This window comes from Cupressus sempervirens, chromosome 9, assembly GCF_028749045.1.
Source record: "Cupressus sempervirens isolate cs-2001-9-10 chromosome 9, ASM2874904v1, whole genome shotgun sequence".
NCBI lineage: Eukaryota > Viridiplantae > Streptophyta > Pinopsida > Cupressales > Cupressaceae > Cupressus > Cupressus sempervirens.
The window spans coordinates 524,033,806-524,177,984 of record NC_143126.1 but is presented as its reverse complement, the minus strand read 5'-3'; the positions used below and the strand labels follow the sequence as shown (position 1 = coordinate 524,177,984).

Here is a 144,179-nt window from a genome sequence, read left to right as displayed (position 1 = left end):
GTTTTTTTCCATACTTTTTAATATTATTAGTTCTTGCCACAGGCACGATACTATAGCATCCAGTAGGTGCTTTTAGTTAACTTTTATCAAGCCAATCATATTTTAGAATTTTTATATATTCCCATTCAAATATAATGTTTGTTTATATAAACTTTATGAATATATAAATTTGTACGTGAACACTCATTGTTCACTTTTTTTCAAAACTTTTGATTGGTCAGAGAATGAAATTTTTATTTTGAACTTTATCATGCCCACGTATAGCACAGTGCACTATGGGGACATGTACTTTTAAAGGATAAAAAAAAATCTGTATTGAATATTTGTTTCTTCTGTTGATGTGCCTTGACAGGTGATATTTTCTACTTTGTATAGTGGTCATTGTGAAAATTTAATGCAATGTTCTACAAAAATCTATCGACATTGAATGTGCGCAGGAGACATTGTCCTTTCCTTTCATCTGGATTGTTCCTGATATCTACCGCCATATCTTCATTATGAATTTGCAGGTAATTTAACAATTCCAAGATTATAAGGTCTGCAAAATAACAAGCAGGGTGCATATGTACTAGAATGGATTGCGGATCATATGGTTACCCCCTATAGTCATGCCAATCGTCCACTTTTAAGATTTTCCTCATCCATGCTCGCCTGTGTGCAATATTCATAATCTGCATGGCACACCTAGTAATTTGAAATCCCTATGGAAGTCATTGTATTTTTGTTTACATTTCTTCTATTTGTAATCCATAGATCGCATGTGTGCAATATTCATAATTTGCATGGCACACCTGGTAATTTGAAATCCCTATGGAATTCATTATATTTTTGTTTACATTTCTTCTATTTGTAATCTATAGATTGGATCCGTGTGCAATTTCTGGTCATTCCATTGGTTTTGAAATCCCCACAGAATTGTATTTTTCTTTATACAATTGCAGTTGCAAGAAATAATTTTTAGTTGATTGTTTCTGCCTACTAATTATTGTTTTATCTCTCTCACAGAGTTGGGAAAAGATTTCAAATTATCATAGGCATTAATCTGTTTGCAATTCCCTGCACAAAAATAATTCTTTAGCATTGGTTGCCTGTTCAACACACTCATCAAGTGTTATTGCAACTTGTTCCCCTTATTGCATTATTTTGTGGTTTTTCCAAGATCAACCAGAGGAAAGAATAAGAAGCCTTGAGCATCTTATTCCTTTCTTCTTCAGAGACAGGGTGTCTACCAAAAACGTAATAAATTTCCTTATAATCTGATCTCTCTTCAATCCTAATTTTTGCAAAAGACTTATCAAAATTGTTATTCTTTCCAATGAGAGGTTTTCGATAATGCCCACAATCTTGGAAGGGCGACCCAGATCTGAACCAAAATTAGTAAGACTCAATAATATAGCGAAATTTTGCTTTTCATTTTTTGTGATCCTAATTTGCCATGCTTGTTGTCTATGATGGTGAATACAATGTCTTACGGATTAATGAATGCTTACAATCATAATCCCTTGGATAACCTTTCTCAGCCCATTCCCAATACTAAGGATTAAGCATAAGGTGAATAACTTACAACAGACCTTGCTGGGTTAATAATCCTTAACCAGTGTCCTTCGCAGATTACAAACAATTAGATCACCCTTCCCAATGTTTCATGTCATCAAATCCTATTAGAACTTTTCAAGGGCTGCAAGCAAGATAATACATTAGAATAGATGAGTTCCCATGGTTGGGCCAGGTACTTTGTATTAGTTAATTAAATTTTAGCTTGGCAGATTTACTTTTAAATTATAGTTAGGCAAAGTACAAATCCTAAATTGTTCTATATTAACATACATAATTAATTAGATTTATTTCAATTTGATAGAGCCATATCTCCTTTATTTACCAGTAAATTGAATTGCCTTCTAATTATAATCTAGTCAAGTTTCGATTAGAGAGGAATAGAAACATCATTCATGTCAGTATGGCTAGCAATAACATCTAAAGATTGTATGTTAATATACATTTTTTTTGTCGTCTGAATTTGTGGCATTTATCCTTATATTTGTAATATAATACAATATACGTTCACACCCTTTTTTTTGTGCTGAGTTATTTAATGGTATTTATCATTATTATATTTGTAATATAATGTAATTAACAGTCATACACTTTTCAATGTTGCAAAATAAATGTTATCTAATGAAATGTCAACTGACACCACCGAATTTGCAGCTTATTTATAAAATTCATTGATCTAATGCATACCCGTTTGATTTCTCAACTAATAGTAAGTTTTTTGGCTATTTCAAGAAGACTCTACCGAAGAATATAGATACCAAGTTGAAGTATAGCTATATATTTCATCCACAGACTAATAGACAAAGAGAGGTTGTACGTAAGAGTTTATAAAATCTGTTGAGATGTTTAGCTGGATATAAATGGAGTAATTGGGACTTAATGTTGGCACAAGTTGAGTTTGCATACAATGGTTTAGAAAATAAGAGTACTAGAAATAATTCCTTTTGAGATTTTTATTTGCATAGAACCATGAAGTATATCAGATTTGAGAGATATTACTAGAGAAGAGAAGAGGACTACTAAAGGGGAAGCATTTTCTAAATATATGAAGTCATTACATGAGGAAGTGAAACATAAGCTAGAGGAAAGTAATTATAAGTACAAGGATAATGTAGATAAAGAAAGGAGACATAAGGTTTTTGAAGTTGATGATGAAGTGATGGTGCATCTAAAGAAATTAAGATTTCTTGTAGGAACATATAATAAGTTGAAGATGAAGAAGTTTGGTCCTTGCAAGATATTGAGGAGATTTGATAGTGGAAATACTTATGAAGTAGATTTACCTAATGACATAGATATATCACTTATATACATCTTTGCTAATTTGTATGAGTATAATGAACTTGATGAAGAAGTAAAAGTACTAAGTGATTGTCCTAAGAAGCAAATAGAAGAAGTTGAATAGATTTTGGAAAAGTGAATTAGCAAAGTCACAAGATGTAAAAAGTACATGGAATATTTGGGGAAGTAGAAGAACATATCGATTGAAGATTCTATGTGGATTTCCCAATTTGAGTTGGATAAAGCTTGGGTTGTGACGTACTCATGATTCAAAGAATCATTTCTTTTTAATTGTGGGTGTCATACCACCCAACACAAGGATGGTTGAAAAATAGGGCCAAAGGCACACCTAATCACCAAGCAACATTGAAAATATGAAAACAACACAAGGAGAGGGGAAATATAACCACAGATTCAATGTATTTTATTCAATAAAACTCCATACATGTCACATTGTTAGGCCTTCCCAATTATGGCCAATACAAAGATTCAGTTACAAAACTAAAGCACTCTGCATGTATGCCCAATTCACCACTAGTAGCCTTCAATCTTTCTCTACCAAGCACCTTCCTTTTACCATTACTTAAACCTAAAACAAGACTCCCTATTTATACTACCCCAAACAACTTACAAAACTTTGTAGATCCAATATAGAAGAATGCAACAACCTAGATATAGGCCCACACACATCTCAATGGTTGACCCCATTATTAAATGAATGACTATGAATTAAATACATAGGTCATCCTACAAATAAGACCCTTCAAATAAACAAAACAAAAGAATAGCTAACACTGAGAAACAAAACAACTTAGTGACATAAGAGCAAGACATCACTGAGTAGATATATGTTCAGGCATTGGTGACCACATAAAATTTCATATAAACTGAGTCAACTTGGTGAAGGAATATAGGAACAATCTAACAAGCCAACTTCCAAAAAACTACCACAAAGTAACCGAGCACATTTACAGAGTAGGATTGGTACAAAATTGAGATGCTCCTACATCAATGATTAAATATTTCATCATAGTTACAATAATGTATTAGCATAATAGATAAGAGTATTCCTTTGGGGGAGTTTGTTTTCATATTTGAAGAGATTATTGAGTGATTATGAGTTGCATTTATTACTTGATTTATCATTGATGTCAACATATATGCTTTCTAGTTGGAACGGTCAGAGTTGCAAAGAGATTTTTGGTTAGTGCATTTAGAGATTGTAATGTTGTGTTCTAGGTTATTAGAGTGTTGGTTGATATGTCTTGATGATGTATCTATGTTAACGAAACATAATATGAAGGTTTGAGTGAGTTGTGGTAATTTCATGGAAGACTAGTTGCAAGTCACTGTGCAGAGATCATAATATTGGTATTTGAGTTGTATCTTTTTGACAAGATTGAAGCTTGTTCAATGGGCTTAGATTTTGGTTAGATTGATGTTCTTTATGATGGGTTTGAGGTAGCATAATTGGTTGATCAATATGTGATGGTTGTTGAATTGTAACATGACATATGTTCACTGTTAGGCCGACAGTGTGATAGAATATTATGTATAATTATAATTTAACATGTAATGCAATATCTAATTAAACTCCTATACTATTCATTTTACATTGGGGAAGCCTCAAGGATGACTCAAATAGTTTTTTTAGGACTTGGTATGAAGGAAAGATGTTTTCCTTGGTTGTAAGTATCATATGTGGTGTAATTTATGATCATTGTATTATGCGAGATTTGGATGCAAATTTGATGAGGTCATAGTAAAGGATGATATTTATGATGTGTTGAGAAATTTAAAGTAATTATATTGGAAAATAAATTTGGCATATCAGTTAGTTTTCACTTGGATATGTTATCCCACACTACTACATTTGGGACCAAATTGCGACGATGGGTCGTTGCAATTACGACAGTCAACCATCATCCAACCAACATTAGTCAAAATTGGCTCTCATCTAATGGGCATTGGAATTTTGTTGTCACAAGTTGCGACAGAAAGGGTTATCATCACAATTGTGATGCCTACAAGTATCATAAATTGGGCTATTGTTCTGGCAAACTGTTAATTTTCACCATAAGCATTACGATGGAAATCTGTAAAAGACACTGTCACAATTGTGACGTCTATGTGACATAAATGCTATGGGTCCAATGGAAAGCCATCAAAAACTACCATCACAATTGGGATGGGCATGTGGCAAGAATGTTGTGGGATCGATGGCCAATTGTTGCAATTGTGACATCATGTTGTAATTATAATAAAAAATTGGCAGCAAACGTTGAATAGCTATGATGCAATCATAGGTTAATATTTAGATTCACTTGGTTTCAAAAATAGTTTAATATTCTCTACTAATTAGGGCTAACCACATGAAGGTGGAAGATCATTTGGCCCCACTCCCCTCCAACATCTAAATTCCCCGTTAACATCTAAAATCTTTAAGAAATTATCAATGTTTAAAGTACAAAAAAGGTTCCAGACCTGCAAAAGTGACATTACTTTCCAATCTTCTGGTGCATGTCATTTTTTTGTCACATCCAAAATAAGATTTTGCCACTTTGAATTTAGAATGCACATGAACCTATGTTCTTTATGCATGGACAATAGGCAGAGTTGAAAAAATACAACATGATTACATTTATTTAATAGGTCTATTAAGTTTTTAAAATTATAGACCATCATCATGAACAATGTTTGTGATGGTCTATAACTTAAAATACCTCTAACAAAAATGCAAACCTATTGCATTTTTTAGCTCCGCCTAATGTCGTATGCATATGAATCGACATTGCATATTCAACTATGCCATCCTTCTACATTGTCTAAAACCAAGAGATTCACACAATTAGTTGGCATACAATCATAGGTTATTGTTAAGCCTCACTTGGTTTTGAGAATAGTTTAATATTCTCTACTAATTAGGGCCAACCACACGAAGGTGGAAGCTCATTTGCATATTTAAAGTACCTGGAATGTCCTCATCACCTCTTGATACTCTTAAGGGAAGTCCATCTTCATTTCTCATAGGCAAATCATCACACGGGTACATCCACGAATGTCCTCATCACCTTGTGCATGAAATGAATCCAATATTAAAAAATGCCCCCTAAGAAATAATAGTTCAAGTGAAATAAACACATGAAAAATGAGAGAGAGAAAGAGGAATCTACTTACGAATAGGCGTTGTCATCGCGTCTGTGGCCATGCTACCTATTGAGTGAGTGTTTTTTTTCTTTTTCTTTTTGTGCCAAGATCTCTCTATTTATATACATAGGCACACACATATTTGTGTGTATGTATGTACACACACACACACACATATATATCTACATACATACATGCATACATATACATAAATAATAGTAATATATGTATTGCATTTGCATTTTCTCTACCATTTTTTATAAGAGTGTTTCAAGGTTGGGAATGATTTCAACATCCTTTGCATGGTTTATAGGTAATATCATTGTGGTAGAGGCTTCTACAAGGGAATGAGCCTCATGATTATGGCATTTACATAGAAGCATAACTTGCTTCTTCAAATCCTTACCCTCAACTCTTCATTGAAGTTATTCTTCTAGCAATGAGAATAGCTACTACAAATTCGTGGGAACCAAGGGACCTTGAACCTATACTACATTTTCTGGAGACATGGGAGAAGTTACTACTCTGCCCATTTTTCCTGGTCTACATTATTTGTGTGTAGGATTTTGAGGTAAGTCACTTAGCATGGGTTGAGTGAGTTTTATTATTTTATTATTTGGTTTCTGTAATATGTATGCAGCTAGATCAATTTTCTAGTGTGCTAAGATGTAATAAGCACCTCAAAAGAAATCTCTCTTTATATATTCATACATGCATACATAAACACACACATTTGTGTGTATATGTATGTATATATACATATACATATACATAAAGAGAATATTATCTATATATACATACATACATAGACACACACACATGTGTGTGTATGTATATATACACATACATATACATAAAGAGAAGCTTCTCTATTCACTTACCAAGGGAAATATAAAGATATACATGTTTAGAAGGAAGAAAAAAAAAAAAAAAACACTTACATAGGTACCTCTTCTCCCCTTGAAGAAAATTGCAAAGCCACAAGGGCACAACATGACAATGAAATCATAGAACAAGGGCACGAATATTGATGAGCCTCTAAAAGGCCATTATTTTGAGATCCTTTTTATCTTGTTTTTAGACAATTATCTTGCAAAAACATTTTATGACTCTATGGTCTTAGGAAAATGAACTTATGTTTTTATGAATATTTTATCTGTGTGTTAAGACATGAATTTGAAGAATAGATAGTTCAGATATGCTATGTTTTCTTGAATCTATGTACTTCTATAGTATAATGAAGGGAAGTTACATGCTGATAAATGTTTCCACATCCATACTATGTTTGGGTAGACTCCTTCTTGTGTCCATAGGATTTGCAAAGAAAGATAGTTTGAACATTACACCTTTTTCTAACATTGATGATAAATTAATATATGTATGTGGAAATTGTATGCATTCAATGTTTTGCAAGTACCTGTCATGTGCATTCAAATTCATCACCTTAGCGCTAAGTCAAAGTCAACTAGATTGCTAAACAACCGTGAATGAGCAAGATATTGATTTTTTTCTATTTTGATAGCACATGAATATAGCTCCCTCAACCTACTATATTCTTGGAGGATTTAATCGTAGTTATTGATATTTCTGTTGCAAACTTTATGACTATGTAATTGATCCTCATTGATTGAGTGATCATAGAGTTAGGAAGTTATTGTAGTTTCCCTTTAAATAATGTCCACTATAGTTTTTAAAAGAAGTTTTTTGGAAGGGAAAAGATAGAATAGATTGATTTTCATAATGATAGTGTGTGATCTTGTTTTTAATTAGATGTAATCTCTTACCATGAATGAATAGAATACAAAGTTCAAGTTTACATCTTCTGTCTTGATTGTCTTTTCTGTTCACTCATCCAAGGGGGCCCACTTGGTGAGTAAATTGCTCTATTAAAATAGATTTCATTTCTTTGTTTGTTTCTTTGCAAAGTAGAATTCTGATGTTCCTGCAACCATTAACAGAATCAGTGAATTGTTCCTATAGCATAGGTGCATAGATAGATTTACTATTTGCAACATTACTCTAAGCTCTAAGATAAGATGTCATTTTAGTTCTTAGATTAAGTCTCCTTTAGCATTCCCTTTATTTAGTTGTAATGACTTAAAGAGGTATCAAATCATATACTTTACAACCACCCTCTCAAGCTTACGCTCCTGGGTTGACAAAATAAAATGAAGTCAATATGTAATTCTTAGGAAAATGCATGATTATGTCTAATCATGGAGTCACTATAAAAGGATGTACAATCCTTTGTTACTAAGGTATTAAGTTGATCAACCATTTTTGGCATCATTGTCGGGGAAGGTGTCAATCTAATTCAACCTTGAAGTCATTGTTTTAGTTTAGATTTCACATTATTTTGCATGCATAGAAGAAGAGACCTCATTGGGAGATTTCTTCCCCATAATATTCAAGAAGAAATTTTTAATGCTAAACCTAAAGAACCTTACAGCAAAAATGAAGAAGAACCTTTTGAAAATCCATTCCCTATTGTTCAAGAATGAATACCCTCATCCTCTAAAGAATCCTTGCATTTGAATGATCTTTTTGCTAACCTAAATCCCAAGATAATCCACTTGCCCTTGTTATCTATCAACCACCACCTCTAGTACCCCCTCCAGGAATGGCTTAGCCTCAACATCAACCTACATTTCCTTTTCCTATCCCTCCTTGGTAGGGTAACCAAAAATTGAAGAACATACTTATTGCTACACTTCCCAAGTTTTGTGGATTAATCAATGAAGACCTTGAAACCTTTCTCTTTAAGTTTGACATACTTTGTAGAATTTGTGACTATAGAATTGATTCCTATAAACTAAAGTTGTTTCCTTTTACACTAAAAGAAGCTTCTTTGAGATGGTTCATGGGGTTGGTTGCCAATGTTGTAGCAGATTGGACTACAATGAACAACTTGTTTCTCACAAAGTATAAAGAATACTATAGGGGTCAAGATTTGAAAGGGGATGACATTTTAAAAATGTCCCAAAAGGATGATGAAACCCTAGAAGATTATGTTTCTTAGTTCATGTTCAACCTATAGAGGAACACATAGCATCAACTGAATGACGAATCAAAGAAACATCTTTTTTTGAGAGGCATAAATGATGGAAGCATTGAAGCTCTAGATCTTATGGTAGGAGGAGATATCACTCAAAAAACTTGGACTGATATATAGAATATATGCCTGAATTATTCTAGATCCACTATGAAGAAAGGTAGGGGACTTAGAGATCTACCACACAAGTCCAATGGCAGTTGAGGAGCATCGAAGATGGAATTATCTAATTTGTTGTTAGATTTCAAGAAAGACATCATTAATGATGTAGCCACTCAACTAGACACCATGCAATCCAGAAGGAAGATAGATGAAGTTGATGCCATGTTGACTGAATACTCTCCACATTGTAGGGAAAAGAAAAGGTGTTGTAGATGTAAGTCTGTTGTAAGTGTGGAGACACAATCACTACCTACTAAGTTCCAAGCCATTGATAAAAATGGAGAGGTGCTTCATGTTGCTCAATGAAAACCATGGGCTCAAAGACAAGGTATGTCATAAGATCCTCTTCAAAGTTATAATAATAGCAATCAATCGAAAAAATTTCAGAATGCTGGTTTTAGTGGAAATAATAATTGGTAGCAACCCTAGCAAGGTTGGTAGCAACATCAGTAGGGTTGGGAACAACTCAAAATTGGAATACCCAACCTAGTCGGAAAACCTTATTGCCACCACCTCATCAACAAGCTTTAATGCCTCCTCTTGTAGCCATTAATACTCCTCCCAAGCAGACCCAACTAATAGTTTAGCCTAATCCTAATCCGAACAATACCAAACTGTAGGCTCAATAACAAAGCTATGTTATCTCATTGAATGATATTCACTTAAGGTTAGACACCACTTTTCCTTCACCCCAAAATCCTATAAAAACTAAAGGTGAAGATCCCCTGACTAAGTAGATAGATGAGTCAAATTAGAAGACCTCTCTTGTAGCCAAAGAACCTCCATTCCCCCATCGGTTGATGGAACAAAGCCAGCCCACAGAGAACTATGTAGTCATTGATTTTCTTAATTAGCTGAAGCAAATGATAGTAAAAATACCATTACTGGATGCTATTAAGGAATTCCATTCCTATACTAAAGCTATTAAGGAAGCATGCATTAAACAACTAGGAAGGAAGAAGAAATATCCAAAAACCATTCATGTCCTAGGACAGTTGTCTAACTTAATATTGGAGAAATTAACTATACCTAAATACTCTAACCTTGGGAGTTTTGTAGTTACAGTCACTATTCATGGAATCCAAGTTCAAAATGCTTTAGTTGATCTAGGAGCATCTACAAATGTCATGAAAAAGGAGGTATTGTCTTGACTACATATCATTGGCCTCAGAGAGACACCCACCATACTTCAGCTTGCTGATAGCTCTACCAACATCTCTCTATTTATATACATCCATACATGCATCCATGCATACGTACATTTACACATATATATATACATATACATATGTATATACATACATACATACATACATTTACAAAGATCACAAGGGTATGACAAACTGTTGAGTGAGTTGTATTGTTTTTATGTTGTGCCAAGATCTCTTTGTTTAGAAACATACAAATGGGGAATGAATAATATTGTGTTTTCTTTTCTTTTTTGTTTATGATCCATAATCCACAAGATCTCTATAGTAATGCATAATTTAACTTCAATACCCAACCAATCAGTAAGTAGACCAATTTAACTAGGTTATGGCTCAGGCATGTGCTATTCCCATTTATCATATGGTTGCAATGTTGGAGGCAAAAAAAATTCAAAAGTGGTAGTAGGTTTTGTATCATTGGCCTGATTTTAATGAAGTAACAAAGTGGTTTTTAGGGTGGAAAGGACTATTTTTCCCTGAGCTTCTTGCTAGTGAGAGGATAAGAAGTTGGCTAAATGTTTCCTTTGAAATGATAAATAAATTTGTAGATGGTATGACTGTGGAACAACATGGGGCTAGAGAATGTAAGCTATCTTAGGGTGATGGAGCAACGCCAATTTGAGGCACTTCAACATCAACAAGCAGCAACAACATATGCTCAAGAACAAGCCTTAGCTTCCATGGGGTGGGATTCACCTAAATAAGTCCATGGGTGCACCTTAGTTGAGTTTCAAGGAACTAATTTTAATATATGCACAAGAACATGACATCTAATTTTAGTATATATATATTATATTAGTAATATTAACATTAATATTAGTAATATTTTTTTTTAATATAAATAAAATATTATTTAATAATATTTTGTTTATAAGATATATATTGTGAACAATATAATTAATTAAAGATATTAATTAATTATTTTAAATTAGGTGATCATTTAATTTAAGTCTAGATTAATGAAAATCAACGGGAATCTTATCATCATCAGCTTAAAATCAATATAATAATATTTACCTTAGTAAATTTAGGAAATTGATCATGGGGTAAATATTTGTTTTATACTTAAGCTATTATTTTAATTTTCTATAAGGAAAATGATGAAAATATTTCATCACTTGTTAGTAAAATCTGAAATGGAAACTGCAACTCCACATTTAACTTAAAACAGAAAGAAATGTGCTTGTATCTTGTTTTCCTTAGGCTATTTATGTTTGGGATTCTTTTGGGTTGACTAGATTGTTGACCAAGTTATAGGACATCTACCAGAGGCTTGGGGGTTTTGTGAGTGTGGTATCATGTTGACTCGACCTTGATCATTATTGCTCAACCATGTATGTGATGGTATGTTTATGATGAGTATATTTGTTTTGTTGAATATTATGTTTCAGTGTCTTGGTGAACTACCGAAATGTATGCTATGAGATACCTGAATAAACATTATGAGTCATTGATCAGTATTGTTGGATTATTGTCGGTTGCTTGTTGAGAACCAATGGATATTTTGATTTATCTTGTTGCTTTCCAGTTGCTCGTAGAGAACTGATGTGATTACTATGATTATCTTTATTATGCTTTCCAGTCACTTGTATAGGACTAAGGTGATTTTGCTATGATTATGTGATTTGTGATTTCATGAGTTTAGGGTAGGTTATCTTTATGCAGTGTCGGGAAGTGGCTTCCAATGGGGGCGGGGGATCCTAAGTGGTCCTGGGGGTAACCCATTGTAAGTTGTTTAATAAGTGATAACTTTACACTTAATACTAACTTAAATCAACCTAGTAAAAGATAATTGTATGTTCTCACCCATGCCATGAGTGCTATTACAGACTAGGATGGGAGTAGAGAGAACGCTTGGTTATGACCTTGCATTCTGTAGTATGCCTTGTCAATGTGAGAGGATACTAGTGGCCGCAGGCATCACTAGGGACCCAGGAGTCCTAAGGGACTGCTCGGGTAACTTCGAACATGATTTGTGCGATGACAATTTCCCACTTACATAGTAGATACCTACGTGTCTTTGTGGTGCCTCTAGGTTTAGATGTCAATCTATTTTAGGAACCTTTGAGTTAGCATACTTATAGGATTTCCTAGACTTAGAGAGTATTTATGTTATATGTTTTGTTATCCTATTTGGGACTTGAGATTATCTCCTCAGCACGGTGGGAGTGGACCATTTAGGTTCCACGTGGTCGGGTGGTAGTGCTTTTTACTCTTACCATTGAGATCTGTCCGAGACACCATGGCTGGAGTATTCTTGTTGGCATATACCTTCATTCTGTTCATGGATCATTATGATAGATGGTTATATTATCATTTTATGATGGATGTATATCTCTTGATGTATGGATTTATTATGTATGATGGATGGTTTCATTTATTTTATTGCACGTGTATCATGGATCTGAAGAGGATGATGTATATTTATCTTGCTTATGTATATTCTTTTAAGCCTTTCATACCCTGTGACATGTACAGTGGATGAATGAGCATTCCGAATTAATTTGCCAAGAGGCATTCAGAACAATTGTATATTTTATGGACATTGGACTTTTCATTATTCTTTCATATGGATGTATTAAATGATGGACTTAGTTTTAGATTAGATCTAAATGTGATTCAACGTCATGGGATCTTTAAGGAATGCAACCTATTATGTATGTTATTTCTTCCGCTACTTTGTGTTTGATGTGTATGTTATACTTTCTTATATTAAAAAAAAATGCTACCAAACTTAGTCAAACTTTAGGTTATTTCTTTTGGATCCCTTGGTGGGGCGTTACATCTGGTATAAAGCACGGGTTTCTACATTGGGAGCTCTGGGTATATTGGAACACCACTAGTGTTAACTAGTTGAACAAAAAAAAAAAAACTTTAAATTATTATGTGTAACTCTTTCAAACTGAAACTTGAAACTAGTTGAACTGAAAACAGAGCTTAAACTATTAATGGTATATTTTTCATACTTCAACACTTAGACTTTAAACTGAAAATGACACTTTTACTGTTTGCAAAATGTGTGTCTTTTATATATACAATTTACAATTTTATGCATTATGGTTGTTATAGTATTCTATATCTTGGATATTATTGTAGGATGGTATCTGGGACGAGATCTTCTGTTAGAGGCCATAGCCTTGGCCATGGCAGAGGCCGTGGACGAGGTAGAGATATCAGTGTTCATGAGTCTGTCCACAAGAGCCCCATTCATGAAGAGAATAGGGAAGAGTATGTCAGTGAGCATTAGGAAGAGAACCACAGAGAGGAACATGTTGACTCTGACGAGGTTGATCTGAGGCAAATGATGGAAACCATCATTGATCACCTACCTCCTGTTCATGAGAAGGATAGAGCACACCAAGAAGGACATGAGCATAGACACAGGTCTAGGAGCCCTCAGAGGGATCGACATAGATCCATTGTGTCTTCTCAGATGAAGGACCTTTAGAGGTCCAAGATCTAGCCCTTTAATGGGCAAGGTTCTGGTTATGTAGCTTAGCAGTGGCTTATTGCCCTTGATAGGATTTTTGCTATGCAGAACTTTGATAGTAATGTTAAAGCGAGGTTTGTCATTACCAACCTGGAGTTATTTGGGGCCACCTAGTGGACTATTGAGGAAAAGAAGTTGGGCATTAACATGGGTAGTGTCACTTGGGAGATTTTCTTGGAGAGCTTTCATGAGCGATTCCTACCAGAGGAATGGAAGCAGCATAGAGCATATGAGTTCCATAACCTGAGACAGTACAGTATGACCGTTGTAGAGTATGAGCGCAAGTTCTATGAGCTCATGCCCTTTTCGAGATTCAGTGACAATCTAGCACAGTTGGCACTACATTTCATTTGAGGCTTGAAGAACCATTTTGTTGACAGTGTTAAGGTATTTGAGCCTAAAATCCTCAAGGATGCAGTACATCAAGCTATCCTTGTAGAGAAGAGTATCAACCTTGGATAGGGGGGTTTTGTGGGAGCGCCTACTAAAGTAGGATCTAAGGGCAACCACAACTTCGGTGGAAATAGGAAGCCTCCCTTCCCTAAGGGGAATCAATCTCAGTAGTAGTCTCAATAGCAGAAGGGATCTTACCCTCAGGCACAGAGTGGTGGCAGTGGTTCCAACTCTAGGAACAATCGCAATGCTCAACGCAATAAACGGAATCAGCAAGCTCAGCCTGCACAAAGCAACTAGTATTTTGCTAGCAGGGATAGCCACCAGCGATCAAATGCACCGCCTATAGGGAGAGGATCTGGTAGAGGCACTGGATGTTATACGTGTGGACGGATTGGTCACATAGCAGCATACTGTCCACAGCGAGCATCTCAATATGCAAGACCTAGGCCAGCAGCATCTGAGCCTACAGTCAGAGATGCAAGTAGAAATCATAGAGTATTTGCATCGATGGATCATCATTGGGTAGACCATCAGGGGACAGTAGTTGAGACTACAGGAGCTATCTGAGGTACACCTCTCTCTATTTTGTTTGATTCAGGTGCTACAGATTCTTTTATTTCTCCATCTCTAGTTGTTAAGTGTAAGCTGGAGGTGGTTAAGCAAGATCATGGTTGGTAAGTGGAACTAGCCTCAGGTGCTAAATTTTCCACAGATTTTGTAGTTCATAAGTGTGGACTTAGCATAGGAGGTTTTGAGACTTCAATTGACCTTCAAGTTATTCCTCTTGGCTCCTACGATGTGGTCTTAGGTATGGATTGGCTTGGCTCTCATAGGGCTAGTATAGACTGCAAAAAGAAGACCATTATGTGTCAGGATGACCAAGGGAAGGATGTCAAGATTATGGGGATATCGAGACCTATATCTCTACAGATGATCTCTACTATGCAATTAAAGCGGAGCTTTCGTAAGGGATGTCAGGTATTTGTTGTTACAGTAAATGAGCTAGATGAAGAAGACTCTATGAGGAGGACCCTAGATCACCCTATTTTACATGAGTATGCAGATGTCTTTCTGAGTGAGATTCCAGGCATGCCTTCGAAGAGAGACATTGATTTTAGCATTGAGCTCACTCCAGGATTGGAGCCTATCTCTAGAGCTCCTTACCGTATGACCACTCAGGAATTAAGTGAGTTGCATTTGCAGTTAGAGGAACTTTTGGCCAAGGGTAGTATTTGACCTAGTGTATCACCATGGGGAGCTCCAGTTCTCTTCGTGAAGAAGAAGGATGGTTCTTTGTGCCTTTGCATTGATTACAGACAACTGAACAAGGTGACAATAAAGAATAGGTATCCTTTACCAAGGATTGATGATTTATTTGATCAGATCAACGAAGCTACAGTGTTCTCCAAGATTGACCTTAAGTCAGGATACCATCAACTTTGCATCAAGGAAGCTGATATTCATAAGACCGCCTTTCGAACTCACTATGGGCATTATGAGTTCACAGTGGTACCCTTTGGGCTAACGAACGCTCCATCAATTTTCATGTGCTTGATGAATGGGGTGTTTTGTTCCTATCTTGATAGATTTGTTCTTGTGTTCCTCGATGATATACTGATATATTCTAAGTCCCAGAAGGAACATGAGGAACATTTGAGTTTGGTTTTACAATGCTTGAGAGATAATCAACTTTATGCCAATGCGGCAAAGTGTGATTTCTTTCAATCAGAGATACAGTATTTAGGACACGTTATCTCAGGTGAAGGTATCTCTGTAGACCCTGCGAAGATCTAGGCAATAGTAGATTGGCCTGCACCCACTATTGTGTCGGAGATTCGTAGTTTCATGGGTCTAGCTGGTTATTATCGCAGATTTGTCCAAAACTTCTCCAAAACAACACATCCTATTACCTCCCTTCAGAGGAAAGGAAAGAAGTTTCTATGGACAGAAAAATGTGAAGAAGCATTTCGGAAGCTTAAGGAGCTTCTGACCAGTGCACCAATCTTAGCAGTACCTGATCCAGAAGGCAATTTCATGGTGTGTACATGTCATGTCCCCTTTTCAAATAATTAAAAAATAATAATCTTTGCTAAGGCAAGCAGGCCCAAGAAAGTGAAGTTTCAGAAAAAGGGGGTTAATCTTTGGAAACCGTTGGACTAATAAATGAAAATTATTATTAAAATATGTTTCATTAACCTCTCTTGGACGTGAGTTACGGTTATGCCCTCTTTTAAGGGGTTTGGAGGCATTTTGGGCAGATTCCAAAACTTGATTTTCACTCATTCTTTGTTATTCTTCAGAAGCTGCCAAACCTGTGGAGAAGGAGACCCAAGAATGGGAGTTTGCAGGTTTCCAGGGAGACCCAAGAACGGGAGTTTGCAAGTTTCTAGGAAGGCTAAGGAGGGGAGTTTGAAGCCATTCCATGTGCATGCTCATATAGAGTTTTCCTTTGTGCTGAACAGTGTAGATTTGTGGGTTTTTGGGTGTGTTTTTTGCATGAGTTTGGTGTTTTCAGTTGAGCATTTCATATCAGTTTTGGTTGCTGCTGTATTTCAGACTTTAAGCTATTAAAATAGAGCTGAATATATGTATTGGGACGTGATTAAACTTCTGAGATAGTTTATTAGTGTTTTTGTGGTGTTTCCAGGCATTTTTGTGTTAATTTCGGGAGCCCGATGAGCATAGTTTTTGTCCTACATTTGTGAGCTGTTGTGTAAAGGCTATATAGATCTAAAAATGTCATTTTGTAGGCTGTTATGCTGCTGAAAATTCTGTAAAAATTTTCATTTTCAGATTTATTAATAATAGGTGAAGCTGTGAAGCTTTTGGCACCATTTCTGGCATACACGATTTCGGGTTTCTTGAGAAATTTGGAGGATCTTCGTGATATTAGTTGTTTGATCTTAAAGATCTGATTAAAGGTTGGAAATATCATACAAAATCAGAAAAGGGACATTTCAGTGGTATCAGAGCCATGATCTTGCCAGCTTGAGGGTTTGTAGAAGTTTGCAGGTCAGTTTTGACAACTACCCAGATCTTGCATTTCAGTTTTGAGAACTACCCAAATCTTGCATGTCATAATTTATGGTTGCATGTTGCTTCTAATCAGCTACATGTCAAAATTTATGGTTGCATGCTACTTCTAATCATTTTCATGTTAGTTCTTGGTGAATTTGGTGGTTGTAGAAGTTTGCATTTCAGTTTTGACAACTACCCAGATCTTGCATGTCAATTTTGTCAACTACCCAGATCTTGCATGTCATAATTTGGTGGTTGCATGTTGCTTCTAATCAGTTGCATGTCAAAATCTATGGTTGCATGATACTTCTAATCATTTGCATGTTAGTTCTTGGTGAATTTGGTGGTTGTAGAAGTTTGCATGTCAGTTTTGACAACTACCCAAATCTTGCATGTTAGTTTTGACAACTACCCAGATCTTGCATGTCAATTTTGACAACTACCCAGATCTTGCATGTCATAATTTGGTGGTTGCATGTTGCTTCTAATCAGTTGCATGTCCAAATCTATGGTTGCATGCTACTTCTAATCATTTGCATGTTAGTTCTTGGTGTTTGAAGAAGTTATATCCTATTGGGGTTACACTCTACTTTATCCAGAATGGACAGGTATAGTACAGAGTCTCAGAGGACACGATCTTGGACAATTGATAACCAGAGTCAAAACAGTAGAAAGGATGGTTATTTAGACATTTGAGATAAACTTATGAAAATAAGCCATGACATGTCTGAACAGTTGGTTGAGCACCACCGTATAATGAATGACATGTTATCTGACCCAGCTAAGGTGGATAAGTTGACTGGATTTCTATTTGGCATATTTTCTCACAGGACAGATGACACAATTCCCAAGAAGTTGCATGAGGAGTTTGAGAAACTAGCTAATAGCCAGGTAGAGGTCTCAGATTCTACTCTGCCACAGGAGGTGGTGGGAAAGGATATTACACAGATTGATAGTAACGGTCAACTTGATACTCAGATTGAGACAATTGTTTATAGGTTGTCAAAGGGTGATGCCACAGGTATTCAGGATGGTATAGTTACAACAGGCAGTGACTACAGTGTAGTGGGTTTAGATGATGATTATGAGGATGTTGTTGTGCAGGATGGTGAGATACCTGGTAGAGATGAGCAGACATTGAGCATTCATGACTTTGCTGAGAAAGAGTACCAGGCACAGTTAGATGCTTCATCACATGAGGTTGAGGTTGGTAGTACTTCACATGATTTGTCCAGCCAGCTGAAGGTGAACAAACATAGTATTGTGACTTCATTATCTCATCATGACAAGTATGTGGAGTTAGTTGGTATTGGTCATATTACTCAGGTGAGGAGTTTTCTTGAGTTACCAGTTGATTCTAGTTTACGGATATGGACTCGAGATTGTTATATTGGTGTTTGGGATTCAGTTGACTGGAGATCTTTAACACTTTTTGGTAGCAGTGTCTGTTTGGGTGCTATCATGGAGTTGATTAGCAGATTACACGGTGTTGTCTTTTCTTGTGCCAATATCTTGTCTGATGTTGGTATTAGTTTTTATACACCGATGTTGGGCTTTGTTCATATATCTAGTCGACCATACTTGCTAGAATGTGTTGATGATATTTCATATTTGGCAGTGTGTATAGATGAGTCCCAGGATCATATTGGCATTGATGACATCCAGGAGGATGCAGTGGGCAGTTTTGAAGACTTAGTTTCCTTGGGTATAGAGGAGTTGGACAGAAATGCTAATGTTTTTGATACTCTGTATGTTGATATGAGCTTTAGATTTGATTCACACGATATGGATGGTAATACTCTAGAGACTAGTAACTTTGAGGATACTCTTTTAGACAATGCATCAGAGGAGGTTTGTAGGAGACAGTCAAGCCAGTGTCATCATGTGTCTAATCAGTTGAGAGTTAGTGACCAAGACATTGCTATCACTTGCCAACATTTCGATGTTGTTCGTCAGTTGTTAGCAGTTTATGGATGGGGTTCTCCTACTAGTGATGAGCAGGAAGGCAGTTATCTTTCCTTGACAGAGATCCACTCTTTATGGGAGGCTATTCAGATTTTGAGACAGAATTATATGAAGTTGCTAGCTGACAGAGATTATCTTATGGAGTGGGGTAGTACAGCATATGATGCATTGTTGGTCAAGGAAGATGAGGTGAGTGAGCTTACTGAGCAGCTTGAGGTGACTTCTGAGATTCTTGAGAGTACACAGTTGGATTTCAAGGAGTCACAGCTTCATTTGGCTATGGTGACCATGGAGTTAGAGCAACTACAGTCTTTACCTGATTCTATACAGTCACAAGCTATGGTGTTTGGTGATCCCAGGATGTCCATGGCCGAGATTGTCAGAGACAGTGGAGATGGGGATGCATCCATCCTTGATACTAACATTGGCATATCAGGTTCATTCCCACTAGAGTCAAGTTCAGTTGAGTTGGGTGTTATAGCAGATTGTTGTATGCCTGACATGGTGGTGGCCTCTGGTACTGATGGCACAGAGACTAGAGATGCATCAAAGATCGTGTGCGATGTTGGTGAGTTGATAGTTGGCATGGTTCTTGCTAGTAATACTACTCCCTTGGTGATATCTTTGGAGGTAGTAGTCAGTTCCAACATGGTTAATGATCAATTGCAATTAGTTTCATCTAGATTACAGTCTGAGCCACTGACTGAGATTGGCGCATTCTATCAGCATTACACTATGAGGTACGCTCATCAATTTACCTTTGATGACCATGTTGATGAGATTATGATACAGAGATGTACTTTGGTTCCTAGTGCCTATCATCAATTATGGAATAGTTTGATGCCTCGGGATGAGATTTGTGATGGGCACGACATGTTGATAGGTCATGCAGTTGATAGCTTGATAATACATGACTTAGAGCAGGAGTTTTGGAGTGATGCTTCAGCAGGTTTTGTTATTGATTCTACTCCTTTGGCTATGACATCTCCTGACTTAGCTAGTGATCAGTCGCAGTGGGTTATATCACTTGTTCATGATGAGTTGTTGACTGAGGTTGGTTTTTTTAATCAACATTATATTGCAGGGTATGTACATCAGTTAGCAATTGATCCTTGTGTTGAGGAGTTGATGGCAGAAAAATTTGGTTTGGGTTCCATTTCTTGTTGTTTATCTTGTGATGGCTTTTCACCATCAAGGGTGCATGGGAGTTATGGTTATGAGATAGTGGCTGATGATCTACAGAGTTGTGTTGACTACAGGAGTTGTACAGTGTGTGGATTCTCCATACTTGGTACAATTTCATTCGGGAGCATTCACCATTGTTGCAGAGTTGGATTGTACATTCTGTGTAGGCCAGTGGAATGCATTGATGGTATTTACTATGTTGGTTGTCCACTTTACTTGGGTTTTGATGTTCTAAGAGTTTGTATCTCGTGGGTTTCTGACTATGAAAGTTGTGATTTTGGAGTTTGGTTGAGCTGTAATTGTCAGTTTGATTATGGATTCCTCTTGGTCATATTGCAGAGGATATTGCAGGAGCCTGTGTTAATTGGTAGTAGTATAGTTCATGACTACATTTGGGATCCAGGTGGATTGATTGCTTTATTGTTCAGCCATTGCTTGAGGACAAGCAATTTTTGGGAGGGGAGGACTTGTCATGTCCCCTTTTCAAATAATTAAAAAATAATAATCTTTGCTAAGGCAGGCAGGCCCAAGAAAGTGAAGTTTCAGAAAAAGGGGGTTAATCTTTGGAAACCGTTGGACTAATAAATGAAAATTATTATTAAAATATGTTTCATTAACCTCTCTTGGACGTGAGTTACGGTTATGCCCTCTTTTAAGGGGTTTGGAGGCATTTTGGGCAGATTCCACAACTTGATTTTCACTCATTCTTTGTTATTCTTCAGAGGCTGCCAAACCTGTGGAGAAGGAGACCCAAGAACGGGAGTTTGCAGGTTTCCAGGGAGACCCAAGAACGGGAGTTTGCAGGTTTCCAGGAAGGCTAAGGACAAGATTTTGAAGCCATTCCATGTGCATGCTCATACAGACTTTGCCTTTGTGCTAAACAGTGTAGATTTGTGGGTTTTTGGGTGTGTTTTTTGCATGAGTTTGGTGTTTTCAGTTGAGCATTTCATATCAGTTTTGGTTGCTGCTGTATTTCAGACTTTAAGCTATTAAAATAGAGCTGAATATATGTATTGGGACGTGATTAAACTTCTGAGATAGTTTATTAGTGTTTTTGTGGTGTTTCCGGGCATTTTTGTGTTAATTTCGGGAGCCCGATGAGCATAGTTTTTGTCCTACATTTGTGAGTTGTTGTGTAAAGGCTATATAGATCTGAAAATGTCATTTTGTAGGCTGTTATGCTGCTGAAACTTCTGTAAAAATTTCCATTTTCAGATTTATTAATAATAAGTGAAGCTGTGAAGCTTTTGGCACCATTTCTGGCATACTCGATTTGGGGTTTCTTGAGAAATTTGGAGGATCTTCGTGATATTAGTTGTTTGATCTTAAAGATCTTATTAAAGGTTGGAAATATCATACAAAATCAGAAAAGGGACATTTCAGTACAGATGCTTCCCTTGAGGGGATTGGAGTAGTCCTGATGTAGAATGGTCGAGTGATTGCATATGAATCACGCAAACTCAAGGATCATAAGTTGAATTATCCTACACATGACCTTGAGTTAGCAGCAATAGTTCATGCCTTAGTGAGATGGAGACATTTCTTGTTGGGACACAGATTTGAACTACATAGCGATCATTGTAGTCTTCAGTACATATTCACGCAGCCTAATTTGAATGCTAGGCAGAGGCGTTGGATGGAGGTTTTATGTGAGTATGACTTTGAGGTAAAGTATATCCAAGGGAAAGAGAATGTAGTAGCTGATGCTTTGAGTCGTAGGAAACATGTGATATCATCTATGACTCTTAGTGTTGATTTGAGGTGTTAGATAGTTCAGGCACTCCCTACCGATTCTTGGTATCAGGAGGTGTGCAAAGAGATAGATTCAGGGAGACCTTTGGAGGGTAAGTTTTCAGACTATGTCCTAGAGTCAGATGGCCTTTTGAGACATTCAGGAAGGATCTATGTGCCACTACTAGATGAGCTTCGCATATTGATCCTATCAGAGGCCCATTGTGCACCTTACTCGGCACATCCAGGTGTCAAGAAGATGCATGCAGACTTGTGACATTTATTCTATTGGTCCGGGATGAAGCGCAACATTGCTGATTTTGTGGCTAGATGTCTTGAGTGTCAGAGAGTCAAGATAGAACACCAGCATCCGACAGGACTTTTGCAGCCGAATCTCATTCCTTCATGGAAGTGGGACATCATCTCTATGGACTTCATAGTAGGATTACCTATGACTTCTCATCATCATGATGCTATCATGGTCACCATTGATCGATTGACTAAGGTGGCACATTTTTCACCAATCAGGTCTTCCTACATTGCAGCTTTTGTAGCTAATGTCTTCATGCGCGACATCGTGAGACTACATGGTATTCCCCGAAAGATCATTTTGGATAGGGATCATGTTTTCACTTCTGCATTTTGGACATCACTACAACATGATCTTGGAGCGCAGTTGAATTTTAGTTCAGCATATCACCCAGAGATAGATGGACAGACAGAGAGAGTGAATCAGGTTCTCGAAGATATGTTGAGGATGTACGTGATGGATAAGCAGGCTCATTGGGAGGACTATCTCTACCTAATGGAGTTTGCTTACAACAACGGGTATCACAGTTCTATTGGCATGGCACCTTTCCAAACCTTATATGGACGTCTTTGTCGTACACCTTTGAATTGGGACAGTCTTGAGGATTGCATCCTATTGGGTCCTGAGATGCTTCGTGACATGGAGCAACAGGTTGTGCGTATCCGAGAGCACTTGACTATGGCACAGGATAGGTAGAAAAAGTATGTTGATGCACATAGGAAAGATAAGCAGTTTGTTGTGGGAGAGAAGGTTTTCTTGAGAGTACGTCTGTGGAAGAGTCTGATCAGTTATGGAAAGGGCTCGAAGCTAGCACCTCGCTTTGTGGGACCATTCGATATTCTTGAGAGGATTGGTCCAATTGCCTATCGTCTTGCTTTACCACCCAGCCTTGCTCGCATTCACGATGTTTTCCATGTTTCAGTACTTAGACAGTATATCCCTGATGTTGTACATATTCTTGATTGGAATGCATTGCAAGTAGAGGACGAGCAGCTGGCTTTGGAGCTAGTTCGTATTCTAGAGTAGCGGGAGTTAACCCTCAGGGGTCGAACCATAGAGCAAGTAAGGGTCCAATGGGACCCTACTAATGAGTCTTCAGCTACATGGGAGGATGCATCTAGATTACGAAATTTATATCCCTATTTGTTTGTAGGCTTCCAAGAGTAAGCCTAAGTCTAGGGGAGGTGGATGTAGTGCCTGCCTCTAGTCTACATTTTTCTAGTTACATTTCTGCTATCATTGCCAAACTCTTTTAGGCCAAGTTTTATATTTGATAATTAGTAGCATTATCTTGAGATTATTAGATATTGTTTTAGACTCAGTTGATATATGATGAGATTACTTGGTACTCTATACTTCATGTGTACATGATGATTATTACAATGCTATTAGATTATTGATGATGTTTAGTTAGATGGATTATCCTATGTCTTTTCTGATGGATACTTACCCCATACTACACGTGTATGATGTGCGTGTTTGTTTTCTTTATGTATGATGTTTATGATATGGTTAAGGAAGGGAGTCATAGTCACCTGCTTGTTGGGATCTACACGATGCACCACTTCCTGCCATTGCCTGTTTAGCTTAGTATATATTGTGTATGTACATGCGTGGATTTTATGCAGGTTGTAGGTACCGGGTATCGACTTCCCTGAATTGCCAGGATGAGCGTACCCTATCGCATTATCTCAATGGTAAGAGAGGGGAGATAAATTCTTAAGTCCAAATTCTAAACCTATGAGCCATTCGTCCTAATTAATAATTAGGACAAGTATCTGAGTCATGTACCTTTCGAATGCGTTGGATGACATTAATTCATGATTTTAAACCCTTAGTTGAATTTTGTATGTGTTTAACTATGATGGGTTTTCGTATTTTTACTTTATGAGTTTTAGTGAATTTTTTGTTAATTAAGTCTAATTAAAAAGATTTAATTAATAATTTAATTTAATGGAAAATTATATGCTATGTTAATATTTTATTTAATTAATTGAGAAATTAATTATATAAAAGAGTCATATAAAAGAATTAAATTTGAGAATAAATCTATAAGTTTAAATTTGAACATGATAATATTTAATTAATTTAATTAATTTTATATATATATATATATATATATATATATATATATATATATATATATATATATATATATATATATATATATATATATATATATATATATATATATATATATATATATATATATTTGGAGTGCATTTTTAAATAAATGCTAAATAATATTGTTATTTAAATTAATAGATAGTCATCAAAATTATTGTTCAAAAATAAATTTAGAAGTGGGAAAAGAAAATTAAATTATTAAAAGTTTTATGATTGCATAATACGTGCATGAGACTAAATTAAATAAATCAATTTAAAAGAGGTCAAGTAAAGATTAAATAAATTAATTTAATGGATTATTGTATGTGCATGGAAAAGATAAAAGAAAGATAAATAAAGAGTTAATAAAGAGTTAAAAAGGTGTGAGCAAAGAGTTCTCTGAGGTGAATGCACAATTAGTGCCCCGATTATAGGGAGAGAACTCCTTTATCACAAATTGGGGGTTCATTTTTGGGGGCCTGGGAATTTTGGAGAAGAAGGAAAATTTCAGAGGAGAAAGTTCTGAAAGGGGAATTATTTTCTACAGATTTCTGGAGCATAGCAAATTAGCATCAGTTTCCATGTAGACGCTTGTGAAGATTTGCATAATTCTAATACGTTCTTTTAATTCCTATCTTCTTCGTGTTTGCTAAATAATTGTCTGGATAATTCTGGTAAAGAATATATATCATGCTTGTGAATTCTGGATATTGGAAAATTATTCTGTACATGGAATGTTTTAATTGATCAATATAATTTCTCCCCAATAGAGTGTAAATTGTGAAAACTTATCAGAAAGGGTAGAAATCTTATTGGAAGATCTTCTTAAAAATATTGATAAGAAAATAAGAAATGGGGATCTAGTTTTTTGTCTATCAGATTTAATTCTGAACTTTCGGTAAAAGAATATATATATTTACACAGTAAATATATATTCATTTTAAAATAGGTTTGATTATAATCGAATTCATTATTTACAAAATCTTGTTGTTAAAACGTTTTTATAAAAAACGTCATTTTTCGAAGTTTGTTTTATATATATTAAAAAAATTAATAAAATTAAAAATTAAAAAATGACTTTGGGAGGGCAGGTTTTACCCCACCCCATCCCCACTTTTTACTTGTGGCACTGCTGTCGCTGACCACAGTACAGACTGTGGCAACAGCAACCTGTTGCTGCGGCCGACAGTTTTGTTTTAAAGCCACGCGGACTATAAACGCACAGCTTGTTTTAAACATTTTTATTTATTTATCATTTTTAAATTATTAAAATTTGTTAATATTTTTTTTTAATATGTATAAATTTTTAATTATTAATTTTATTAATAATAATTATTAATAAGATTAATATTAGTAATATATTTTTTTAATATAAATAAAATATTATTTAATAATATTTTGTTTATAAGATATATATTGTGAACAATATAATTAATTAAAGATATTAATTAATTATTTTAAATTAGGTGATCATTTAATTTAAGTCTAGATTAATGAAAATCAACAGGAATCTTATCATCATCTGCTTAAAGTCAATATAATAATATATACCTTAGTAAATTTAGGAAATTGATCATGGGGTAAATATTTGTTTTATACTTAAGCTATTATTTTAATTTACTATAAGGAAAACGATGAAAATATTTCATCACTTGTTAGTAAAATCTAAAATGGAAACTGCAACTCCACATTTAACTTAAAACTGAAAGAAATGTGCTTGTATCTTGTTTTCCTTATGCTATTTATGTTTGGGATTCTTTTGGGTTGACTAGATTGTTGACCAAGTTATAGGATGTCTACCAGAGGCTTGGGGGTTTTGTGAGTGTGGTATCATGTTGACTCGACCTTGATCATTATTGCTCAACCATGTATGTGATGGTATGTTTATGATGAGTATATTTGTTTTGTTGAATATTATGTTTCAGTGTCTTGGTGAAATAGCGGAATGTATGCTATGAGATACCTGAATAACCATTATGAGTCATTGATCAGTATTGTTGGATTATTGTCGGTTGCTTGTTGAGAATCGATGGATATTTTGATTTATCTTGTTGCTTTCCAGTTGCTCGTAGAGAACTGATGTGATTACTATGATTATCTTTATTATGCTTTCCAGTCACTTGTATAGGACTGAGGTGATTTTGCTATGATTATGTGATTTGTGATTTCATGAGCTTAGGGTAGGTTATCTTTATGCAGTGTCAGGAAGTGGCTTGCAATGGGGGTCGGGGACCCTAAGTGGTCCTGGGGGTAACCCATTGTAAGTTGTTTAATAAGTGATAACTTTACACTTAATACTAACTTAAATGAATCTAATAAGAGATAATTATATGTTCTCGCCCATGCCATGAGTGTTATTACAGACTAGGATGGGAGTAGAGAGAACGCTTGGTTATGACCTTGCATTTCATAGTATGCCTTGTCAGTGCGAGAAGATATTAGTGGCCACAGGGATCACTAGGGACTCGGGAGTCCTAAGGGACTACTCGGGTAACTCCGAACATGATTTGTACGATGACACTTTCCTGCTTACATAGTAGATACCTACGTGTCTTTGTGGTGCCTCTAGGTTTAGATGTCAATCAATTTTAGGAACCTTTGAGTTAGCATACTTATAGGATTTCCTGGACTTAGAGAGTATTTATGTTATATGTTTTGTTATCCTATTTGGGACTTGAGATTACCTCCTCAGCGCGGTGATAGTGAACCATTTAGGTTCCACATGGTCGGGTGGTAGTGCTTTTTACTCTTACCATTGAGATCAGTCTGAGACACCGTGGCTAGAGTATTCTTGTTGGCATATACCTTCATTTTTTTTATGGATCATTATGATAGATGGTTATATTATATGTTGGATGTTGTATCATTTTATGATGGATGTATATCTCTTGATGTATGGATTTATTATGTATGATGGATGGTTTCATTTATTTTATTGCACGTGTATCATGGATCCGAAGAGGATGATGTATATTTATCTTGCTTATGCATATTCTTTTAAGCCTTTCATACCCTGTGACATGTACAGTGGATGAATGAGCATTCCGAATTAATTTGCCAAGAGGCATTTAGAACAATTGTATATTTTATGGACATTGGACTTTTCATTATTCTTTCATATGGATGTATTAAATGATGGACTTAGTTTTAGATTAGATCTAAATGTGATTCAACGTCATGGGATCTTTAAGGAATGCAACCTGTTATGTATGTTATTTCTTCCACTACTTTGTGTTTGATGTGTATGTTATACTTTCTTATTAAAAAAAAAATGCTACCAAACTTAGTCAAACTTTAGGTTATTTCTTTTGGATCCCTTGGCGGGGCGTTACAATTCTTCCAACAATGAGAATAGCTACTACACATTCCTGGGAGCCAAGGGACCCTAAAATTATGCTACATTTTCTAGAGACATGGGAGAAGTTACTACCGGCTTTAATACTTCACAACATTCTGGATCATTTAGTAATCCCCAAGCTAACAGTAGCAGTAGATACTTGGGATGCAAAGATCACAAGGGCACAACAATGAAATCCTAGATCTCCACTTGGGAGACATACATACATATACATGTATGTATGTATATAGAGAGATCTTTTTTAAGGTGCTTATTATATATTAGCTACACAACAAAAAAATTGATCCAGTTGCATACATATTTCAAAATCCAAATAATAAAACAATAAAACTCACTCAACCCATTCTAAGTGACTCAGCTTGAGATCCTACACAAAAATAATGTTGATTGTTCCTTTTATTATACCTAATCTGATGATAGTTCTATAGGAATTTGTAATCAACCCAGCTAATTAGCAACTAGACCAAATTAATAGCAATAGTAGATACTTAGGATCCTCACAGGGAGAGCATGCCAATACAATTCAAAATTTGCAGAATTTAAATAAGTTATTTATCTGCAATTCTTTTAAACCTTTAATAAGAAAGACATAAAATACCAAGTTTGGTAGATCCAGACATTCCAGTTAAATTTACTGGCAAACATAGAACATATAATAACATTGTCCATTAAGTTTCCCAACATGTTCCTACATTGTTAATACCCTGTCTTAGCTAATTTTCTTGAATCTAATTGAAGTCAAATTGGAATTTCAAAAACTCATATTTCTTAAGCACATAGAAAACATAGTTATAATTAAGAGGCATAAATAAGTAAACATATTTTAAACCCCATTGTAAAAGAAAGCAATCATTAAATACATATACACTTTAAAAAGTTGAACAAATTTGCCCTTAACAAAAGTAGATATATTCTACGATTCTATACGATATTTTAGCTAGATTTTCTCATTAGAAATCATGGCATTTGGAAAAAATATATAGATTTGAAATAAAAGTTTGTATTAGTCAAAACCAAATAAAAATCAACTCAATTAGATATATTCTAGGATTTCTATTAAATAAAGAAATGAGTCTTATCACAAGACACGGGTCTTCTCACCTACATGATTAGTTTGGAATTTTGTTCTCACCAAAAATCATAAAATCTAAAAACAACTATGCTAAAAAGAACGTAAAAGGATGATTATCATACACAATCATGTTTTTAGCTCTTTTGGAACAATCATTCTTACAACTTTTTGGCTCAATCTCCAACTAGTCAGTATGTGTTTTGAAAAATTATTCTTGGAATTGTACAATGATTAATATAATTTAGCACAAGTACTATGTGATTGTGTATACATGCATGTAAAGAAGTTCACATAGTAAACTAATTTACATACATACATGCACATATGCATACAATCATGATAATTAGTTATCCTTGAATCTGACCAAAGCTATTATATTTGAATAAGAGATACATGTTTAGAAAGAAAAGAAAGTAACATTTACATAGGTACCTCTTCTCCCCTTGAAGAAAATTACAAAACAAGGGCATGAAGATCACAACGGAATGATAAAAAAATCCTAGATCTCCATTGACCTCCACCAACATTCAAAGCTCTCAACCCTCGTTTGGAGCTTTCCACCCTCTTTCACACACAACTCTCCACAATCAATCAAAACAAATGGGGAATGATTAATGTCATTTTTTCTTTTCATTTTTTGTTTATAATCCACAATATCTCTCTATTTATACATACATGCATACATACATATATACACTACATACATACATACATACATATATACATAAGTTTACAATTGTTCAACAAAATTAATGTTTTACAAGAAAATGCATCTAAAGAACTATTAGCTCAAAAGCAAGAACATGGTGTTGAAACAATACAAAAAGTTCTCGACATGAGAGGTCCATAAGTGAGGGTGTTGACCAATCTTGAAAACTTGAATGCTAAAATGAAAGCTATCGATGATCAAACACCTATGTTGGGGGTTACAACACACTGTGAAGTTGATTTTAGATAAGATAGAGGGAGATATTCAAAAGTTTGATAATCAAAATTTAAGGCATGGGAGCAAAGGAGAAGGAGTGACTTTAGAAAGAGACTGCATGACAAAAACAACAACTAGACAACATAGAGGATATTATGGGAGCCATTTGATAGAATCTAGTAAAGTGTTGCAGTAGGTACTATGACATTGGAATCACTTGCAGGTGTCTTTAAGAACTTACAGTCCAAATATCAAATGTTTATAAGAGTGTTTCAAGGTTGGGAACCACTTCAACATCCTTTGTAAGGTTTAGAGGTAATGCCATTGTGTTAGAGGCTTTTGCAAGGGAATGAGCCTCATGATTATGGCTAGTTTCTTTCTAAAAATATCTACTATGATATGTTTTTGTAAAATTTATTGCGAACTCTACCCATTTTTCCTGGTTTGCATTATTTTTGTGGACGATCTTGAGGTAAGTCACTTAGCATGGGTTGAGTGAGTTTTATTTTTATTTTTATTTGGATTATGGAATATGTATGCAATTGGATCATTTTTGTTGTTGTGTAGCTTATATATAATAAGCACTTTTAAAAAGATCTCTAGATATACATGTTCAAAAGGAGATATAAAGAGATACATGTTTAGAAGGAAAAGAAACCAACATTTACATACCCTTGAAGAAAATCACAGAGCTAGCTTGGCATGGCAACAAAATTGTAGAGAAAGGGCAACATGACAATGAAATCGTAGAGCAAGGGCACAATAACAAAATGTAGTGATCACAAGAGCATGGAAAGAAAATTGTAGAGCAAGGGCACAACAACAAAATGCAAAGATATATCACAGGAAAGAAATGGACCAAACACATATGCATAATCATGAGGCATATTACCTTACAGATGTCATAACCTAGTTATATATATGTATATATCAACCTAGCTAATAAAAAACTAGACCCATTTAACTAGTTATGGCTTGTTTCTTTCTTAAAATATCTACTATGATATGTTTTTGTAAAATTTCTTGTGAACTCGACCCATTTTTTGTGGTCTGCATTATTTTTGTGCAGGATCTTAAGGTAAGTCACTTAGCACAAGTTGAGTGAGTTTTATTGTTTTATTATTTGGATTCCAGAATATGTATGTAGTTGGATCATATATGTAATAAGCACCTTGAAAAAGATCTCTCTAAATATATAAAGAGATACATGTTTACAAGGAAAAGAAAAAAATATTTACATACATACACCTTCTTGCCCTTGAAGAAAATTGTAGAGCTAGGGCACATAGATGATAAGGGTGTGACACGATAATGAAATCACAGAGCAATGGCATGACGCAACAATGAAATAGCAAAGCAAGGGCATGCCATGACAATGAAATTGCTAAGCAAGGGCACAACAATGAAATGAAAAGATCATGAAGGCACAATAACCAAATGCATTGATCACAAGGGAGCTATGAAAATGTTCATACCTCTCCACTTCTTTCGCACACAGCTCTATCCAAAATCAAAACAAATGGAAAATGATTTTTGTGTTTCTTTATTTATTTATTTATGCTTGCGAGGGTGTTGCAATTGTGATGCCAACATCAGTATTGCAATGTTGTCAAGGACAATTGCAAAAAAAAACATGCAAATGACCACAAATTACACCACTATCGCAAATTATCATTGCAATGTGACCCTAAATATTGTAGTGCCAAAAAATGTTAGGTAAAGATAGTTCTAAAGCAAGTTGGATAGCAGGTTCAATTGACTTCTTATTGGCTCTTAACAATGTTGAAGTAACTCTTAACAAGGTTGGAATATTCTAATAGGATTCAAGATCTCCTAAGAGGGACTACATCTACTAATTGTATGTAAGGACCCCCTATCATAGTCTTATCCTTGCATAAGGAACTTTTATGTTAGTACATCATCTTGTGGGCATCATTCCCCTGGGGTTTCCCTCTCATCATGGGTTTCCCTAGTTAAAAAATATTTTGTCATTATGCATGATTTTTATTTTATGGTTGTTGCATCTATTGATCACACATTTTAGATTTGATAAAGTTTATTTAAGTTGGTTTAAATGCACAAATAATTCACCCCCCTTCCCCTCTCAGTTGTATTGGTGGGGTTTACTTTCTAACAATTGGTATCAGAGCATAAGCAAGAGCCTACAATACAACGGTAACTTTTGAGCCTCTCATATGGGAGGTCTTGTATTCAAATTTGCTTAACACATAAAAAATAATTAATTACGATAAATGATTTAGGCTTCGATCATTTACCAATAAAAAATAAATAAATAATTTGGTATCAAAGCATTAGGTCCTTGATCAAGAAATTCAACTTAAGGAGATCCATGGTTAAATTCAAGAAGAAAAGTCTAAAATTTGATAAAGAGAACTATGACAGTTAAAAGGAGAAAATGAAGACTTGTTTGCTATGTATGGGAGTTGATTACTGAATGATCACAAGGAAAACAAGATAGTGATAGATGAAGCAAAGATGGATTCATATACACAATAGGAGAAAGATCTATTCATGTGCAAAATGTATGCCAAAGAAGCATTGCTATCAACTCTTCTAGAATCAAAATATATTGAGGTAAAATGCTTACAACTTGCACCTGCAATTTGGATTAAATTACAAAGTCTTTTTGAAGGTGATAAGTTTGCAAAGAAATATGAATTTCAGAATTGGAAAGATATGCTGATAGTGTTAAGATTCTAGAAGATGAATCATTAAAGGGATATTTTGCTAGAATATTTGAGATTGTTGTAGAAATTAAGAGTTGTGATGAAATTGTTACTTAAGATGATGTTGTGTGGAAGATTTTTAAATCTTTTCCACCTACTTATGAGAAGAAAGTATAAACTATTGAGGAGATTGTTCGTATCACATCTAACTTTACTAGAGAGACACTACTTGGGAAGATGCAAGCATGTGAACACATGTTGAAGAAGAAACAAGGAATAACTATGACATAGACTACTTTTAGTGTACAGAAAGAGTGACCTACATTAACTAGGAGTGCAAGCATAAGTGAAGATTATGCTAAAAAATGTGTAGAAAAGTAGAAGAATTTGAGAAGATTGATGAAGGACTTGCATTACTTACAAAAATGGAACCTAAAGGTAGGATGTTTTTGTTTATTGGAATTACAAAGAACATGGTCATTTTTCATCGCAATGTCCTAAAGAGAAAGGAAGACAAAACCTAAGAAACCTTGTAAGTCAAAGATTATAACAGATTTTTTTTTCGTTGAGAAGATGATGAATTTTATTTTAAGATGATAAATCTCCTAATAAGTGTTGATGAAAATATAATGTGATTGGATTTATTGCTATTAAAGAAGAGAGACCTAAAAAAGAATGTATAAGAATAGAAATCTTTGGGAAAACTAACACTGAGGATGTTTATTTTATTGATGGATTAAAACATAACCTTTTGAGTGTCAAACAACTTGCAGATAAGGGATATTAGTTGCAATTCACTAAGAAGATTTGCATAATCGAAGAAAAAGATGATAAAGTAATTGGAATAGGTACAAGGACTAAAGATAATGTTTTTTAATTGAATCCTACTAAGATGCCATATTTGGTTGCTAGAGTGGATAATAGTTGGTTATGGCATAAGATATTTTGTCACATTAACTTTGATAACATTTTGAAGATTAGTAAAGAAAAAAACAATAAGAGATCTACCTAAGATTTTGAAATCCTTTAACATGATTTGCAAGGAATGTGTGATAGTTAAAAAAAAAAAAAAATTATCTCCAAGAGAGGTATTTACTACATTAGTTAAGATGGAGATTGAACACTTATATTTATCTTGTCCTACAAGATCTCAAGCATTCTATGCTGAAAGGTATTTTATTCTTTTTATTGATGGTTTTACAAGGATGATATGGTAACATTTTTTAGAGAAAAGTCTGAAGCTTTTGAGAAATTCAAATTATTCAAAAGTAGAGTAGAGAATGGATCAAGATTGAAGATAAAATGCGTAAGATTTATAGAGGAGGAGAATTCATTTCAAATGAGTTTAACATCTTTTGTGAAGATAATGGAATTAAGAGACAACTTTAAGCCCCTAAGATAACACACCAGAATGGAATAGTGGAAAGGAAATATAAATATGTTAATGAAGCAAATAGAGCTATGATGATTAAAGGTAATGCATCACATATCTTTTGGATAGAAGTAGTGAACAACATAGTATATTCAATGAACATAGTACAAAATAGACAACGTACTAGTAAGATACATTATGAACTATGGTTTGGACATACATATATTATGAAATACTTTAGAATATTTGGAAGTAAATTTTATATCAAAAAAGAATATGATATTGGAAATTTTGATCCTAGAAGTGATGAAGCTATATTTCAGGATATTCATTGAAAAGCAAGGTATGTAGATGTTTTAATCAAAGATTGAAAACTATTGTTCAAAGCACCAATGTAAAAGTTGATGAAAGGTTCAAAAATCTAGAAAGTATAATTGATTATAATTCTAATGATAATGGAAATGTTGAGTAAAGGACTAACATTCTGAATTTTGAACATGAACTATTTTATGAAGTCAACAATGATTTGCAAGAAGAAAAACCTAGACAAGAACCAAGATCATAACCAAGAGCAAAAGTCATAATAGAACAAGGAACACCCAAAGTATGTTACAAGGAATCACCCTATGAATCAGATCATTGGAAGTGAAAACAAGGGAGTGATGACAAGAAACAAGGTTAATGAATAATTATGTTTGATTTTACAAGTTGAACCTAAGATTGCAGATGAAGGATGTAAAGATGAATTTTGGATAAAGGCTATGAAACAGGAACTTGAGCAAATTGAAAAGAAAAAAACATGGGAATTGGTCCCTGGACCTAAAGACAAGAGCATCACTGACACTAAGTGTGTGTTCATATATAAGATGAATGAACAAGGAAAAGTGGTAAGAAACAAAGAAAGGTTAGTAAAGGTTATTCACAATAAGAAGGAATTGACTTTGAGGAAAAATTTTCCCTTGTTGCTAGACTTGAAGCAATAAGAATATTTTTGGCTTATGCATCCAAGGAGAATTTTAAGGTATATCATATGGATGCCAAGACATATTTTTGAAATGGTGAACTTGAAGAAGAGGTTTACATTGAGCAACCTGATGGTTTTTTGCTGACAAAAGATAAAGATAAGGTTTATAGACTAATGAAAGATTTATATGGATTGAAGCAAGAACCAAGAGCTTGGTATGCTAGAGTGGAAAAACATCTACATAATTTAGGATTTAAGAATGGTAATAAAAACAATAACATGTAATTAAGGACAAATGCAGAAGGATAACTTATTTTTGTAGTATTTATTGATAATATTGTTTTTAGAGGAAATAATGAAGCTAGTCAGAAATTTTCAAAGAAATGAAGAATGAATTTGAGATGAATATGATTGGTGAGAAGAAATATTTATTAGGATTGAAAATAACTCAAAACAAGGATGGAATTTTCATATCATAAACCAAATATTTTAAGGTTTTGTTGACAAGATTTGGTTCAAAGAACTGTAAGCCAGTTGGAACACCTATGGTTACATAACACAAATTGTCAAGCAAGGATGAATCTCTTAATGTAATACAAATGAGATACAGGTCTATGATAGGATGATTGTAGTATTTGACACATACAAGACTATATATAGCTAATGTAGTTGGAATTGTGGCAAGATTCCAAGTAGATCCTAAAGAGACACAATTAGTAGCAATAAAGAGATTTTTCAAATATTTGAAGGGAACAACATATTATGGGTTATGATATGAAAGATCACATGATTTTACTTTATATGCATACGTTGATGTAGATTGGTCAGGAAATATGGATGACATAAAGAGTATAAGTGGTGGAGCATTTTTCTTAGGAGGAAGATTGGTTTTATGGCTTAACAATAAACAATAATGCATATCATTGTCTACAATAGAAGCACATTATGTTGCAGGAAAAAGTAATTGAAATCAGATTATTTGGATGAAATAGATGTTGAAAGACATAGGTATTGAGTTTCTAGATCCTATTATCATTCATCATGATAGCACAAGTACGATCTGTATGTCAAAAAATTCACCATTACATTCAAAGACTAAGCACATTGCATTAAATGATCACTTTTTGAGATAGAAGGTAGCAAAGAAGGAAATTAGATTGGAGTATGTTAGTGATGAGAGTCATTTATGACCTATTTTTATGGCATATTTTAATGTATTTTATATACCTTCATACTCACTTCTATATTTTATTTCCATTCTATTTCATCCCATTTTACCACCTTTTGTCGTATATGGTTAAATATATATTAGTAATATTTAATATGGTTTTGGGAATTTTTTTTTTTGTGTGGCAAGAGTGGAGCCACTTGATATATATATATATATATATATATATATATATATATATATATATATATATATATATATATATATATATATATATATATATATATATATATATATATATATATATATATATATAATTTAAAACTGGTTCAAGAGCTCAACTAGGAAAGAACAAAAAAGAAAACCCAACATCATCACATTATGTACAAAATGCAAGCATTGATATTGACAAACATAGATCAATGGAAAAAACATACATTCACCAAAATTCAAACTTTATCAAATTTTGCATTTTCGAGCGTATCAAAACAACAAGCATAAGGGACTCAAAACAACCAAAGTTTTAAAATGTTTTACAAAACATGCCTAAAGTTTTAGAAGAAAATAATTCAAAAAATAGAAGAATGCCAATAAACTATTTTTCTTCCATGTCCTCGGCACCCTCTGTAGAAGTGGACACAAAACCAGGTTGTACCAATGATCCCATCCAAAATATGAGCATGGTAGTGGAGCCACCTCCCATCCTAAGCTCGAGCCTTCAATGACAACATCAAAAATACCACCCCAGATTGTTGGTTTGGGATGATCTGAGTGGGGTTTTGGGACAAGGTGTCCCAAGCCAAGAGCATGTAGAGCAGGAACTAACCAGTCACCAAGTTCATGAGCCGATTGAATTAAGGGAGCTAGAGGAGTCTTCTTATAAATACTGCATGTGCATCAGAAATTGGAAGACCCAAGATGTCAAGCAGTACAAATCCAATTTTCTTCACACCCTTAGTCATTTGAAAACCTAGAGCTTTTTTCGTAACTTGCAAGGTCTTGGTCAAGAACCGTGAGTTGTGCTTTTCACATGACTTCTGTATTGCCTCGAAAGTCACCAAAATCTCATGTTTTTGCATGAGCATGGTCCTTGAAAATAGTCCTCCCACCAAGGCATTTCTGGACCACAAATCATAACTCTACATAGCCCATTTCAGTTTATTTTGAGCCTAAAACTCTACTTTGACCACCTTGTAAGCAATGATTTCCAATCTCGGAGTTGATTGAAGAAGATCCATAACATTAGATAGAAATACAAAGACCAAATTTGAAGGGTATATCACATGTCTAGATGTTGTAGAGAAGAAGTCCTCCCCAATGACATTATGAATCGCATGACAAGTGGAGGAAGAAAGTAGAATGAACATAATATCCAACACTCATCATCCAAGGGATGAGAGAGTGCATCTTCATCTACTTTTGGTTGAAGCAAAATTTTGTAATTTTTGGGTAGGATGTTTCTATGATATTGATGACAAGACTCACATTTCACACAAGCATCCAAAGAGAACGACATCCTAGAAATTGATAAGACAAGCAAAGAGAGTAGGGAAGAAGCAAACATAAAAAGAAATCTAAACACTCAAAATATATGACACATATATTCCTATGTGAGTAATAAATAAAGGTGTCATTATATCAAAGCCCAATTGCAACTATGTAGAGTGAAGTACAAGACTGACAACCCCAAATTGATTAAGGCACGAATATTCTGCATCCGTATGTACTAGAATGATAAAAACCTTGTTACCATCTATTAAAGTTATCCTTGATGAACTTGAGACATGCTTTTGACTTAAATGTAGATTTGATCTTGTCAAATGTAAAACTACACAACATACTCAAGTGACGATAGCAATAAATGATACTGAGCAATGCAGAAAGATTTAGTATGACTTCACCATAATCTTGCATACTCGAACCTCCTTGATCATCAAAGCAGCTCCGTGCCATTACAATTCCTCATTAAGATCTTCACAAGTGTGGACCCAAAACACTTAGCAAGATTATATAGCTCGGTCAGTATACCCATGAGCACTCAGTAATAACTATGATCAAATAGCTCGGCATGAGTCTCTTGTTAACTCGACAAAAACTTGGCTGGAAGCCAGTCAGCACACCACCTGGGGGAACTTAGTAATTAGAAAATTGAATAGCTCAATAAGCCTCAAGTAACTCGGTCAATACTAAACTCGAGCTTACTTGGTAAGCATTAAGCCAAGGGTGACTCGGTCAATGATGAACCCAAACTCTCTATCAATACTTAACTCAATAAACACTAAGCCAAGAATAACTTAGTCAATACTAAACTCTTAGTCAATGATGAACCCAAACTCTATCAATACTGAACTCGGTAAACACTAAGCCAAGAGTAATACAGTCAATAAAACGAAAACATTAAGCCAAGAGTAACTCAGACAATATTGAACTCGAACTTATTCTATTTGTGCAACCATCATTAAAAGGTTTTCTCTTGTTGAATTAAGGTAAATAAAGTGGGAAAGTTGGCAAGTATAAACTCTATAATGTCACAACCAATATTGGATAAAGTATCTGCAACCTAGTTTCCCTCCCTGAGGATATGAGAGAATGACACCACTTCAAATTTATCAATCATTGCCCAAGCTTTTTCTAGAATATAACCAAACTTCTAGTTCTTTGATTTTTTCTTTACACATGAATTGATAACCACTGAAGAATCCCGCTCAATGTGAATATTAACTATGTTTAGCTGAAGTGCCAATTCTAAACCAAGTAGGAGTGCCATGGCTTCAACTTTGTTGTTTGTACCACCCAGCAATTTTTGAGCCAACATACCTAACACGTACCCATTATGATCTCTTATACACACTCCAGCTCCCGATTCACCAGGATTGCCTCTCAAGCAGCCATAAAAATTTAACTTGCAATCTCCCCTAGCAGGGGGAACCCATTTCACAATCTTTCTATTAACTTTCTCATGAGAACCACTAGATGTAATGAATTGATAAGATGGAGAGGGTAAAGAAGTCTATCTATTAGCCAAAGCAATATCCCAACTTATAACAATAAGATGTTCAGACGTTCTTTTGACATAAACTACCACAACTTCCCCCACTACAACTTTTAATGCTGACAACACATTTTCTAATGTCGAAGGTTGATTTTGAAAAACTCTTTTATTCCTGTCCTACAAATTGCCCAAATAACAATTGCTGGGATACACTTCCAATACACGAATAATAAGAGTGACTAATTAGACTTGTCCAATCTTGGAACATATCCCATAAGGTGTTTGGAAGGGGTATACTAAAATTTAATTTTTGAAGGATGAAGATCCAGCATTGATATGTCAATTTACATTGAACAAAGAGGTGATCAAAATTCTCCTCTACCTCCATGCATAATACACATTTCATATTATGAACAATATTCAATTTTGATAACTTTTCTCTTGTCAAAATTCTCTTTTTTAAGGCTAACCAAGGAAAATTTCTTGCCTTTGGTAAGACTACCGAGTTCCAACAAATTATGAATGTCTGAAATGACTTGTAACCAACTTCGAGATTCTTGGCAGCTAAGTAACCCAATTTTACTGAGTATTTGCCCTCTTGATATGGGGCCCAGATTAGTGTATCTAGGATATTAGACACTAAAATAGTCCTTGTATTACATATACTAATAAATTCTTTTTTGATCTATTCAAGAATCAGTAACTTATTTGGGTTTTTCCAAGTAACCCTACCTGAAATTGGATCAATGAATTGAAAATAATTAGCTACATAGGGGCCCCATTCAACCCAAAAAATTATAATCCAATTGTCAAAGGATTTGGGATTACAAAGCAAAGGAAGGCCATTCCATGAATCCTACCAAAAGAGTGCCTTAAAACCATTGTTAATTTTCCAAATCAAATATCTAGCAACTAAATCACGAGATCCCACCAAGAAGTTCCAAATAATTGACCCTTTAGGCAAATGGTCCATAGTGAAAATTCTAGAGGGGTCAGTAGAATTTAAATATTTTCTCTATAAGATCCTACACCATTTAGCCTCTACTTTCTCATACAAAGACCAAACTAAATTACCATCGAAAGCAATATTCCTTAAAGCCAGATTAGGAAGATTAATACCACCTTGATGTTTCTCTAAAGACATTTCCTTTAACAAGATGAGAGGGATTTTACTATTACCTGATATATTTTCCATCCATAAAAAACCTTGAATAATGCCTTTAATCTACTTAATAATAAACCTAGGTGTTGATAAAATAGAGAAGTAATAATTTGGGATAGCTGATAAGATAGACTTAACTAAAAGAATTTTGCCGGATAAAGAAAGCCATCTTACCTTCCAAGCCATTGTTCTTGCTTTAATTTTATCTACTATATTTTTCCAATAAGAAGCTTTATTACTACCCATGAAAAAGGGAACACCCAAATATGTAGATGGTAATTTTTCCTCCTCAAAATCAAGAATCTTTTTAATCCTTTGTGCAATAGGTGGAGCTGTGTTGAAGAAGAAGATTTTAGATTTTACCATGCTGATCTTCTAACTTGCGAACAGTGAATATTGGTCCAGTAAATACTTAATATGCTTGGCTTCATTAATATTTGTAGATTTGAACAACAAAGTGTCATCTGCAAAGAGAGAGTGAATGACCACTAGATCATTTCCTCCAAATTGAATGCCTTTCCAAAGCTCTAACTATTGAGATTGAATTATGGCCCTACTAAAAGCTTATGCCATTAGAATAAATAAGGCAGGTGAAAGGGGATCACCTTGTCTAACTCCTTGAGAATATTTGAAGTACCCCTCTAAAGACCCATTAATAAGAACGGAAAATGAAGCCCCTGAAATATAGGCTTTGATCCATTTGCACCAAGCTTTACTTAAACCAAATTTCTCCAATACTTTGATAAGAAAGGACCAGTTAACTCTATCATATACCTTCATCATATCAAGTTTAATAACAAAGGAAGGAATTTGATTTTCTTTGATATGATGAAGAGTTTCATGAGCCACAATTGCCCCTTTTGATGTCTCTTTACTTGGCACAAAACCACCCTATTATGGAGAAATTATATTAGGCAACGAAACTTGAAGTCTAGAATAAATAGCCTTTGTGAAGATTTTATATATAGTGTTGCACAATGAAATTGGTCTAAAATCAACAAAAGTCTAGGGATCGCCAGACTTAGGAATGATGACAATATTAGTAGAATTAAAATTCCCACACATGTAACCCTTGCGTCAAGAGGATCCTAGGGCCATAAGTAAATCCCAACCTAGAACATCCCAACATTTCTAAAATAAGAGAGCTATAAAGCCATCAGGACTAGGTGCTTTATCTAGGGGCAGGGATTGAACTATTTTCTAAATTTCCTCCAAAGTGAAGGGCTTCATAAGAGCATCATTATCTTGATCTGATATAATTCGTGGAACTACCTCTAAGAATGAGTCAAGTTGATGGTTGTTTACATCCATTTTTATTGATGGAACAAGGAGTTCTTTAAATAATCTGACCCCTTCCCTTTAAATACTTGCCTTATCTAATAATTTTTTACCCGTAAGTTGTTCTGTGATTGAAAAAATGGATTTACTTGCCTTTTTTTGACTAGCTGAAGCATAAAAGAATTTTGTGTTATGATCACCATCACTTAACCATAATTCTCTAGATTTTTGCCACCAATATTCTTCCTCCCTGTGACATAGCTCCATCCATTGAAATTGCTTCTCTTTCTGACGAGAATATGAATTTGAATTCAAGCCAAAACTGATGATTTCTTCATTGATTTCTTGAAGTTCCTTCTGCACCTTGTTTTTCTCCTCAAAAATATTTTTGAAACCTATTTTTTCTAGATTATGATTTTGTCTTTAAGCTATTGGAGTTTCTTATAGAACTGATACATATTATTACCTTTTACCTGCGGAGCACTGACCCACCATTGTCTAATTAAAGGAAGAAATGTTGGATGTCTAAACCACATTCTTTCAAATTTAAATGAATATTTATAACGTGAAGTTGACTGGTCCACTTTATTATCTAAGGATAATGAAATAAGAAAGTGATTTGATCCTAGGAAAGAAAGAATTTTTGCCGAGAATAGATTAGATGTTATTTTCCATGCTTGTGAAACTAAAAATCTATCAAGTTTTTTAATAATTTCCAGGAAACCGTCTCTTCTATTATGCGAAGTGAAGCATACATTGGACGTTTCAATTTCAAACAATTCATTAGTAGTGATAAAGCTATCAAATTCCTCCATAATTTTTAGAGATGGAAAAATTCCTTCTTGTTTCTCCTTATTATTTTGAATTGCATTGAAGTTACCACCTATGATACAATTTTGTTGTGGTAAAGATTTGATTTTTTCTTAAATGACATTCCAAACTTTAACCTATCTGAAATACTTGATGGACCATAAATATTAAAGATAACCATCGAGATTTCAAAATGTTGAAACTTAAAACATTGCCAACCCAAATCTTGTCCTATTAAGCTTCCAGTAACAACCTTCAGGTTCCATAAAGTGGTTAAACCTCTCAATGCCCCAACAATGAGACAATGGACAAATTTCCATTACTTCTATTTACCAATTGACTCCTCATACTTTTCATCTAATAACTTTGTCTCTTGAAGTAATATAATATCTCCTTGCGACTCATCAAGTAGTTTTTTAATCCAGCTTCTTTTGTCAGGGGCGTTGATGCCCCTGACATTCCATGTTATGATCTTCATCCTTCCACCAAAGGACACTTAGTCATTTTGGTGACTCTTTTTACTGATTGAAATTTTTCTTCCAAAGTGGATTGAATGCCTGCTACAATTTCTTCTTTAGCTTTTTTACTTTTACTCTTTTTGCCATGAGTCTTTGGAATAGAGGATACCACAGTGGGATCTCCAGGTGACTTCATAATTGAAAGGGTTTGTGAGAAATCAAAAGTGGACCCACAACGAATATTTTCATTGATCATTTGTTCAGGTTGGAAATCTCCTAATTGCCTCTGAGCTTCCTCAAAAATTTCTATTGATGTCTAGGACATATCTTCTTGCATAACTTCTTCTACAATTAAGTGAAATTGTTCTGATACCACAAATGTTGAAATCTCATTAGCTAATTGATGTAATTTAGATTCCACATCACTGTCCAACCTGAGGTCTTGCATAGTCTATTTACACGTCAGGACAAACATCTCTAGAGGGCACTAATTAAACATAACATGATGTGTGACTAAATCTACTATAGATCAACTGTGTTTGTTCCAATCAGACAAACTAAAGTCCTGATAATTCAACTGATTACAAATTGTTTGATGATATGAAATGTTATGGAATTTTTGAGCATGTGCCATCAAAACAAATTGGTTTTTAAAACTTACTCCTAGAAAATATATTGGAAACTGCTTCACAAAATGACATTTGACAAGGCCCCTTCTGTCCATTACCTTATGACAATTCTTTGAAGTATTAGAAAGCTATAATTCCAATCCAGGACTATTTTGATTATCCTTACACATCTCCATTGTAGGATTTACACAAGAGTAATGACATGAAAATGGAAGGGATGAATGATTTGCATAAAGAGACTAATTGTTATCCTCAATTTCCAAATTTGATGGAAGGATCTGATCTTGTGAAGGCTCATTTGGTAGATCCAAGTCTAAATGAGAAATAGATAGAATAGCATCATTATTATAATTAATTTGATGAATATTTGTACTATTTACATTAGTAACCTGCCTAAATTTACATTTCTTAGGCATCGATGAATGGTCCTCACATACCATAATCTGGTCTGAATCAACACCTTGGCAATCGACATTAAAATGGCCCAAAATCAAAGAATCTTTATCAATTACCACCAGATCCTAAATACGAACAATTTGTTTCAAATCCCCCCATTTGGAATGACAAATTATATATTGTGGAATTGGTTTCTGATTGTTGAGAAGTAAGCAAACCCTAACTGGGCAAAAGACTTGTTCAAAAGGGATGAGATCATGACTGATAAAGATACCCACCTTGTTTGCTAGCAATTCAACAAATTTTGTGTCTCTGTATTCAAGGGGCAAATCTAGTAATTCTATCCAGTAGCGAAAAAAGATAACATCATTTGATTTAGGGGAAAAATTTGGCGAAAATGGGAATGTAGAGATGCCAAAACCTTTACAAAACCACCCTTAGAATTTATGCACTCGATCCCTAGTCTCGGCTGAAGTAAAGAGAACAATAAAATAGCTTAAAATTTGATCATGGAATAATACCTCTTTCATACCTGGCCAGTTATTGAAAATCCATGCATGTATGTCTGTTTTGCTTAAATTATGAGATTGAATCTGCACCCTAAGTGCTATCTTTCTCAAAAATTCAACATGCGGGGATATCAACCTTTCTAGAATAGTGATTTCCATTATTGCCAGATCTTTAAATCCTGTGTCTGCATGAACAATATTCTCTGATTGCTTCTTCCTCCAAATGCTTTTTGGTTTACCAACATTTGCATTGGCCTTTGAGAGTTTCAGTTTGAAGGGAGCTCTCGTAAAGTCTCTAGAAATCATTTGCCTTTGCATTCCTTGTAGCAAACTCTCACCCTTCTCCCATAAGCCCTTTCCTATCAGAGAAGAATGCCCATGTAGCTGCTGGTTCGGATTCACACTAGCAACTTATTCTTTCAATGATCCCTATACTGTGTCTGAAGCAGAAGAACACCCATTACCTTGCTAATTGGGAATCTCACCATCCATAACCCTTTGCTTATCAACCAATTCCCGTAGAGGACCATTGAACATCATCTCTTTGTCACAAATATTGAATGGCACCTACTGCTTGGATTTTGCATTGTTGTTGATATGAAACCTGGGGTTTAAGAAAAAGGGTTTTGCCAGCTGCATGATAGCTCTTTTAAAGAAGATTTCATCCCAAGATTTGAGTCATTGTCCATCAAAATGTTGAACCCGATCTGCCCTACCTGACTACTTAGTATACTAAAATTTATTTGCAAACTTCCTTGTCTACCATTGCCTACCTTCTTGTCACGACCATCTTGCCATTCTTTTAATATGGTTTTGGGATTAACTAATGGAAATTATGTATTAATTATTTTTACTAATCAAAATTATTTATGTCATGACATATATAGTTTGCAACATTCTGATTCGTTGGTGCAGATCTTCCTATTGCAGTCTAGAATTCTGCAAAACTTCCTGTCACAATCTAGAATTTTGCCGAACTTTCTATCGCCTATCAGACTTCCTGTCACATGACATACTGCTTATCACCTATTAGACTTCCTATCACCTAACAAGACTTCTTGACACCTATCAACTCTTCCTGATGCCTATTTTACAGCTTCATATAATTGGTTGATTCGTAAATCAATTTTCTACCAGCCATTTTAAACCGATGGCTAGTTTTCTATTTTATGGAAGTAGAAAATAACTTGCTTATTATTTGAGCTTGTTTTTGTAACTAAATAATTTTAATATGAGGAATAAAATTCATGTCATAATATTGTTAAGATGGCCAAACCAAACCATTTTATTTTAGCCAACTATTGTTGTAATACTAAGCTATGTATTTCATCTCTATTATAGCTTCTGGGAGCATATTTTTATATCAATAAAACACTTCTACATACAAATCTTCCTGTAGCATAATTCTATGTAAATTCTATGCTATTTATGAATGAATAAAATATCATTATTTTGATCAAAGGAGTGTTGAAGAATATTTAATTTCATCACCAGGCGTACTAAGGAGGCAGGATCCACTTCTTAGGATGACTAGTGATTTAGTTTAGATTGTTTGTGTATTTTTATTTTAGTTTGATTAATTGTGTGATTGTATTTGTGTTTATGCAATTGATATTTCATTGGTATGTTTTATTAGATTAAGCCTTGATTGTAAAGGAAGAGAATTTGTAAGTGCATGAATGTTGAAATATTTTATTTACATATTAATGTCTATGATAGGGGGAATTTAATTCGTACAATCTTTATCATATTAAAAATTCTAATCACTTATTCTTGTTCAAAGAATTATTCATTATGGAAATTATTGAAGTGTTCTTTTTTCACTTTCATATATTTCACTCTATTGTTCATTTCCCATCTTTTGCATGCAGCAAGCCTAAACTTCCTGTCGCACATCATTCCCTCACCTGCCAATCAAATTTATTCATCCATTTTATTATTATCATTTTTTATAACTCTACCTATCATTCAAAAACTAAATGGTAGAGTTATTGTATGGATGATATTTCTTTACTACTCTTGATATGCTTGGTCCTGAGAATATGGTTAAAGGTCTCTTATTGTGGTGAGATGATATCAATTGGTAATGTTTCTTTGCATGAGCATTAAGTAACACTTTGTCTTGGATTTTCCAATCTATATGAAGCATGGTGGTCTATAACTTGGTCTACACGATTCATTAATATTTTAGTGCTATTTTATAGAGCTACACATCTAGAGACAACCTAAAGACATACATAAGGATCTTAGGCTTTTTGCAGATCATCACATGCCTTCCTAGAGATGTGTCTCTATCTGTTTCTAGTTTTATGGACAGATTGGTGAGTATAATTGGCTTTTCACTCTACCACCTAGCCTTTGGTAATGAAGATGTGTTATTTCATGCAATGGATACCTCTTATTATTATCAAGATAAGATAACATAACTTTATGTGGTGTCATCATAGAGAAATATTTCTTTTGCGGATTGTCATCATTATGAGTATTTCTTCTAGCCAAGTGTGTGAGTGTGTGTTCCAAAGTTCTACAAGAAGATTTCATAATCAATGGCATGAGATACATGGATCAAGATTATTTGTGTAGAAAGTGGTTAGGATTCTTAGGTTATTCTTGGTCATCATTTCCAATGCATTACACAATCCAGTTTCAATGGTGCCTTTTTGTCAAGAAATTTGGTTCTTGTTGATATCACTCTTCATCATCCATAGAAGGATTCATTTTTCCTTTGGCCATTCTATGTAGTTATTTAAAAAATTAAAAAAGAAAAAGAAAAAATAAAAAGAAAAAATAAAGAGAAAAAGAAAAATGCAATAAAAGATCCAACAATTAAAACCTTTGGGCATTATTGGCCAACTAATATTTGAAAACTGGTTTTTGGTGGATATTAATTGCAAAATAAATTCTTAGTGGTGAAAATTGTTTCTACAGTGACCTTAAGTGGTAAGTGATTGAAATTGGCTTGCCAGTGATCACTTATCGTTATCAAAAATGAAAAGAAAAAGATAAAAACTACAAAAGAAAAGAAAAAGAAAAAGAAAAAGAAATGCAATAATTGGGTTGAGCTAACCATTTTTCTGAGACACTCGGTTGCTTCTTTGTCTCTTTCTCTCTCAATATTTCTATCATCTAATGTTTCTTTGTTGTGTGGTCACCATGATTTTGATCACCTACAGTTTGTGCTACACATTCAGTCAAGGTACTATTGAAAATGGATCCATCTCCCTCCATTGTGCTCTATATTATTTTCTACTAGTGGTGATATTCTATACCGGAGTGCTTCTAGTTAGTGTTTTTGGTTCCATCCGATGGTCTACCATCTAGTGTTTCATGTCAGTTGGAAACATTTTGTGGTGTTGTGATTCTTGGTGCAATCCTTGGTTCCTTCTTTGTTTGAGCTTCATAGTTGCAATGATCTTTTGGTTTCCAAACCTTGGCATCCATGGACATGCATATTGGTAAAATAATTAGTTTTATTTTCCAGCGTTAAATTCTTAATTTTGTTAATATTGCTTATATTATATTGATTGTTATGCAACACTCATACCCAACCTCTCCCTATTTTCGGATGATGGTCAACCATTTAAGTTGGGGGGAGGTACACCATGCTTATTACATATATTTTCATCCATTATACTTTATCATTCTTTATTCAATCTTCAAACCCATTATTTCCTACTTAAAATTTCTCATTCCATCCTACATGAACTCTATTATTTCACCCTTGCTAATCATTTGTGTTGCATAACTATTTCACCAATTCCAAGTCATCATGTGCATAGTAATATTTTTTCTCATGACATCTCCTATATATGAGCATTTAAAACATGATGCTATCAAAAATGAAAATGAAAAAAAGAGAGGAAAAAATGAAAACAATAAAAATGAAAAATTGCAGGAGGTAGCTATATTGGAAAAATTAATTTTGAAAAAATGAAGCATTAAAGCTTGTCATAAGAAGCTCAAAAAAAAGTTAAATATGGTCATGCATGAATTATAGTAGTTAAGGGTAATGAAGCAAGCCTAGGAGATACATTCCAAAGTGCTTCTAGTTCAAACTAAAGGCCTCTTGATCATTACTAATTACATGAGGACGTGCAATATGTTAAGTTGGGGGGAATGATGAGAGTCATTTATGACCCATTTTTATGGCATATTTTAATATATTTTATACACTTTCATACTCACTTCTAAATTTTATTTCCATTCTATTTCATCTCATTTTACCAACTTTTGTTGCATATGGTTAAATATATATAAGTAGTACTTAATATAGTTTTGGGATTAAATTATGGAAATTATTTATTGATTCTTTTTACTAACCAAAATTGTTTATGTCATGGCATATATAGTTTGCAGCATTCTGATTTGTGGGTGCAGATCTTCCTGTCACAGTCTAGAGTTCTGCAGAACTTCTTGTCGCAGTCTAGAATTTTGTCGAACTTCCTATCACCTGTCACCTGACAGACTCTTTGTCACCTATCATACTTCCTATCGCCTAACAATACTTCCTAATGCCTATCAACTCTTCTTGACACCTATTTTACAGCTTCATATAATTGGTTGATTTGTAGATCAATTTTCTACCAACCATTATAAACCCATGGCTATTTTTCTTTTTTATGGAAGTAGAAAATAACTTGCTTATCATTTGAGCATGTTGTTGTAACAAAATCAATTTAATTTGAGGACTAAAATGCACATCATAATATTGTCAAGATGGCCAAACCAAACCATCTTATTTTAGCCAACTATTGTTGTAATATTGAGAGCTATATATTTAATCTCTATTGTAGCTTTTGGGACCAGATTTTTATATCACATTTTTATATTAGTTTAACACTTCTGCATATAGTTCTTCCTATAGCAGAATTCTGTGTAAATTCTATGTTATTTATGGATGAATAAAATATCATTATTCTAATCGAAGGAGTGTTGAATAATATTTAATTTCATCACCAGGCGTACTGAGGAGGCAAGATCCACTTCTTGGGATGACTGGTGATTTAGTTTAGATTGTTTGTGTTTTTTTATTTATATTTGATTAATTGTGTGATTTTATTTGTGTTTATGAAATTGATATTTCATTGGTATGTTTTATTAGATTAAGCCTTGATTGTAAAGGAAGAGAATCTGAAAGTGCATCAATGCTAAAATCTTTTATTTACATATTAATGTCTGTGATAGGGGGAATATAATTTGTACAATCCTTATCATATTAAAAATTCTAATCATTTAGTCTTGTTCAAAGAATTATTCATTCTGCAAATTATTGAAGTGCTCTTATTTCACTTTCATACATTTCACTCCATTGTTCATTTCTCATCTTTTGCACGTAGCAAACCTAAACTTTCCTATCGCACTTCATTCCCTCACCTGCTAGCCAAAGTTCGTATCACATTCTTTTCTTAGTCTTATTTATTTCTGACTTCCTGTAGAAGATCAACCTCTTGTCATAGATTGTGCCCTATATTTTTTACATTATTATTAAACATTTTAGAATATTAAGGGTATGATTCTTATTTCATAGTAGTGTGTTTTTTAAAGTATTGAAGTGAAATTAATTTGGTGTGATTAGAATTATGGGTTGTGTAATGTAATCAAAAGATTGTGTCTATTTGTTATTACTAATTAGAAAGTGATTTTATCAGCAATATTGAGTGGGTAATTTTCTAGTCCTTAGAATAAGTTTTCTTTAAGAGTTTTAGTTTAGCTCCTATCATCAGGAAGTGCCAGTTCTATTTTGGTTTGTTGTAGCTTTCCTTCCATGTGTTCTAGTTGCATCCATCCCCACTTGGAATTATATCTTCATCCCTTCGAGAGATAGACACTATACCTTTCATCAGTTTACGACCTCAGATTGATATTTAAATGTAAGATTAACTAGTTCATAATCTTATCAATTATCCTTAATATTTGAACCACAATTGGTCCCAACAATTAGCATAAAGGAACAAACATAATACATACTTACTAAACCTTTAGATAAGGACACTTTTGAGTATTGCAGAGGTGTGCTTGGGGTTATGCCCCAAACTTCTTTAGAGTAATTGATGCAGGATTGCATCAGTCCAATATATCCAAAGCTTATTCTTACATTTGAACTCCATGTTTGGTGATGCTTGATTTGGGGGAGTAGTCACTTTGGATATAGTTATTGAGAACTCTTCAATAATGTGTTGTATAACAATATCTTTTGGCACTTGGCAACTTTTTAAGATTGTTTTAGAGATGATCAAACTTTGAGAATTGACATAAGTCATTGATGTCAATGGGGGATACTAATACACGAAAAACCTTATACACCCATGGGGGAGAGTAATGTATGTTGGTGAATGAGGGAGATTCATATGTGTAGAGAGTATACAAATTCTATTGATATTAGTAAACACTTATTGATGTCAATATAGAGTTTGACATTCTTGGCACTTCTAGTTTTTCATCATATGTTGCCACCAATACCAAAAGGGGAGATTGTTGGCATGAATTCTAAGATTATTTCTTTGGGGAGTTTTTTGGCATGTTCAAAGATATGATTGAGTACTTATGGGTTGCATTCATGGCTTGGTTCATCATTGATGTCAACATATATGCTTTTTGGTTGGAACATTCATAGTTGTAGAGAGAGGTTTGGTTAGTGCAGTCAGAGATTGTAGTGTTGTGTTATATGGGGTTAGTAGAGTGTTATTGGATATGAATTGATGATGTATCTATGTTCATGAAATGATTATGAAGTTTTGAGTGAGTTATGATAGTTTTATTGAAGATTGTTGTAGGCTAGTGTGCAGAGAACATAATACTAGTATTTGAGTTGTATCTTTTTGGTGAGGTTGAAGCTTATTCAACAAGCTAGAGTTTCAGTTAGAAACATGGTTAATGGTGATGTGTTTAAGGTAGAAGAATATATTGATCATTTTGTGAAGGTCGTTGAAGTGTAACATGTCATATGTTCACTATCAGGCTGACTATATTGGAATTTGTTTTGAATGTATAATTGTATTGTAACGTGTAATATAATATCTTGTGAAGGTCCTATACTATTCATTGTATATTGAAGAATCTTCAAGGATTATTCAACTGGGCATAAAGGAAAGATATTTTTGTTGGTTATAAGGAAAGATGCTATTATGTATGAGCACTATATTATGAGAGCTTTGGGTGAAAATTTGATGAGACCAGAGTAGATGATGATGTTGATGATGTGTTGAGAACTTCAAATGAATTTGTATTGGAAAAAAAATGTTGTATCATTTAGTTCACCTTGTACATGTTATCTTGAGAATTATTATGTGAAGATAGTTTTGAAGCAATTTGGATAGTGGGTTTTGTTGAATTCCTATCAACTCCTAATAGGGTTGAAGAGACTCCTAATAGGGTTAGGATCTTCTAACATGAATTCAAAGTCTTCCTACATGGATTACATGTAATAATTGTATGTAATTGGCTTATAAAAAAGTCTTATTGTTTCATAAGGAACTTTTATATTAGTACATCATCCTGTGGTATCTTTCTCACCGGGGTTTTCCCTCTCATCAAGGGTTTCCCTAGTTAAAAAATATTGTGTCATTGTGCATGATTTTGATTTTATGTTTGGTGCATCTATTGGTCACATATTTCAGATTTGATAAAGTTTATTTAAGTTGGTTTAAATGCATAGTTGATTCACTCCCCCCCCCTCTTAGTTGCATTGGTGAGCTTTACTTTCTAACACAATCTTGTCAGAGGTCAATATAAATTATCATCAAAATTCTAACATCTATTGTGTCAGATTATTGATAATCACCCAATAAAATCATGATGATAATGTTGCAATGTTTCCCCATTGTTACACCCAAGTTTTGAAAAACATGTCATTAGAATTCAGATGTATATTTCATTGACGACGTGATGGCAAGGTATTTGTTTAAGATTCTAATGAAACTTGAGTGATAACAAGATGCTTGGATGTTCATCACAAAAACAAAAGATAGACATCAAAAGTCCAATGAAAGTTCATAAAAAAAGTGCCAAAATGTGTTGGTGTGCCTATCTCTCTCATTAGTAAGATGTTCCACTCTCCATACTTGGCATATCCATCCTTGCCAAAGCAACTTGTCTTTAGAGAGTACATTCATTTTTTCTGTAATCTTGTACTCCTTTGATAATTATGTTTTTTGATCTAATTTGCCTTTCTTTGATATATTTTTCTTTTAAGCTACTAACATGAGTGTTTTTTTCTACTTCCATATTATAAGAGTTGTTAAGGACCCGTGTCCATGTTTTAGATTTTTTTTTAAAGAACCTCCTTGCTTTTCCTCACTTTCTTTCACTCCATAGTTATTTTCTTGGTCAAGCACTTTCCCTTTAGCTTCCTAAACTTCACAATTCAACACATTTTCCATTGTTGAATCTTTCATGATCTAACATTCCATTTGCATGTCTTATTATTCTTTCTTCCCTACCAAAAAATAATCTTGCAACAATGTCATTTGCTCCTTAAGAACCTTATTATTTTCTTCTATTAGCTAATTTTAAACAATTAAAGCACGACGCAAGAAACTAAGTGAAAGCCAAATAAAACTAAAATTTTAAAATATTTCACAGTGATAAGAACAAATTGTGTATCCTCCAAAATTATCTTTGAAAATTGAACAAACATCCACTTGTGGCCCTAAGAATTCTCATATACACACTCTTTGGTGATATGGAAATCAAATCCAAAATAAATTTGCACGACACTCCCTAAGATGTAAATTATTAAAATCCAAATTTAACTACTTAGTTGTTTCAAGATATGTATTCTTCAAGACCCCTCTAGAACTCGTCATATCACCTTCTTGAATTGATACTAGATCTCCTTTTGGGAAGCTTCCTCTAGGAGAATCCATTCATTTAGTTCAATAAACATGTATGTCAAACAAATTCACCTAATTCCAATACATGTGTAAGATATCATTAAAAAACAATTGCCCTCTTGAAATTAATCTAAAAGTGCACATTCAAACTTCAACAAACCTTGTTTGCTTTTGACTTTGAACAAATATCAAATTGAACTATGAAGCCCTATAAATAAACATAAGAGTACATTCTCGTGAGGCAATCACATGAATAATACCTTTTCACTCAACCCTTAATTGGTTTTGAAATTTGAATCTCCAAAGTAGGCAACTTGATAAAGTTAACTTTGCACTTGAACAACAAATTATAATAGTTAGCATTCACTTTTGAGATTGTAAAAATACCAAATGAATAAATGGAGCTCTACAAATGAACACAAGGGAACATTAAGATAGTGAGAACTATAAGCGACAATACTTTTGAAATGGCAATAATCTAGTAGTGAAATTCAAACCCCTAAAGTTGATCAACTTGCTAGAGACAACAAGGTGTAAACATAAAACTCCTCCAAGACCTTGGAACTTGCTGCTCCAAAACATATCAAATATGGCTTTCAATAGAAAACTGGACATGTGAACTCAATTATAGCATATAAGTGTGATCTCAAAGTGGTTTTATATGAGGATCACACAATTTCAAGATATACACCTTAAAAGTGGGCTATCCAAGAAGATTTTGCAAGAGTATTTTTGAGTGTTACAACTAATTTGATCATCATATGCATATCAAAATTTGCAAGATATTTGAGTGCTAGCAAGATCATCATTATCTTTCCCTAATTTTGGATTCATGTTGGAAATTGGGATGATTCCTTTCCCTAGGATGACATGTTAAAAATCCCTTTCTAGATATCGACACCATCGTGACCAAACGAGCTTAGACATAAGAGCCTCCATAGTTTTCTTTGTTTCCTCGATATCAACTAGCATTACAAGAAACATTGAAGCTACGTTGAAGTTCATACAATATCAACTATTCCCACTCCAATTTTCATCACCCAAATCCAATCTTAACACATGGAACACTTCTCTTGCTTTAGTTTCAAACACCTCCATTAGTCTCCTTTTGGAGACATCACCGTAGAACATGACTTGTCTCTTCTACGCCCTTATATAGATAGTGTCCATGTTTTCCAATGTTTGTTACACTAGTTTACACCATTTTCTTATTGCACTACTATAAACGAACATACTCTCCTTAATTTCTTTTCCTTGATTCATATATATTGTTTTGTCACCCGATCTCTCTAAGCATGGTAGCTCAAGCTGTTTTGTCATAAATATTGATTACAACATAAAGTGTGCTAGTTGTTTAGAGACATTGTGTCCTCTTCCACTACTATCAAATCTATTACTACCTTTGTAAATGCATCTGCAACACCATTCCCTTCTTGATATACATGTGATACAATATATACTCCAAGTTATTAATCTATTTCATAGTTTTAATTCACCAACCAATCTGAAGTCCCAATTTCACGTATCTTGCTTGAATAACATATGCAATGAGTTGTGAATCTTCTTCCAAATGAATTCTCTAGTATTTTTATTTTGTTCTCATTCCTAGTCCCATCAATGTCACTTGAATTTTCACTTAATTATTTGTTGCTCAACCAAACCTCTCCCCACCATCCTTAGAACCCGTCCTTCATGGTTTTTGAGCACATGTCCAACATCAACTCACTCTAGATTACCCCTAGACACCTCATCAATGTCAATTTCAATCCATCAATCATCGAAAGGATTCCACATCTTTTGATTCTAATAGACATATTAACCTATCTAGCCCTATAAATGAGAGACCACTATTTTAATATTAGTAATAGCGATTGGTTAATATTATACTAAATGCATATGATTTATAATTTGACTAAATAATACATTATCTAATAAGTATTTATCTCACATGCATCAAGATAGTAACAATTGCTTTTAATAAGCCTCTTGTATTTTAATAACTTCTCAAATGAAAAATATAATCTTTTGAAATACATTACGTAAATAATAATAATAATAATAAAATAAAAATATTGCATTTTACCCAGATTCTAGATGTAGAGGGCATTAAATTTTGCCTTCAATAGATTTTACAACTAGTACCAGGGGAGCCGAGCGGGCCTCAAATGGTAGTAAAATTACAGCCATGAGATGCAAGGAAATCAATGATGGTCCTTATTTTACTCTTTTAACCTTCAAGAAACATGATTGGATTTTTCCCTCAACGGTACTCAAACCAGAGCCACCGGATGAGAGAAAATCGAGGGCATACATGGAATGCTCAGTTTAAATAAAAAACATGCTTGAATTTTTTATGTGATACCGTTTAAAAAAGATGCTTGGATTTTTTTCTCAACGGTACTCAAACCAAAGCCAGCGGATGATATACACTTGAGGGTATATATGGATGGAATCGTTAGTTTTAAAAAGCAAGCATTGATTTTCAAAAATATGCAACGGTACTCAAACCAGAGCCATCGGATGAGAACAAATCGAGGGCATACACGGAATGATTTTTTTTCCCATATAACCGTTTTAAAAATCACCGTTTCACTTTCTATTTATGGACAATGTATTTGGAAGCAGGGCACATTGTTCCCTATTCCCTTTTCTTTTAGGTCTTGTTTGCCTTCCATTGTGATTCTGGCATGGCCATGCCTTCTTTTATGTTTTCATTTAGTTTTTGTGTTTGGATTTTTTCTTTTCAGTTTTTCTACTTCTTTTTGTGTATGTTTGGCTGCATTTTGAATGGGGCAACAGCGAGGAAATGCTGTGCATCATCAGAAGTGGAGGAATCAGCGGCACCGCATCCTTCTCAGTATAGTGCTGTGAAAGCTATCTTTGGTTTCTCTCTTGACAGGGACTCAGGTAATCATTTGATTGTACTAAATAGTTGATTGATATAGAAATTAAATCTATGAATAGATGTGTACAAGTCAGGCTTCTTTAGAGCAGGAGAATTATATTTGCATTCTATGTAATCTCTTTTATTTCGCCTCATTGGTCTCACATTTTTCCTTTAATTCCTTTGAGTTTGGTATATTTCTGTCAAATTGTTGTTGCTTATCTCAGTGATGTTCCATTCTTTGCTTGATCTTTTTGTTAAAAAGAAATTTGTAATCATTGCTTGTTCTCAGTTTCTTCTAACTTGGGTTATAGAGTCACCAAGTGCAGAACAGAGGGTAGCATGCACGATTGTAGGTATATTTTTCTTTTTGTTTCATGCACTTTAACTTTATTGATTCTGCAGCTAGTCCTCTCCTCCCTGTCTTTCCTGAATGGACTGGATAGTCTATTCAATACAAGTTCCAGTTTCTAATTTCTGCTATATAAACTCAATATTGTTGACAATGAAATAGCGACAACAGTGCCTTCCTAACTTTCCTAGCCTGTTTGCCATTTATGATTTATCTGATGCATGTAAGAGTAGTCCTGTGTTGAGATGTTTGTTGAAGGCTTTTAATTCGTTCAATTTAGCCTATTTGCAGGAGGATAATCTTTTCTGTTTTGCCTCTTTTTTCCGCACACTTTTCTGATTTTCTTTTCTTCCTTAGAGATGGGGATATTTTTGTCAAGTTATTGCTTATCTCAGTGATGTTGTAAAGCTTCTGATGTCGACTAAGAACCTCAATATTGCTGAAGATAACATGGAGACAACAATTGTATTCTTTCTACTTTGCAGGAGGTTTCTCTTTTTTGTGTTACCTCTTTTTTCTCTCGTTTTCCTGATTTCCTTTGTTCCTTAGAGATGGGGATATTTCTGTCAGGTTATTGCTTATCTCTGTGACGTTCTATTCTTGTGCTTGATGTTTACATTCTTGGAAGTGTTTGCAAACATTGCTTGTTTTCATTTTCTTCTCACTTGGATTATGAAGCCACCAAGTGCAGAACAGAGGATACCATGCATAATTGTAGGTGTATTTAACTTTTTTTCACATACTACTTTGTTGACTATGCTGCTGCTAGTCCTCCATAACTTTCTTGAATGTACTGGATAGACTATTCAATACAAGTAACAGTTTCTCATGTCTACTATAGAATCTCAATGAGATGACAATGTCTTCCTAAATTTCCTAGCCTGTTTGTAATATATATGATGTATATAAGAGTTTTTCTGTTTTGCAAGATATTTGTTGAAGGCTCTTAATTCAATCAATTTAGCTTATGGCCTGTAGCTTTTTCCATTTCTATCTCTTCTTTCATTCATGTTGTGGGGCATTCTATCATATGACCATCCTTTTGCATTGCATTATAATCAATCTTTGCAGTTTTTCTTAAGTTTGCCACTATTTTTGTTGTCATGTAAATATTGACCAGGAGAAAAACAAATCTGCCTGCGAATGACCAGTTCATAGGGCAGGTCAAATTTTAGTAGATAGTGCATTGGTGGTTAAGTTATTTCTATCTCTTCTTTGATTCATGTTGTGGGGCATTCTATCTGATGACCATCCTTTTGTTGCATTTTAATCATAATCTTTGCAGTTTTTCTTTAAGCTTGCTACTATTGTTGTTGTCATGTAAATATTGACTAGGAGATAAACAAATCTCTGTCTGCAGATGACCAGTTCATAGGGTAGGTCAAGTTTTAGTAGATAGTGCATTGGTGGCTAAGGTATTTCTGAATTAGATATACCATTTAGTAGATAGTGCACGGAAGTGGGTGTTTATCACCTTACTTTGTTGATGACGACTATCTTGTTTCCTATATAGTATATGTATCAAAATGAAATTGATTATTTTCATTTTTAATACATCTTTATTTGCAACAGAATGAGAGTGGGTTTGATGCATTTTTCTTTCATTGTGCAGCAATCTTTTCAAGGAGTGTTATGAATAAAAGGAAACCATGATCCCTTTCTTTTTGTGGAAGTATGCGAATAGAGATGGGCTGTCGTATGCAATGGATACAAGGTATTGTTTCTACCCTCATTACTATCATGAAAGATAATTTCACGTTTGCATACATATAGAGTTTGAACTCTAAAAATGCCAAATTTTGTATCTACAATTTTTTTTAGGATATAGAGTTTCAACTATGCAGTCTGTAGACTGTGTGCTATTTTTCATGTCATATTTTAGTATCCTCTCTCAATTTTCAAACTTTGACATGACTTCTATATTCATGGATCCTATACACTATTTGATCAAGGTTCAAATTAGTGAAAACTTAATTTTAGTAGAGACAATAGATATAACAAATTAGAACTATCACGAAGCATTTGCTGGTTGTCTGTTAGGGAACTTTCTGATAAATACCTACATCTCACATTATTTATTTTCAAATAAGTTCAAACTAATTAACTTGAAAGAGTCAGTCTTGTGTGGTTTAATATTGTCAGACACTAGAAAGAAGCAAAGAAGTCATTTGACAAAATATTTCTAGGAGCGTATGATAAATTTACTATTTATTATACTGTGGTTAATTTTCACACATCATGATATATCCCAACATATCTTTTCACAGCATAATTCCTGATATTTTCTTGGAAATATTGTGAATTTTTCAAAATATCAGTGGTGCATACAAATCAGTTAAACTGCAGGCATCTGCAGTGCAAGATAACACTGCACTCTATGTAACCTTTTCTGTGTTACCTCTTCTCACCTTTTCCTTTTGTTCCTTAGAATTCGTGGCATTTCTGTCAATCATTTGCTTATCTCAGTGATGTTCTATCCTTCTGCTTGATAATTTTGTTAGTTAAAGGGAAATTGCAAGTGTTTGTAAACATTGATTGTTTTCAGTTTCTTTCAGTTGGGTTATGAAGCCAGCAATTGCAGAGCACAACAAATAGGTCATTTGGGTTATCCCACACTGAAAGCTCATATGGATTGCAACGTAAATCCAACATGTGAACATTGATGTTCAGATCAGATAGCTCTTGCAACTTTCTTCAACCTTTGACCCTAAACATTCAATGCAACAGAAACTATTTAATGCACCTTTATTGCAATAATTGAGGAAACTCAAATTTCCCTTGCATCGATTAATGAGCCCAATTCATGAGCAAATCTTTCAAACTAATCCTTTTTGAGTGATACTAAGAAATCCACCAACCTTTCTCATTATTTATGAGAACTCACATCTAATTTCTATGCATCTCGAATTGAGACTTAAATTTGTCCCAGACCATCAATATTCTTAATGCTACTATGATGAGCTATCTGTCTTATTTTCATGTTCTGCAAGATTACTAGATTGTAGATTAGATTGAATCTAGTGCTTCTTTGAACTCGTGTTTTTTGAAATCAGACACGCTGTAAAGTAATTCAAGTCCTGCCATTATAGTTTTGTGCAATGTCCCCTTTTTGAAATAGGATTTAATAATAAACTAAGTTACCAGATTCCCTCCAGGAACCCTCAAAATCTAGTTTGATTCTGTACAATGTCTGGTCCTGTAATGTCCCCTTTTTGAAATAGGATTTAATAATAACAAAGTAACCAGATTCCCTCCAGCGCAACCTGCAAAGTCTAGTTTGATTCTGTACAATGTCTGATTCTTGTCAAATTCGCCCCAAATTTGCTTGCAGAGCCCCAAATTCCCTACCAATTCATTCTATTAGGGGAACCTAGTCAGGATTTGAATTTGGAAGAATTTGCTACACAACAGTTGAACTTGGGCCAAATTTGTTCTCAAAAGAGTTTTCTTGACTTTTTTCAAGGGGTTTGTTTGCCTAATTTGGTCTATTTGACCCTACAACTCTGAAAAGTGGCCACTGAGGATGATTTTTATGTTGTTTATGCATTTGTGAATGAAAAAGAAAACTTGCTTATGTTGGAAATCCAAAATGACCTATGATATCTTTGGATATAGGGCTTAAAACTTGAATCTTAACTTTTGATCTAGCTAAGTTAGAAATCCTCTAACTAATACAATATGAAATTTTGGATGACCCTACAATCCTAAAAAGTGACCACTAGAAAGGCTAAAAAGGATGATTTCTATGTTATTTGTGCATTTGTGAATGAAAAATCAGAAATGCTTATGTTGAATCTTAACTTTTGATCTAGTTTGCTTAAAAATCCTCTAACTAATGCAATATAAAATTTTGGATGACCTTACAACCCTAAAAGGTGACCACTAGAAAGGCTAAATAGGATGATTTTTATGTTATTTGTGCATTTGTGAATGAAAAATAGTACTTGTTTATGTTGGAAATCCAAATTGACCTACGATATCATTGAATCTAGGGCTAAAAATTTGAATCTTAACTTATGATCTAGCTGGTTAGAAATCCTCTAGCTAATACAATATAAAATCTTGGATAACTATACTTATCCTCCGCTGATTTCTGTCATTCTCAAACACCCTTGATTTTCAAATGCATTCCATGCATGTGACCAAGCAAGTGTATCATGTTGTCTGTAGCATAGTGGTGTATGAACTTATTTGTTGTTGCATATAAATGCAAATATATTATTATTAAAAACTTATGTTTAAACCCAAATTTAACCCGAACCCACCTCCAATTTTGTATCGAATTTCAAACCTGAATCTTCAATGCGACAGTGAACCCAAATTCAAACCGACAACTAAGATAATAAATAGTAATTAATAAAATCAAAATCAAAATAAATAAATAATAGAATATAATTAAAAGTTAAGTTTAATGAAAGGTCAAGTGGCATGTAGTGATGAAGAGTTGTGATTCCCTCAACAAAAAGATATAAATGGGAGAAAATTTCATTTGAAAGGGAGATGGATGGAGCAAGGAAATTTGGAAAATGAAAGAACTCAGAAGTAATTTTGAACTAGATTAAGATTAGTTATGGAGCAATTCATATGTGGATGGGACACCACTCTTGGGAAGATATATCAAGATCACTATTGGATAGATATATCAAGAAGTTTTATAGTGCATTTGAGGGGAGAAAGAGTTTATATCAGACTTCATTTGCAAATCTGCAAATGAAAAGATAAAAGGGAAGATCATAAAAGAAGGTTGAAGGCATAATTGTAAGAAGAGTTAGTAGCAAAATTGCATGGAAGAGTATATGCAAATATAAACGAGGAATATTTGCAGACATAAAAGAATATGCTGATGCAAAATGAGAAAGGAAGTTTATGTTGAGACTTAAAGGATACGTGAATCAAGAAAGAATGTAGAATTGTGACTATGAAGGATTGTGATTTTTCAAAAGGTTTGTAATTATGAAGAGTTCTTACTTTTTGAAAGGGTTGTAGTAATTAAGAGTTGTTACTTTTTGAGAGGGTTGTGACTATTTGAAAGAGAGAATGAAAGATTGTTACTCTTACAAAAAGGCAAATATGATGAAGAGGTGTGACATCACCCTTAATGGGAAGATATAAAGGAAAAGGAGTAGAGAAGATCTAGAATAGATTCAGAGCAGATGTATATAGAGGGATCTGAAAGAAGAGTTCAGATGGAAAGAAGAAAACAGGATACGTAGATGTAGAAAAGATGTGCAGATCTTAAATGGTGACCCTCACTTGTAAAATAAAAAGGGTAGATCATTGCAAGCAAACAACAATCTATGAATCAACAAAGGTTGAATCAATCAAACATCAATTCAACAAACTGTTGATGCGAGTTTTGTGTCACTACATAACATATTAGTAATTGGATGCTTGATACAGAATATCAAATACACAATTCCTCTCTTGAAAAGTTATCTCTCATGGGACATGAGTATAACTCCAATGTTCCTTACACCGTTGGATACTCGCTCAGTTTTATCAATGTGATTTGCTGGTAATCACATAGGCGGCCTTACGTTTTCTTGTTTGAGAAAAATTTGGATCTTGGTGAGAAAATGGAGATGGTGGTTCGGTGTGAATGCTAGATGATGTTGATGGTGCGATGATGGCAATGTAGGGTGAATGGCGATGGAAGGTGAGAATGCCGATGTTTTGGTTTACTTCTCTAACTAACCTCTTCTAAGCATGAAATTTGGCTGCTCAACTACTCCTACTCCTAAGAATGGAAGGTTAGCAGATGGACGGGGATCGAATCTAATGAAGGCTAACCAGCGGCCCTACCTCCATAGATGCAACGCTTCAAAGGAAAGTAAACTAGATCACCACACAAAGCCTCCCAACCAGCCGCTAGGATGCTAGTGGCCTAGTGTTGACCCCTATCAAACATCTACCAAAGCTACCATGCAACAATCCATTTTATTTTACTCTTACTCTAACAACTTGAAATGAAATTGCTTCAACTTGAAAAGAAAATTTAACTATGTGGAAGTAGAAAACATGCAATAACACCCAATGTTCTTAGTCAACATGCAATGAAAAAGAGAGCACTTTGGTATTATTTTCGCAACAATTTCTCCAACCCCTCCTCCTTTACAAATGAGAGCCAATGGCCTTATATAGAGGTCCAAAATACAATGGACGGTAGAGATCAAAACAAGATCGACGATCCAGATTGGATCCAAAAACCCTAATTAGGGTTGCCACCCCATCGGCCAATGAGAAGATGCCACCTCATCAATGGACCAATGAAAAAAGTACAAAAGTGGCAACCAATGAGAAGGCACCAAAATGGTGGCCAATCAGAAACAAACACTTGTCCTATTCTAGAAGAAAGAGAAAGTTGCCACTTGGGCTTACATAAGATGATCTTCTACTATAATTCTTCCTTTTTCTTTTGTTCTTTTAGCTAAGGCAATGGACTTAGCTAGCCTTTCGTTAACTTCTTCCATAGGAGGACAAGGTGTGTGCTTCGCTCGGAGTTCTGCTGACTTTGCCACGCTGTTTGCTGCTTGTAGTATCCTTTCGTGATCCTTCTCATATTCCTTTGCAAACCCAATAAAAGCATCGAGTGAGGAAAGGGTGTTCAGATGTTTCCTTTTGACGGCAGCCTTTCCTAACTCATCCAAATCCTGTCTCACTGACATCCTCCTCTCTAATACCCTCAAAATCAAGCGCCACCCCAACGTCGCTCATCATGGTCGAAATGGAAGTGTCGACACTTGGGCCGTGTTGTGCAATCTCATCATGAATTTCCTCAAGTGTTCTGAATCTGGTAGTCAATGCGACATACCAAGATTCAACTATGCTCAATCCTCTCTCATCAACCAACCGGGCTCTTTCCAAATATGCCTCCGGTAGCCTAATGAACGCCTGCAGCCTAGGAATAACCAAATCCTTGATGGGAAGAAAATTCTTCCATTCCTCTTCAAATAATCTGAATTTATTTCTAACAGTCACCAATGACTGGAATGTTGAGATGAAGGAAGGCAAGAAATTTCGCCCATCTTGGATTGTATCATAGATCCAACCCCTTACTTCATGTAACTGAGCTGATACCTCTTCTGAATTGCTCCCACTGTCTTGAGGAAGGGCTGCCTGATGCAGCTGTTGGATTGGCTGGCAATCTCTCCAATATTTGTTTTCGGCCTCCAACTTTACTATCCTTTCGTTTGCCTTCCTCAATCTTTCTCTGATTGATGCTATGCCTTCCTGAACCTCCTCACATTCCATATCATCTGTATTTCTTCCCAAATTATGTTCTACTATTTCGTACTCCTGGGCTGCAATCTCATCCGCTGCCTTATTGACTGTTGGTATAGCAATCTGAACCCTTCGGTGACCATCACTGTTGCTTCTGATTACCCTTGCCACCATATTTGCCATCTGTTTTTGGTTCTCGCTATCATCCTTTTCTATTAGTCCTTGGATATCATCAACTGCGTGAGCCATTACCACCTCGCCTCTCGGCATAAGCATTTGCCTTAACCATAGTGGTGCAGTGCATCTCCCCAAATCCGGATTCGGTTCGACCAACAAAGCATCACCAACGGCCTTAGACGCTTGACTTATCTCTTCAATATCAATCGGCCCATCTTCTTCTCTACTAGTTTCTGCCATATTTCCTTGCTGGTTCTTCGAGAGAGGGGAGTACTCCGTACTTTCACTGTAGCCACTTGATTCCGAATCAGAGCTCACCTCCACTGCGGCCCCTTTATCACTCGAATTGACCTCTTGGCTTCTAGCCTTAGTTATACTCTCCCTTGACGGCGCTGCCCGCTGTCTCTTGGCTGGAGGTTCCGAACGTTCTTGGCTTTTCTCTACCTCCAAAGCCCTCTTCTTGCTATTTCTAACTGCCTCCGATTGCCGGCCACTTCCTTCACCCTTCTTTCCGAGTGATTCTACTAGACCTTCCTTCGGTTTCATCATCTCATAAGTAAGGAGAACCTTTTGTCTTTGTAGCTTTCTCAACTTGGCATTATACCACGACTCGGTATGCAAATCAACTGTCCTTGTGACTGCCTCCAAGGAAGGATCCTGATGATCGTCCCAATCCACTGGATTCAACTCTGTTCCAACTACTGTCTCATAGTCTTCTCTCAACACACTACGATCATCCTCCAATTGATCGGGAATATCAAGGCCTCTCCATCTGATATCTCTCATCATGTTCACCGACAATCTCGAGAAAGCTAGCTTTCTCACGCGAAAATCATCCTTTGCATTGGCCCAAAAGTCCTCTATAGTGGGAACATGCTTAAATTCGCTTCCATGAGATGCCTTGATAAGACCAACAGGGTCGAATCCTTGCCTTGCTCTGTACCATCCTAGATGATACCACTCCAATTCCTTTTCCGCAGCCTCAAAGGTGGCCCGATTTGGGCAACTATCATTGCCAATTATAATTGAGAAGGAAACGCCTGTTTTCCCCTCATTCCTCATTACTCTATCATAGTGCTCAAGCTGCCTAGCCAATTCCATCAAAACTACCTTGTCGGGCGGGTATCTTGGAAGCCTCTTGGGACAAACTGTACTTCCTGCCACTCTAATGTATGTGAATTGCGGGAATTGGATGAACCAACTCCCAAACTTCTTAATCCTTGCTTCTGCTTCCGATGAAAGTCTCTTAGCAGGCGCCCCTTGTAATACCCTTACTGTCTTCATGGCGAATGCATCGCAAAACATCTTGTAATCCTTGTTATTGTGCAAATGAAGCTGCGGATAGCATTCATGCACCAAATATTGCCCCGGCCCATTACCAATCTCTCCTAAGGCCCTAAGTCCCGGACTCTCATACAATCTAGCGATTAAGTAAAACAGATAGGATCCCATGTAGAATTGCCTTTGGTTTTGAACTGTTCTAAGTTGCAACTCTAAATTTTCACTTATGATCCTAGCCCAATCAAATTTTCCTTTTCCCTTTTCAATTTCATCAATGAAGAAGTACATCCAGTTTTCGAATTGCATAGCTTGAGCTAGGCCCATGATCCGGCTGAGAAGAACAATGAGATCGCCATATTCCGGCTTGAAATCTGCCACTGTAAGCCTTGTTGATTTGTTAACTCCTTTCCTTCCTTCGTGTATCCAATTCCGCTTTAGATGTGAGAAGTAGGCCTCTTGGTTACCTTGAAATGATTTGGCCGCCTAATCCACCATTACAACTGTCATGCCCTTGCTCTGAGGAATATTAAATGTCTCTTCAATTGCTTGTTCGCCAATGTTGGCCAACACTCTCTTCCCTTCGCCAAAAATGATGGATTTACTGTCTAGATCAAATCTGGATGCACACTCCATAATCAATTCCGGACAAGGCAAAGTAGGAGGAAAAGCTGCTGCATGTACAATTCCGCTCTTGTATATCCTCTTTGCCAAGGGGGATTGTCCTTCCTTTAGTCTGTCCCTCATCCGTATCATGTCCACTGTAGCGATATTAGTATCGGTTATTTTCTTCATTTTCGAGAAGAAGGAAGTTTTGGGCGTCATATCCTCTTTGTCTTTCTTAGCGTTTGCCCGCTTGGGATTCTTACTTGCACTATCATCCTCCATGCTCGTCGCCCTATTACGGGATGGTAGAGTGGTGGACCAAAAGGCAAGAAGAACCAAGTAGTGCAATTCTTAGAAAAGAGCGAAAGAATGGATGTCAGCTTAAGCACTCCTTGCAACTCTAGATGATGACTTTCACCTTAACTAATAATCTTACAGCAACTTTTCGGAACCCGGGATATGACATCAAAGAATTACAAATCCCTTTGCAAATTAGAAAACAAAGCCTCTAAGCTTATCCAACACTTGCCTTCTATGCAAAAATCAAACTTTCATATGTATCTCTTCTCCCAACAAAATTGCCCAAATCTGATATAAAAATTGCAGCCCCTCTAGAAAATCAGAATTTTGTCTCCCACAAATTTCGGCCCCCACAAAATTCGGCTAAGCATGAAAAAAAATCTGCCCTTCCACAAAATTCGCCCAAGCAAAGAAGGAGCAAAATCTGTAAAATCTGCCACCTAGGGCACAAATCGCAGCCCACAAAGTGGAGCAAAAATCCCCAAAAACGCAAAAAATCTGGCCCTTAGACAAATCGCCCAAGAATGGCAATGGAGAAATTGCCCAAAAATCGCCAAAAAACTGCCTTCCACCAATTTCGCCCAAGTCTGGAAATCTGCCCTTGCTTCAAATTCGCCCAAGCATGAGGAGCAAATGAATTGATGAAAATGAAATGGAAGGGGACTCCCTTTATAGCAGCTTTCACCTTCCTCCCAGGCTGGCCGACTTGGTCCTATAGAGGAAAAAAAAAACCAAAATTAAAGCTAAGTTAGTGGCCCACTTTAAATACTTTGCCAAAATTTTAATTTTCTAAAATGAAAACTGCACTTTTAATTTACTAATTAACCACAAATTGCAAAACGAAATTGAATGGTGCCTTGGGGATGCTAAAAATTTCTATTTAATGATGGTTTGCTAATTAATACATCCTTGAAGTTGAATTTTGGCTAACCAAAAGCCATTTCTTAATATTAATTTACCAATTTCATTAAATACCAAAAGCTTTCAAGGCAAATTTAATCTATTAAAGCCAATTTTTGCAATTTTCCTTTAAATCGATTTTGCTAAATAATTAAAATTTTATGACAAAAAATAAAATTGCCTCTAGAGTAAAAATCGATTTTGCAATTTAACTTCATCTTACAAAATTAAATTCTATTTCACCAAAAAAAATAAGATTTTCAAAGAACCTAAGTCTAACGAAAAATTTCCTTATTTGAAAATCATTCAAATTTACAATTAAATCCAAATTTTCAAAAGAAATCGTCTAAGTACAAAATTCACAATCTTATCCTGCCAAGTTGAAATCAATTTTGAACTTATTCGGCCTAAGGATAGAACTGATAGCTCTGGAAAATCAAGTTGAAACCGGGTGAAAAATACATCTAACCTTCTCCACTGGCCCTAAAGGCGATTAAAAAAGGGGGTCCCCAAGATTTTGGGGCGATGTGTGAAAACCTCACAACATCTGGCGACTCCACGGGTGAAATGTTCCTGAACATTTCGAGAAACAAGTAACTTAGAACAAAATCTCAAGATGGCCTATCCGCAAATCACTTAAGGACGAGCACTCAACAAGGGAAAGCACTCTCAAGTTGAACCTAAGCACTCTGACCATAAGTTACTCTCGTGTGTGCAAATGATTTATTCCTCGCTCGACAAGAAGTTGATAGTCTCTCAGATCCATTAGACTTAGCTATTATAAATATCCTTACTTCAAAAGCAACCCGGATAGAGCTCCGCTGCCAGTCAGGCGTCTATAGCCCCGACGGAGTTATCGCTGTGGCACCACAATCACGGTTCTGCCTTTAGTGATTATCTTTATAGCACCGGCAGAGATGACTGCACACCCTTTAACCAAATTTTATCTTTATTTTCACTTTAATATTGCCATTTCTCTTTTCTCCTGATATTTTCTCTTTTTCTTCTCTCTTTTCAATCTTTTGTTTGGTTTGCAGGCAATGAAGCTTGCGGAGGGTTTGGAAGACCACAGTGGCACTGAAGCAGGTGTATGATTTTTACTAAGTCCAACTTCACTTTAAAACACCAAGAACTCAGAGCAATTAAGTGTGAGTAGAATGTTGTAACCATGTCAAAAGATAACTTAAGAACCTCTATAGAGTCTAACCCAAATTTAGTACAAGTCCTACCATAGACCAACGACTAAACACATCCTTTAATCTCTGAACCTTGTTAAATGCATTTGAGAAATGAACAAGACAGACTCCGTTTTGTCCCAATATAATATAAAATCTACACACCTCGCCCATGAGTGATAACATGGAACCCTCCTTTGCACTTGCAAAGGTCCAAAACCAAAACTACTCTCCGACCTGAGGGAAGCAAAAAGATCTCAAGTCAAATGACTTGATGCAAATCAAATTCAAGCTCCCTCAAAACACCTAAACTAAGCAACTAAAAGAAAACTACTCTAAACAATTGAAAGGGAAACTACTCTAACCCTTGGGCCAAATGGTCCAAGATAAACTCTATTCTAAAGAACTGAAAGCAAACCTAAACTAACAACTGAAAGCAAACCTAAACTAACTATGTACAAAGGGCTCCGGACAGAGTCCTAGGCTTGGAAATAATGCTTGAGGAATTGCCCATTGACGGGCAATGGGACATCTCCTCCAGTGAGTGTCTTGAGTCTAAATGCATTATCTCCAATGATCTCAGCAATCTGGAAAGGACCTTTCCAAAGTTTGTCGAATTTATTATGTTGTCCTTTCTTTTCATGGGCTTTGTCCCAATATAAGACCAAGTCAGAAATCCTGAAGGCCTTGTTTTGTGCTTTTCTGTCAAACCAACGTTTTACTACCCCTTGATGTTTTGCAAATTTTTCCAGGGCTTCGTCTCTTTTCTCATCTAACTGCATCAGTTGAGTCAACCTGACTTGGACTCTGTCTTCGTTCTCATCATAGTATTCCTGTATGAACCTTAAAGTTGGAATTTTCAATTGAATTGGGAATACAGGGTCTTGTCCATAAACCATATGAAAAGGAGTGATCCCTATGGACTCTTTAACTCTTGTTCTATCTGCCCACAAAGCGTATCTCAGTTGTGTGTGCCAATCTTTTGGGTTTGTGGATTCTGCTAGGCCATTTCCCTGGGGATAGTAACCTGATGAAAATTTTAAAATAATCCTGTGATCAAATGCCCATGTATGAAATTTCAAAGAAGTGAAAGCAGAACCATTATCACAAACAAAAGCAGAAGGACAACCAAACCTGGTAGTGATTCTTTCCTCTAAAAATTTGATAACAATCTCAGCAGTGCAATTCTTGAAAGCTTGGGCTTCTGACCATCGAGTACAGTAGTCAGTTGCGGTTAGAATATACCTGTGTTGTGCTGAGGAAGGTGGATTGATAGGACCGATGAAGTCAAGTCCTCACATTGCGAAAGGTCTCACCTCGATGATTGGCCGCAGAGGCATTGCCGGATTCCTTTGTCGTTTTGCCGAAGTTTGGCAAACATGACAAATCTTTACGTGCTCGTGAGTATCCTTGAACAAAGTTGGCCAATAATATCCTGCTCTTAGTATCCAATGTGCTGTGGCCAAGTCTGATCCGTGTCCTGTTCCCCATTTATCATGAAAATGTTCCAAAATATTTCTGGCTTCTTCCTTTCCGACACATCTCAAATATATCCCTTCATGATTTTGCTTGTATAATACTGCTCCTTGTAACATATATCTTCTGCTCTTGAATCTCAATGCTCGCTTCTATACTGGATTCAAATGTGAAGGGCACCGATGATTTAACAAATAGTTGGTTATGTCCTGGTACCATTCATCGGGATGTACATCCTCCAATTCATAAACTTGTTGCACAAGTCCAGGTCCCTCTGATGCCATGGTCTGTGCCAATTGTTGTCCTCTAACCAATTTCATTGGTAGGATTTCTATGTCATATTCTTGGATAGTGGTGACCCACTTGCCTCTTCTTTCTCCAAGCTCACTCTGCATCAGTAGCGTCTTCACTGCTATATCAGGTACAATTGCACGTACTTTACTTCTCAAGATGTAGTGTCTGAATTTCTTCATTGCCTTCACCAAGGCATAAGCTTGCTTCTCCACATTTGGATAATTCAATTCAGCTTCTCTGAAAGGTGCACTCATGAAGGCTATCGGGTGCTCTTCATCTTCTTCATTCTTCTGTGTTAAAATAGCCGCGCATGCATGATCAGAGGCGAAAGAATATATATTGAATGGCCTCTCATAATCTGGACTCACTAGAACTGGTGCATTGATGATAGCATGTTTTATCTCTTCAAATGCCTTCTTAGCTACTGGAGTCCAATCCACTTTTGCATCCTTTTTCAACATGTCATTCATTGGCTTCACGATCTCAGCAAATGCAGATATGAACTTTCTCACAAAGTTGATCTTTCCAAAGAACGATTTGAGCTCCTTCTTACTTCCTGGCATGCCAAGTTTGGAAATTGCTTCCACCCTCTCTGGATCTATCATGATACCTCTTTCTGAAATTATATGTCCTAGCAATTTACCCTCGGTGACTCCAAACATACATTTCTTCGGGTTCAGAGAAATTCCATACCTACTACATTTCCTGAAAACTTTCCTCAAATCCAGAATGTGATCTTCTCTGTTCTTTGAAAATACGGTTATGTCATCCATGTAGATTATAATGCACTTGTCTTTTAAGTCCTTGAAAGCATAATCCATGGCTCTTTGAAATGTTGCGCCTGCATTGATCAAGCCAAAAGGCATCCTTCTGTATGCAAATGTTCCCCACTTCGTGGTGAAAGCCGTTTTTAACCTATCTTCTTCTTCGACTATCACTTGATTATATCCCGAGTATCCATCCATAAATGACATCATTTGGGCTCCATTTACAATTTGCAAAACCTCGTCTAGTGATGGCAATGGATAATTGTCTTTTTCTGAGGCTCTGTTCAAATTTTTGAAATCTACACAGTCTTATCTCTCCATTCTTCTTCCTTACTGGGACAAGATTGGCGACCCACGTTGAATGTCTCACTGGGAAAATGATCCGCGCATCTAGCAACTTCTTTACTTCTTGATATATCAATGGTTCTAACAAAGGATTGACTGGCCTCTGCCGCTGCCTGAATGGCTTACTCCCTTCCTTCAGTGGAATTGTATGTGTGATGATAGAACGATCATATGTTTTCAAATCTCCATATCCCCAAGCAATTACATCTGGGAATTCCTTCATCAAACTCAATATATCTGCCTTCTCCTTAGGTGTGCAAACTTTCCCAATGTGAACTATTTTGGGACAATCTTCTGTCCCCAAATTAACCTTTTCACACTCATCGCCCCCTGTGGGTTGATACTGCATTTTGTGGAACTGGTCCATGTCAAATATCCTTTCTAACTCAATAATCCCCTTTGGAATAGTATTTTCTTTTAAGCTCATAATTCCTTCTGCATCAATCTCTGCTTCTTCATCCACTTCACCATCTATGATTTGCGCTGTGAAAACATCTGAATTGGTCAAGAATTTGAGGATATGTCTATCATCTTCAAACACTTGGAAATTCTTGACATTGTCTAGTACTGATGGAACCGATGCCAACTCAACTCTGAATTTCTTCAAACCATCCAACTTAATTGGTGCCAGCGAGCTTGCAGTCTGTGCGAGGGCATTTGCCACCTGATTGTTCGCTATATAGCTAAACTTGATATTGAAGGCATCGAAGTCCTCTATCAAATCCCAAACCCTGTTTCTATATCTCTTCAATCTCTTGTCATAGCAGGCGAACTTCTGTTTTATCTGCTCAATTATCAAATATGAGTCCCCAAGAACATGTAGTAAATTGGCACCTTTCTTGATAGCGCATAACAATCCTAAAATCAAAGCTTCATATTCTGCCACATTGTTAGTGCATGAGAATTGCAATCTATGTGCCTCTAAATATGTTGTCCCTGTTGGGCTGACTAACTCAAATCCGGCTCCAGCTCCTTGTTTGGTTCTGGAACCATCGAATCTTAGAGTCCATACTCCATTTCTTTCTAGATGCTTCTCCTTTTGGAGACTCTCCGACTCGTCTATTTCATCATCTTCTTTTATTTCCGCACTGGGTGGTGTAATTTGGTTCTTTGTTTCACCCATCATGTTGCTTTCTGCTTCATCAACTTGTTGAATCTCAACCTTCTGTTTACCATGTTGATCTTCTCGTTTTAGAGCCCCTGGTATTCTCTTTTCCACTTGTTCTAAGGCTACTGTACACAGAGAGCAGGATAACTCCGAGTGGAATGCATTGTGAATTCTGCACCAATTGGGTAATAATAAGTCTCTTACTGGTGTTCGGTTACCCAACTCCATTCCTTGTTGCACGGTCCTAGTCACGAAATTCTTGAAATTTTCAAACATGCCTTCACCCTCATCGGACGAAGCATCTGGATCTGACTCAATCAGGATCTCAGTGGAATCCCTTCCTTTGCTTATGATATTCATTGTCAATACTTCTACTTTCTTTGGTTTGTAGGTGCTCATATTTGTCTCCACAAACAATATTTCGTTTGACTCCCCATTTTCGGTCACTGTCAATCTCAACCTTGGGGTGCTATCAATTCTAATTTGATTCGCCAAACCTTTCCATGGGAGCCACATGTGGGAGAAGTCAGTAGCCATATATCCATTCAATTTTCTAGCCCAATCTCTCCCTAGGATCAATCCGTAGGTATCGGCTACATCCACTACTGAAATGTCTACCATGTGTTCCATCCTCGGATCGTATGCCAACTGCATATGTATATTGTGTAATTCTCCTACCACTGGCACTTCCGTTTTATCCAATTGAGTAACTCTTCTGTTGGAGTCCAAAGGCGTGATTCCTAACCTTCTGCAAATGTTCAAAGGCATGACGTTGCTTGATGCTCCTGAATCTATCAAACAATTGTGAAGCAACTTCCCGAACATCCTTACTGACAACAAGAATGGGGCTGGTTCCTCTTTCCCTTGATAATATACCACAGGTGTCTTATGTGCTTGCTTTGGCTTCACTCCGAAATCTATTGTTTGAGTAATCTCTTCCTTCTTCACCTTTTCTTTATTGTTCACCGGATTTTGACTCTTTTGAGTTTGTTGTTCTATAGGCGTCGATCCTTGAGCCACATAAATTGGTTGAGGCCCTAACTGGCCATTGAAACTGCTAATGTCGCCATATGCAACCTCTTGTGTAGGGTTCTCCCCCTCACCATACGAAATTTCTTGAGATGAATTTGTCATATTCGCTCCTAGAGCGTCTTGGATTACATGCACCGAATTAGGAGGAGACCTCCCTTGAGTATGTGTTACTGTACTTTGAGTTTGAGATCCTTGTGGTTTGTTATCCTTCAAATTGTTAAGGAACGTATCCCTAACCTCTGCTATCTTCAGTAATTCGAACAAAGGGAGACTGATCTTGATCTTCCTCATCTCCTCTGTCACACTTTGTCCCAACTTCTTCAATTCTTCGTTATTGACAGTGTTGTTTCCCGTTCTTCCTCTATTTGTTTCTTGTGTCGACTGGACATTCTGTGATCTTTGAACATCTTGATTGTTCTTTTGTGTACCCTGTTGAAAATTCTGTTGTCCATTCCCACTGCTATGGTTACTCTGTCTGTATTCAGGGGCATCCCTTGAAGCATTTGGTACATTGCTCGCATTGGGGTGCGGAGGTGTATTGAAATTATTCGGGGGAATGGAGGATGTGAAGGGTCCGTCATTCTTCCTGTTGTTTCTCTGATAAAATCTTGCGTTGCTAGCCGGTTGTTGAAATTTTTGATTCCCACCTGTTCCTTGAACTAGAACAGTATCCTCCAAAGGTGGGAAAGAAAAATCCGACTCATTGTTATATTCATTTTGATTTATCACCTCGCTAATTGGCCCATTGGCTGATTCGGGTGGAAATCTTCCTTGGTGCTCTTTATATGCTTCAAATTCTGGCGGGAATGAAAACTCCTCAAAAGTCAAACACTGATCATATCCCGGGGATGGAACAATCTCATACCCCGTGACCTTCACATCTTCCTGACTATTTGACTCATCTATTATGTTTTGAAACAGGTTAGATGCCCTCTTGAACTCAGCACATCCTAACTCCGAATGTAAATCAGTCTCATGAAATCTGCAATATTTGGACATAGCGGACTCAGCTAGAAATATTCTATCTACCGGTCTACTGTCAGCTAAGGCCTGATTATCAAGTGGCGACACCACATTTCCATTGTTCAGGCCTGTGTTCCAAGTCTTCCTTTGGTTAGACTGATTGCTATATCCTTGGTCTTGTGACTGATTGTTACCTTGATAGTTGTTGTTTTGATAATTCCTTTGATAACCACCACCTTGATTGTTTCTTTGGTAGTCTCTATCCTGATAATTTCTTTGGTATCCCCCTTCTTGATGGTTTCTTTGATACCCTCCTTGATAACTTCCACCTTGATTCTGGTAATTATTCCCTTGGTTCTGATAATTGCTTCCTTGGTTGTTTCTATGGGAACTTTGGAGTTGATTGTTCTGATTTCTCAAATAGGTGACGTCCGTGGATAGCTTCTTGACTTGGTCAATCAACTCTTTCATCTCATCCTTCTCTTCTTGTGTCCTCGTGGAGGAACCTGCACCTTGTAGATAAACTGGTACTGAGGGTGGTGCTTGAGATAATGGAGGTCTCGGGTGTACCACCAATTGATTTGTAGGAGCTTGGTAAGCAAGTTGTGGAACTGGATTGTTCGGATACCTTACACCTTGAGGTTCTATTCCTTGTTGGCCTAATTGCCTCCCAATCTTAATTGCTTTAGTGTAAGCCTCAGTTAGCGTTGTAGGAGCAGGATTCGCCATCCTTGTGAACATAGCCGTCTGGCTGTCTAAGGCACTGTAGTATGCTTCCAATGCACCCGCCTCTGTTATTGTGTAAGGAGCTTGCAATCTCGTGTAAGCCTTATGGAAACGATCATTGAAGGAACTTATTGACTCTTTATCACGTCTCCTGATGTCCACAAACATTCTATGTAACTCCAGTGGTGTGGTGGGCATACCAAACTTTGCAATAAAGGCTTCCCTGAGTTGAACCCATCCCGTTATTGATGATGCTGGCAAATTGACAAACCAGTAATATGGTTCCTCACTCAATGAATAGGGGAAAAGCCTACATGCAACATCTTCTTCTTGAATTCTTCTGTTGCATAATGCCTCTTGAAACACTTTGATATGCTCTTCCGCTGTGCGGTTAGGGTTATTGACAAAAAACTTGGAGCAAAAAACCTCAGGATTCTTAGGTAGATCATGGTACTGTTGGAATGAAATGGGTGAAGCATTGTTTTGAATCCATGGTGGTTGAGCCATTGTTGGTTGATTGGCTTGAACTTGAACTTGAACTTGAACTGGCGAATTAACCAAAGCTTGGATTGTTTGACCACTTGAGGAGCTAGCTAAGTTTGAGATATCAGCTACCCGACGATTCCTTGACCTTTTGGGAGATTCTAACACAAGTAAGTCTTCTTCTTGGTGTGGTGTATTTCTCAATATCCTCTGTCTCTTATCCGATATCAATCTCTCAAATCTTTTAGGGGAAAAAGATCCAATCTTTCTATCCAGCTTGAATATAGTTCAGACCCGACTCAAGTGATTCTCTAATTCGAGTTTTCTTTGATAGTAGCTTGAGCTTGTCTTTGTGCCTTTCTTTCTCTCTCAAGCTTCCTTTCCAATTCTCTTTGGCGTTCCAACTTCCTTTGAATTCTCCTTTCAATAGCTCTTGCTTTCCTTTCTTCTTGATTCAATACTTCAATGGTGTCCAAATACTCGACGCTTGATGAGCGACGTTGGGGTGGCGCTTGATTTTGAGGGTATTAGAGAGGAGGATGTCAGTGAGACAGGATTTGGATCGAGATTGGATGAGTTAGGAAAGGCTGCCGTCAAAAGGAAACATCTGAACACCCTTTCCTCACTCGATGCTTTTATTGGGTTTGCAAAGGAATATGAGAAGGATCACGAAAGGATACTACAAGCAGCAAACAGCGTGGCAAAGTCAGCAGAACTCCGAGCGAAGCACACACCTTGTCCTCCTATGGAAGAAGTTAACGAAAGGCTAGCTAAGTTCATTGCCTTAGCTAAAAGAACAAAAGAAAAAGGAAGAATTATATTAGAAGATCATCTTATGTAAGCCCAAGTGGCAACTTTCTCTTTCTTCTAGAATAGGACAAGTGTTTGTTTCTGATTGGCCACCATTTTGGTGCCTTCTCATTGGTTGCCACTTTTGCACTTTTTTCATTGGTCCATTGATGAGGTGGCATCTTCTCATTGGCCGATGGGGTGGCAACCCTAATTAGGGTTTTTGGATCCAATCTGGATCGTCGATCTTGTTTTGATCTCTACCGTCCATTGTATTTTGGACCTCTATATAAGGCCATTGGCTCTCATTTGTAAAGGGGGAGGGGTTGGAGAAATTGTTGCGAAAATAATACCAAAGTGCTCTCTTTTTCATTGCATGTTGACTAAGAACATTGGGTGTTATTGCATGTTTTCTACTTCCACATAGTTAAATTTTCTTTTCAAGTTGAAGCAATTTCATTTCAAGTTGTTAGAGTAAGAGTAAAATAAAATGGATAGTTGCATGGTAGCTTTGGTAGATGTTTGATAGGGGTCAACACTAGGCCACTAGCATCCTAGCAGCTGGTTGGGAGGCTTTGTGTGGTGATCTAGTTTACTTTCCTTTGAAGCGTTGCATCTATGGAGGTAGGGCCGCTGGTTAGCCTTCATTAGATTCGATCCCCGTCCATCTGCTAACCTTCCATTCTTAGGAGTAGGAGTAGTTGAGTAGCCAAATTTCATGCTTAGAAGAGGTTAGTTAGAGAAGTAAACCAAAACATCGGCATTCTCACCTTCCATCGCCATTCACCCTACATTGCCATCATCGTGCCATCAACATCATCTAGCATTCACACCGAACCACCATCTCCATTTTCTCACCAAGATCCAAATTTTTTCTCAAACAAGAAAACGTAAGGCCGCCTACGTGATTACCAGCAAATCACATTGATAAAACTGAGCGAGTATCCAACGGTGTAAGGAACATTGGAGTTATACTCATGTCCCATGAGAGATAACTTTTCAAGAGAGGAATTGTGTATTTGATATTTTGTATCAAGCATCCAATTACTAATATGTTATGTAGTGACACAAAACTTGCATCAACACAAACTAGCAATCAAATCATCATCAATCAATTTGCAATCAAAGTCATCATCATTCAAACATTAATCTTGTAAATGTCATCCTATGAAACTCACATTCTAGCCAATCATGGGTAATGAGAAAGAAATGTAAATGACAGATGACCAAATAATTTAGACCATTATCATTTGTTACATATTAATTTACGAGTATTCTTTATAATTATTCTTATCTGGTCTTTGTGTGCATCTTAGATATATCATAATAAGTAATTTTATGTGTACGCATTCCTACAAACTCATATACATCTGCACATCAGTGATCTAATATACATTTATTGTTATCTGATATAAAAGTACGTAAAATATGTTATGCTCCTGACTTCTGTAATTAATAATGGTAAGGAAAGTGAGGTAATTACTGGTGGGAGAACGGTGATGGGGTCACCTTCTAAGCATCTCACCTCATGGTTGTGATCAAGGAGGCTCCATTGGGCTGAACAGGGGAAAAGTGGATCAAGGAGGCTCCATCCTACCAATGGGGGGAAAGTGGTCTGCCTTTGGGCTTAGGATGGATCGACTTTCAGAGCACCCCATTTGAATATCAGTAATCTAATATGCATTTATTGCTATCTGATATAAAAGTATATAAAAGATGTTATGTTCCTGACTTTTGTAATTAATAATGGTAAGGAAAGTGAGGTAATTATTGGTGGGAGAACCTTGTTGTGAGTAATCCCCACAAATAGATGTTTAATCATTTGAAGTCGGGCTAGGATTGGTGAGATGATAGAGAACGACGATATGACCCCATCCTAGGTGGCCCACCTCATATGTATTGCATATGGCACATGAGGTCAAAGGGGATTGTAAACTGCTTTGGGGGCACCTCATCAAATCACCCTACCTTAGGCATCTATGGTTGGGTCACCTTAATGTTAATTTTAGCAATCTAATGAGTTGAAAAAGTGAACTATGGAACATGATGATAAATAATAAACCATAACTGTGTTCTAGGGCTCCAATTAAAGTGTGAGGCATCTCTTAAACCTTAATTGTTTGACAAATATTGTGATCTAGGGAAAGGTTTGGATAATCATAGGACATTATATTTAGTTTAGTCCTTGTGATCATTGCTTATATACATATTATTAGTTAGTTTAGGATCTCTTTTTTTAAAAGTGGAAGTCATAAAGTTGATTCATTGATATTGAGTCTGTAGAATCGGCTTAGATGTCGAGAATTATGCTTGAGCAGATATTTGAATCACCAAGTTTTGGAATTTCGTTAGTCAAATATTTTTTTTGATCCATTAACCTTAGAAAGTTGCTTTTGTCAAAACTTGGTGCCTAATTTGGCTGCTTAAAGCTTACAGTATGCTAGAGAGAGAGAGAGAGAGATGTTCACTAATTGTTGATTATGTGTTTCTAATCATTTCTTTAGTATTAATAACTTCTTACATCTCAGGTTAACACTAGATATGCTAATGAACATCTTATCATTTTAGGGCATGAGACCATTCAACATTTGCATATGGTTGTAATTAGGGGGCTTGAATTTTACATGGGCTATCATAACACACTTTTATGCCACAATGAATGGTTAATATCATCTTTAGTTGATTCGATGCTATTCACCATTCATGATTTATCATAGAGAACTTTTATGTCACAATGAAATAGTTAACTAGATTGTTATTCGATCCAACATAGTACCTTGTATGAGCTTCAAATTTGAAACAAAAATATTAAACTTTCCTAGCTTGGTTTCAATTTTTATTGGTTGTTGAATCCAACTATTCCTCGGGAGTTGTCATTTCTATGGGTGCCAAAACAAAGGGAAACCTTGAGCAACAATGTATACAATTATAGACTTATATACAATTACATATTGAATGTTTTTGTAGTTTATGAATAATCTTCCAATCTTTTCATGTCAATGTTTTAGTGTTCAATCATAAACAACCTGACTTTGTGGTACTATTTTCATGGGGTTTATGATCTTGACATAAACTGCAAACACATTGAATATGTAGTTGCGTACAAGTGTGTCATGTCCCCTCCTGTTAACTAAGCTCAAGTCTGATACTTAGCCTATCTTTGCACTCTGGTAGGCCTAAGTCATTAAACTAGGGGTGTCTTGGGGGTGGAAAGTGGGAAAAGATTATTTATTTATTTTTCTTCACCTTAATCGTAATTCCCTTAATTTTGGTGGTGGTCATTATTTGACTTGGCAATTAAGGTGCTGATTACTCACTTCCTATCAACCACCTCACCAAACTCCTTCTGCAGTCATGTTGTACTGCTTTTGAGGTCGCCTACTTGTTGGGCTCAATGTAATGTTTCTTTGAGCCTTTTTGTGATGTATCGCGGAAGACAAAATTCTTAACATTTTCACTCTACAAAGATAAATAATATTTTATGAAGGACGAAACTCTTACTCTAAATAGGACATTACCCCTATTCGATTATTTTTGTTTCCAAATTCACGTCACGTCACCTGTGTTCACATAGAGTGTTGAATTGACGTCACCTGTGTATTCACACATAGTGCTATATTTGTTGGTGTAAATAAGTATTCACTATTACACTTTATTTAAGTTTTCTTAGGTCAATGCATTATTTTATTATTCATTAGGTAAGACACTTAGGAGTTTGCATACTCATATGAGTTATCATGTTGACAACACTGGAGTAAGCAACTCTAATTCAGCACATGGTGTCTACAACACTGGAGTTTGCATATTTATCTGAGTTGTCATGCAGACAACATAGTTATTCGCACTCATAATTTAGCGCATGGTGTCTACAACATAATTTTACGTGCTACACCTTTGTAGGCTTATCCTCTCATCATTGCACTAACTCTTGTGCTTAATGGAGGATAATCCACTCCTGGTGGACATGTGCTTGGTTGTAAGACTTATCAGTGTGTTGACTCCTAGGCATTCTAGAAGCATTCTAGAGGCCTTTATATTCAGGCACTCCTAGTGTGTATGTACATCAATTAAATACTATATTGTTATTTTGATCATACTCTGGTCTATTCTTGTGCTTGTGTTTGAGTTCCTTGATCTTGGGTGATTTTGCCCTAAGGCAAATTCTTACAATATTCATGTTACCCATGTATTCACACAGAGGCCTAAATTTACATCACCTGTGTATTCACACAGAGTGCTACATTCACGTCACCCATATATTCACACATAGTGCTAAATCCACATTGGAAGCTAGTGAAAGTTGGGGTTTTCATCTTACTGTTTTGTCATATTGGAGTCTGTGCTAGCGTGTTGATTCAAGGAAAAATGGGAAGGTACAAGTTTGCACAGTCTTTGATCAACTAGCAGGTGGTTAGGAAGCCAAGTAGACCATTCACATCGCTCCCTGAGTGTTGAACGTATACCTCAAACCATCCAGTTCCAATGTTTGAATGGTATTTATAAGTGTTTTTTTAATCTAAGTTGTTATTTGGTTGTTTACAACTGCATGCTAAGTGACAATGATATCTAAGGTTTGACTTTGAGCTAGACAGAGATATTTGTAGTTGGGTGTTACTGGTACTGCATTATTTGTATCATAAAATTGGACATTATCTAATGAAGTGCATCTCAAATTTTAATAGTATAACAATGTTATGCCGCATTGTCTACTATTAACACATAATTCCTGTCAAGGCTTCCCCTGTGAAAATAAAACTTTCAGATTACTAGAAATATTAGACAAAGCATACTACAGTGGTATCAAAGCAGCGAGCTTGCTGCCTAGTTGGTATTCGTGATTGAATGCATCAATATAATAGAGTCGCATACAGTTTGGATACCGCCACAAATTCCGGAAAGGCAGAACAAAATTAGAGGTTATTGAATACATTCAATGGTTGAAAGAGTTGCAGACCCAGATGAAGAAGCAGATAGAGAAGCAAAGGAAACCTTGGGCGGTCTTAGAGAAAGGCAAAATCATGTTGATGATGTACTGCAACATCTTGTACAGGCTATACAATGGATGAAAACTGGACCTAGAAGACCTCAGAGTCATCATAGTGACACCTTGTGGCATGGGAGTCCCCACTTGTAATGCAAATAGGCTTTCAATGCTCGTGTTTGCTGAACATAATGATGAGATTGAAGTTGTAAATGCTGGAGCTAAAGGAGACATTCTCGATGATGTCATGACTACGTATGTTGAATGGGATTTGTCTCTGGACAATGTCAATGCAATCTTAAGCTTTGTTCAGTATATGAGACAGCAAAGGGAATTAGTGAGAGCAAGACAAGATAGGAGTCCAAGGGCCCCAAGTAGGGAATTCAAACATGCTTGGAACAAGTTTACCTTACCAATATTTGATGCCAGCGGAAAAACTATAGCCAGGGCATGGAATACGGGTACTGCATTATTTGTATCATAAAATTGGACATTATCTAATGAAGTGCATCTCAAATTTTAATAGTATAACAATGTTATGCCGCATTGTCTACTATTAACTCATAATTCATGTCAAGACTTCTCCTGTGAAAATAAAACTTTCAGATTACTAGAAATACTAGACAAAGCATATTACAGTGGTATCAAAGCAGCGAGCTTGCTGCCTAGTTGGTATTCGTGATTGAATGCATCAATATAATAGAGAGTTGCATACAGTTTGGATACCCCCACAAATTCCAGAAAGGCAGAACAAAATTAGAGGTTATTGGAATGCATTCAATGGTGAAAGAGTTGCAAACCCAGATGAAGAAGCAGATAGAGAAGCAAAGGAAACCTTGGGAGGTCATAGAGAAGGGCAAAATCACGTTGATGATGTACTGCAACATCTTGTACAGGCTATACAACGGGTGAACACTGGACCTAAAAGACCTCAGAGTCATCGCAGTGACACCTTGTGGCATGGGAGCCCCCACTTGTAATGCAAATAGGCTTTCAATGCTTGTGTTTGCTGAGCATAATGATGAGATTGAAGTTGTCAATGCTGGAGCTAAAGGAGACATTCTTGATGATGTCATGACTACGTTTGCTGAATGGGATTTGTCTCTGGACAATTTTAATGCAGTCTTAAGCTTTGTTCAGTATACGGGACAGTGAAGGGAATTAGTGAGAGCAAGACAAGATAGGAGTCCAAAGGCCCCTAGTAGGGAATTCAAACATGCTTTGAACAAGTTTACCTTACTAATATTTGATGCCAGCTGAAAAATTATAGCCAGGGTATGGAATACATAAATTAGATACATTTCTTACACTAAAACTTATGTCTAGAATAGAAGCAAATAAGTTTTCTACTATGCATTTGGATGGACCAGCTTGGTGGCACCATGGCTTAGTCGCTTAAGATCATGGCATGAATAATTCTTATGAGGAGTTTAGTAACAAACTAATATGCAGGTTTGATAGGAGAGACAAAGAAGTTTACTACAAGAAGTTAACTGAACTCAAGCATAGTGGAACATTAGATACTTACATCGATGAATTTCAAAGGATATCTATCATGGTCCTTGACATGTTTGAAAATAGGACATTAGAGTGGAACATTAGATACTAACATTGATGAATTTCAAAGGATATCTATCATGTCCCTGACATGTTTGAAAATAGGAGGGTGATGTTGTTTATCGAAGGTTTGAGGGAGAAATTCAAGCAATTTGTCGAAGTGCTGAAGCCAAGTAATCTACAAGATGCAGCACTCAAGATGGCACTTGATTTAGATAGCTCATTTTCAATGGTTCAACCTTCCAAGTTGCCTTTTAAGCAGCCCACGACCAATATGAAATCTTCAAATCAGAATAAGGGTACTCCACCAAAGGCAGATTCTGAGTCAAGGAATGAGCTAATTATGTTTCACATGCAAAGTACCTTGGTCACCAAATCATAGATGCCTGCAAAGTTCATTATATTGAAGTTTCTGATGATGAAAACGAAGGCAATGAATCAGATGACAGCAAGGGGGAAGCCACACACAAGCTGCCCCGAATGAAGACGGTTAAGAAAAAGTTCCAGATCAGCCTCCTACAATTGCCACCCTCTCGGGAGTTTCTATAGGTAGTCTTATTTGACTTAAGGGAGGAGTCAAAGGGCAACAAATGGTTTGTTTAGTGGATAGAGGGACAACACATAACTTCATTAGTACTGCTATAACAACAAAATGAATGTTACATGTGAATGTTGTTCCACATTTCAATGTTAAGATTGCTGGTGGAGATCTTCTCATTGTTTAGGGATGTTCTCAGCTTGAGGTTCGGTTGGGCAGTTACACACTTATTGCAGATTTTTTTGTGATTGAGTTAGGAGGGATGAATGCTATTTTGGGTCTGCAGTGGCCCCAGACTCTTGGCAGGTACACTATAGATCATGATCAGAAACAAATTGAGTTTATGAGGGGAGATCAACAAGTCATACTTTGAGCTATGATTGATAAGGGCCCCAAGATCGTTTCGGCTCACAAGATGGGGTCTATCTTGAGGCATGATGAAAACTAAATATTGATTCTAAATTTGTGAAACATTATATTCAGTACTAGATAGTCACCAAGGAGTTTTTGGTGATATCCCTACTGTATTCCTCCAAACTGGGGATTTGAGCATGTGATAGAGTTGGAAGAGGGTGCAAAGCCACTCATCACTACACCTTATTGACACCCTAGTCATTATAAGGAGATAAAGAAGACTGTTTGGGAGTGACTTGACATGGGGCATATTAGGCTGAGTTCGAGTACATTTGCTTCATCAATGGTTTTGGTTAAGAAAAAGGATGAAACTGTACGAATGTGTATTGACTTACAAGGCCCTTAATAAGAGAACTATTAAGAACAAGTATCCCATCCACATATTGATGAGCTTTTGGCATGATGATAGAGAGTAGACAACAGATTGCTTTATCTCCACTAAATCTATTTAAGATTTTAGACATCGACATCATAATGACATTCATTCAGTACTAGATAGCCAAAAAGGAGTTTTTGGTGATATCCCTCCTGGGATTTGTCCTGACTGGGGATTTAAGCATGTGATAGAGTTGGAAGAGGGTGCAAAGCTAGTTATCACTACACCTTAGGCATTATGAGGAGATAAAGAAGACCATTCGGGAGTTACTTGACATGGGGCTTTGAGTCCGTTTGCTTCATCAATGGTTTTGGTGAAGAAAAAGGATGGAACTCTTTGAACGAGTATTGACTTAGAAGTCCTTAATGAGAGGACTATTAAGAACAGGTATCCCATCCACATATTGATGAGCTTTTGGATCAGCTACATGGGGTTGTTTACTTCTTGAAGATTGGTCTTTGTTTAGGGTACCATCAGATTAGGGTCCGTGAGGAGGATGTACATAAGACAACATTTAGGTGTCATTACACACTATGAGGTTTTGGTGATGCCCTGGGGCTTTGAGTCCGTTTGCTTCATCAATGGTTTTGGTGAAGAAAAAGGATGGAACTCTTTGAACGAGTATTGACTTAGAAGTCCTTAATGAGAGGACTATTAAGAACAGGTATCCCATCCACATATTGATGAGCTTTTGGATCAGCTACATGGGGTTGTTTACTTCTTGAAGATTGGTCTTTGTTTAGGGTACCATCAGATTAGGGTCCGTGAGGAGGATGTACATGAGACAACATTTAGGTGTCATTACACACTATGAGGTTTTGGTGATGCCCTTTGAACTCACCAACACACTTGCTACATTTCAATCATGCATGAACCATATATTTAATAAGCAGTTGCACAAGTTTGAGTTGGTATTCTTTGATGACATTCTAATTTTTAGCAAAACATGGGAGGAGCATTTACAACATTTGGATGAGATTTTGAGTATCATGGAGCATTATTCACTATTTGCTAAAGAATACAAATACAAGTTTGGGTTGACAGAGATCCCATACCTCAAACATGTTATTGGAGCTAATCGGGTCAAGGTTCACCGAGAAAAGGTACAGGCTATACTAGACTGTCCATCACTAAAGAATGTATCAGTCTTGAGAGGATTCCTTGGATTGTGTTCGTATTACTGGAGGTTTGTCAAGGGGTTTTCTCAACTTGTAGCACCACTCACAAACCTCACAAAATTGGGTGCTTTTAGGTGGTCTATAGATTTGGAGATGATATTTGATAAGGTCAAACAGGTGATGAGTACATGCCTAGTCCTATCATTACTAGATTTCACTAGGCCATTTATTTTGGAGTGTGATGCCTCAAGTGACAGAATAGGGGTGATAATGATGCATAATAGACATCCTATTGTGTATGAGAGCAGGAAATTGAAATATCACAAAAACTTATATTCCACCTATGATAAGTAGATGCTAGCTATAATGCACGCTCTAGCTAAATTTAAGGAGTACTTGGTGGGTGAACGTTTTGTAGTAAGGATAGTAAGGATTGATCATAACAACTTGCGCTTCTTGGCACAAAAGGAGTTGAAGGAAAGACAACAACATGGATCAACAAGATTCAAGCCTACAATTTTGATATTGCGCTTTCTTGGAGACGAGCCAATGCTACTTGTACCGTTATTTCAGAGATTTCAGCTGATTGAAAGTTTCAACTGTTAGTTAAATATTCTAAAAACACCTTTGCATGTGAGGTTTTGGATGGGTAGATTTAGGATGACAAGTACAGGGTTATAGATGATATTGTTTACTACAAAAACATAATTTACTTGGTCCGTGAATCCAAATTGGAGCATATTATGCATGCCATTCACGATAACCAGATAGAAGGCCATCCTAGGTAACTACAAGCCCATGCAAGAGAGGTTCACTTGGAAGGGTCTTAAGAGCGATATCCTCCATCATGTCAAGGGGTGTTTGACCTGTCAACAAAACAAGTCAAAGCATTTACACCTAGTTGGTTTAATGCAACCCCTATCGATTGCTGAGCACAGGCGGGAGAGTATATCCATGGATTTCATCACAGGGCTTCTGAGGGTGCAGGGTAAAGACAATATTTTTTGTGGTTGTAGACAGATTGACAAAGTACGATCATTTCTTCGTAGTGGTAGTTGAGTGGACAACTTCATAGATAGCAACACTATTCTTCAGGAAAGTCTTCTGACTACACGGTCTACTGATGACCATCGTCAGTGACAGGGACAATAAGTTCCTTAGCATGTTTTAGTAGGACCTTTGTAGACAAGTAGGGACAAAGTTGACATCCAACACCAATCACCACATCCAGACAAACGAAGATAGTAAATAAGTGGATTGAGGGGTACCTCTATAATTACATTTTTGGGTAGCAGTGAGTGTGGGTTCTATTATCTCCAAAATCTACACCCTAATTTGCTTTAAGTCTTAAAACTCTCAGCGATTTTGGAGAAACATTGGATCAACCAAAAGTTGTGGGTAACCTATGACCTGGTTGAACCTTCGGATACTAGGCCGGTTCCTATATGATATATCTAATACCTTACTTGTACTAATGGAGACATGAAAAACTTATATGGAAAAGGGTAAAAAGACAACCTTGAACATAAAAAGCTTAAAAGATTAAAATAAGGTGATACACCAAGATTGATAACACAAAGCACTGTTATACCTGAAACACAATGAAAATTTTTAACAGATAATCACAAAACCCTTGCTTGAAGATCTCCTAATTCATATCAATATTTGAAGAGAAGGTTTATAAACTTGAAAATATACGAAAGGAAACTAATCACAATCAAATATATCAATAATGGAAACACAACTCAAAACCAATGAAACAGATATCAGATAAGGAAGATGCAAGACAAGATATAATTTAGAAGGTCTATCAACAAAAACACAATTGAATAACGTCAATCACCTTAAAGCATACAACCAAATCTTTCACTCCAAAGCTGATTCCAATGAAAACTTTATTCCATTCAAAGGCCCATATAACAATATATTTGCATAAAAGCGCAGAATAATTGAAGAAACAGGTACCAAGGACAAAATCACATAAGCATCCCTCTTCCCTCAAAATTTGAACCCCTTCTTGAAAAATAAGAGAGGTATATAACAACAATACCATCTGCATAATATCAGGAAGTTTGGGTCGAAATTAACTCATTATTAAGAACCTCTAAAAACTCCAAAAATATGTCCCGCCTATCTCAAACTGAGCCTTCACCATCCATGCATAAGAAAAGTCTAAAAAAGACTTCAAAACTACCACAAATAACTCCATAATACACTCCAAACTCCTTAGTCTGAACTAGGCCTCCAAAAATATCAACTGAGACTGCTCCTTCAAATTTGGCATTAAAAAATATTAACACCCTGTCAACTGCTTAGTTCAACTTAAAATTACAATGCAAAGTCCCTTTTTAAAAACAAACTCTCCCTATTTGATTTATTATTTATTGCATTTTATAATTATTATTATCTACTAGTTGATTTATAAATTATCAACTAAAGATAAATAATATTATTTACAATTTAATGGAATGCAATGAATAATAATAAGTTTTTTTAAAATAATAACATAGACACATAAGAGATCAAGTCTATATTATTATTTTAATAACTTGCATATAAAAATGACTCCTTACATGCATGGACCCGAAAACTTCCTAAATTGCAATTAAGGAATTCATAAAGGGAAGTCGAGAGTTTTATTTTGTTATTTGGTGTTTTGAGAGCATGTGCAAGCAAAACACAATAGGGTTATTGTGAACCCTAGCTGCCATGGAGGCCCAGACCTGCGATTTTCTTGCTGTTAGACACTATTTTCTGGTGTATCCTGCTGTTCTTAGACGCTTGGAAGATTTCTCAGATTCGTGGCGTGAAAAAATGGAAGTTTATTTGAGAAGCCGATTGGTGTCTGCTGCTACTTGGAAGCCGAATCCGTTCTTCTTACATTTTATCTTTCCCAGCTGGGTTTGGCTCCATATTTGATGTTCTCTTTGGCTGCCATAAAGCTCCCATGCGGATTTTTCATGAAACATGGCGATTATTTGAAAACGCCAACTGTTGCTGCTATTTGAAAGCAATAACATGGGTTTCTTCTCATGTGAGTGATTTTACTCTTCTTTGTTTGGACGCGTGAACTTCCTTTCTTCATGGGTATGAGAAAAAATGATGCTAGCTGGTTATTTGTTTAATTATTTGAAGACGTATCTGCTCTCTTGCTGCTGTTATAAGAAACTGGACGCCATTTTAATTCAGATCTGTGATTTTCTTGGGTTCTTTGGAAATCATTCACCAAGTTTTTATGAGGGTTTTTAATTGCTGAAAGTTGTAATATCTGGGCGCCATATTTACTTCAGACCTGTGATTTTCTTGGCAATGAAATTGATACTACAGTAGTACTATTCTTTTTTCATCAGTTAATTGTTGCAATGCAGCTGTATTTCCTCCATGCTGGGTTCTTTTGGACGTTTGTAAATTTAGGGCTTCTTCCTCCATTTTTCCCTAATTCTGGTTGTGAATTTTGAGTATGTGAAACCCATGAATCTATTCTGTTTGCTTTTTTGCTGAAAGTAACTCATTCATACCAGATTTTTATGAGGGTTGTTTGCTGTATATGAGTTTTTTAGCTGTTTGAAAAATACCCATGTAAATATATACTAGCCTGTCAGCAACATTGTTCGTTTCCTTTAGAAGATGTATCTGATCTCTTAGTAGTTTCTTACTGCTGTTATAAAATCTGAGCACCCCTTTTTTATTCCAGACCTGTGATTTTATTCTGAAAGTAGCATACTTCTTTTGTGATATCAAATGGCTTCCTTTTTCCCTCATGTTCGTCTGTAGTATTTATAATTTCAGATATGCACAATGTGGACTACTAAGCAAGATATTGTTGACCCTGCTGTAGCATATCAGAATTACATAGAGATATATGCTCCTGAACTATTTCAATGCTGGAACTTTCATTTCATTCTCACTTTTGCTGGTTGTTTGTTGAGATAGTAACACACCTTCACAACACATAGGTCTATCACACACATATTGTTGTTCAAGTGAACTAATACATGACTTTCTCACATGAATATATCTCAGTCCTGTCACCTTTTAAGTGCTTTCATTTCCAGCATTACCTGAGACTCATGAATATATTCCTCTAAAATTTGTGTAATCTGATGTTGTTCGGAGCTGCTTGGAAATGGTCTCACACATTTCTTCCTTTTTTGCACTTTTCCACCTTGTAATTGCTAAATTGTTCTGAAATGACACTTCTATTACGATGACTGAAGTGATAAACAAAATGCTGATAACACCTTCATCAGTACCATTTTTGCATCTTCATATTGCTTCTTGCTACTGCATCATACTAATTATAGGTTGTGCTTTCCTTCACCCCTGAATGTATTGCTTGCCCATTGTCTTCATTTGGGAATGATGCTTAGATTGCTCACTCTACTTTGTAGTCCGAACTTGTGCTTTTCGTGCAAGAATTAATGTTTTTGCTGCTCTTGCTGTTTATCTCCTCTTGCTGTTTATCTTGAGTGTACATGCAATTCTTGACATCCTTTTGTTGCTCTTACACATGTTAAAGCAAAAGGTTTCATAACTAATATAGTTTGTCCCTTTAATGCTCTTTGATACTTTGACATTTGTAATAAAAGAAAATCACAGATAAAAGGTTTCATATTAAGATATGTCCCTTTGATATCCATGTACAATTGGTTTCCATTGCAAATGTTCATTAATGGCTTTGATGCTTTCATTTTCTGTCCTATGCAAGTGCTATCTTGTTTTCACTAGTCATTACAAGTAAAAGGTTTCAAATCAAAAATGAATTGTCCCTTTAATACTTTTATTTTTTGTGATTGGCTTCTCTATCTGCTGATGTATGTCTGTATCTTGTTGAGATGAATAGCGTGTAGGATGATGAATGTGAGATGAAGTGAGTTATCAGCATTGCTTAGATCCATTGGATCTAACCTATTCTCTTTTGTGGATGCAGGAATTGGAAGCATGGAAAGGGCGAGATCCAGAACAACAAAAACATGGATATGGATGGATGCCACTCCTCCAGTCATTACAAGCAATGACTGGTGCCCATGACCTTTTTCTCCTTTTACTCCTCTTTCATGTTACTGATTTCAGTAGAGTACAGATGTATATCAGCACATAGGGACTACTCTTACAGTCCAGTGTGTGGGAGAAATTTACTTTCAACATTTTATTTCTATCATAATTTGTTCCATCATATAAACATTGTATATTGTTTCAATATGGATAAAATGCTTTCTTTTAATGCATTTCTGAGTATTACTTGAAATTAATAAGCATGTATGTTTTCCTCCATTTGAACATGTGTGAAAATAGAGCAACAGGTTCAATGGTTGTATTTGAGTGAATACTGCTACAATTCCACCTACCATATGACCAATGACATGTCCCCTTTCATAGTACTTTATGGGTACAAAGTTTTATCTTTTGTGGATTTAGCTTTGACAGGTTGTTAGGCACCATTGGCCAAGGATTGGTTGCAGGAGCAACATGATATCTTATCAGCTCTTAAGGAGAATATGCAACCAGCTTAGATTCAGCAAAAGAGTTTTTCTAAACTATCACCGAACTGAGAGAGCTTTTGTAGTTGGGGAGATTGTATTTCTAGGACTCCAACCCTACAGACTGAGTTCACTAAAGAGTGGGTCCGAGAAACTCAGGCCTAGATTTTGTGGACCCTACAAGAAAAATTGGAGAAGCAACTTACGAGTTCGAACTGCCAGTATCTGGTTAGATGGGCTAGTTTACTAATTGAAGATGTGATGTGGGAAAGTTAACAGATTCTCCAACATCGAGTGCTTTTATCGCTTGGGGACAAGCCATCCCGGGAAGGGAGGACTGTCATGTGCCCTCTCATCAACTAAGCTCAAGTCTTAAACTTAGCCTATCTTTTCACCTCGGCAAGCCTTAGTCATTACACTATGGGTGGAAAGTGGGAAAAGATAATTAATTTTTAATCTCCACCTTAACTGTAAGACCCTACCTCAGTTCAAACCTTTGGTGGTGGCCACTATTTGACATGGTATTTCTAGGATTCCAACCCTACAGACCGAGTTCACTAAAGAGGAGTGGGTTCGAGAAACTTAGGCCTAGATGTTGTCGACCCTACAAGAAAAATTGGAGAAGCAAATTACGAGTTGGAACTGTCATCAGATAGCCGATTCACAATGTCTTTCATGTTTCTTGCCTCAAAAAGGCACTTGGACAACATTTTACTTGTCTAACCGGGGTTACTTCCACTTGATGAGGAAGGGAAGTTGGAGAAGGTGCCTGCTGAAGTTCTTGACACAAGAGAAAAGTAGTTAAGGAACAGAGGCATCATAGAGGATCTGGTTAGATGGGCTAGTTTACTCATTGAAGATGTGATGTGGGAAAGTTAATAGATTCTCCAACACCGAGTGCTTTTATCGCTTGGGTACAAGCAATCCCACGAAGGGAGGACTTTCATGTGGCCTCCCATCAACTAAGGTCAAGTCTTATACGTAGCCTATCTTTTCACCTCGACAGGCCTTAGTCATATAACTATGGGTGTTACAGGGGTGGAAAGTGGGAAAAGATTATTAATTTTTAATCTCCACCTTAACTGTAAGACCTTACTTCAATTCAAACCTTTGGTGGTGGCCACTATTTGACATGTCACTATTTGATGTGGCAATTAAGTTGCTGATTGCTTCCTTCTTGGTAGCCACCTCATCGATAGATATGTTGGTTATGTTATAATGCTTATGAGGTTGCCAACATGATGGGCTAAAATGTAATGTTTCTTTCGCATTGCTGGTTATCGAGAGCCTTTTTGGGATGTATCGCAGAGGACAGGAGCACATACAAAACTCTAAACATTCTCTCTTTGCAAAGGTAAACAGTATTTTTATGAAGGATGAAATCCCTTCTATTACTCTGAATAGGACGTCATCCCTATTTGATTGTTCTTGTTTTCAAATTCACTCCACCTGTGTATCCACACAGAGTACCAAATCATAGGTTGGAATCCACGTTGGAAGCTGTTGAACGCTGGGGTTTGCATCTCATTGTTTGGTCATATTCAAGTCTATAAGGAGGACCGGACACAAGCTGTCTATGCCAGTGTGTGGATTCAAGGAAAAACGAGAATTGCATGAACTGATGCCTTCTCTATCAGGACCCTGCAATTGATAAAAAATGAAGGTGCAAATAGTCTTGATCACCAACAGGTGGTTAGGAAGCCAACTCGACCATTTAGACTGCTCCCTAAGTGTTGAACTCATACCTTGAAAGCATACCTCAAACCATCCAGTTCCAGCCTTTGAATGGTATTTATAAGTCACTTTATCTAAGCTGTTGTTTTTTGTTTATTTACAAACTCAATACCTTTGGGTGTTAAGTGACGATGATATCTAAGGTCTGACTCTAAGCTAGATTGACATCACCCCTATTTGATTGTTCCTATTTTCAAATTCACGTCACCCGTGTATCCACACAGAGTGCCAAAACACAGGTTGTAATCCACATTGGAAGCTGTGCAACGCTGGGGTTTGCATCTCACTGTTCGGTCATATTCGAGTCTATAAGGAGGACTGGACACAAGCTGTCTGTGCCAGGATGTGTATTCAAGGGAAAATGGGAATTGCATGAACTGATGCTTTCTTTCTCAGGAGCCCGTAATTGATAAAAAATGAAGGTGGAAGTTTGCAGTCTTTGATCAACCAACAGGGGGTTAGGAAGCCAACTTGACCATTTACACTGCTCCCTGAGTGTTGAATGCATACGTCAAACCATCCAGTTCCAGCATTTGAATGGTATCTATAAGTGACTTTATCTAAGCTGTTGTTATTTGGTTGTTTACAAAATACCTTAGCGTGTTGAGTGACGATGATATCTAAGGTCTAAATCTGAGCTAGATAGACATATTTGTAGTTGGTTGTTACTGGTACTGCATTATCTGTCATCATAAAACTGAACATTATCCAATGAAGTGCAATCTCAGATTTTGATAGTTTAACAATGTTATGCCACATTGTCTGCTATTAATTCACAATTCATGTCAAGACTTCTCCTGCTGTGAAAATGAAACTTTCAGATTACCAAAAATATTAGACAAAGCATATTACAAAGTGCATAGATGTTATAAGGAACAAACAATGAGACAAAATCTGATCGTTTTTTCCATGCCCTTGATGCTGGTATGTCAATTAGGCCATCTATCCAGCTAAAGTGATGAATCTTCCAGTTTGGCTACTGCAACACTGTCTATAGTGGTCATTCGTATTTCTCATGCACTCATCTTTAATAAAACTCTCACTAGACAAGGCCAACCTCCATTTCTATAAGCCAATCATTGACGATTGTCACAGCCTCAGGAGAGTGACTACGCTTCCCGACTGAGAACCAAAATTTGTGACTCCTAATTGTCCATCATATCCATTATAATGCAAAACAATTAGAGATGCATCTGGATTCCGCCTTTCAACTAGTTAGTTACTTCAAACAGATTCAGGAATACGATCCAACAAAAAGTCTAAGCTATGCCGGTCAACCCAGGATTACACGTGATTGAAATCTAGGACGATCCCACACTTTCCAATGGTAAGAATCTGTCTTTCTCAATTTTACAAGTGTGATTCTTGGGTATGCCCTACTGGGAGAAGTTCCTAAAAGGGAAAATGAGCAAGGGGTTCCTAAAAACAACTCTGTCCATGCCGGGGCAATTCTACCATCATCTATGTTCATAACAAATTCTTGTGTGTCCATTCCACTCAATAATGTAAGGACTAAAGGAACTACGTGAATCTTCATCTTATAACTAGCAAACACAACCTTTTACCGTCCATTCAGGTTGCTCAAAATATCTTCAATTGTTTGTTTACCCAATGTCGTCGCTGCCCTTGCGTAGGAAAGCATTGATCTCTTCATTCTTATGGTTTTCTTCTTGGCCTCATATCTCCAGTTCAAACCTCTTCAATAATAGGTGGCCCCAGATCTCCACAATAAAGAACAGTCAGTGGTGATAGTGAGACTGCAATGCAATGTCATCGTAGGTTCAGCCATTACAAAATAGATAGGAGAGAATGGTGAGCGCTTCAAAACCTCAACAATTATAGGTAAAGAACAATGAAACATGTGCAAAGCCAACCCTTCAAGACTCAACACAAAGAGAATGTATGATGGAACAATTGACAGTTGTCGTCCATGTTACCAAATTCTTATCGGTTGGAAAAGAGGATTTAAGCTTGTAAAAAAAAAATAATTCTGAAGGTCAGCAGTGACTGGCTGCAAATTGAAACGGAGCAAAACCGAAGAAAAAATATCGTCTAACATTTGGAATGCTTCAATTGCTCGTAATATCTTGTCGAGGAATGTAATGTGGCAACATAATGCGACAACTTGTATGAGCAAACACTTCTCTCTCTTCTCCATGGTAATGTCAAATCTATTAGGCCTTGCCATGAGCAGTTTTGTGTATGAAATACTTATTGGTACCCATGATTGATAGCATGTGAGCAATGATGCCCAATGGCAACTTTGCCTCCGCCCATAAAAATTCAACTTCATTGCGTCCTTTGAGCCACCACTATCATCTTTCTCTTGCAGCCCATCTGAGACCTTTCTAGGGCATTTACTAGAGATCTGCTTAAACCCGAATAAAAATCAGGCGAGTGAGTCAGTGGATATAAAACAGAATAGCGATGCCAATCCAGCAAAACTTAAAACAGCTTCTCAAAACATTGATACTCTTATATTGGTGGTGTAACCTAGCTCTGATACCATGTTAAATTCAGCCCAAATATTAAGAACAACAACAATATGGAATAACAAAATAGATGCAAGATAGATATAGAGACACAAAATTATCCTAGGAAAATACTTTCAAATGAAGGGAAAGCCACACCAACACCAAAAATATCTCTTTTATTGATCATAAATATTCAAGCGTACAATGCTTTTTGCTTGATGTGATATATATAACAAATAAAGCGACTTCACTTTACAATTGAAGGTTGTTGAAGTATAGCATCAGTCGAAGTGATATACTCATTACATTGAGTATTTGTATTCATGATTTATATGAACATTGTTTTACGTCTCATATTACTGATAAGAATGTGTGTGTGTGTGTATGTGTGTGTGTGTGTGTCCATGACTTACATAAGCTACGAGAGAGGACTTTGTTGTAGCCTCTGTTGGATTGATTTTATTGAAGCTGCCTCATTGATGATATATTGTCCAAGATAAGTATCTTATATATATAATATATATTATATATTATGCATCATATATATATATATATATATATATGATATATGCAATATATAATGTATTATATATTATGCATTATATATTATTATAGAATAATATAATAATATAATACTATGTTACATATATGGTTAATATATTAATATTATATATATGTTAAAGGTGAGTTATACATATAGTTATTTATAAACTAAATGGTGATTAACTATAGAGACATGTCTCCTCTCATATTTATATGAAATCCAAATTTGCATTTGGAAATCATCAATTACAATAGCCATGATTATACATTTGCAGAAACAATCTTAGTTACTTTAAGAAAGGTCTCTTCAAATTCCAAATACATTCATGCCTCAATGCATGTCATACAACACGTCTCTATATTTAATAATATCTCAATTATTATCACAATTATAATCACAAATGTCCTCTTCTGCTCAAGGTGACCATAGCGGTTTTAACAATATTTCTAGAGAACAAAGATAAAGATCTCTATTACAGCTTCAATCTTCAACAATAAATATCTTAAAACATTTAAGTAAATTTGGTTGCACTCTCAACTAATACTATAATCACAAATGTCCTCTTTTGCTCAAGGTGACCATATCGGTTATAATGACAATATTTCTAGAAAACAGAGATAAAGGTCTCTATCGCAGCTTTAGTCTTCAACAACGAATATTATAAACACGAACCTTTACATAAATTTGGTTGCACTCTCAACTAATGCAATCTTCTGAGTTTGATTCTAGATCGAAAGAAGAGTTCATATGCAAATATTGTGTGTACCTCAGATGAATTTGATTGTACCCTGAATTTTAGATGCATGGAAACTTGATTAGCAACCTAAAAAAAATGAAGCACCATGGATTGACCAAACCTTAATTATAGTCAGTGACTTGATTGTAAATTACAGAATAAATATCCCACTTCAAAGAATCTTGGTAAATTTGATAGGAAATTCAGCATATTAAATATCATAATCACAAATCATTGGCTAAATTTGTGTGCACCCTCAACTAATACAATCTGGTGAATTTCATTCTATTTCAGAAAGAAGAGTTCAGATGCAATTATTGAATGGGATTCAGACGAATTTGATTGTTCACTGAATTTCAGATGCATGGAAATTTTATTGTTTTCTGAATAAGTGAGGCAGGGAGTATATGACTATGTATGCCCAATAGAGTAGGGCTGGGGAATTAAACCATAATCACAATAGAGAAGGGTTTGGTGCAGGTATTTGGTAGTAATTCAATTGTGCCCTAAACAGTTCAGCACAAGTGGATTTGGACATTCACTAAACAATGACGAACCCCAAGTTCTAGTATAGCTTCATTGGAAGAGGAGGGGTTTCGTTCATGAAAGTGGTAAATACATTTAATAAATCTTTCAACAGATCTAAAAGTCTTAAGAACATAATAGAGAACCATTGGACATTATCAAAGGCGGGGATTTAGACATCTCGCCTATACATGAACTTCCTGTATCTCAAATTTTGAATCTCCGCAAACATTGATCAATGAATTGTTTGCACAATATAAACAAAAGCAATGCGAATTTCTGTGCATGTATGTATGCTCAATAGAGGAGGGCATGCAAATTAAATCGTAATTACAGTAGAGAAGGGTTGGTGCAGGTATTAGGTAGAAATTCTACCGTGCCCTAAACAATGCAGCACAAGTTTCACTAAACAATGACAAACCCCAACTCCTAGATTATAGCAATGTGTGGAAATGCCACAACAAGACACAAAATTTTCATGTTTTACACAGGTCAAAATGACTAATTCAGTGCATATCAATCAGTGAATCAAACAATCTGTCAAGAAAAGATCAATTCAGCAAAATTATTATACTAGCAATCAAATTGTCCCCAATTAGTCCACAGCTTAGATTTAGAAATTAATCATCATATGTCTATCATACCAATCAGTTCACCATTCAAACATTGATCATGTATCTGTCATCCTTTGAAACTCACATTCATCCATTCAATCATGGGTTATGAGAAAGAAATCTAAAAGACAGAAGACCAAATAATTTAGACCATTATCATTTGGTATATATTACTTTACAAGTATTCTTTATGTTTATTCTTACCTGGTCTTTGTGTGCATCTTAGACTTATCATAATAAGTAATATAATGTGTAGACATTCCTACAAACTTATATGCCATCTGTATATCAGTGATCTAATATGTATTTATAGCTATACGATAGAAAAGTATGGAAAAGATGTTATGTTCCTAACTATTGTTATCAATAATGGTAAGGAAAGTGAGGTAATTACTTGTGGGATAACGGTGACGGGGTCACCCTCTAAGCATCTCATCTCATGGTTGTGATCAAGGAGGCTCCATTCTACCAAAGGGGGGAAAGTGGACTACCTTTGGGCTTAGGAAGGATCAACTTTCGGGGTACCCCATCTGTATATCAATGATCTCATATGCATTTATTGCCATCTGATATAAACGTATGTAAAAGATGTTATTGTAATCGATAATGGTAAGGAAAGTGAGGTAATTACTAGTGGGAGAACGGTGATGAGGTTACCTTCTAAGCATCTCACCTAATGGTTGCAATCAAGAAGGCTCCATTGGGCCAAATGGGGGAAAGTAGACTTCCTTTGGTCTTAGGAAGGATAGACTTTTGGGGCACCCCATCTATATATCAATGATCTAGTATGCATTTATTGCTATCAATGATCTAATATGCATTTATCGCTATCTAATTTAAAAGTATGTAAAAGATGTTATGTTGCTGACTTTTTAAATTAATAATGGTAAGGAAAGTTAGGTAATTACTGGTGGGAGAATGGTGATGGAGTCACCTTCTAAGCATCTCACATTTTGGTTGTGGTTAGGAGGGTCCATTGGGCCGAACAGGGGATAAGTTGACTGCCTTTGGGCTTAGGAAGAATCGACTTTTCAGGCACACTGCTGTGAATGATCCCCTCAGTCTTACTGTGGTAAATAGATGTTCAATCATTTGAAGTCAAGCTAGGAGTGGTGAGATGAAGGAGAATGATGATATGACCCTATCCTAGGTGGCCCACCTCATATGTATTGCATGGGCCACATGAGGCCAAGGGGGATGGTATATCTACTGTGGGGGCACCTTATCAAATCACCCTACGTTAGGCTTACGCACCTTATGAAATCACCCTACGTTAGGCTTCTATGGTTAATGTTAATTTTAGCAATCTAATAAGTTGAAAAAGTGAACTATGCAACATGATAATAAATAATAAACCCCTTACTGTGTTGCAGGGCTTCAATTAAAGTGAGGCATCTCTTAAACCCTAATTTTTTGACAAATACCGTGATCTATTTTTTGACAAATACTGTGATCTAGGGAAAGATTTGGATAATCATAATTTGGGGACATATTTAGTCTCGTCCCTGTGATCATTACTCATATACAGATGATTATTTAGTTTAGGATCTTCTCTTTTTTTATTTTTAATTGGAACAGTAAAGTTGTTTCATTGACATTGACTCTGAAGAATTGGCTTAGATGTTGATAATTATGTTTGAGCAGAATTCGAATCACTGAGTTTTGGAATTTTGTTAATCAAATATTCTTTATGATCCATTAACCTTAGAATGACGATTTTGTCAAAACTTGGTGCCCAATTTAGCTGCTTAAAGCTTACACTAGGCTAGAGAGGGAGATGTTCACTCATTATTGACTATGTGTTTCTAGTCATTTCTTTAGTATTAATAACTTCTTAGGTCTCAGGTTAACACTAGATATGCTAATTAACATCTTATCATTTCAGGGCATGGGACCATTTAACATCCACATATGTTTGTAGTCAGGGGGCTTGAATTTTACATGGTTTATCATGAAGAACTTGTGTGCCACAATGAATGGTTAATATCATCTCTAATCGATTCAATGCTATTCACCATTCATGCTTTATCATAGAGAACTTGTATGTCACAATGAAATAGTTAATTTCATCTTTATTCGATCCAACATTATACCCTATTTGAGCTTCATTTTTGAAGCAGAATATTTAACTTTCCTAGCTTGGCTTCAATTTTTATGGACTGCTGAATCCAACTATTTCTTGTGAGTTGTCATTTGTGTTGGTGCCAAAACAAAGGGTACATATATACAATTATAGACTTGTGCACATTTACATATTGAATGTGTTTGCAGTTTATAAATAATCTTTCTAATCCTTTCATGCCAATGTTCTATTTTAATGGGGTTTATGATGAATCTTCCAGTTTGGCTACTGCCACACTGTCTATAGTGGTCTTTCCTATTTCTCGTGCATTCATCTTAATAACACTCTGTTGATTGATGGTTTTTCTAAATTCTGTGTTCTTTTCCTGTTACTAGTAAGATAAGTGATTGTTTAGTTTGTATGACTGGATGATTTATCCATTCTAGGGGTCATGAAAGTGTTAACCATTATGGCCCAACCTATTGTGCATAATGTTATGATCTGAAATTGTTAAAGACATTGGGGGTTTCTTGGTGGATTCCTGGGCTAAAACAGAGGCAGAGTCATAAGGTATTGATTGGCATTTGGTAAACTATTATCTTGAAGAAGAAGAGTTTGAAAAATTAAGAGGTCAATCTATTTTCAAAGTAGAACTAGTGTAGAGTAAACAAAGAAGCTTGCACCCAAAAGAGGGGAGTCTATACAATTTATTTAAATGAGTGAAGGGTTCTATCGTGAAAAATACTAATACCAAACTAGCCTTGCGATTAGTTAACGCTTTTCTATAGTTGAGGTTTTTTGTTTCTTTTCTAAAGATGAGGTTCCAAATGTGTACCATGTTTTTATACATTTTTTATTCCTCAATAATCATTTGTGATTTCCAAGCTCTGCGACTTTGCCCTCTTCAGAGATTTCAATACAAGCTGCATTAACAATTGTGGAGAGAGAACGAACAATCGTCCATTTAATTCCATTGGTTATGATTTTCTCAAGGGCTTCCTAAGCAAAAGTGTTTTGTTGCATTGTCCAATAGAAGTGTCTTTGGGGTTTCCAGTATTGGTTTTGCTATATTTATTCTCTGTGGCTACTCATCTGACAGTTGCATTTCTCTTCATTTTAATATGCTAACTTGTTTCAGATTGGACAGGTTAGAGTAAAAGTTTATACCATTAGACATACAGAGTGAAAATTTAGAATTGCGTGTATTTCAATTTTCAACATTAATGTTAGAATTATTTCAGAAGTATACTTCAACATCTTTTTATATTTAAGCATTTAATTACACATTTCTTGAATGCCTTTTATAGGCCCTTCATAATAACCAATGTAAAAGTCTACCATGACCTATCTCAAGATGAACAAAAAGACTCCAAATGTTGATAGATCAACAGATAGCTGACTTTCTTATATTCATTAGAAAAGAGCCTCAAACCATGGATATTGATTGTATCCTTCTTCAGCAAACCAGACTGAAAACAATCAAAAGCTTAGTTGGAGGATGCGTGCCCTGCCCTTGCACATCCAGCACAGATGCATACTGTTTGGACCAGGATGCACATCCTGGACTGTGTATTTCTATACTGTGTGTTGCTCATATACAGACACTCAAAGAAACCCTTCAACTTCTCTCCATGTATCCACGTACTGGGCTCTCATACCCGAATCTGTACCAGCATACAAATCGGTAACTTAGATGAAAAGAGTAAAATCAGTGAAACATTTGATAAAACACAATAAAAAACTTAATTTTGATTGCAAATATAGAAGCAAGAACCGGAAACATTGATAAATCAGAACTGACATTGATAAGATACTGAAAAGCATTGTCTCGTACCTGCCCCAACTCTGGCTCCAGTCCTACAGTACCATTAAGTCCATGTTGAACTCTACGAGACTTTGTTTTTAATTGTAGTTATTTTGAAGTGCTTGCATGGTAGTCAGCATCTTTATACCATTTTGCTATTCTATGCGAACATGTACATAATCCTTTACACCTGATCCCACATTGTTTGTTTTTGACTCCTTGAATGTGAATGAGCCTGCAATATGTTTCAAGGAACTCAGGAATGTGCAATGATGTGGCAAAACATTTCTTAGCAGCACTATTTGCAAAGAGTGATTTGGCTCTGTTATTTAAGGTGGGGGTGCTTGAAAAGTGGAAGGCTGTTTATTTTTCAGAAGGGAGATATTGTATGTGTTTTTTTCAGAATTAAATTTTAAACGAAAAAAGTCGTTAAAAATATAACCCTAAATGGGTGCCACCATTATCAAAGGTTTTATCACACAATCTATGGACCAAAGCATGTTCTCCTTTGTAACCAAGTTATATCACCTTGTAAACAAGTAGATATATGGGTCTTGATGCAAGGCAAGGACAATTTCAATGTGGTTTGCTCAATGGATGAAGGCAAGCGGAAATATTAGGGTGAATTTGATAGAATTTCATACATGGGTCTTGATGCAAGATTAGGAAAATTTCAATTAAGCTTGCTCAATGGATGAAGGCAAGCGGAAATTTTGAGGTGAATTTGATAGAATTTCGTACATGGGTCTTGATGCAAGATTAGGACAATTTCAATTGAGCTTGTTCAATGGATAATATCATTCACAAGTCTTCATGCAATAACCGAGACGATTTCAATTTAGCTCATTTAATGCATGAGGCCAAGTGGAAATATCAAGGTGAATTTGATAGATTTAATATCATAGTCTATTGAATCCAATCCCATAGATTTCACAATTGTAATGCGGGTTGCTGGTGGATTCATACATGGTTGAGGGGTACATGTTGGATGAATTTCACTATGATCAAGAAGACCAGGCCAGATAAATTCGACCACAACCTCAATGGATTAGAGTAAGGGGGGACCTCTCAAGGTGAATATCATAAAAATAAATATCTTGTGCCATTTATGAATTCCACAAGGATCATGTCATAAACTCATAAAGACTTGTAATTGTGCATACTCTCACCAGACAAGAGTGAGGCCAGCTGGGTTTGAATTTTCCCTAACCAATGAAGGCAAGTGGACTTTAGAGTACCCTAACTGCGCCCTAAATAGATGAGGCACCATGGATTCTGCTGTCCCATTTTTGGTCGCGCTATTTTCAAGCTTTCCCCCTTAGGAGCCTTGTTACCAAATACATGATCCAAAAATTTAGCAATTTCATATTCGGGTTTTTGCATGGGTCACTTCTCATCAGGAGTCCCTTCTTCCCTTTGGTCGGGTTTTCGGGAATCTTAGTGGGCCTATGCTCCATCTACTTGCTTTATGCAGAAATCCCTAAGTCGTGTGCGCTCGCCGATTGCCCTGTTTTAATAACGTTTTCCCCTTAGGAGTCTAGGCTTCCCCTTGATGAGAAGAAGTTTGTCTAAGTCCACATTGCTTTTAAAAGAAAGTAGAGTTTGGAGTTTCCCCTACTCTACTTCTCCCCTGCTCGGAGACGAAGTGCTCTTAAGGAGATCCCACATAAAGGAAGATTTCGCTCCTGTGACTAAGTTTAAGTCTGAAGCTCAAAGAATATCAACTGTTGTACCCAAAGAAGGCGTTGTTTGGGGAGCACCCGTTTTTGAAGATTTCCGAAGTAAAGAAAAAGCTAAGTGCAAGCATTCGGGAAAGAAGTTAAAGTGCTTCTCCAGTGCTGGAAGTGAAGTGCTCACCAGCAAAAGCCGAATCTCCGGAGCCCAACATAAACTTAATGCCTTAGCCAAATTTAATGTCAAAAAAGTATAATTTTAGCTTGCCCCATTTAAAGGAGCCAAAATTTCATAAGATTGGATTTTATGAAGGAAAAGGTTGTACGGAAAGGAGTGGGTGACATCTTTTTCTGCTTGTTAAACCTTGCATTAATGAGAAATTCGATCGTTAAGCCCAAAAGCGTGCTAGGATTGAATGAAAATCAGATTGCGAAGATCTCTAGCCAACGATAAAAAAGGAAAGATCTATAAAGGATTTCCCTCGGCATAATTCATCATCTGGTTCTAATAGTCATTTTCGAATTCCGCTAGTTAATTGTTCAAGCGCTATAAAACCACCATGGCTGCAAAGTTTATTGGTTATGATAGCCTAAATTTTATTGATTGTACTCAAAAAAACTTGAGTGATACCTCATTGAGATTCTATGCTCTGGGTAACTTGCATCAGAGATTGCGAGCAGACCTAATACATCCAGTCACTCAGAGATTGAAGGAGAACGACCTAGTTGAGGCGGCGAGATTTCCAGCGGCGGTGCAAGCACTAGAGCTCATTTTAGAGTGCATATCGCACTACGATCTCGATACCAATCAAATAAAGATGCTTGGAGATGAGGTGCTCCTGTCTCTCAAGCAGAATTCATTACATAATAGTTTTCGACTATTGGCAAGAGATGTATATAGTGAAATGGATTTATGGAACTCTGCCTCAATATATAATGAGAATAAAAGGTTGCATTGTCGAGACATGATGACGAGTTAGTTCCAGACCCCATGGAGCAAGAAAAGTAAAGTACCCAAGACTCTATATGGTACAAATTTGAAGAGGGAATCCATTGACATTATGGTTCTCCTATACAAATTGAAGAGCAATGAGGAATCGCTTAACTTCGTGGAGCACTACTATCTGGTGCAAGCAGTGTATGCAGAGGGTGAGTATGTGGATTAGGCCTTGATAATGTATGACAACCTCTCCAGTGGGCCTCAAAGCGCCAAGGCCCAGAAGCAATTCTTCATGTCCTATTTGATCTATGCTTTGGTGACTATCCAGTTGTGGTTGGGGTTGCCACGTGTAGAGGAATATGATGAAGACATCCATGTTTATGACTTGTTTTCGTGCCTACAACTGCATAGGAGTTATGCAGCTTTCATGAATGTTAATGATGCGTTCACTATGAGAATTTGTAGGATGTTGCAAGGGTACTTAGAGCACCATTTTTACCCAAAAGCAATGGTCGTGGTGCTCCAATTTAGAAGCTTCTTCATCTAGTTCCCAACTTTCTTGTACATTTGGATTGCAGGATTTGACAGTTTCCCTTGGAAGCTCCCCAGATATTCGGATGACCGAATAGTGCTTGTTGAAATGTGCTTCCAAAACCTGGAGGTAAATAAACTATGTTCAAATGTGAAGAAGGTAGGAATCCCCTTCTTGATTGTGGTAGGAGCCTACTCTTGTGCCTCCTAATCAAATGCAAAGAACATGCTGAAGAATTTGGAGAGTACAAACCGACAACCTATGAAGTAATTAGGCTGAAGTTTCACTCTATGGACTATATTAAAGACAATCTGTAGTTGGGGTCGACATTTAAGCATGTTCTCGCCTAGAGGACTTGTGTGGATGAGCTTGAGAGCCGGGAAAGGTATTTCTCAAGGATGAGTATAGATCAAGTGAAGTTATATGGTGTGAATATAAATGTCGAATGAATTGAAGATGGTGGATAGAACATGTAGTCTTCTACCTATTTGAATCAAATCAAGAACACACCAATGACGTGGCTCCTCTCGGCCTCATGGTTGATAATTTAGAAGTGTTAACTGTTAGAGTCATCAAAAGAACAAATAAATGGGTCGAATGCACCCAAACTCGGAGAAAGCGAACTGGTGGTTCTTCGTTAGGTTCTCAACCAGCTTAGTCTGCTGCCGCCACTTCCTCAAGCATAGTGCCAACAACTATCACCACTTTGGTCGGATCATCACAATCAGTGGGAGGAAGTAGAGGAGACCAACCTCTAGAGAAAAATATCCCAGTTGCTTCCACTTGCGGATGCGGGCTTGTTCCAGTGATTGACTCAACAGGAGAGTCAGAAAAAGATGAAGACAAGGACATGGGGAAGGAGGCAGAGCCCGAAGGAGATAAAGATAAAAATTCCTCCATGTCAGCAAACACCTCAGGTGTCGGATACGCAAGGTAACATTTCTGCCATCACTTCTACTACGAAGACAATTGTATTTCCATTTTCCATCAGGAAAACAAGTACTCCCATAGCGAGGAAGTTGTTCAATGCCATGATTCTACAGTCCTCACGGAACGTGCTTACTTTCGAATCCTAGTTGGAAAACACCTTGGAGCGGAAGAGGAAACGAGTTGAAGACAGAGCACCCCCTAAGGACTTGATCGTCTAGACGGTGAAGCAAACTCCAGTTTTGAAGAAGGCAAAGAGGGCCCCTACATTGGAAACTCTAGGTAGGGATACAAATACCAAGAACTACATCATGGAGGTCGCCCAAGCTCAGAAGGTTGGAGATCTGGCCGAGTTGTCCCTTGCTGATTTTAATGTTTAGCAACATGACACAAGACCGGCTAGGCATGACACCAAGGGCTTAATGTGGAAGTTTCTGAAAGAAGAAATTGATGAAGAGCTCGATGAGTTGAAGGTTTCTAAGGCTCAACTCAAAGCTGCAAACAAGGAGCTGTCCAAATGTATCAGGCTATTGTTCACTCCATTATCTAGCCAATCTAGAGAATTGTCAGATTCAAGGCCATTTAATCCTTCTGCTGAGGAGAACAAAGCTCTGTTGGCCAAGCTATAGGAGGAAAGACATTTTGGGCAGATTGACAAAGAATGGCTAAAGGATATGAAAGCTAGGGGTCTGCCATTGGTAGAGAAATTGGGCACCCTGTGCATCAAAGTTGAGAACTTGAAAGAGACCATAGGGACTAATGTTGTGTCCATGAAGTCAGATATTGAGAAATACAAGGACTCCATGACCCTGCTGTATGAGATCATAAGCTTGAACATTTTGAAGGATGGAAATGAGCCTCTGACACATTGGATGAGGTCTCTTGAATTTAAGAAAGAGAGCTTTGACCGATGTCGAGAAACAATTGAAGGTGGTCTATGAATCAGTAAATGTGGAAGAAAAACTCTTTGAATATCTTAAGCAGCTACATATAGAGTTGTACGTAAGCAAGTGTGGTGAGGTGGTAGATGTGAGTCACATGAAGAATGCCTACGAAGATTTCATTGATGAGCTGGTGTGTCATGACAATTTTCAATCATTTGATCTACACATGCTTACTATCATGGATGGGATGCAAGTGAAGGTGTTAGAAAAGTTGCATATCCAGGTCGACACCGTGGAGGGCTTGGTCATAGACCATGGTTACTAGTTACTAAGGTAAGATAATGTGTCAATTCCAAATCTAGAGGATCTAACGGCAATCATTGAGGTAATGAAGCAGCACAAGTTGAATCAAGAAGCTGCCAAGCCAAAGGACAGTGGAATCCAAAATGCTCCAGCTCCCCCAAATTAATCATTATTCTGTATCAAATGACATGTGTCATTCTTTCCTATTATTAGCTCCTTCTACCTTCTCGGAATGTAATATTTCGTAATGACTGAAAGACTAAGGGCCTAGAAATGTAAGTTTTTTGATAATCAATTAAGGATTGGCAAATTTTAGTGCGAATTTTCCCCCTGTAACTATGATTACTGAGTGAGAATTGAGGATTTGCATTAAGATTGTTCATGGAGAATTTGATTTTTGCTTGAAATTAGGAATGGTTGATCTTCGATGGTCATTGGGTTGATGGTTCTGATATTTGTGGGTTACTGTGGTTTCTTGCATTTTCTTCTCCCCTGTTCTCTATTGCATGCGCATGTTGTGTTTGGGAATTGGGATGTGAAAGAATTGGGAAGTCATTGAGTTTAATGGTCGTTGGGCTAATGGTTTTGACTGGTCTGAGAGCCACTTAGGTTCAATCATGTCTTTGTTTCCTGTGCTTGCATTTAGGAGTAAATTGCATATCATTCAGTAGCTGGTAGATGCATATAGGAGTAGTTCACGTGCTGAAAGGAGGAGGTCTGGTTATATTCATGGTATTGGGCTGAAATCTTAAGTCTTGCCCGGGTTTTCTGTGGTTGCTGGAAATCTGGAAATAGCCTCTCCTGCTCTCCGGTTAAGAGCATACCCCATAATTAGGAGTAGGAACCAATACAAATTCTTTGCATATCTACTAGGAGGGAGCTGTACCTCTAAAATTCAGAGGGAAGCTAAAAGAGGAGCAAAACCAAAGGGGCTTCCCAATCTGTTGGTGACTAATTGTTTTCTCACCCCTTCGGTGTGAGAGAGTCATTTCTGTTGACAAAAAGAGGACAAACTGTCAACCAACAGATTCAAACATGGTTGAGGAGTATATGTTGGATGAATTTCATTGTGTTCAAGATGACAGGGCCAGATAAATTTGGCCACAGCTTCAATGGCTGAGACTCAGGGGACCTCTTGAGGCAGGTATCATAAATATAAATGTCCTATGCCATTTATTGAATTCCGCAAAGATCATGCCATAAACTCATAAAGACATGTAATTGTGCATACTCTTACTAGATAAGGCCAACCTATTTTGAAAGCATACTTAATGGGTGAGGCCAGCTGGATCTGAAAGTGCCCTAACCAATGAAGGGAAGTGAATTTTAGAGTACCCTAACTGTACCCTAAATAGGTGAGGCACCATGGATTGATCAAATGTTAAAAGGTAAGGTCAGCTGGACATGACTGTAAAACTTACATCATAAATATCCCACTTCAAAGAATCTTTGGCAAATTTGACAGGAAATTCAGAATAAGATATATATCATAATCTCAAATCTTTAAGTAAATTTGGTTGCATTCTCAACTAATACAATCTTCTTAGTTTGACTTTAAATCGAAAGAAGAGTTTAGATACAAGTAATGTGTGTACTGCAGATGAATTTAATTTTACCCTGAACTTCAGGATCATGGAAATTTGATTAGTGGCCTACAAAGATGAGGCACCACGGATTGACCAAACCTTAATTTATGGTCAGTGACTTGACTGTAAATTACAGAAAAGATATCCCACTTCAAAGAATCTTGGGTAAATTTGATAGGAAATTCAGCATAAAACATATCATAATAACAAATCATTGACTAAATTGGGTTGCACCCTCAACTAATACAATCTGGTGAGTTTGATTCTCTTTTTGAAAAGAAGAATTCAGATGCAAGTATTGAGCGGGATTCAGATGAATTTGATTGTTCACTAAATTTCAGATGCATGGAAATTTGAATGTTTTCTGAATAAATGAGGTTGGGCATATATGACTGTATGTATGCTCAATAGAGGTGGGCACGAGAACTAAACCATAATTACAATAGAGAAGGGTTGTTGCAGGTATTTGGTAGAAAATTCGACTGTGCCCTAAACAATTGAGCACGAGTGGGTTCATTCACTAAACAATGACGAACCCCAAGTCCTAGATTATAGCTTCATCAGATAAGGAATGGTTCAGTTCATGAAATTGGTAAATACGTTTAATAAATCCTTTAACAGATCTAAAAGTCTCAAGAACATAGCAGAGAAACCATTAGAGCTTATCAAAGGTGCAGATTTGGACATCTAGACTATGCATTGAACTTCCTCTGTCTCAGACTCTAAATCTCTGTAAACACTGATTAATGCAATGCCTAAACAATACAAAGAAAAGCAATACAATTCATGTGCAGGTATGTATGCTCAATAGAGGGCACGAGAATTAAATCATAATTACAGTAGAGAAGGGTTGGTGCAGGTATTTGGTAGAAATTCTACTGGGCCCTAAACAATTCAACACAAATGGGTTCATTCACTAAACAATGACAAACCCCAAGTCCTAGATTATAGCTTCATTGGATGAGGGGTGGTTCATTTTATGAAATTGGTAAATACATTTAATGAATCCTTTAACAGATCTAGAAGTCTCAAGAACATAGCAGAGAAAACCATTAGAACTTATCAATGTTGGGGATTTGGACATCTAGACTATATATCCACTTCCCCTGTCTCAAACTTTGAAACTCTGCAAACATTGATCAATGCAATGCCTGCTCAATACAAAGAAAAGGAATGCAAATTTCAGTATAGGTATGTATGCTCAATAGAGGAGAGGGCATGAGAATTAAACCATAATTACAATTGAGAAGGGTTGGTGCAGGTATTTGGTAGAAATTCGATTGTGCCCTAATAAAAATTCAACACAAGTGGGTTCATTCACTAAACAATGACAAACCCCAAGTCCTAGATTATAGCTTCATCGGATGAGGAGTGGTTCAGTTCATGAAATTGGTAAATACGTTTAATAAATCCTTTAACAGATCTAAAAGTCTCAAGAACATAGCAAAGAAAAAAATTAGAGCTTATCAAAGGTGAGGATTTGGACATCTAGACTATCCATTAATATCCTCTGTCTTAAACTTTTAATCTTTGCAAAGATTGATTAATGCTATGCCTGTACAATACAAAGAAAAGCAATGCAAATATCTATGCATAATATGGAGAGCAAGGGTAGATTTATTTAACTGAGGATAAGGACAAGTTGGTGTGTGTTTTATGACACAAAGAACATAAAATAAAATATTGTGGGTACTTTTTCCTCTCTTCAGCAAAATCCTCAATGTGCTAAATAGAGAATTTGTGTGATTACAAAGATGACTCCAAGGTTCCAGATGCATGTGATTTTACTGTTCAAGATAGACTCTTGTGGTAGGTTGATTTTTTGACAACCTCCAAGGGGACTTACTCAGTTATTGAAGATTTTCAAACAGTTAACAATTTCACATCATCCTAGCTGGGAGGACTGTAGGTCTGCTTGTGGATTTTATCAAGACGTAATAAATTTTCTGTGTAACCTTGGCATACGACTTCATGCTTTGTGGAATTTACCCATAAGCATACTTCATGTGTAATTGTGGAAACTTCCTTGGCATGTTGGACTTCTTGATGATTTGTGGAATGTTCATCCCTTGGGCAAATTCCATTCCCTTAGATTCGGTGGAATTGAGCTTGGAACAAGAAATTTCCTTCTATTTTCCATATGGGATTTCATGTCGAACTAAGAATTCTACCCCCTGATCTGACTTCATCATAACTTGAGGATTATTCCTCATTTGTGATCAGACTTCTCTTGGATTGAGATTTTTTTTAACAATTGGCAAATTTTATTCTCAAGACTGCATTTTCTTCATTTTATTGACATCTTCCTCCAATCCTTCATAAATCTATTACAATTGTAAGATTTGCAGATTGAAAATTTGAATTTGGAATGAAAAATCCTTCAAGGAAATAGTCTTGAACCTGCAATCAGATTAGGAAACCCTTTGCAAAACTTCAAAGTAAGTTTCTTTAAGTGTGGATGGACTTCGCAAGAGATTTGAGAATTTTTCCAAGACTTGATGAGGTTGGACATTGTCATGACTTAGGGAATTAGCGAACACTAGCAATTTTGCAAAACTTTCCCCAAGCTAGGTAGACTTTGTGCTATTTTGACAATTTACTTCACAATTAACCAAATTTGCAATGTCTTCTTGACTTGGTTGGACTTCACTATTGATTGTAGATTTTTTTTTCTTGCATGGTTGGACTTGGTGTAGCAGTAAATGATTTTCAAGCTTCATAGGGTGGGATACATATAAAATATAACATTTAAATATAATACCTTTCTTATATTTGAACTTAAGTTATATTTATTGTACATACTGTTAGGATGTTTGAGAGTGGTTTAGATATCAAGGAGTTAAAGTGGCAATTCTCTTAGGGAATTAGCAAACACTCGGCAATTTTTCAAAACTTTCCCCAAGCTAGGTAGACTTTGTGCTATTTTGAAATTTACTTCACAAGTAACCAAATTTGCAATGCCTTCTTGACTTGGTTGGACTTCACCATGGATTGTAGATTTTCTTTTTCTTGCATGGTTGGACTTGGTGTAGCAGTAAGGATTTTCAAGCTTCATAGGGTGGGATACATATAAAATATAACATTTAAATATAATACCTTTCTTATATTTGAACTTTTAAGTTATATTTATTTTACATACTGTTAGGATGTTTGAGAGTGGTTTAGATATCTCGGAGTTAAAATGGCAATTCTAGAGCTTAGAAGATCCTTAAAAGTTTTGGACTCTCCTAAATTTCAATAATTAAAAAGATATTAATAAATTTGATACTGGAACAAGGATTTTGCAAGAATTTTCACAACTTTTCTTGGATTGGAATCAAGAATTTGGTGTTTGAAATAAGGAATTTTATACTCGGGTTTATTTTTCACTTTTTTCAGTTGTAGCCTTAATCAAAAAATCTTCCACGCTTCCAATCCACTTTTAAAAGATTGTTTTAAACTTAAAGGCTCTAAAGATATTTTTTAAGTTTACAAATATTATATTATTAAAGATATTTTAATTATTTGAACATATCTGTGTGAGGCTATGCATGTGTGAATGTCTCAAGACTCCAGTCCTATGAATGTGTTTGTTTGTGAATTGGTATCGAAGAACCTTTATGAAAACTGTCATGTCTTGGCTCAATTGTGGGCTTCGAATAAACTAACCATATTCAAAATCAGTAGTTGGTCAGATTGGGAGAATTAGAAGAGATTCCTTGCGACTCAGTCGGGGGATGTCTTGGCTTCACTGAAATTTGGCAGCACATCCAGTTGAGTCTTTACTCGCCAAGAGATGCAACGGAGCAACACTCATCTTCAATCTGGATTGGGATGCTTAAGGAATGCAACAAGGAATTTCAGTGCAATTCCTGGTAACAATGCAGAGAATTTCGATGCACAACAGTGGAAGGATGCAGTTGCAGCTCCAGACAATAGCATTTTTATTTTTTATTTTTTGAAATGAAATTATATTTGACAGAAAATAGTTGTTCAATGCGAGTTTCTTTGGAAATTATGCATGTATATTTTGTTGCGTTCAATCAAGGACACCTGAAATGGCCTACAAACAATGTCTTTGATACCAGAAAATGGCCTACGATGCCAAAATAACGATGTATGGTGTGCGACTACAAACTAACACTGCAGTAATTGTCATTATCAATCATTCACTGGTCATAAAATTTGTCATTCTCTTCTCAAATCACTTTGGATTCATTTTATATTTTCCTCATTCACCGGAATTTGGCCCAAAGTCGACCAGGGTCCTTCACAATGGATTTTGACTGAATGATGCAGTCTGATGCTGACTTTGGATTGAAATCAAATGACTGACGAACCGACTTGCAAATTCAGGGTTTCGGGATCGAATATGACAACTTAGCTTAACCTTTAGCCTTCCCAAAATAGAAACTTCCATGTTTTTGAAAAAGCCAAAAGCAGGCAACAAAAAGTAAACCCTGATTGGCCAAAAACTGCATGTCCCTATTTGCAATGGGGCTATGTGTGAGAACGTTGCAACAAGACACAAGATTGCCATGTTTTACACAGGTCAAAATCACTAACTGAATGCATATCAATCAATGCAACAGAATTTGTTGTTGCTTTCTATCCAGCACTCAATCTCAAAGCAGGGGCAGTGTAGGAGCCAAAGATTGGAATGGCAATAGCCAAACCTGTTGGAGGAGTGAGGGAGGAGTTGTTTGAGTGGGTTCATTCTGAAAATATGAATTGTGAGTCAAAAGTTGTTCTCAAGAATTTGGAGGAGTGAGGGAGGAGTTGTTTGAGTGGGTTCATTATCTTGTGCTTCATTTTGGGTTTGATTTCCTGTACTGAAAATATGAATTGCAAGTCAAAAGTTGTTCTCAAGAAATTTTCCAGTGTGAGTTCTTGGTTTATGATACTTAATGTTGGCCCACAATATAAAGCCTATCGGCTAATTCATTTAATGCTTAATATACTTCTTTTTTAACTTGAATATTTATACATTATTGTTAGCATTTTTGAAAAAAATAACATTATTGGGTTTTGCTGGCTGAGCACTGAGAAAGAAGTGTGATATTCATCCTGTACCAAATATAGCTTGTCCTTGAGCAACGATGCTTCTTGATCACCGTCCATTTTATGTCAATGATGCTTCTTGATTGTTCAGAATGTGGTTTCTAGTCATTAAATTTCCCTCTCAAATAATCTCACATCATGGCTGTGACTGCCTTATCCATTTGTTTGCTCTGCACATAGCCATGTGCTAGAATTTTCCAAATCTTATAGATTTGCTCACCTCATTCCTTCACAGTATTACTGAAACTTTCAGCCTTTTCTATTATACCTCCTCTTAAATATGCAGAAAGATGTAGCTTAGGAAGTGGGAAACCATATTTTGAACTTCTTGACCCATTGTTTGAATGTCCTCTCTGCTTCTTTAACACCCCCAACTTGTGTCTTCCTTTATTTTTACAGTGCACTTTGCTGATTAAATAAGCATCTTAGGAAGTTTTTTTCATCACATTTCACTCTGTTCATATAATATTTTCTTGAAGTATGAATACCAAGTTTCATGAGATTTATAAGCTAGAAACCCTCACACCCACCATCTGTACAATTAAATATTTTGGTAATTATGGATTGATTCCCCAGCAGAAATCATGAGAAAGAGTTCAAAGCTGCAATTAATTGGCTTTTTAGTCCTGTTATCCAGATCACTTAAACAACTAATTATAATGTGCTGTAAAGTTTGATTGTTGTGATGCCAATGCATATGTGGAGAGATGGATAGAAATCAGATCTGAGAATTTTTTGGATTTTTCATTTTCTATAAATCTGCTTTTTAAAAAGTAACTTTAGAAAAATTGAAGAAGCCAAAGAATTATGTATCTTAATTTAGCCACAGAAATCTTTTACGAGAACCTCTTCTGATTAGGGTGGCTTTTTGGAATATGGATGGCTTGGAAGCAAGTCTTGGAATGTTTGGTTCATAGCATAATAATTTTTGGTGGCTCATTTTTTTATCTCTGTTTCTATCTTCTCACTAAAAAATTATGAGAATGTGGATGTGACTCTAGGAGTGAGAATATTTATTAAGAACAGAAGACATGTTCAATGCTGATCTGCATTGTTGAAAAGAAAACAAGTACATAGTTCCTCATACATTTTGTTGATGTCTTCCACTCCGAGCTCTTCAATTTTGTAATGGAGGTATGACCAAACATCTTCTATCAACGATACACCAGGTGGTATCGTTGAACAAAGTCTTGGCTTGAAAAACATTTGTTGAACATCAAATCACCAGATTTCCTTCTGAGTACATCAGCAAGACGATGTAGGAAAAAGTGTTAGTATCATGCAACATTGTAGAAATATCTCAGAAATCTCTAGCTATGAGACAGCTTTGCGTATTTGTTTTGTTGGTTCCATGATGAATTGATAACAGTAACTTATTATTCTGAATGAAAATAAGTAATAACCATAGCTGTAGAGTTGTGCTAATTGTGGACATTGAATAGATTGTGGGTTTTAAGACATGAATTGACAAGAAATAGCCTTGTTTGGAACTCATATATCCCTTTTTAAAATGGTATCGTTTGTCTGTATGATATTAGTTTGTTGGAACTTGTTAATATTCTTTTTGGGGAAAAAGCTAATAGCTCTGTAATTAATTTGTAAAATGGACAATGAAACTTCAATACAAGGCTGCTCTTAAGTTCTAAAATGGGCTTTGGTTTAATTGCATATTGAGAGAAAAACAGTGTTATGTCTGTTTCCAACTTCTGAAACTTTAATGAATATCAATGAAAGGCCATTGTTTAAAGGAAAGTCTATTGTTTTTCCTATTTTATAATTTGTGAAGGCATTGTGCTCGCTAGTTGTGTAGGTTTCCTTCATAAAAGATTCCTTGGAGAGTCTTCCAGAAAGAGTGGAGTGTACCTCCTGTATAAAACAATTGAAAGAAGTATGAGCTTCCATGGGTTATCCAAAAGTTGTTTCATTTCATGGAAATGTTGCAACATAAGGATTCAGAGCATACAAAAATTCTAGTTAGCAATCATATTACTGTCCCATCATTTAGCGTGTTGTATATCATATTTCATTTTGTAAACAAAAAAAGTTGCAGTGAATCAATTCAATTAATGTCTTTAAAAGTGCTGAAATTTACTGTTAATCACTTCTATTTTTGCATTAGGTAGGAACCCAATCTGCAACGTAGTCCCTGTTGTTTGAATGTAACTTACTGTTTGGCATGTAACGGTGTTTGATTATATAGATTAAGATTAATGTGATTTTTTGAGTTTTAATTTCAAGACAGATGGTTGAACTCTCTCATCTTGACTTGGGCTATTTATATCTTGTATTACTACATCATTGTGGCATGGTGAAAATGGCATATTGTCCCACTAGTCGAAGAAATTGCACCATATTTTTATCACATATCCAAAGGTCGGCTACATGTTCAGAATTCATACTAGAGAGATTGGTTGTAACTAATCCATGTCCGTTGGATTTTTAGTCTGCTAATACCATCAAGCTATATATGTGTGAACTTTCTTATCTTGACTTGGACACTAACATCTTGTACTGCTACATCGTTGTGGCATATAACTCTTAGCAATCTTGTCCCAAAAGTCAAAATACTACTTGCATCATATTTTTATTACATATCTAGGAGTTGACCATATGTTTAGAATTCATACTGGAAAGGTCGGTTGTAACTAATCTATATCCGTTGGATTTTTCACTCTACTAATGTTATCAAGCTATATGTGCATTTCATATCCTCTAAAAGCATTAGGTATGAATAAAATTAGTGTTTTAACCAATTAAAATAGTAGAAGACAGTGAGTTGATGCTCTTCAACATATTGTATTGGGACAAACTAATGATGGAGTTGATTTACATTTGGACCTTCCTTATGATCTTTATTTATTTTCAAAATAGTTGATGAACTATATTTGATGGTAGCATTGTATCTTCAAGAGAAGCAACAACTCCGAAAATGCCTTTTTAATCTAATCAGATTTATTTTAGTGGAAGTGCTTTTGATGCTAAATGTTTAAGTTCCCTATCTGAAAGATGAGACTTGAGCCCTTGAACTATTATCTCAAGTCTAGTGATTGTAATGTCCCCTTAATTGATAGTTTTTGATCTAAGGCATATAACTATGAATGTTTTAACATATGTTTGTATTGCCTTAATCTAGTTACTACTAATAATGTGGTTGGTATCAAATATTTGATATGTATTGGAGATGAGATTATGACGTAGGAGGGAGTTCATCTTAAGGACCACATAATTAAATATGATGTATTGACAAGAGCAATTTATTAGTCCAAATGATAATAACCTAGTTGTAGAGTTGTACATAATTTGGATATTGAATAGATTGTAGGTTTGAAGAAATGAACAAAAAATGCACTCAATCCTTTTGGTGCCTTTAATTGATTTTGGTCTATGCATACCAAATTTTATCCCCAACATTGTTGATTTTTTGAACCACTTCAAAAGGAACATCCCCTTGTCTCACTAGTGAAGCACTCAATCCTTTGGGCGCCTTTAATTGATTTTGGTCTATGCATACCAAATTTTATCCCCAACATTGAACTCAACCTTATGCCTATGTTTGTCAGCAAACTTCATACGATTGGAAGCCTATGTCAAGTGATACTCAAAACTCATCAATAAAGAGGTGCCCACGATCTTGGGGGCGTTTTGTGTTTTTGAACATAACATTGTCCATTTGTTACTTGTAAATTGGGTGCATTTAATAAATGATATTAGGCAAATTGCTCTACCATCATATTTGGTCTGTGTTTATTGCATTCTCATTTTGACATCTTGTTTTGTCATGCACCACATTGATCAATCTACTAGTATACATTTGGGAGGCATCTGATCTAATATGTTTTAAGCATTCCACAACAACACATAGGAGAGGCGTAGTATGGTATCCCTTTTGTAGGGTAGCCTCGCATACAATTTCGCATAGGATAGCCACTGTGGCACAATCTCCTCCAAGGACCGTAGCAATTAGTATTAGAGCGAGTCAGATCTTGGAGGTGAGTTTTGACTTTGGCATAACTTGAGCAAAGGAGGTTGCTAATATTAGATTTGGAATTGAGCAGAAGCATGGGAGATGCGGATAGTCAATTCGAGATGGACCAAAACTAGCCCCAACATCATGATGGAACAAAGAAGAGTGGAATTCTTAAGCACAAGGATTGGTTGTAAGATCGTGAAGCAAGGTTGAATGCATTAGAGAATTCTGACTTGGACGAGAGGTTAGAAGAAAAATGGAATGGAGAATTGGCTAAATTGGGCAAGTAGGTGAACTCCTTGAAGGAAGACATTTGTTTCTTGAAGGAGCGCCAATAGATCTACCTTTCATTGCTACAAAGAGGCAGTCAAGCTTCTTAGTCATCAGGGCCGGGGAGTATGATGGAGATTGCAATGACACCATCCTAGACAACTTTTGGGATGTGGAGGAATTTCTAGCCAACACACCAAACGTAAGTGGCAGAGCTCAAGTCAAAGAGGTGATGGCACACTTGACTAGGAGAGCTAAGTTGTGGTGGGGAACACATCAATTTGATGAATGTGTCACTAGGCTATGAAGTTGATTAAGACTTGGGTAGATTGGAGACATGCCTTGCATGATCTATTTAGACCTGATAACTCATAGTGGATATCCAAACGAAGATGGAGAACTTGAACCACAGTGACACCATTCACGACTATGTCAAGGGGTTTTAGGTATGGCATCCAAAATTCACCAGAATCTACCTAAGACATCTATATAAGGAAGCATTGCACATTCATTTGGACATCAACAAATCATCAGAGCAGTGGACAATGAGGAGCAACAAAGTGTGAGCAAGGAGTTGGTGTCCATTTCTAGCGAACTGCCTTGGCACTTGGCCGCATAGTTGCATATTGTTTTGCAAACCTTTGGATACACAAGCTTGGAGCTCTTTTGTAATAAGATCTATCAAGTCTGTTTGGCATGATCAATTCATTGGGGGCGATCTGTGTTTTTGAAGATAAAATCCTATCCATTTGTTACTTTAAATTGGTTGTATTTAATAAAGTTTACATGCAAATTGCCCCACCCTCATATTTGGTCCGTGTTCATTGCATTCTCATTTTGTCACCTGGTTTTGTTATGCACCACATTGATGAATCCACTAGCATACATGTGGGAGGTAAAAGCAAATTACAAACTTTAAAATTAATTCTAATAACGTAACAAAAGATGAATGATTGGAGACGTGCCCAATAAAGTATGGTGCTCACAAACTCCAAACATGAACTAAGCCTAGTTAATATTTTATGCATAATTACAAATTTATTGGAAAATATTATTTTGTTGGTAAGGAATTACAACTTAATGTGCGAAGAGTGTTTTTATATTTACAATAGCAAAACAAGGGTGTTGTCTCTTAAGAATCAAAGTCTAAAAGGCGTCAAAATGAGATCAATAAAAGCACAAATAAGGGTGTTGGTCCTTGGAAAGAGTTATTCATATAAATGATTTTTTATTAGTTATTCATACATATTATATATTATATTTATCATTCATTCATTTGGATTTATGACATATTAAATGTGAGTGTTAATTCATTATGTCATTGTTGATGTTTTGTAGCTTCACTCGGATAAATTGTAAGATTGTAATTATGTTAACAAACAAACATGTCCCATGGAGGGACATGTCTATTCTTTACTCACTTTCTTATATATATAAGAGGTCGCTGCCATTTGGAAAACATATACCATAAAACATGGCAATGTGAATACATTTGTAGCAGAGCCCTAAAACTAACATGGTATCAAAGCAAATCAATTATTGGGAAATAATTGAATACACCAAATCTAGATATGTGATGAAAAAGGAAAAAGGTTATTTGAAAATGAAACCATATTATTTTTACATGGAGAGCTCTTAAACAAGACTTTTATCGATAAAATCCTACTATCCATATATTTTAGTTTAGGATTCTATCAACTTATACTATAAGGCAAAGTTTCTGTGTGACAAAATTTGGAAAGATGGATAAATTTGGCACCATTGATAATATCTACATTAGATAGCAATCATATTCATGGTTTGGTATAGTCTCGGTGGGGATATTATTTGAATAAACTTCATATCTATAGAAAACACATCCGCTAGACCACCACTTATGTAAATTCTAGGCGTGAGTGTCTCTCGGCTTCCAGTCATTTGCACAGATTGTTATTTTTGAGGAGCACAAATTTATTGTCACAATCCATCTGGAGGGAGAATCCCAGGAGCCGGATCAAAATAAAATAATTTTACTCATCCTGTGAACCTTTTATGATCAACCATTTAGGGGAACTTGGTCTTCATTCATGGTGGAAAAATGTATCTACCTTATTGCGCAATGATTTTTCATATGGACACAACCAGAGTATATGGATCAAAAGTAATAAATTGAACAACGAATACTTATGGCTGTGGACAGTGACAAGAATGGTGATAGACCACAACCAACTCATCATGGAGAAAGAGCATTCGGTCAATGATCGTCAAACATGAGTGAATAAGATTACACGAATATTAGGAAAGACAATTTTGGGGAGATTCTATTAATGTGGGTATCCACATATCATCGGTTTTAGTAGACAGAAGATAACAAATAATGACAAATGGAATAGATAAGGAACGAAAAGAAATTATTGTAAATGGTGTAGCACTATCATTCATTGTCCACATCATCCAATACCTTGATGTATAGTCAGCAGGGGAAAGGTGCAATGTTTATTTGGCTAGTTAAGAAATTCATACGTATAGATTAAGTTTGGGAGCGATAACAATAACATCTATTGCAGATTGTTAGGTTGGTGGACATATTTATTAAATACAACTATTTTAATAAGGACTAGTAGACAGGGTGGTTACTATTTATGGGAACTTGCTATTTTTAGTAAGTTTGTCATACGAGCTTGGAATGTTCTCATTTTCTATACGAATGTTCATTTTAGAGTTATGGGCCTATTTTAAAAATCTCATTGCTCCAGCTTAAGTACCAAAGAAGTTATTGCAAATTTTCAGTGGTAAAATTTGTAGAAAAATCTTTAGGCTCACACTGGAGGCCTTAGAGTACCAGGTTGAGGTTCGAAAACTTGACGAAAAGGCACTTACGCTGTTCTAAGCCTGTAGATTAGGAGCTGGTGTTTTTGAAAAGTGGTTATAATAGCCAATCAGAGCAATGATTTGAGAGTTACGACCTTCCAAAGTTGGGCTACCTGAAATTTCTAAAATAATTGTCAAAGATGTATTCGGTCGACTCTATATATATTGTTAGGTTTTGTTGACTCTAGGTATTAAATTTCAATGTCTAGAACCTTCTCGGGTGACATAAAATTGCCTATTTAAGAAAGACCCGAACATTGTCTAGAACAACTCTGGGTGGTAGTTTGCAGCTTAGTCTTGCAAATTACTGTAATGAAGGCGCTCATTAGGGTTAGCATATTGTACTTGTGAATTCTGTACTCCGCGTTTGCGACGCAAATAAAAAATCCATATTTTGTTCTCGCATTTGCTTTTGTTTCTTTGTTTTTGTTATGGTTTATGGTATAAAGGAGAGCACCCATTATCAAGTGGCATTAGAGCTAGAGTTTTTGAGTGTGTGGACAGGTCGCTGACTGTGAGGCAGTTCACACTATGATTGTGGTTTGGCTGAGTGTGTAGATAGAGCGCTGATTGTGGGACAGTTTGCACTAGGGTTTATACGGAAGCACAAAAATGCCTCCATGAAGAAAGCACGGCGAAAGAGCTATAGGTGTTACACCTGAGGGTTTTGGAGCCCTTTAAACACAAATGCAAGCATTGGAAGAACAAACATGTAGAGGAATAAATCTTTCCGTAAGAGATGAAAGCGATGATGAGGATGAAGTAGAAGCAAATGTCGAAGCATAGACAGTTCTAAACTTAGATCAAGAGAGGCTTTTTAGGGCCATCTCCAAGATTGGAAAGAAGATCTAAGTTTGAAGTTCCCACATTTTTGGGAAATCTTAAACTAGAGGAGCCGATCGATCAGATTAATGAATTGGAGGAGTATTTTGAGTATGAAGATACTGAGGATCCTGATAGGGTCAAGTTTGCGAAGGCAAAGCTAAAGGGACATGCAAAGATCTGGTGGCAAGAGGTTCAATTGGAGCAAAATAGAAAGGGAAAGGACAAAATCACTAGATGGGATTGGATGATAGCTAAACTGAAGCGACAATTCATTCCCATGGATTATGAGTTTGACCTCTTGAAAAAAATGCAAGGGTTGAAGCAAGTGGGAAAATATGTTCAAGAGTATACCAAAGAGTTCTACCGAGTTCTCATTAGAACCGTCCGTGCAGATGTTGATGAGGAGAAAGTGACCCGTTATCTTAATGGGTTAAGGCCAAGTATTCAGGATGAGCCGAGTCTGGTTCGAATGAACAATATTGAGGAGGCATATTAGTTTTCCCTAAGAGTTGAGGAGAAATTGAGCAAGAAGTTTGACAACAAGAATAGTGGAAGAGGTCGCAGTGGAAGATCATGCAGACGATCTTATGCAGGCTGTAATGATGATCAAAAGAACAAGGATGGGGCTAGAAGTAACAGTCAGAATCAGAGGGGAAACAATTCCAATCGTTTCCATGATCATAAAAATAGAGACCATAGAGGAAGACGCAAAGGACAAGGCTCTGGAAGAGGAGGCTTATGTGGGAAATGTTTTCACTGCAAAGAAGGGCATAGAGCATTTGAATGTTCCCAATGCTAAGGAAGGATAGATCGAAGAACAGAAGGCCAAACTAGAGTTGCACATGTTGAAGATGCCAGATCCTCACATTCTGAAGATGTTGAAAGAGGAGAAGTCCTAGTTAACAGAAGAGTCCTATTGAGTGGTGAGAACGAACCTGATCAAGGAAGGATGTTGTGATGTGATCATTGATGGTGGAAGTACTGACAATCTCGTGTAAGAAACGATGGTCACAAAGTTGAAGCTGAAGAGACAAAGACACTTGCGTCCATATCGTATTGTTTAGGTGCAAGATGACCACAAGGTCATGGTCAATGAGCAGTGCTCAGTGAAGTTCAAGATTGCAAGCTACCAGGATGAGGTACTTTGTGATATTATACCTTATGGAGATATGTCATATGTTGCTAGGTAGGCTATGACAATTTGACATGCATGCTGTACACGACTGGCGATCAAATAACTACACTCTAACCAAGGATGGAGTGAAACATAATTTGAAGCCATTGAAGGATAAAGAACAAAATGTATGTAGTGTTGCCAGAATAAGTTTTGTTCATGGAAAAGAGTTTCTCAAAGCTATAATTTCAAAAGATAGTAAGCAGAAGTACATGAGGTACTTGCAAAAGTTGCAAATATGTTGGGAGAGTTTTTTGATATTGTATGAGATAATGAACCTAATGGATTGCCCCCAATGAGGTATATCAATCACCGGATGGATTTGGTTCCATGAGCTAGTTTTCCAAACAAGGCAGCGCACATAACGACACCTACATAAAGTGAAGAGTTAAACAGACAAGTTCATTAGTTGTTGCAGAAGGGGTTGATTCGAGAGAGTTTGAGTCCATGTGCTCTACCAACAATATTATCACAAAAAAAGAATGGAGAATGGAGGATGTGCACAGATTCTCGCACTATCAACAAGATCAAAATCAAGTATAGATTTCCATTGCCAAGGATGGATGATATTTTGGACTGTTTGAGTGGAGCTAAGGTATTTCACAAAGATAGATCTAAAGAGTGGGTACCATCAGATTCATATCAAAGAAGGTGATGTGTGGAAGACTACTTTCAAGACAAAAGAATGATTGTACGAGTGGTTAGTCATGCCTTTTGGGCTAATCAATGCACCAAGCACTTTTATGCAGCTCATGAATGAGGTACTGAAGGAGTTTCTAGGTAAATTTGTCATTGTTTACCTATATGATATTTTGATCTTTAGTAAGACATTGGAAGAGCATTTGCTCCATATTTGCAGGGTGTTTGATAAGTTGAGGGAAGAAAAGTTGTTGATAACCCTGAAGAAGTGTAGTTTTGTAAAGGAGTCGGTGTACCTGAGATTTGTAGTCTTAGCAGAAAGTTTGAAAATGGATCTAGAGAAGTGAAGGCTATTCTTGAATGGCCTACTCCAAGAAGTGCAACAGAGGTAAAATCTTTTCATGGAGGCTAGTTTTTACAAAAAGTTCATAAGAGGTTTTAGTAGTATTTGTGGACCCTTGATTGAAACAATGAGAATGGATAGGAAAGAATTTAAGTGGACTATAGGAGCAGATAAGAGTTTTAATCTGTTGAAACAGAAAGCTACTGAGCAGCCTGTTTTAGCACTTATTGATTTTAACAAGGTGTTCCAAGTAGACTGTGATGGTAGTGGTACTGCAATAGGAGTTGTTTTGAGCCAAGAAGGTAGACCTATTGCTTATTTTAGTGAGAAGTTGAATGATGCAAAAAGAAAATATTATGTTTATGATCAAAAAATTTATGCTATAGTTCAAACATTAAAGAAGTGGAGGCACTATCTTCTTCCTAAGGTGTTTGTTTTGTATACTGATCATCAACCTTTGCAATATTTAAATAGTCAACGAAAATTAAACCAAAGACATTTGAAGTGGGTTGAGTTTTTGCAGAGTTATGCATTTTTTTTTGAAACACAAAATTGAGAAGTCTAATAGAGTTGCAGATGTTCTTAGTAGAAGACAACTTTTGTTGACAAATATGTAGATAGAGGTGGTTGGGTTCAAGGAACTCAATACTTTATATCTAGATGATCCTGATTGTGGTGAAGCGTGGAAGGCTTGTACATAACCTGTTACACTTGATAGGAAGAAGTGGTTGGATTTCATGATCCAAGATAGTATCTTATTCAAAGGAAGTCAATTGAGTATTCCCATAAGTTCAATGAGAGAGAATCTCATCAAGGAGAAGCATAGTGGAGGATTGGTTGGACATTTTGGCAGAGATAAGACCATTGCTTTGGTTGCTGAGAATTATGCTGCAGCAAGATGTGAAGAAGTTTGTGCAGAGTTGTAGAGTATATTAGATGGTGAAAGGAATGAAGCAAAATACAAGGTTGTATCAGCCATACCTGTACTAAAGAAGCCACGGGAGGATGTCAGCATGGATTTGTTCTTGTAATACCAAGGACTCGGCGAAGACATGATTCTATTTTTGTGGTGGTTCAAAGATGACACATTTTATTCCTTGCAAGAAGACTAGTATGTTGTTCATGTAGCAGAGTTGTTTTTTAGAGAAGTGGTGAGACTACGTGTTCTACCAAAGAATATAGTTTCAGATCAAGATACCAAATTTTTTGGGTATTTCTGGCGTACATTGTGGAAGAAGTTGAAGACAAGATTTGAAGTTTAGTAAATCACATCATCCATAGACTAATGGACATACATAAGTTGTGAATCGCAGTTTGGGAAACTTGTTGAGATGTTTGGTTGGAGACAAGCCAAAAATGGATGAGATCAATTTTACCATAGGCGGAATTTGCATATAATAATTCTGTCAACAAGAGTACTGGTAAATCACCATTCCAGATTGTGTGTGTAGTCTCAGAAATGCTTTTGAATTGCGACAGTTGGATAAAGGAGAGATAAGTAGTGCTGAAGTAGAAGAATTTGCTGAACATTTCAAGAACATTCATGAAGAGGTGAGAAAGCACATCATAAAGATGAATACACAATATATGGCTAAGGTAGATGTGAAAATGAGGTATAAGGATTTCTATATTGGAGATGAAGTCATGGTTCATTTGAGAAATGTGTGTTTTCTAGTGGGTACATATAATAAGTTGAAAATGAAGAAGTTTGGACCTTGCAAGATAGTGAAAATGCATGATTTTGGAAATGCCTATGAAGTGGAGTTCCTAGCTGAATTGAATATTTCACCAATATTGAACATTTCAAATTTGATAGAGTATTATGAAAGAGGTGATGTAGATGAAGTTACAGAAGCACAATGGAGTATTTTAGCAACTAGTTTGACAACACAAGAGATTGAGGAGATATTAGATAGTCGTATTGGCAAAAGTACAAGGAACATCACTTATGAGGAATACCTAGTCAAATGGAAAGGGAGGCCAGTGGAGGATTCATCATGACTAGCAAGGGAGGAGGTTAACCATCTAGGTTTTGCTTTGAACACCTGAGACGTGACATAATCACTTCTCAAATTATGCTGGGTGTTTGATGCATGCTCCTGGGTGTGAGGACAATAATGCATCACCCAAAAATATTTTCTTTTTAGTCTTTTCTATTTTAATAAGGACTAGTAGATAGGGTGGTTACTATTTATGAGAACTTGCTATTTTTAGTAAGTTTGTCGTACGAGCTCAGAATGTTCTCATTTTCTACATGAAGGTTCATTTTAGAGTTATAAGCCTACCATTAAAATCTCATTGCTCCAGCTTAAGTATCAGATAAGTTATTGCAGATTTTCGGTGGAAAAATTTGTAAAAAAATCTTTAGGCTCACCATTGAAGATCTTAGAGTGGCCAGATGAGGTCCGAAAACTCGACAGAAGGGTGCTTGCATGATTTTAAGTCTGTAGATTAGCAACTGGTGTTTCCTAAAAGTGGTTATAATAGCTAGTCAAAGCAACAACCCGAAATTTCTAAAACAATTGTCAAAGATTTATTTTGTAGACTCTATATGCATTGTTAGGGTCTGTCAACCCTCGGTATTATGTTTCAATGTCTAGAACCTTCTTGGGCGACATAAAATTTCCTATTTAATAAAGGCCCGAACATTGTCTAGAACAACTCTGGGTGGTAGTTTGCAGTTTAGTCTTGTAGATTATTGTTTCAAAGGCACCCATGTGGGTTAGCATATTGTACTTGTGAATTCTATAACTCCACATTTGTGGCACAAGTAAGAAGTTCATATTTTTTTCTCTTATTTGCTGTTGTTTCTTTGTTTATGTTATGGTATTAAGGGGAGCACCCTTCATCAATGCATCATGTGAAGGAATGGAAAGATATACTCGATGCAAACCCTAGCAACTAATGGCATATGTCTTATTGGGATTAAAAAAAAGAGAGTCAAAGTACTTGCACCCATTGGAAGGTAAAGGCATCACACACAAATCGATGAAGAAAAGCAATAAGGAATGATTTATGTATAATGTCTATTTTCTATTCTTTACTATTATGTTTAATAAAAAATATAAAAAATTACTATATATATATATATATATATATATATATATATATATATATATATATATATATATATATATATATATATATATATATATATATATATATATATATACATACAAAATTACATTTAATTGTATAAATCAATTCAATATGATATTTAATATTTTGGTATAATATTTGTTAAATATAAAGAGATTCATTTTAGGAGTATGAAAGATAAATATTGAATAATATTTATTTAAGAAATGATTGATATTTTATGGGATAAATATACTATCTTATAAGAAGGGTGAAAGAAATTTAGTGTTAGATGTGAAATTACCACACTAGGGATGACGAGAGCAATTGAGGATGTTGATAAGTATTTGTTTTCCATACAATTGTCTATTCATTGTAGTTTCTGTCTTATTTATTTTTTACAAGAGCTATGTGCCTTGATCTTTTCCTCCGAGAATGTTATTGGAGGAAAAAGGGGAAGATTGAGAGAGGGAGCAAATAGATGATATTATTTAGTCAACCTTTGGTAATCTTGATCATATTGATTAAGAGGGAGTAAATCATCTTGTGATGATTCTTCTTGATCAATAAATTCTAGCAGACAAGAGGACAATGATTCATGAATAGGCCTCTTGACTATGTGATTTTAATGGGCTTACCCTCTGTGTATATCATGAGGAAGTGACGACTTCCAAATAATGTCAGTTGTATTTGCAGAAGTTATTGTAAGGTGACGATCTTACAATAGCTTGTATTATGAGATCAAATAAATTGAGTAAATGGTGAATGTCTTGCATCTCAACATTCTGGGAGACCATTACTCGAAGTATTTGGTGAATATCTTTGATATTATGGGAGGCCAATACTCTTGATATCATATGTGATATCAAACCTTATTTTGAGTAATTGGTGAATATATTATGATATTCTGGGAGACCATTACTTGAAGTATTTGGTGAATATCTTTGATATTCTGGGAGGCCAATACTCTTGATATCATATGTGATATCAAACCTTATTTTGAGCAATTGGTGAATATCTTATGATAGTCTGGGAGACTAATACTTGTGATGTCAAATATGATATCACACCTTATTTGAATACTTGGTGAATGTCGGATGTCGATATTCTAGGAGGCCAATACTCTTGATATCAGATGTGAATACTCTTAATATCTATTGCGATATCAAAATGATAGATATCATCTGATCAAAGATATATTTTTTGCCATACCTAATATTGCCAGCGGTGTAATACATGTCCTATGTTTATCCTCCCTAGCTAAGAGGGAGTGTTGATGTTTTGTTGCTTCACTTGGATAAATTGTAGCACATATATATAATTAATTATAAGATTGTAATTATGTTAATGGACACATGGGACATGTCTATTATTTACTCACTGCCATTTGGAAAACATATACCATAAAACATGGCAATGCGAATACATATGTAGCATACCTCTAAAAACTAACAGTTATAAATCTTTTTAAATTTTTGTTGGTTTTAATAGATGTGTTATGTTGGAAAACACAATTGCATACCTGTTTCCTATTTTGGGTCCACTTTTAATACATTTGTATAAATCAACTCATGATTGCATGGACTTGTTTTTATCATCACACATTTATAAAAAAATGATATTGATCCTTGGATATTTATTTAATCACTCTAGTTTTAGATTTTAAAGTGTGCAATTTACCTAAGCCACTTTAACGTATGTAGTATCAAATCTAAAACTTTTAAAACTCAACATTCAAAGTGAACCTTGTTGCTCAATTCCTAATAGCCAATATGGCCCAACCTCTCATGTTTGTGTGAATTTGGATGCTATATTGTTATATTTAAGGATAATTTCTTATTAATTTTTAATCATGCCCTATGACCTAAATCAAGGAATAATTGTGAAACATCCATTGAGAAAACAACAAAGTATTAATTCTTGTTATATTGTGTACTTGATTGTTGTCCTATGTGTTCATTGTTGTTGTTCCTAGCTTAGCATCACATCAAACACATCCAACAAGCTAACTTATATGTATAAAAATTGACAAGCCTATGCCAATTCAATTCTATGTGTTTAGCTCATTTACATGTTTCAGATTAACTTCCATGGACAAAAGACTGGTTATGTATAAACATATCTCAAGTAGAGTGAAATATAATTACTTCAAGCATTCATATGACCATGGCCATATTTGTTAGCATATTAACAACTTAATTTATGTCATCTTTTATGGTATGTTCCTCCATTTAAGTACTGAGCTTACTATTACATATTATATTTTTATGAGATCTATTAATTGAATTATGGATTTAAAAAAAAGAAAAAAGAAAGTTGTAGCTCCTCACTCTAGATTAAATTTGTTTATCATAGCAATTTACTACTTCACCTTAGGTGAGTCTTTCTAGAAGGCTAACGCCTCTCAAACATGCATCCCTTCTACAATGAGGAGAAAAGATAACATTCAAGAGATATAGATAAGATGATTTTTTATTATCTTCTCTATTTTCTTATTCTAATTTATTTCCTATTCTTGTTTTCTTTCTTACCTTTCCTCTCCCCTTATAAGCCTCTACTTAGACACTTTATGTGTTGGAGTGTTCCTATGTGCATATTTACTTTGCTTAACTTCATTTCAATATTTTGATGAAGTTGACTACCCAAGTTTTCAACCTTAGCGCTTATCCATTGTTTCTTAGGTTTATCAAGCATCCCTCTTCCTATGGAAAATTTAGTTTTCATATCTAGTTAGGATTTGGATTAGCCTTTGGTTTATAAACATTATGAATGTATTTATTTAGATTTGAGTTTTATAGAACAATAAATTACAACATTAGTTGTGCAAGTGTGTTGTAATTGAGTCTTTTATGATTTTTTATGTCATGTTATTGCATTACTCTTAGGATCTTACCCAAATATAATTACATCACCACCATTATACAATGTATCATCTTAAAAATTGAAGACTTACTTTTAGACCATTTTATCCGTTAGTGCATTTAGTATGATAGGACCTCCCATTAAAACTAATTGCATACATGTAATTTAAATCAAGGTCCTATCCTATCCTCCAACATTGGTCAAAAAACTAATTTGTTTCTTATATCTAAGCACCCTCTCCTATTTTTTCAACCATTCATAAACTCATGTCCCTTTTGAGTCCCATTTCACATTTAGATCTTATTTTTCTTTGTTATCCATTTGATTCTTTCTGAATTACATATACACCTGAGGTCCCCAAGCTTAACTTAGACCCTCTCAGGTATAGTACTACATGTGTGACATATACCTAGGTGTAAGTCAAGGTTGACCTATGTCCTTTTTGGGATATTTCATTTTTCCTATCTAGAATAGTCAACCTTTGCAATTTAAGCCCTAAAATCACTACAAGGAGATTGTTTTGCCCTCATTTTTACATCTCATATCATGAAATTCTTTGAGTGCATCAACAATTAAAATAAATCATTCTCAAGCAATAAAGGGAAAGCATTCAAGATATTTTGACGATTTCAAGCAAGAAATGATCAATTCAAGACATCTAGCCATCATTCATCAAGTAGTAATGCATTTACTTCCAAAGATCTAGCTTCTATCATCATTGGGGGAAAATAAGTTGGCCATCAAAGGATGAGATCTATATTGATTCAAGACTTCCTCTTTGTTTTCAATCCTTCATTAGAGCAAACTACAAGCATCTATTGTAAGAAGTTTAGTATTACGTGATTTTCTTTTGGTTTTTGTGTTGAGTCAAGGCTATTTCATCAATATACTTTATCACATGCTAAGCACAATTGCATCTACATGGTATGATATTGTTTTGTTGGTGAAAATAGAAGCCAATAAATGTAAACTACATAAACTATGTGATATGAGTTCATTGACTAATCACTTTCATACTAAGCCATTCAATACAAGAGAAAAAGGGGCTTCCAAACATAACTATCAATATAGTTTAAGTTAGATTAGGAAAACCAAAGTAGGATGAAGGGATGCTAATGCTAAACTTTAGTTATCTCAAGGAAGTACACAAACAAGTCCTCTTTCATGCAATGTTAATTAACTTTAAGTGTGCAATGCGAATGTAAATAGAACCAAATGATTTAGTGACAAGACTAAAATAGATATAGGTGTTATATCTATGTAATCAACCCAATTAAGATATAGAAATAGGTCAATACTAAGAGATGAAAGAAAGGGTGGAAAAATTCTCTTGAAGTATGCAAGAGAATATTCTTTTTTCACTCTAAAAACAATGGATCTACAACTATGATTTTGATTTTGCAATTAGGACAAAAAACCCAAAAAAACTCTAAAAAGCCAAGGCCTCTAGATAGAGGTTGACCAAAAGAAATTCTACTAGTAGGTTTACAAAAAGTTGGACATAGGGCACTGTATCAAAATTGACCTAGGTTCTCTCAAAATCCCTCAATGTGTAGTATTCATATCCAAAGTCACAATCTTGATATCCTGTTCCTACATATAAGTGAAATTGATTTTGTTTTTTGGGGAGGGTTTGCCTTGATCAATCCCTATATTGAGGAATCAACCTTGAAATGAAATGAACTGTAAAGCATGTAAGGAAGTAAGACAAATATAAACATTCACCTTGCTTGATGAAACACTTGTCAATATGGATTTTGCAATGCTTGAATGTTATAGATATTGAATCCATGAACGATATAGAAAATCTCCACAAATGAAATGGATACCAAAAAAAAAAAGTCATGGGGCCATGGATGTAAATGTACACTAAAGAAGAATAAGAAGATGGATGCCACAATGTAGATCTCCTCCCTTGATGACCAACAAAATGCTATATCTTAAAGAGGAAATTCTCACAAAGGATGATTGAATCTTGAGAAGATCTTGCAATTTTCATTGAAAACTTCTTAAATGCTTGAACTCTTGTGTAATTGCTTAGGTATGCTTTTGATTGTCTTGTGATTGAAAATAAGGTGTATAGGCTTTCTTTTATACTAGATTTTGGGCATGAAAATAAAGCAAGCTGATGGGGTCAACTAATTTCCAAATTTGAATTACCAAGATAAAATTAGTTGTAGGACCCAAAATGTTTGGGGTACAGGTCAAGCTTTATTGACCTATACTAGTGTATGTTGACTTGGGTTGACCTATACCAAGGTTATCCTGAGAATGGGTAATCTTGAGTTCTTGGAAACTACACTGTGAAAATTGAAGAAAAAAAACTTAGTAGGAAAAAGAGATGATTGAACACAAATCCATCCATGTTCCACAAATTAGTAAAGGGTGGGAGTTTTGATTAAGTAAAAGTAGGTTTTGAAAGTACCCGAAACCTTGTACAAAGGGATGAGAAAGATATAACAATGAAGGATCTTAATACAACTGTGGACCACCACTTGACAAACTAGAGGAACACACCAAAGTTCCCAACAAGGGCTAATTGTTGGCAGTGGGCCAACGTCCCTCGCAGGATTCGCGACATGGCTTAACCACCTATTGTGGTTCTATAAGACTATTGGCTGTATCGAGCATTAATAGATTAATCTTTTGATGCAACGACAACCTTGTCCTTTCTAACAATTGGTATCAGAGCTTGGTCATAGGTTCAAATCTTGCTGGTCACGACGAGTGATGCTGGGAGGGGGATTGTTGGTAGTGGGCTAGCGTCCCTCCTAGGACTCATGACATGGCTTAACCACCTAATGACAACCCTATCCTTTCTAACAGTAACAACCCAGAAAGCCAAAGACCAACAAGATTTACATTTTGGTCCAATCTTAAAGAATGGGAGTTAAACGGGTCTTAAATGATGACTTTTTCTATTTTAAGACAATACATATACATTTCATTATTATATATTTAATCTCTACTACATGCTAGCATTTGCTTTATTTTAATTCAAAGATAATTATGAATTAGGGGCTTGATTGAGGCAAGCACCTTCCTACAATAATTTCCCCTTCTTTCTTGTGTGTAGGTGCATATCGCAAAGTTTTGGATTCAGATTTTACATATTTAGAGTTGCAATCTCAGTCATAGATTAAAGATTTTTAGTTGTCAACCTCTTAGGTATGGTTATAGTTGACCTATACCCCAAGTTGACCTATACCTATACCCAAAAAATCAAAATGTTCTTGGAACCTTCAAATTTTCACAGTTTGCATATTTATCCTTTTGGAACCTAAATCTAGATATATTTCCATATTTTGATACAATTTGATAGTCATTTTTTAGATCTAAGGCTTGGACCTCTACTGGCCCTCAAGGTGAGTATGTTTCATTCTTTGTTATTTCATAGAACTAACTTTCATAGTTTAGATCCCCCTCATGCATATCATTTATGAATCCTTATCTTAGGGAAAGGAAGACCACATAATTTGGTTTCCTTTTGGGTCTTGGATTTTCCTAAATATAACACATACTTTAATGAGCAATCTATACTAGCATTGCTCACCATTTTATGTATTACATTTTGGTGAACCCATTACATTCATGATTTCTACTTTTTGATTGAGTAGTAAGGTCTTCTTTATGTGATCTTTATTACATTTAGGTCTACTTTAATTTTTATGCATTTTGTTCATTACTACTTTTTTGCATTTTAAAAGACAAAAATATTGCATCTTGTTTCATAAATCTAGTTCATTCTTAGATTGCATTGCATTGCATTTTATCTAAAATATTAAAAAAAATCATTTTTAGTCATTACATTTGATTTTTAATGGATTTTTTAATCTTCATTTGCTTGTTCATTTTCAAATTTGCTTCAAGATCTTCAAGATGTTCCATTTCATGCACATGGCAAAAAAATAGTTCTTCCTTTCATTGATTCCCATAATGTTCACCCTCCCAAAGTCAATCCCAACCATGAAAACATTTTTGCAGAAGAAGAGCCCATTTCTTCAAAGTATCTCACTCCAATTGGTGAGGTCTTGTGTAAGATGATGTTGAACCTTCAACTAAAATGTATCTCTCTTGTTAAGACATTTTGGTACAAGAGACGAACACTTTCTCTTGTTTTCTCTTCACCTCCTTACCTTTAGGGATCAAGCTTTACTGAGTCATGATTATGCCTATGTTATATTGTGATTTATTAATACATATGTTACTACCCTTGATCAAATTGCTATTTGGGATGAACCCTTGGATTTAAATATTGATTACTCTCTCCCTCATGAAGCCAATTTGAGTTATGATTATTCCTCTTCTAAAATGTGCCTTTGTCAACACAATATTCCTTCTCTTGATGATTCTTCTATTTGGGATGAATCCTTAGATAAGGATGTGGATTACTCTTATTGATATACCAAAGCTGACTAATGAACAATAGTTTTTAGAAGAAACTTTAGGTATCCTTCCTTATACTATTCCTAATCACTCTATACATTCTCCTCCTAAATTTTCCATGAAACAAGGGTCAATTTTTTTTGAGCTTACTTGGGCCATATTAATTGCTCTTCCTTTGAAAAAAAGCACAAAATTAACAAATATAAACAAGAAAATTCTTCCATTTATATGTTTCATCAAATTAATGGCCATAAGACTAGCGAATGTTATTATTTGAAGTGTTAAATTCAAGAATTCATTGATTGTGGTATTTTCAAATGACTTGTAACTATAAATGGTCATGGTCATTCTACTTAACACATCTACATTCCTATTATGTTTCTCCTCACTATGTGACATTGCTAGCTTATCCTTTGTGGGCCCATTGTAATAGTTTTGTAGCAACATAATAGTTCTTTTTCCCTGTCTCCTCTTTTGGGGCAAGGGTTCTATTTCACTCTCCATTTCTCTCAAAGTATCTATTTTCTATCTTTGTTGATTGTTTATTTTATAAGATGACATTATTTCTTGCATGCATTTTTTGTTTTACATAAAGATACTCTCTTTTTCAAGAGATAGACATATCAAGTTGCCACCTTTATGTCTGTTTTAAAAAAAATCTATTATAAATAGAAACTACTTTCAGAGCATAACACATCCTTCCTCTTTGTCTTTTCCTTCATAATACATCCAATATCCCTTATGAACTTGCATGTTTTATTATATGATGCTCCTTTCTACATGAATTTGTTGTTTTGCGTAAGGCTTTTTTATCACTAGTTGCAACCTTATGATTGCATGAGAAGTGTATCTTTATAATAAAATCTCTATTACCTAGGGCACATATTGGATCTTCCTTCTCCTCCTCCTTTTTAGGATCAATTATCTCTTTGTTGTTCATCTCTTTTGTACTATGATGTTCTCCATACATAGAAGTGCATATCTTTTATAATTGGGTTGATTACTAAGTAGATATAACATGACATCCTTCCTTCTTTATTTAATTTCTAAATGGTTTTTCATTAATTAAATGATACACTCATTTTTGGAAAAATTTACTTTATTTCACAAAATATACTAACGTATTTTGTTAACAATACTTTTCATGTCTCAAAAGGCATGTTTACCATCTAACAATAATTCATATCCCCATTTCCTTTCTTTCTTTAAGGATTTTCTTACTTTATATGTGATGTCTTTTCTAGCATATATGTCTAGTTTACAACTTATTTTTCTTGGAATTCTATATCTATAATGAGGTAGCTATCATTCAAGGTGTATTATATATTTTATCTTGAATTGACACTTAGGGGGCAATGTTGCAATCATATTCCTCTCTCTTTTGTCTTAGGTTCTACTTTCCTTAGTGCAATAGAATTCATTTATCTAGTGACATTATTTTCCTACATGGAATTCTTGTTGATCATAATTCTTCCTTATACAAGATGAAGGTATCCTTGATCATCACCTCTTCCTTATTTTCAAAACTATGCTCATTATAAACACCTTCCCTTACCATGTGATTCAAAGTTTGTCATCCATCATCAAGAATACATGTTTCTCTTGGACACAAAGGGCTAAATGGGTGCATCTGTGTTCTCATCCCTCTCTTGGTCTTGAAAATTGTATCCTTGTTCAAGAGATCCTCTTGAATCTAGATGTATTTTTTACAAGGTCTCTTCTTTTCAAGGCTCTTTTTCTATGAGTGAAATATTCTTTCATAGACATCTATTGTATTAGCTATGTTTATGAAATACATCACTAATTTAAGGATATCTCCTTGTTGATGGAAGTATTTATCCTTGATTCTCTTCCTTATAATGTCTAATTCATAGCCATCATAAGGGAAGAGGCATACCTATGACCTCCCTTGTACATTCTCTTGCACATTTTTCTTATGATATAAAACCAATCCCTACACGTATAAGTGATATGTATCCATGCTTGGGATGCACATTTACAAAAAATCCCCATGATATAAGTGATAATGTATCCATTCATGGGGTGCAAATTTACAAACCAATCTCTATGGATGCAACGAGCCCTAATATATTCATGAAGTTCACAAACATAACTAGTTCTCATCATGGATATAATGGATCCCGATCCATGTATGGAGTGTGCAAACATAACCAATTCTCATGGATACAACAAATCCCGATCCATTCACAAGGTGCACACATGCACACATAGGAAAAGTCACCATTAGGCGCAATATTTAAAAAAAAAAAAAGAATTGACTAGCACAACACACCAATTTGCTAGAACTTTCAATTCTATCCTTTGTGTGGTTCATAGTAAGACACATAATCTTACTAGGAAATGTAAGCCCACCACTCTCTCTCTTTGTCTCTTGATCATGGAGTTTTTGTCATTATTTGTGATGCTCTTGGTCTTCCTATGCGATCATTTGTACTCATGCAATAGCTTTCCAGACATGATATTAGCAGGTGAGACATTTTCGATCAAAGCCACTTTCATTGGTTGATTTGGAACCTTGTTTTAGTACTAGCTTTTTGTTGTTTTAGATATCATTTGTCTTTGCTTGTGATTTTTGCTTTATTTTTTTTCATGGATGTGGATTTCGGTTCTTTACTTTAGGGACTTGTGTTAGCAATATCTTATCTCTTTTTGATTCACCATAATCATCTTTCTCTCTCTTTCTTCTTTCTCTATTTTACCCTAAATATGAGCTTGTCTCATACTCTCACTATAGTAGGGGACTAAATGTATCATCTTAAAAAGTAAGAACTTACTTTTGTGTCCTTTTTTAGACCATCTTAGTCCTCCTTAGTGCACTCCTTATGATAGGATGCTCCATTGCACCTAATCGCATACATAATTTTAATCAAGGTCCTACCCTCTCCTTCAATCTTGCTCAAAAATATAAGTTGAATATAATATCTATACATTCTCTCTTATTTTTTACCCATTCACAAATTTATGTCCCTCTTGATTTTTATTTCACATCCAAATATCAAATTCTCACCCATCCTTTTGATCCTCTATGAACCACTTATACATCCAAGATCATTGAGGTTCCCCCTTGAATTAGACCCTCTCAGATATAGGTCACACATGGGTGATCTATACTTGGGTATAGGTTGAGGTTGACCTATACCCAAGGATTTAATTTTGTATGATTTCTAGGCCTGTTTTGGGATGTTTCATTTTCCCCTCCTATTATAGTTGGCCTTTGAAATTTCAACCATTAATATCACTAAAAAATGAGTCTTTTCCCCTAAGTTTCACATCTCATCTCATGAAATCCATCAAGTCCATCCATAATTACAATAAATCAAGAGAAAGCATTCTAGATCATTTGATGATTTCAAGCAAGCAAATATCCATTGAAGACATTCATCCATCATTCATTAAGCATTAATGCATTTCTTTCCAAACTCTATCTCCTTTGTTCATTGGAGACAAAGGAGTTAACCATCAATGAGGAGATCTACATCCATTCAAATATTCCTCTTCTTTGAAAGCATTTCCTACATGATTTCCTTTTATTTTTTGTGTCGATTCATGATTATTGGATTAACATACTTGATCATATACTAAGCATAATTGCATATACATGGTGTATAGATTCATTTTTCAGACTTAATCTTTGCTATATGCTAGAGTTTTCTTTATTTCAACTCAAGTTTGATTTATAAACCAAAGCTAGGGGCTGAAGCAAGTCACTTCCCAAAATAATCTCCCATTCTTTCTTATGTGTAGGTCTCAGAGTTTCAGATCCATATTTCATATATTTGGAGTTGCAATTTCAATCATAGATTGAAGATTTATAGTATTCAACCTCTTAGATATAGGTTGAAGTCAACCTATACCCCAAAATTTGATCAATTCCTAGGACCTTCATATTTTTACAATTTTTAGATGCAACCTTCATTGAGAGAAAATTCTTTCATTTGAAAGCTTTTTTGAGGTGCAACAAGTTTCACTATCATTTTCTATAAATATTAATTCTTATATATTATATTTGTATATGGTGAAATGGTTATCAATGATGAACTCCCACTTCACCACCGTACATTGGAAAAGGGATCTTAGAGTGTCACTCCCTAAAATACTTAACTCAAATTAGCATGACACAAGGAGATAAAGGGGTGCTAATGCAAGATCTAGGTCCTTAAGAGGTATTTATTTTAGGACCCCTTTTGCTTTCCATTTAATGCATAAGTGTATAGAAAGAAATGTGTGATGAATATGCAAGGAAAGTAAAGTAAACACTTACACAATGATAAGCAACAAGATAACATATCAGGTGTATCAGAGTTAGTGATATAAAAGGAAATAAAAGAAGATGGAATCATCATGAGGTTTAATAGAGGAAGCCACTTTAGATCTATAAAAACCCAATCAGATTGTAGTGAAATTGGAAACAAAAAGAGTTTTGGAAACTTGAGAAATGAACCTTTCTGCTGTAAAACCTAAAATGCACAAGAATAGGTTGATGTTGGGATGACCTATACTAGTATAGGTCAAATTTGAGGTGATCTATAACTTGAAGGAATAAATCCAAGGGTTTCAAGACTCTAACTAAAACTACACCTTCAAATTTATCTTTTTTGAATCTAAATATCTCAAATTTGCACCTAAACATAAGAAAGGGGAAATATTGGGGGAAAGGGGCTTGCATTGGTTAGGCCCTCATTGAGGAATTAAACTTGAAATGAGATAAAATATAAATATTAATTTTCTTGTCAAACACTTGTGGATCGATCCAGATCACTTATAACCACAAAGTTGTATGCTTGCTTGAGTTGTAAAGTAGGAGCATAGAATGTAGGATATCTCTACTTATGTAATAGATCAACATTTTGCCAAGTCATGACTCATGGATGTATGAATGCTCGAATACAAGGAGGAATAATGGATATTGGATATAGATCTCCTCCCTTGATGTCCACTTTCTTTGTCTTCAATGAAGAAAGAAGTTAGATCTATAGAAGGAAATGATTGATTGGTGGATAATGGATGAATGACTTCAATGGATACTTTCTTGAATTCCTTGAATTTATAATATATCACTTTAGAATGATAGCTAGTAGATCTTGTGTGTATGGTCAATTATGTATGTAAAGATTAAGGGAGAAGGCATGGTTTTGAAGTGGCTTTGGGGTCAATTTTTGCAAGGTCTCACTACATTGGGTGGGAAAAGAGATGTGTTTTGCATCAAGCCCTAAAATTTATTGAGGTCAACCTATGTTTGACCTATACAAATATAGGTCACCCCATGAGAAACATATATAGGTATAGGTTGCCTAATGTATGACCTATACTCGAAAGGGTTAATTTTTGAGGTAAATAATGCAAGATCCAAATATCATTTAAAATTTTGGTGAAAATGAAAGGATAAGCAAGAAAATCAAGTGTAAAGGCTAAAATGGGGTGAAAAGGGAAAGATAATTAGGTGAGTGGGTGGATAAAAGGAAAAGTGTGCATATAAATCAACATAGAGTTTTAAGAAAGATTGAGGGAAGAAAGAGGATCTTTTTTGTTTAAGTGTATGAAATTAAGTGCAATGTAAGATCCAGATATAATAAGAACACTAATGAGAGCTAAAAGGGTCTTAAACAATACAAATTGAGTGTACAATTTTTAAGACTACACATTTAGCTCCTACTTTAGCGGGTGAAACAACTCATGTTGAAGGTAAAGTAGATTAAATGCATTAGATGATCTTATCAAAGCTAAGATGACCCATTAGGATACTCAAAATGTAATTTTAGGGGTCCCAAAGGGTTTTTAGGGCTTCTAAGGGGTTCTAAGACACACCTTCTGACTCCTATAAACACTTACGACCCCTAAGATGTATTCTTAGGGGTCCTAATTGGTTGTATGAGCTTCTAAGGGGTCCTAAGACACCTTATAACCTCATACAACCCCTTAGGACCCCTATGATATATTACTAGGGGTTATAAAAGGTCATAAGGGGCCTATGACACCTTATGACCCCTTAAAATCCCTTAGGCCCCCTAAGATGTATTCTTAGGGGTCCTGATTGGTCATAAGGGGTCCTAGGACATCTAATGACACTATACAATCCCTTAGGACCCCAAGACATATTTGTATGGGTCCTCAAATATTGTGAGAGGTAATAAGGGGTTCTAGGAAACCCTATGGCTCTTTACAACCCCTTAGAACCCCTAAGATGTATTCTTAAAGGTCTTAATGGGTTGTAAGGTCTTTTAAGAGTTTTGACCCTTAAGATGTATTCTAAAGGGTTATAAGAGGTCTTAAAATACCTTATGGCCCCTTACAACCACTTTAGACTATTAATATGTGTCCTTAGGGCTCCTCAATGGTTGTTAGTGGTCTTTAGGGATCCTAAGATGTATTCTTAATGGACTTCAAGGATTAAAAGGGGTCCTAAGAAAACTTATAACTCCTTACAATATCTTATAACCCCTAAGATGTATTCATTAGGGTCCTAATGCTCATATGGGGCTAGCAAGGGGTCTCGTGACACCTTATACCTTTAACAACCCCTTATAACCCCTAATATCTTTTCTGCGGGGTCTTAAGGTAGCCTATGACATCATATTACCCCTTAGGAACTCTAAGTTATAATCTTGGGGGGCCCCTCAAGGGTCACAAAGGGTTCTAAGGTGTCCTCGGACACCTTATGACTCCTTGCAAGCTCTAAGATGTGCTCTTAGGGGTTGTAAGGGATCTTAAGGAGTGCCTTAAAACACCTTGTCACTTATACATTTGGTGTACATTTCCAATGACAATTCTTGATGTAGAAGGCAATTTGTGATGAATTTGTATTTTTTTAAATGGTCCTCATATTCGCTAGAATTCTGACTCCCTACTATATAAGGAGTTAGAATTATGACAACTATAATGATAATAAAGATCATGTTTGTGGATGTCAAAATTATGACTACAACATAATGTCCTATAGTCATAATTCTAATGATGTCGTGGAATACTAAAAAAAATAAAAACATTGTTATAAGATACACTTGCAAAAATTTAGCTAGCTAACCAAAAAAGATACACCGCAACCAAGAGATAAAATTCAATTATGCTTCTTTGCATAAATTTGTTGTTTGCAATGTGGTGGAAAATTGACCTAAGGTTCTAGAGGACGTGAAATTCACATAGGTTATGAGTAACAATAATGAATCTACGTGCAAAGACTTGACTATGCCCCTTATTGTTAAACTAAATAAAAAAATGGTGTTGCATTAGAAACCAAAAAAAAAAGTTTTGTGGTATTGTCGCTTTATGGAACATCACGTTAGGGTTTTAGTATATGTTTTATTGAATAATTCAAAAAGGTTTATTTTTTATTGTCTTTTAAATATTATAATTACATAGAGAATTAGTTGAAAGATACTTTTGAAGCATTGGATCCTACATATTTAGTGTTCTTTCTTCATGATTGACTAAGGCCAATAGGGAGGAAGTTATTTCCCTCTCAAGCCCTAGATGGGGTTACAATTAAAAAAATGTTTTGCCCTGTTATAGACTCTAGTTGTCTTAGAAACAAGATTTTCTATGTTATTAGTAGGTTATTTTTTCTCTAGGTCATTGAACTTCTTTCCCACATCCCCACAATTTACTGTTAACACGTTGTTACAGAGAGATTTCCACTTTTTCTATTTGTAATTAGTTGTATTCCTAGTCTAGTAATAAAGTAGATCACATGTTTTTTTGTGAATGAGAGGCACTAGAGATAACGATTAAGATGTTAAAAGAGATGGAAATCATGTAAGAGTAAATAATATAAAAACCAAAAAACATAGGTCTACTACAAGAGATAGAAGATGAAAAAATGCATTCACTTGATTGAATACCAATATGAATCAATTATAATTTATTTATAAAACTCCATAGCCCATGCTCAATCTACAATGTTCTAGATTATACATTGTTTCTTTGCATAAAGCACTACAATATTAATTTTTACAAAAATAAAGCATGCATTAGGGTGTAATCTAGTTTTGAAATTATGGAAATTTGGCACTAGGGAAATACCATTTCCTTGTCTTGAGATTGTAAAGGTATTGTATCTATGAATATGTTTTGAAAGTTCCTTTGGATCAATGACTAATTCAAAGAATAGATTTTTGTCATGGTTTTTCATTGTCATTGCCACGATAGTTAGTCTACAACTCTTAAATTATATAACCAAATAATGTAGAGCTTTGTGGGTTAAGTCCAATAAAACAAGGACAAATAATATTGATGTTCACTATTAGATATAACTTCTCACATCAAATAACCTTCTCCAAGGCACTACTTAGGTTCCCTAAACTAGTAACAACTCAAGCTTTCATCAGCCAACCCACTAACTCCTCATATACATAAGACCTTTCAATTGTCAAACCCATTCATTTATCAACTCCCATACCCACCTTACTCTACATATGAAATGTACCCAATCTCTGACCATGAACATGTGAGCTTCATCCTAATAACATCTTGCTTTTGGACATTTACACTCAAAAACCTCACAAGGGCTCTGTAACCATAAGCCCTAGTCTTGTATTTGAACTTTTTTACAAACTCTCAATACCCTATCAAAGGATAGACCTTCTCTATTTACAATAATGGCCAAATAAATGAACAATGCATTATCTTACTTATATTATGATCACCTAGCCAGACCCTTAACCAATCCACCAACAGTATGATAGTAAACATTCCCTTACAAATTTCTTTGATGAAATTCACCCTATCTCATCCTAGGAACAACAAGACAAGTTCCTAAGGCTTTGTTCACTTCTTCTTTCTTCATTTTTTTCCATTTTTGAGCCTTAGTGGAGAAACTAATAGCTTTGGCAATGATGTTCTCATTGATTTTGAAATTGTAACCATTGATAGTCACCCTTCTTTCATTTTAGGTAGAGATGAATTCACGAGAAACTGTTTCATCATAGCCTCTTAACATACTTTCCATGAAGGGTAAAATGGTGCCCTCCTCACAAACAAACATAATCATGGTATTCTTCTATAATTCTTCCTCATTTTTGTTGGGTTCAATTCTCATCTTATGACCTCCCATGACAGAGTTCTACATATGGCAAAAAAGGATATACAAGAGAATAATAGAGATTTTTTTTTGAAGCGGAAACCAACTATGTCTTGTCTTAATAAGGAAGCTGCCATGATGCCTTAAATTTTTACGATTACAAACATAATTATGATTTCACTCCAAACTCTTCAAAATATGCTTGTATATGTGTGAGCCATTATATGAAAAGATGGATCCTTTTTCACTAATCTCACCAATTTTTTAAAATCTCAATTCTTGGGAATGTTGCCATTTGATATGAATTAAACACCCACAAGGTCTTGTATTAAGAAGGAAAACATCATAGTAGTAATTATTAATCTAAGCCATCTCATGAGTGTTCTATAAGGAAAAACTAACCATCTATATCCATCTAGTCATCATGCAATTCATGTGATGCCTAGACCACAAGAGCATAGGGCTTGGGCCAAAAAGAGACAGGTGTTACTCCAAACTCCTCCACTAGTCTGGTATTTGGTGGTAGAGGCACCATCAAAATTTAACTTGAACCATCCTAGTGAGGGGGTGACCATTTGACAAGACCTCAATAAATCTTCTTAGAATTATTAAATTGTCAAACCCAGGGCTAACATTCCAATTGCTAGTAATACGTAGGTTTACTGAATTAGGAGGAGCCCTGGGGCATTCCTAGTTTTAGGTAGAAATGTTCTCCTATATAAGTTTGAGCCTAGTTTGAAGAGAAGTATGAGGAGAACATTCAGAGTTTTTTAAAGTCAAGTTATTCCTTTCTTTCCATATGCACAAAAAAATGTGGCTAGGAACCAATCTGCAAAGGATTTGCAGGACGGGTGTTGTTATGTGGAGCCGAATCAAACTTAGAGGTTAATCTTCCACCACTTTGTCAGTGTAGTTCCCCCCTAGTTTTTCCTATAGAAGTTTTGGGGTAGCATCCCCATGTTAGGTGTAAAGGGTAATGCCCCTTACATAGTCAAGGGGTAGTGCCCAAGGCCGGGTCCTAGGGTCATGTCCCAAGTAGGGTCTTAGGGTTGTCCCTCAGTCATTCTGCTTGTTGCAATAGATGGGTGTCTTGTGTTCTCTTTTGTTTGCTTTATTCTTTTGTGATATTGGTTATATTTGCATGTACTTATGATTTTTTTCTCTCTAATCCTAACAAGTGGGTATTCGAGCAAGGTTATTTTAGTTATCCTCTGTAGGAAGGTCTCATATTTTAGTGGGAGTCTCAAAGTTGGGTGGGAGTAAAGACATATGAGGGTAAGATGAAGGTTGAGAATTTAATGGTGTTAAAATAAAAGGATTACTACAAATGAAATAATATTGCCTTAAAGTTTTGTATTTATCAAATAGAGTAATCTCTATCGCATTTATATTTGGAATAAGATCATGAAGTGACATGTCCCGTCAAATACAATAATCTCTCTTGCACTGGCCTATCAAAACATGAATTTAATGATATCCACCAATGGCTCTGAGTAATTACCTATCAAAACATTAAATTAATGATATCCACCAAGCACTCAATAGGGTAATGGCCTATCATAAAATCAAGGCAAGATATCCACCAAATACCTATCATATATCTATACAAACAACTGATGGACCGTCAATTCAATGACATCTAACACTTAGTTGTTGTTTTACAAGATAAAGCCTTTTATGATCTATTTCAACATTTACATCAAATATATATCGTGATTTAAGTTATTGTAAGATCATCACCTTTCAATAACTTAAGCAAGTACACATGATAATCATTTGGAAGTTGTCACTTCCTCATGATGTACACAAAAGCTAGA

The 144,179-nt window shown here is 35.7% G+C and overlaps 1 protein-coding gene and 1 long non-coding RNA gene across 2 annotated transcripts; one reads left to right on the top strand and one right to left on the bottom strand.

Moving 5' to 3' along the window:
• Window positions 1–55,261: 55,261 nt before the first annotated feature.
• On the top strand, window positions 55,262–90,304 carry LOC149539656 (uncharacterized). The gene is made up of 3 exons (XR_016355930.1): window positions 55,262–56,123; window positions 58,065–58,166; window positions 90,007–90,304. It is a non-coding gene; the product is annotated as an uncharacterized LOC149539656 (long non-coding RNA).
• Window positions 58,788–66,348, bottom strand: LOC149539657 (uncharacterized). Its single transcript, XM_089802605.1, has 3 exons — window positions 65,474–66,348; window positions 63,509–64,347; window positions 58,788–58,802 (listed from the first exon to the last, which is right to left on the bottom strand). Exons 2-3 carry the CDS (start codon window positions 64,088–64,090, stop codon window positions 58,788–58,790), a joined length of 597 nt encoding a protein of 198 aa, XP_089658731.1. The 5' UTR covers window positions 64,091–64,347; window positions 65,474–66,348.
• Window positions 90,305–144,179: the final 53,875 nt, after the last annotated feature.

What these genes read in the sequence shown, in the direction of transcription:
- LOC149539657 (XM_089802605.1), bottom strand. Translation starts at nt 64,090, where the DNA reads ATGGCAGAAACTAGTAGAGAAGAAGATGGGCCGATTGATATTGAAGAG.